Below are 144,179 nucleotides of genomic sequence, written 5' to 3'. Positions count from 1 at the left end.
GTTATATGAATTTGTATTGTTTTCTTTATCATTTGTATGTTTACTTTTAAAAACCTTATATCATTATACCTTTGGAATTTTTTAACAACGTACTGTAGGCAATAATTGCTCGAACATCCAATTCTGAAACTAGAATTTATTTACATGTTTATAAGAAAGTGCCATAGATTTCAGTGGAAAGAATATTAAAAATGATTGATTGATTGATTGTTGTTTTATGTCCCTCTCAAGAATTTTTCACTCATATTGAGACGCCACCACTTGCCCATAGAGGGCTGCAAATTCTAACCTATAGACGGCACTTAGGGCCATTGAACAGTGAAAAATCTTTTTCATGCGATACGGGACCTCGGTTTATACGGTCTCATATGAAGGACCGGCCTCTACGTCCCGCAGTGGGATTCGAACCCGCGACGTAAGGATTGACTCCTTACCTCGCGACTCTAGAGCAGACGCTCTGACGCTCTAAACAATGCGCCACGCCGGCGACACTTTGGCTAGAATCATAATTATTCATAAATAAAAGAAATACAAGTCTATATGTTCGACTTTTTTCTGCACTTCAACTATGATCATGCTATGCAAAATATTAATGTTCATATTGCAAAAAACACTGTAATGCTGAATGATACAAATGTATTTTTATATGAATTCCTTGGTAAAATGATAACTGATAAAATCCTATTAATAGCATTTTTCATATTTTTATCTGCCAGTGACTTGAATTTTATAAATGATCATGGCATATCTGTTTTTTTTGTAAAAAGACTGTGAATTAGAGATTTAATCGTCATAAATCATATGTATACATACACTAAAATATAAGGTTCTAATGTTTCTTAGTTGCAAAGTTATTATCGGAAAGGACTGCATTAACGGACAGACTTATTGTAAGTTGATTCCTGTCAGCAACCACGCCCCTCAATCCTCGATACCAAGTTTTTGTTAAAATGTTAAAAATTTTCTTTTCCTAAAAAAAATATAGTTTAACATAAAGAAACAAACAAAAAAAATCACAAAAATTGTATCAAAAATTAACGATTGTTTTTGTTAGGTAAATAACAACAAAACTGGTCTGAAGGAGTAAGTTTGTAAAAATGGTTACCATGGCAACGGGATTGCCTATCGATTTAAATATATTGTCCTAGTAAGAGAATCCCCTTAGGATATCCAAAAATACAAATATAAACATTTATTGAAGATTTTATAGATGCTACCAAAATTACATATTTCTTAATTGCCAATGAAAGCCATAATTTCAGATATGAAGGAATAAGTTTTAAGATGGTTTCCATGGTAACGGAATACCTATAAATATTAGATATATTTTCTTAGTAAAACAGCCACGTTGACATATCCCACAGTATACGTACAATCAGTAACTTAAGACAATATAGTTGGTATCAAAATTAAAGATTTGTTAAATGACAATAGATGGCATTAGATGCCAGATTCAGAGGTCTGAAGGTATATGTTTTTGACGGTGGTTTCCATGGCAACGGAATGCCTGAGCAAATTAAATTATATTTTTTTAGTAGCACCCTTGCCTTCTCCCTCTCCTTAGCAAAGATAAACATTTTCTGAATGGGGGCCTTAATTGGCTGATACCATATATAGTTCTTTACTGAATACTTGTGTAGCATATAGAATTTATAAAAATAAAATAAATACATGTTCAACCATGTAAAAAAAGATCGCTTCTACTCTTCCGTATTACATCATCTAAATCATAACATTAAGCGTAAGATCTTTGGAAATTCTTCTAAAATAATGTAGTGCAAAATTGTCTATTCTTTTAATCCGTACCACTGGGAAGAATCCTGTCTTTCGGTAGTGCTGTCGTAAGGGGGTAGCAAATAGACTGTCAAACGAAACGACCAAAATCTTTGATAAATAAAATACAACCTCAATATACAGATGTATTTTGTCTTTTTTCATAGCATTTGGGAAAGAAGGATGTGTAAAAAATGATAATAATTACGACTGTAACAATCATTTGTAAAATGAAAAATAGTTAGTAAATCCTTCTGGTGTATTCTAAGCATTTGTTAGGTACTGTATTCTTTTAAAAACAAAATAAAAAAGAGACAATCATAATCGTTGGATATTAAAGTTATAGAGATCTAGAAAAAGAAGGAAAGGGACAATACTTAACATGGAATGTAAGCACTTGTCTACTTTTCTCAGCAGGGACAGTGAAAGGATCAGCACTTTTTATTTACATGTGTATCAGTGCCGGTTTTAAAAAGTTCAATAATTGTCTAGGTTTTGCAGTTTAGACAGCAGGGTCATACATAGTCTAAGTTAGTCAGTGCAAAAATGGAAAGTCAGTACGTTGCTGAATTACTTAAAGGTCTATTTTGTATGTTTTTTAGATGGATCTAATATGCTAGTTACAATAATCTGTTCGTTGATCAGATACAAGTGTATTTTTGTATTAAATTTAATCATCACAATGATTTTTCAGATAGTTTTTCCTCTCTATGTATCTGTATACACACACTTTGTTGCTGTCACATGATCCGATCCAGAGAAGATGATTCTTATGATCAAAGCTCAGGCACATTGGTCTGCCTATCCCTTGATCCTGTGTCTGAATCTGCATCATGAAATGGCCGTCCTTATCGATCAAATGTATTGTGTTGGTCTTAGAATCACACAACAGAATGTTTGATAATGTGTCAGTACAGATTCCATGGGGCAGGAGATCTGACTCTGATGGGTGGCCTGTGTAGGAGAAGCGATGTCTTCCTTTATAATCTATGACCACTACAGCACCACGGCCATAATCATTATTATCAATATCGGTAAGGTCAGACACAATAACATCTCCATTGCGGTTCTCTGTGATGTACCTTGGAAGACAATAGAGTTGCTGCCCTGCAGTGTCATGTTGTATTGTTTGTATCACTTTTCCTTCGTTGTTATACCGTGTTACTTTGCCTGCCCAAGTATCAGTGCTCAGCATCCCGACCAGAAGGTCATTGTTGGAGGGTGAGCAGACCACACAGAGCGGTAGCCATGGTGATCTTTTCTTCATTAGTGTAGATTTAGATCTGGTGTCTTTAAAAAACTTTTTAATGTTATAATCCCTATCTATATAAATAAGATCACACGTCATGTTCACTGTATGTATCCCATAATTTACCAGTCTTATACACTTTAGATGATGTAGGTTGTGACCTTCAACGTTTGCCAAAAAAAGATGGATACCATCACTGAACCAGACGTGATCTGGTGTCGCAGTGGAAATATGTGTGACACCGCTAACTCCTGTCAGTGAGATTTGTAGTTTACTTGTAGGTTTTGACATTAGTTGCAGCTGACAAACACTTTCTATTTGTCTTTTTCCTTCCTCTTTGATTTTGATTTCACTCAGTAACTTAGTCACATTTTTCATATTAATTTCTTCAGTCAGATAAAACGCAGTGTGTTGTGCCAGATAATAAATGTCTTTTATCTTTGCAACTCTTGTTTTCTTTACGAAGAAGAGAAATTTTACCGCTCTGTTTGATAACCGTTTAAATACGTGTTCAAAGTTTTCTATGTAAGAAAGGTGTTTGTACACTTTTCTATTTTGTTCTTGTAACCTTTGTATAAAATGGCATCTGTATTTGAGTTTAAAATCATGTATCTCAGTGTCCATAATGGCCTTTAATCTTGCTGAAATTTCTGATCGACGGTTGGAGATACCTGTCTGAACAGTCTCTATGTCATTTTTGATTCCATCAAGCAGAAAGCAGCTGTTATAGAGAATCTCACGTCTGATTTTATGAAATATTTTTTTGTATTGTTGACGGTATGTTTTATATGCTTTCCTTATATCCAGTATTTGATGTTTTTGGTGTAATTTACATTGGACACAGATAGGAAAGTTGCACGAGTCGCAAAACATTTCATGGATTCTGTCTGGATGTTTGACACATCTCTTTTGTAATGAAATGTTTTCAAATTTCTCGCGATAAATCACAACATCATGGTACATGGTATCCAGATAAATAACGTGTCCATCTTTACACTGTAGACACAGGTCTTGGTTACACGTGTTACAGTAGAATTCTGTGTTTTGATGTTTTGAACATATTTTATTGTATAATTTATACAATGGGATTGGTAACAAGTTCTTGCAACTTAAAAAAACCTCTCCCTGACTTAAAAAAACCTCTCCCTTATTCTGTGTCCCCCTGACACTGAAAACACCGCCGAACTTTACATTGGGGACTGAGTGTTCCATAGTCTATTTCGTTATTTCTGTTTGGATGTCCCAAACAGGTTTTCTCTTTGAAGAAGTGTTTATATTTCTCACGATAAAACTTAGCATAATGGTTTCTGTAATATGGAGCTGATACATGTTGAAGTAAACACTGTTGACACATGTCATGATCACACTCCCTACAGTAGAATTCTGAGACATTCACACATTGTACAAAATGAGAACACTGTCGAATTCTGTATTGCACAGTAACGCTTTTTTCTCCACGAAGAGTCTTATATGTCATAATGTTGTGGTATTTAGTATCAGAGTTTTTTTCATGCATCGTTTTACACTTTGAACATAGATCATATTTACACGTGTAACAGTAGAATTCTTTGTCCCGTTGACATTGAAAACACTGTTGTACTTTATATTGGACGCTGTATCCTGGCCTATCCATATTGTGGTTCTAAAAATGATGTATAAGTTCTAAAAATAATACATCTTAATCTTGAATATAAACATTTTGTTCATTCAAACATTATATCTTTATCAGAATCTAAGAGGGTGACTAGGGTTTCCATTGCGCAATACTTTGCCAATCACAATAATATTTTAAAATTAAAGCAGATGTTTTTTTAACATCTTTAATAAAATACAAAATTTAAAAATAATGGTTGGATATTTTTAAAAGCATTATCTATACGCTTTTAATATTCATAACATAGGAATTTGAGGTTCTCTCAATCATTTGTTTTGATTTTTGTTGTATAAATCCTTTTGTGTCTATTATGTTTTGAAGTATTCCATAAAACATGGAAATTTCATTAATTTTGACGTTTTGAAATGCCCCATTCAGAAACAAGATGGTAGATTCTTGTGTCATTTAGACTGTCTATGAATTTGAATTTTATTTTAATCATAGCAGATCAAGACATGCAGATCCCCCAGAGAAAAGAAGCCTGGTTTGAATACAAAAAAGAACTAATGATGAAGTATGAAAAAATAAACATTTATCAAATATACCAGCAATAATTTAAAAGAAAAATCCAGTCCTTACCTTCTTATATTAAGAGTTTCAAAAATACCTAATCCTCCAAGCTAACAAAAACTGTTTGTCCTACTACCAACTCCTTATCTATAAATGTTCAAAACATGACAAAGGAAGCCAAAAAGTGCAATTTAAAAATAAATAAAAAAAAACATTCAATAAAAGAAAAAGTAGCCATTTCAAGTAAAAACTACGTTGCTCGATAAAAACAAAAGTATTTGTTCAAAAAAGGGGAAAAGATGCATATTGACTTACAGAAAAAAAAGTAATATGGGTTGTCCTGTACGTAAATGAAAACATTTTTTTTAGTGTTTTCTGCATAAAATATTATCATGTAATTCAATTGGTTAAATCATCATTAAGCATCGCAATCATGTAATTCAAAACCATGAGGATTTCAGAATGATATGGAGATAAAGAACAGTATTCAATAACAAAGTCCATAAAACAATACAAAATAGGAGCAGAGCAAACTCGGACCTCCGAAACATCAGAGGTGGGATCAGGTGCCATGGAGGAGTGAGCATCACCTGCTACCGCTCACACCCGCCGTGTGCTCAGTGTCATGATCGTGAAATAACGGAAAAATCCGTCGTCAATTCAGTGTATCAATAATGGACCAACAATTTGTATGAAAAACGTCAGTCAGCATTTGACTGAATGATTAATTGTATTTGCTGACAAGGTCATTGTATCGACCATAGAACTTACGAAATGATGACTTTAAACGAGACTGCTGATATTTTTGCTTCATCAACTTGTTTGTCAATAATTTACATCGTTTTGGAAATTGTTCATACGTAGAGCATGCCCTTGCGTATCGAATCAACTGAAATATATACACTTCATATGCAGGTGATGAAGGTATATTGCTGCATAAGTAAGGGAATTTAATATTTTTCTGAAGCTTAAAAGAAATCCTCCTGTTGTAATCGTTGACTCCATTATTCAATTAATAAAACGGGAATAGCTTAGTGTAAATGTAAAGTGTAAGTGTAAATATTTTCCGATTTCGTTATCAGGCTTGTGTTAAGTCGAAAGAAAAGCAGGTCAATACAATTCATGCTACATGTAATTAACATATTCTATTTCTGTGATAATTTATGTCTATGTCCTTACTGCGTACTATTAAATTTCATGGGTTTATTTTTTTTTGTGTTCAATATTTTTTCTTTAGTTTCATTTTCTAAAATTATTCATTTTGTTTTTATCTAACATATGCATTTGAAAGTTCAAACTAGTTTTGGTTTGCACTTTCGGGTTTCCGTGCATGTCAAAAAGATTTTATGAAAATTTACTGCAAGGTAAAGTTACCGCGTTCGATGAAATAAAGAATTGATCCAGATAAGGCTGTTATTTGTTTAAATTCTGCACAACAGTTTAAAAAGAATGTTGTGTACGTACGTTTTAACCATAAGGAATCCGTTACACAATTATGTAATACTTTTTATCCTGCAACTAGTCTTGCATTGATCTAATTAAGATTACCTTATAAAATTAAACTTTATTCAGTAAATGTCCCAATAAAGCCTCGTGCACGTACCCAGATGTTCAAAAAACATTGTGACATTTGGTCGAGAAAATTGCTCGTTTTGGAAGTCATAGGAGAATTTATTTTACCGGTCCCCAGAAAAACACGCAAAAATGTAGTCTCGCCGAAGGCGACTTCAGTATATATGAGGTCGCGTGAGCGATCGAAAAAATATCTAAATACGAGGTCTTTGGGGCTTTTGACCCCAAAATCGAATTCTATGGTTAAAAGCTTAGTTTAGAAAATCGTTTTCAAACGAAATTTTTAACCCCGTTTTCTGAAAAAAATTAATATTGTTTATTCATTGAAAAAATAAACAGAGAATTTTCTGAACGAAGCGCGTACGGCGCATGCGTTGTGCCATTTCTTTCGGACTTAGCCATTCTTCCATGTAAACTAACGAACGAATTTGCCTTTGAAGCTGAATTATGATCTTGGAAAAATACCAAAACAACTGAATTTCTTAACTTATCTTAAAAAACGAGTCACTATCCAAAATCCATCGGATGATATGCAAGGACTAAGACGTTTAGACGAAATCTCCCGGGCAGATGCTAGACTAACCGTTATCAGTTGCATTATGTGCGATGACTAACCCCAATCTCTCCGATGGATGCGAGACTATCCCTAATCAGTCGAATACTAGTTCAAGGACTAACCCTAACCTCTCAGGGAGTGCAAGGCTAACCCTTATCAGTCGAATATATTTAACCCATGTTAGTTGAGTGACGTAGTTGTTACGTCATAGTCCAGTGAGCGCGAGGATCTCTCAGATCTGGGGACCGGTAAAGTAAAGTCAACCCATATTGCCTACATAAAATACATGTCCATGGTTACTGTCTATTTCAAACCAGTAACAACGTATTTTGTTTATCCTGTTACTGCTTTGAAATATTTTGACTCGGGTCGAAAACGTGATGGAGAGCTCGGCAAGCCCCGCTGTATTTTCACGTTTTCTTTTTATTTACCTTCGCCTAAATATGGCTTTTAATTCAAGACAGTAACCATGTATATGTAGTTTATGTAGGTATTGAGTTTCATTTGTTTCTCATGGTATCTTGCTTTTCTATTTAATAACATTTCTACAGTGTAAAGGAAAAATCATAAAGAGTACATACAAAAAAGGAAACTCAGTGTGATCGAATGTCTTGATTGAACTTTTAAAACTGAGGATGATATGCATAAAGTGCTAAGAAAAATGTGAGAACGAAAAGAACTTGATCTCAAAATTCCTTTAAACAGTACAAAATGACATTGTAGGGACCCCTGAAACATCAGAGGCGGGATCAGGTGTCGTGACAGAGCAAGCATCACCAGTTGACCAGACAAACCCGCCCTGTGTTCATTGTCATGAGCAGAGTCGTAACACGTCGAGTTGACAGGCGCGGATCATCAGATCAAACGAGACGCGAAGCGTCGAGTTTGATCTGATTTTCCGCGCCTTTCAACGAGACGAGATACGGCTCTTAGGATCAATTTACTGATATAATGGTAAATTTATTATATCCCCCTTTAAAACTAGCTAAATCTAGCAAAATAAAACTAAAGAGATCATTTGCAAATATTTATTTATAAAACAAAGCATAATAACAAGGAGTTTTTTAACGCTCAAGAAAAATAACGTCATCTTTCTGCGTACTACGTAATCAGTTTCAGAAATTGGTGATATGGATTCAGAAAACCACAGTGTGGTGATCCGGAAAGTCGGATCACGACGTCACGTGATTTCGTAAAATCAACAGTAAAATCGAATGATACACGTTAGGTATACGAGGGGTGATCAAAAAGTTCGCGAACTATCTCTATATCTACAAAACCACAATTCAGATTAAAAAAAAATTGGTACATACATAGCCATACTCAAGTTCTTTAAATAGCATATGCTAAATACAGTTTTGCTCATTGTTTGTGGCGTAACAATGTGAAAATGACGTCACTATGTAGGTCACTTGTGACAAAAAATGGCTGTCTCAGTCGTACTCATTCAAACAAACGACTGTAAAATTTATGGTATATCTTAGAAATCCCTTTGCAGTAGCGTATGGAAATTTGTACAACGTTTATTAAGACAAATGTCTTCCTATAAATTCAATCAATGATTGAATTGATCGTTTTAGTGAAGGAAGGCAGATGGTTAAAAATGATACCTGTTATGTTGCCCAGTGAAAGCAAGTTTGAAAAGAATTGTGTTTTTAATAACGCAATTTGCTATCAAAGTCCTCCAATTTACACTTTGAAAAATTGTTGGATATTTCAACAATAATATAATTATCAAATACCTAAGATATCGTTTACTTTAGATTTAAAACATATTAGATATGATAAAAAGGGGGCATCCATTCTCTATCAACCTTGAATAAACGTCTCTATCGAGACAGAAGATTTGGGTTTTGATGGTCGCCATGCTTATTTTTGGAAAAGATATTCTTATCCGCCCATTTTGTTGCCGAGATTTGACCATTTCTGACAAACGAACTGTTCTTGTTTTAATAATTAACTTACATTGAAAGAAATATAAAACTCAGAAAAATCTTGCAGCTTTCCTGACAGAACGCTACGGATGGTTCACGTGACCGCCTATATCACGTGATTCGCGCATGAGCAGAACGGTTGCAGATGTGCATTAAAATTGGAGAGGATTAATTTAAAATATAATCATCACCGAAACCAAATATTGTTTCTTTTATGGAAGTTATTCAATTAATTCGCGAACTTTTTGATCACCCCTCATATAATAACTGTATATATTATTACAATAATAACTTGATCCGAAGAGTCGTAACACGTTCAGGTGACAGAAGCAGATCATCAGATCATACAAGACGCGTAGCTTCAGGGTGCATGAAATGAGACACGGGGTAAGCCGTCGTATACCATTGATTGATCCTTGTGAACTAATATTATCACAAAGTTCGGAAATTTTGTTACCATTAACGGCTTTTTCTAGTAAAAAATCAAAATATGAACAGAAGTGTCAGAGTCTATTGTGTCATTTATTTCAAGCTCATTTTGGATATATCGAGTCGATATATAGATGGAAGTAGTAATTGTTAATTAATTATACGTCGATGATTTATATAAATGTCGAATTTAACGTCAAATCTTTTCTTTTCCTTATGTATTGGATCTTAAATTGATTCTGCTTCATATGAACACAAGTGTACATGTAAGTCTGTTAATAACGGGATGGAAATGATGCCAATAGAAAATTGAGATTCCTCAAGACATAGTCTCCAAAAACTACATACAAAAAGGGTATGTATTATTCTCTATATAATGTTGAAAAGTTGTGTACCACGATGTTATTGATTTTGGAAAACCATATTGTGATTTCAAATTGACTAAAAGTACCTATATATTCTGGGTTGAATATTTGAATATAATGTTGAAAAGTTGTGTACTTTTTGATTTTGGAAAACCATAGTCACATCTGATTTATACCACTTCTCCATTATAATGCCGTACGTTACTCCTGAAGTTCCTCCTTTAATACTGTGAATATTTCATTGCAAGAGGTGCAAAGAACTCCTTAAATGGAACCCATTAAGTATCTTTGCTTGTAAGGATTTTTTTTATGGAGTTTTAGAATTATGTATGATTATACATATAGTAATTCAAATTCATTTTGTTTGCTGAGAATGTCAAAAAAATGTCTGCCTAACATTTTCAACTACTTCAACATGAGAAGTTGAAATGACTTGCTATGTCCTTTAACTTCTCATTTCGAATTATTTTGTAAATAACATGGTCAACTGCCAAACAATTTGATGATACAAGGAAATCAATAATATTTAAATTCCACACTTTGCAAATACTGAACTTCTCAATTGAAGCATACGGAGATAACGAACAGTGTTCAAGATCTTTAGTCCATAAAGCAATACAAGATAAGATCAGAGCAAACACGGACCTCAAAAACATCAGAAATGAGATCAGGTGCGATGGAGGAGTGAGCAAAAGTGTACAGTCTGACTTTAGAGAGAATGTATTTCTTATAAATTGTTGGTTATTATTTACACACTGAATTGTCTTCCATTTCCCCCCTAAACTCAATCAAGAGGATTTTCATTATTCCATGATATCTTCATTAAACCCTGTTTAATAGGAACGTATTCTTTGTGCTTAATATTTGTTTTGAATTTTGTTTGAATGTTTGACATGCTTATTGTTTGTTATCTTCACTTATTATTTATTGACTTCTAAGTAAATGATGAGGAAATAAGGCTACATTTACGATCAAATAAAACTAATAAAAAATACTGATTTTCAAAAAAAAAAAAAAAAAAAAATTAGAGCCTAACAATTTCTATAGGAGTGTGGTGAAGTTGACTTTTGTTTAATTAATATTATGTTTGATTTTGTGTTTTCCTTGTGAGTTTTGGTGGTTATGCGTTTCCGTACTTTTGAGGGTATGTATTTAAGTTAAATTTAGAAAACTGGTTGCTCAGAAGGAAACGACGCGTGGCAGTGAAAGAGGTGTTGTGCCACGCCACGTCTACAGTTTTGGTCACCATTGACGTTCTTTTTTATGGTGAATTCTAGAAATAAGTCTGGAACCAGTAGCTAGGGAACGGTGAAATTCTGTGTGTGGCCATTTCTGTTTTCTCCAGCCGGTAAGCTTGTTTTCGTTTCTATTTATAGGAGGTTGTTACTTTTTGTCTGTATACTTGTTTTGTGTTAGGTAGGTGGATATTTTCTGTTATTTGATTGCCAGTATTCTAGAAAAGTCGTTTTATTTTAGTGCATAGGGCATAGAATATACGAGGGGCAAGGTGCTTAGGACATCAGATGTAGAGTGATCAGTTTGTATCTAGGACCTGAGCATACGGAGGGGCGGCGGCGGTACAGCATATACGTGTACTACGTCCTCACGGACTGGTGGGAACACCATAGCACCCGTCTAACTGAGGGATAGATGACTGTTTAGACGTTTTAAGAGGAAGAACTGTGAATTCGGCGAACTAGACGGTCAGTGAACGTGGTGTCGACCCAACGGAGGCCCAGTGGTGCTGATATTAGTGTTGAAATAGGAACAGGTGCAGAAAAACTCCTAATTTGGTTTATTCAAAAACATTTCTAAATTTATATTACAGTAAAAAGTATTGAAAGTAAAATTCTATTTTGAACTTTTTTAAAATAACTTGAAATTGATTATTGATTAATACAAAAGTTACTGTTTTTATTAAATAAGTTTTGTTTGATATTTGTTTCTGACGCACAATGTAAGTTCATTGTTCGTGGTCGTGTCAGTTAATTTTTTGTAACGTTATATTTTTTCTTTCTCTGAGTGAGTGTTTGCGAGTGTGGTGTATGTAAGGTTTTGTGGTGTTTTTTGCTTGTTTATTCATTTGATCTGTAAAATAAATTTATTTTTGTTTAATTGATTCTACAGTGTTTCGTTAACTTCCGAACTAACACAAAATCCAAAAGAACTCATTACGGGTCAATGCAATGACTTTGTCCGCAAATACAATTATCATTGAGTCAAATACTGACTGACGTTTTTCATACTAATTGTTAGTCCTTTATTTATACACTGAATTGATGACCGTTATTTTGCGATCATGACAAGGAGCACACGGCGGGTGTGACCGGTTGGCAACACAGGGGATGCTCCATGTCTGTAATTCATGGCACCTCCCAGATTTAATGTTTGCGCTACCTCAAATGTTTTAACGGGGGTCGCAAATATTGTTGAATGCTCTGCTCCTGATTTGTGTTATTCTGTGGACTTTTGAGCTTGAAAACTGTTCGTTTTTTCCATATGTTTTATGATAAAAATCAATCATCATTCGACTTAACGGTAGACTGTATTTGCTGACAATGTCATTACATAGTTTTTGCAAAATATTGACTTTATACGATATACTTGATATTCTCTTTGCATTAACTTATTTGTCATTAGGTGAGCTCCTTTAAGAAATTGTTTGTATGTTCAGCATGTCCTTACATATCGAATCAACTGAAAGTCATAACTTTCAGAAGCAGGTACATGTAGTAATAAATTACTGCTTTAGGAATAGCGGAAGTTTTAAGCAAATAAATAAAACATTAATATAAATTAATAAAATAAAATATTTAGTTTTTTCTTTAAAATTGGTGAAAAATACATTTTTGTGGTTTCTTTTGTAAATTCAAAAACGTCTAAACACAAAAAGCTTTTTCATAAATTTGTTAAAACACATCCATATTACCTGTAAAATATTTTTGGTTTAAAGTTTTCTTCAAAAATGCATTTACCTGTTCCGAATGCTATATGCACAAGTTTTACAAAATTAAAAGTTACTCTCTTTGGTACCAAATGTAACATTTAAAAATTCTGTAAATATCTATGAAAATTTCGAAAATCAAGCAAATAACGAGACATTGCTAGTTTCCGTTTTAGACACAGAATCGAGTATTTTATACCTAATCAAAATATACTTTATATTTAAACAACCCATTACTGCGTCGTCTATTGCCAAAAATTGTGCATGCAAGGATCAAATATAACTGAAGGAAAATTGATAAATAAACAATCTAATGTAATTCATACATACCTAGATGTAGGCATCAAATTCATATTATTTCAGTTATCATCTGACATGTCAAATGGACGATTAATAACGTTAATATCACAATAACTGAGATTTTGATACAACAAAGCCATAGGTCCATATCTTAATTCCTGGGAGCTACTCTCCCAGTCAACGAATTTAATGTCTGCGCTACAAAATAAATCGTATCGTTAACGAAACGTAGAGACAAGATGGCGCAAATATTGACACAAAATATAATGTTTTGTATGGCCCGTTCTTCATTTCTGGAAAGAATCAATTTTTAAAAAATCAGAATTCATATTCTTTTTTTAAATGTAGAGATATAATTGCTTTGAATGTTTTTACTTATTGTACGCATGAAACAACAAGTAACCAGTCACCTATGTGGCGCAGTGGTTATACCGTCTGCTCTAGAGTCGCAGAATATTGCGTCAATCTCTAAGTAGCGGGTTCGAATCCCAATGTGGGATGTAGAGACCGTATAAACTAACATCCGCTGTCGCACTAGGGGCTGGCATGAAAAATATCCCTCCCTGTTCATGGCCATGAGTATCGAATACAGGGGAAAAACGCAGCTCTTCACCGGCAAGTAGTGGCGTCTCTAAATTAATGAAAAATTATCGAGAGGGACATGAAACAATATCCAAACAAACAAACAAACTTACAAACAAGTATCCAATATCTCAAGATGCCAGAACCGGGATGGTCTATTGTTTCGGAACCTAATAATTGTATTTTGCACTCCTTGCTTTCAAATGCAGACGAGTTATCCAAATATTGATATATTCACAGTTTTGTCTACAAATCTATTTAACATAAAAATATTTTCATAAATATGTTTTTAACTTCTTACATCTGTTTAAGATGTACACATAATTTATTTCAGGCAAAGTTGTTTTCCAAACTAAAATAAAAATGAAAATAGAGACACATGTTGAGACTTTATTTTGAAAAAAAAACAAATTAAAAAATATCTTTAAACAACGCACAGAGTATTCATAAAAAATGAAAAAGTATATTCTTTACATTCAACCGCATCTACAAACAGAGCTTTTGACAGCAGAACGCACATTTTCAATTTTCAAACAATATAACACAGGATTTATAATAGAATTAATTCCACAACAACAACCTGCAATAAAAAGGTAAAGATCGGGGACTTCATAAAAAAAATTGAGGCCACAATTAAAGGGGATGTTTAAAAAACTAAACAGATTAGGAGAATTCCAAGCAATTTAACAGTATTCAAAAGTCTCCTCCTCTTTATAAACGCCATGTGTAGATATCCGGAAGTAAAAGGTTGTTGATAGCCGGTAGTAGAAGCTGTAATTTGTGAATGACCTGTGCTCTTTGATCCGTGGGGCTGCTGCTGTTTGTTTACAGATGACAATTCATTAAATTTTATTTCTGGTTATTTTATATTCGTCTGATTTTCAGTTTGACTACTCTCATCCGTATTAATCTTAATTTCTCTTTTTGAGATGGACTTTTCAACATTTTTGTGTAAAGATTTCGGGACCATCACCCTGTTCTGCTTAATAACAAAGCGTAAAGTAACACAATACAGTCCAACTGTCACAACTAGTGACGCCACCAAAAGCTTGTTAAAGTTGATGAAAATTTGATAATGTTTTTGGTAGATGTATTGAACCTGACAGGTTTGCATCGGACCATCTGGAGGGGATATCAAACCAAGGGTGAAGATTAATACTACCAGTCAACTAGATATGTAGACAATATATTTTCTACCATTTTGAAACAAACGATTACTCCAAAAAGTAGGACAAATAACTAAGTATCTTTGTAAACCAATTAGAAATGTCTGAACCAGAGACAATAATGTACCATTTACGGAGAAAAAGGCTTTGATGACACACATTGCCATGCTGAATCCGTCCCTCTGTGTAACATTTGTTTGTATGGCGTATGAAAGGTAACCAAGTCCAACAAGGAAGTCACAAATCGATAGCAGTAGGACCAGGAAATGATAAGTGTTTTGTCTTAGAGCTTTATTTGTAATTAAGATAATGAATACGCATGCATTGATACATACACAAGGGATTCCTATCAATAGACAAATTAAAATAGAAAACATCCTCCGAAAGGTCAGCGGAGTTTCTTCTGGTTGGGTTTTTTTATGATTTTATATCTGGATTTTCTTTATACTCAATACAGTTGTAATTGTCATCTGAAATAAGAAAAAAATATTAAAGCGTTTAAAGAAATAATAAAGATTTTTATAGAAGTCAATAATTTAATTTTTGTGCTCACTCTTCCCCATGGCACCTGATCCCATCTCTGATGATTTTGAGGTCCGTCTTTGCTCTGCTCCTTTTTGTATTGTTTTATGGACTTTGATATTGAGTATCTCCACATCCTTCCTTTCACTCTCTCTGGAACGAGACGAATTTAAGATTTCCCTACACAAGCATATATTTGATGCATGAATTGATATACATTATTTGAATGATTTTGATTTAAAGACATATTTTATACGAAAACCATTGAGTGTTGGATGTGAAATTCTATCATTATAGTCTTAAGGGCATTTATACTTGATATTTTAATCCGTTAATGCTATATCACCGCTTAATGAAAAAGTTATATTGTTAGGCGATTGAGAATACCAGGCGTTTATTAACTACACTAAGCGGCATTTTATCATAAGGGGTTGCCATGAAGCTTTACATAGTACCTAAAATAGTCTACAAAGTACGTCATTGCCGAGTTCATATATACTTTATTTAGGACATATCTAGACTATGTTACAATACATTATAAGTCTGAAAGCAATTTTCAAAAGATCATATAGTTATATAACATTCAGGGATGGTCCCATTCTTTCTGGTTAGATTTTCGTAAAAACAAATGTACGGAAACAACAAAACATTACCTTAAACTTACAAAGAATATCTTTTCTTTCAGTAGCGCGGTACTTAACAGTTGTCAGTAGTAAGCATAAAAAATTGCTCCTTGAAATATTATTTAGATACAAATATCACATCCTCAAACAGTTGAACTGACTTCAACTTATGATTGTCACTTATCTAGCTATTTTGATACAAAATTTACTTATGAAATGATGCATATTTTTTCTATCGTCAACTTCCCTTACTTATGCAGCAAAATATCTTCATCACCTGCCTACGGAGTTTATATATCTCAGTTGATTTGAAACGTAAGAACTCTTTGAATGAACAATTTCTCAAACGAGGTAAATTATTGACAAACAAGTTGATGAAACAGGAATATCAGCAGTCTCGTTTAAAGTCATTATTTCGTAAGTCCTATGGTCGATACTATGAGCTTGTCAGCAATACAGTCTGTCGTTGAGTCTCCATTATTTATACACTTAATTGAATAAATAATAAGCAATGATGTTTTTTTTTCGATGATGAATAACAAACCATATTCATCATCAAAAGAATCAATAATTGTACAATATTTCTAACTGTGAAGCATGTAATTACTGTTGTCTATGATATCACAAAATGGTAAGAATGAACATAATAGATAACAGATTTATACTTATATGAAATATATACACATTTTTTAATTATGTTTTTATATAATCTATAGATGGTCCCTGTATAATCTATGAAAATGCAAACAGTTCATACACTACATATGTAAGACTCAAAAGTGCGATGGTGACGCCAAATTCCGATGGTCTCGACAAACCCCGATGGTCTGCGCCAAACCCCGATGGTTCGGTGTCTTTACGAACGCCAAAGTCCGATGGTCATGCCAAAGTCCGATGGCTCGTTTCCTATGAGACATGTTGCGCTAAAGTGCGATGGTTTGATACGCCAAAGTCCGATGGTGCAAAGGAACAATCAACGTTTATAACGTAACAATAGTCCGACGTCATGACATTGTCCTGCATTCAGAATCCATTGATTTTCGACTGATAAGGGTTAGTTTTTGAACACCAATGTGTTTCTTCGAATTCACCCGACAGATTTTATAGTAAGTCCTCGCACACTATTGAACTGATTTGGGTTAGTCCTGCATCTATCCAAGATATCTAGCTTGTGGATTTTACGCATTTTTCGACTGATAAGTGTTAGTCTCGCACCTAATTTCAAAAGATTAGGGTTAGTCTTTGCATTAATTATTTATTTGTATTTATTTTAAACAATCGGGCCTTGGCATGGCGCGGCATCGCATTTTTTTGCAGTAGTATTATGACATCATAAACGTTAATTGTTTTCAGCCACATCAGTCTTTGACGTGTCAAACCATCGGGGTCTGGCCAAGACCATCGGACTTTGGCGTGACCATCAGACTTTGGAGTCCCATCGCACTTTGGAGTCCTACAAATATATACAAGATTTGAAGCTGTATTCACCGGAGGATCAGCGCTCGTGCAGTGCAATTGCGACTTCATGATAAACCTCAAATAACGTTATCAACAAGCGTTTTTGTTGGTTTTTCCTTTTTCTTAGTATGGATGAAAAAATCAAATTCCTGAAATCTACATGTAGAAGATGAACCTCTTGTATTCGTTAATGGAGAGGGTATCCTTTTGTTTATCTAATTGTTTGATTTTATCTTCCCATAATATTTCACTCATATGAAGAAAAAACCTAATAGATTACGTCAATCAGAAACTCAAGCATCTTTGCGTTAATTTCTTTATTTTTTTTTAGCTCAAATATTCATCTTTACATTGTTCAAAAATATTTTTTTTTTTTACATTTATGTAATGTGTTATTAAAGATAATACTTAAAAAAATATTATGTAGATCCTATGTCATATTCAGTAAAGGAGTAGATTTTCCTTTGTTTGAAAAGAAAAAAGAAAAGTTTTATAAAATGAGTATATATCTAAAAATTAATAATGGCGTTGATCAAACAATTTCAAGCATTGGCTATACTGTAGTAACATGATTGATCATTGGCGTCGGAAGCAAATTAAAAGTTCGGAAGTGGGACTATGTGCAAAAGAAAAAAAATCAAACCTACAAAAAAACTTGACAAGCAAAGAAAAAATATTTGTGTGTGGGGGAGGGGGGATCTAAGTTCTTTCAGAAACAATTAAAAAAACCCACCACCACTTACCCTTTCTGGACCAAAACTTCAACATGCATGTTGAACGGGGGAGAGTTAAATCTACGCCCAAATTTTCAATGCCTACACTATGTCTATCATTGTAAAAAAAGTGCCCCCTCCCCTATGTTGAAATTCAGTTTAAATATAATAGTGGCAATGATAATTTGTGTTCCCAGAAAAGAAAAAAAAGTACCTGCATTTCCATCGATATGGACTGACTTCGCATAAACGCTCTTTGCAGATCATTCCACAACATGTTCGCTATCACCCCTACTATAGTTATTGTGATTTAAATTCAAGACACGTGGTTTAGATTTACCTATTTAAAGGTGATAGGATAGAACCGGTTTTATAAATAATTGTTATAGTCCGTTTAATTCTTTTGAAAACATGTCCTGCAAAAAATGTGTTTCCAGACCTTTCTGAAAGATTTTCCTGATTTTCAGCAGAAAAGGGTGGCTAAAGGGGCGGGGGGTTTAAATAAAAATATATCTTATAGTTTAAGGCAAAAATTAGAGCTAACTAGCGACCGATACGCTGGTAAAAAAAATGGGTAATATCATCTTCACTGACAAACCTTTGTTTGCCTTGTATGGCTATTTTTATAAATGCGCACAGAGGACCTAACCACGAGCAACTGACCGTTTGTTGATGGAATACGTTTACGCCAAATGCATGTTTACATTTCACTTCGAACACGTAGTTCAGATCAATCTATGATCATGTCAATGGAGTGCAAAATAAAAAAAATGTTCTTATAAACAAAATGCAAAAGATTAGAAACTATTAAAGATGTCACGGGCATTTTCTAATTTGTTGTTAACTAGAAAAAAATATGTTTAATAAAATGTATATGTAGTTAGTGTCAAGTTCAATTGTATTCACCGATAGTAGCGTAAAATTCCTGTAGTATTCGTAGTAACCCATGATGCAATTCTCATTCAGCTGATTGGACAGTTAAAGTCACATTGGTGCCCTATTTGCTAATTCGACGCCCAAAATATAGTCCCGGTTCCCATGCAAAAACATTTGTCAAAAAAGAAATTTTAATTCATGATAGCACAAAGGTGTATCATAGATAATACTTATGATTTAAATTTGAATGATTTCAAAAGAGATCAGTTGAAGTACTTACATTTCTACAGAATGGGCGGTGAAAACTAAAACGCAACAGAACTTTTCTGTTTACCATTTTTCCACGTGCTAGTCACTTCCTAGCCACATTTCCGTGAATAATTTACCCTATCTCGCTGAAGTCTCGCCAGAGCCACTGTCAGAGCTACTCTGAACTCATTGGGTTTTATAATTTGTAGAACACCGAAAAATAAAAGGTTCCGAACACATTAGCAGGGGTGGATATATAGGCAAGCGAATCTCGTCGAAATCTAAACCGGGATCGGATCCGAATGTCACTCAAATGTTTCCATTCTCTCTCTGTAATTTCTCTCTTCCCAAATAATAACAAATACCCCAGTTTGACCTTTAATGATTAGTTAAGTATTTAATGTATCTTGTATACCTCAATTAAATCTGTCAGTTAAAAAATTTTAACTAACGTTTAACTGTCAGTTAACTTTTGTGTAACTCATTTAACTCGTCTTTAAATTTAACGTCGCGTTAACGCAAAGTTAACGGCCTGTTAAATTTAACTAAGATTTTTACAACCAAATACAGCTGGTGAAATTTTTTTAATAATCATTCACATTTTAAAGGGAGAGTTCAGACAAAGTTTGTTTATATGTCCTTACATGTACACATGTACATAAATGCTGGAGATGGTTCATCTGATTTCTATCTTAACTACAAGTAAATATCTGTGTAATGGTAAAGAACAACAAAACTATATCTAATTTGTCAATCATTATTATAACTAAAGGGATTTAATAGAGAACTGTTGTATTTGTAATTGACCATTTTGATATGAGTGATGAATCTTTCAATTGAACTGCCAGTTGTTCGGTGTTTTTACTAGAAGCAAAGTAATGTTTTTACCCAAGCTGACCCTTCTTTAGTACACCTGTGTTTTGTTGCTAAATAATTTAATTTTAGTTGTAACCCGTCAGTTGATTGGTTAAACGGTCTTATCCATTTTGTATAACATAACTTGCCTACGTCACAATGAGTTACGTCAAAAACGTATTACTCCGCTTGACGTTAACTTTGAATATATGCGATATTTGAAGCCTTTTTCTCTGAAGGAAAAAGTGGAAAAATTGTCTCATCGTCTACATTCACGCGGTTTATAAAGCGTAAACTGCCCAAGTTATGTTATATCGTATAGCAAAAGTTGAAATAAGCTTCATTCCTTAATTGATTCACTTAGTTTTAGTAAATCAAACAAAATTGTGATGTTTAGAATACACATCATAAAGATTCACTGGATTAAAAATAGTTGCATGTCTATTTAAAGATTTACCGTGTTAACAAGGAGGGGGAGGGGGTTGGTTGGTTGCATTGCATACAAACAAAAAAGTCAAGCAATAAAATCATCCTGTAGTAATTTTCCTCAGTATGCATTATTATGTAGCCACTAATGACAAAAGTATTTTGAAATGACAACTGAATATAGCTAGGATCTAAGAATTTTTCTATTAATTGCCTAGTCAATGAAACTAATAAGAAGCATTTTTCATGGCAGTAGAAGATATAGCAATATCTAGCCTATAATTCTTTTTAAATAATTTTTGCTGATAAACAAATATGCACACACTGAAAAATATTCACAGAATAATATCAATTAAGACCATTATTGTATGAACTTCTTTTTAATCGTTGTAATCATAAAGTATTCAAAAAGCAATCATGATTACAGGACTTTCTTTTAGAGTTATCGATTAAATTACGATTACTTGTAATCAGAAAAATAGATTATTACTGAATACTCATGATAATACTGCAAATTGTAGTCGATTACAGCTGATTAAAATTACTGAATACGATTACCCCATCCCAGACTGACAAACAAGTTGATAAAACAAGAATATCATCAGTCTCGTTTTAAGTTATCTTTTCCTAGTTCTATGATCGATGCAATAATCTTGTCAGCAAATACAATCGGTCATTCATGTAAATGCTGAGTGATATTTTCATACAAGTTGTTAAGCCGTTATTTACACACTGGGTTTTCGACGGTTTCATCGTTATTTACCGATCATGAACAAGGAGCACACGCAGGGTGTTACCGGTCGGCAGGAGGCGCTCACTCCTTCAAGACACCTGATTCCATCTCTGATGTTTTAGAGGTCTATATGATTACACTGCTCCTGATTTGCACTTTTAATGAATGTTTGGGCTCGAATGTTGTTCACAATCAATCTCCATATACGTAATTTTATTCTTTAACTTTATTTCAGATACAAATAAAAAAAGTATTTCTGTCATCATTTCTATTAAGGACGGAACCTCGTCTGTTTTCTGACTAGATGAATTATTCAAAGTATATTTGCATTGGCCATCTTCAAACAACTGTTTTGTTGCCCTCTTTCCAGCGCCTGACTGAAAACGGTCGGCTCAAACTTTTTTTCTTTCCAGGACACTGCATATTTTTTATTACTCTTATTCAATCTATAAATATGTTGAAATTTTTTTGGGAAAAATTTTCCACGTACCTACCTACCAAATAAATAATCCTGAGTCGGAAGAGGGCAAGTAAAGATTAATTTAAAAACAACCTTACAGGCCTTATATTTTCAAATACAGGGGAATTATACGAATTAAAAAATAACATTTTTATCGTATAATTAAAAAATTACATTTTACTTTTTCTTTATTAATAAACAATATGAAAAAATGATGGTATACTGAGTTTAAAAACGAGCAGTACTATATTTTTAGCTGAATTGCACGTTCGAGAATACCTCTTTTTCTGCTCTTTTCTAAATTACTACTGAATAACGAATTTAAGTTCGAATTTTGAGCAATTAAATGCTAGAGGAAATTTTCTTTTCTAGGTTTTGTAAATTACAAACTTGTTAGTTTTTGAAAGCATAGAATCTTAAGATAACTGTGATCAAATACCGTATAAGCAGAGTTTTTAGCGAGGATTCACTTTTGGCATTATTAGCGAGGAGATCGCTAAAAATTAATTGCGTTTAAGTTATAATTGCTCTTTAGTGAGCTTTTTAATGTCGCTAAAATTACTTCTCACTAAAAAAAATTACTCATTTTTAAGGACAAATCGCAAAATTTGCGTGTCGCTATAATTCAACTTATATGGTCTTCAGTAAGAGGGAAAAACGACGTTTTCTGTTTCTAAGTTAACGGTCAAGAATGTTTATTCTCCTATCAATTTTTATCTTTTATATTATTACTTTACCAGATGTAAAAATAAGAAAAAACTAGATGAGATCTCGTTGCGAGCAACGAGTAGGTCTTCCGTCCGATTTTTCGATAAGATGAGATTGATATGATTTTGACTATTATCTTTGTTAAAACATAATGATTTTAAGCTGTCTCTCTTTTGATGATATTCTTTTGATAAAGATAACATTATCTAATAGTAATAGATGAAAGTCGTAGCCCATCTAGACCCTTATTTAAGGGCTCAGAGCATTTGCCTTCATATCAAATGATAAGGCTCGTGATTTGAAAGATTTTTTGTTTAATAAGTATTCAATCATTTCTCTTTGTTTTCAAGCTATGTAAAAAAGAAATATATAGGGGCCGGCCCTTCAAGTCCTTAATGTGGTCGTTTTGCAAAATTGAATGGTTGTATATTGGTAAGAATAAGATTCTGAGCATCTTTTATTCAATACTGCTTATCAATATATTTCTACTTTTCGAGATATAAAGAAGCAGAGAATTAGCATTTGGCCCCCTATGGCCCCTTATTATGTAACATATGATCATGTTTTTACAAAATATTGTTTCAAATTGTTAAAATAAACATTTTTGCTTCAGAAATGTATAACAAATTCTTGATAGCTAAAGAGTTATAAATCAAAACGTTCTGGTCCCTCTATGCCCCTTATTTGAGGGGTATTTTTCTTCTTATCAAATGAAAGAAGTTGTAATTCTGAACAACTTTTATTATATATGCTTTAACAAATCATTTATAGGTACAAAGATATCAAAGAAAACGTATCAAAATTAGCGAGATATTTGTGAGTCTATTTTTCGAGCCCAGGCGAGCTTCAAATCCTTTTGCGCTGGAAAGACATAGACTCAAAAAAGCAATTCTACTATCCTTCCTCTACTTTCACTGAAAAGCTCAACTTAATATCTTCATTCGTTTTTTAGTGATTGCCTGGACAAGATGACCCTCTGAAAATCACAAAATCGTCCATATCTCACGACCAGAAGTGACGACGTACATATAAAAAATTTCCAATAAGGTTCAGACCAATATCTATCAGATCTGAAAGTTTCGTGAAAATCAACCAATCCGTTTCCGAGAACTCGCGTGCACAAAAATCGGTAAGAAAAAAAAAGAATAATAGGGAAAAAGAAACCGAACGAAAACAATAAGGTCTTCCGTTGGAAACGGAAGACCTTAATTAAATATACGAAGCAAGATATTTCCCTAAAATTTGAAGAATAATAGAGGAAATTCGGATTAGCCAATATCTTTGTTTGTATATGTTAATATTTCATACTTTCATCTACAATATCCTTTAGGGTAGCATCAATTGATGCAAACACAAAAATGATTATTTTTTAACACAGTATATGCTACAGGTGACTGGTAAAAGGAAAACATTATGATCTTGACCTCAGTCACCTACCTTCTAAAATAAAATATGTCGAATGGAACTGTATTCATACTATCACTTAGTGATACTATTTTCTTAGATTTTGTATTTTTTTTAACAGTTGTAATTTGTGAATATAATATGATTAGAATCCCTCACTCAAATGATCATTTATTTCAAATTAATGTGGAGTTTTTCCAAACTGAAATCAAGATAAAATAGAAATAAACAACAAACAATTTAAAAATATTATAACAATAAATAACATTCAGAATGCTCATAAAATTATTTTTCCATTTATTTACATCTACAGAAAAAGTCTTTGACAACAGAACGCACATTTTCAATTCTCAAACAATATATCACAGGATTTATAATAGAATTGATTCCACAACAACAACCTGCAATAAAGAGGTAAAGATCGGGAACTTTATCAAAAAAGATTGAGGCCATGATTAAAGGGGAGGTTAAAATAATTAAGCAGCTTAGGAGAATCCCAAGCAAAATAACGGTATTCAGAAGTCTTTTCCTCTTCAATACTGTCATTTTTTGAAAACCGGAAGTAGAAGCTTGAACACCATTGTCGCTCTTTGATTTATGCGGCTGTTGCAGTTTGCTACCAGGTGGTAATTTTGGTCTTACTTTTGAATTGTTAATATTCTGATGATTTTCATTTTGGCTACTCTCTCCTTGCTGTATGTTGTTGATTTCTCTTTTTGAGAATTCACCCGATTTTTCAAGATTCTTGTGCACAGGTTTGGGGCCAATGAGCCTGCTCTGTTTAATGACATAGCGTAAAGTTATACCATACAGTCCGACTGTTAGAACAAGTAATGTCACCAATAGCTTGTTAAAATTGATGAAAATCGGAAAATTTCTTTGATAGAGGTATTGTACTAGACAAATGGGCATCGGGCCATCTGGAGGGGATATCAAACCAACCGTGAAAATTAATACTATCAGCCAACTACAGATACAAACAACATATTTTCTGTAGTTTTTAAACAAACGGTCACTCCATGAAGCATGACAGATAATTAGGTATCTCTGTAAACCTATTAAAAATGTCTGAACAAGAGAAAGTAGAATGCCATTTACGGAGAAAAATAGATTGATAACACACATTGCCTTGTCAAATCCAACCTCATGTGACATATTTGTTTGGATGGCGTATAAAATGTAACCAAGACCCACCAGGAAATCACAGACGGATAACAATAGAACCAAGAAATGATACGTGTGTTTTCTGATGGATCTATTTGTTATCAGGATAATTAATACGCATGCATTGATACATACACATGGAATTCCTATTAATAGACATATTAAGATGGGAAACACATGAGGTGTGGACAATGAAAACGTTTCTTCTGTGTTATTTGGCATCTTTTGATGTTTGGATTATCTTTTAACCTTTTAACTCGATACAGTTGTAATTGCAATCTGAAATGAGAAAATATTAAACTTATTTACTAAAGAGAAGTAAAGATATTTGAATTATTTAATCATCAGTTTTTTTGTTAATATTTTAACACGCCATTTGATTAGATAAATAAATTAGTTTATAGCTATAACCTGTACTGCCTATGTCACACACGTTAATCCGTTTGATGCAAACAAGTGAGTTAATGCTAAGTATTGACGTCTCTCTATACAAAAAGTCTAAAAAGTCATAAAAGACTTTAAGTTTCGAACAGAACATAAGGCTAAAACTTGTTTTCTAATACATTCATGGTACCCAAGACATGCGATAGTTAATACTCATAATGACGTCATATGAAGACGTCAACGAGCTTAACTACAGAAGTTTACAAAGAAGATCAACAAAATCGCTTGCGTGCAAGGGAATATCTTTCTTTGTTCTACAGAAACAAGGTGTTATAGATGCAAAATATTCCAAGGATTTAAGATATTGCTGCACAAATTCGACACTTCAATTTTAAAGTTTAAAGTTGAAACAGGGTTAAAATTCCCATGGAGTCCGGTCTAAGTTTCACCAATTTTTTTTTATCTATTGAAAATAAATAAGACATGTCTCTTTAATATTATACATTATTTATTTGAAAATAAATAAGACATGTCCTTGCGCCCACGTTGTTTTGTTGATGTGTTTCATTAGCTTGAGTTTACAAGATCATTAATGACGTCATAATTCATAATTTGTACAAGTGTTTACAAGTTGTGGGTGCTAAGTATACATAAGAAAATAAATTTGAACTTTCTCTGTTTATAAGATATCTCTTATGCATCGTTTTAGCTCATTTGCATAGACATGCCTATACCTAGCCTGAACTAACTTGCGAATTTATGAACTTGAAGATGAAAAATCTAATTATAAGGAAGGCATTTAAAAGCTCCACAAGTCAAACTTGCATAATCTGGATTGGGACAATTTACAAGTTTTTATTTTCATTTTCAGCTTAGTGGTCCATGAATTGTAAACTGTCACACCCCAGGGTATACAATTTAAAATGAGTAACTTTTAAATTCAGTGCTCAAATAACTCACTCTCCTTCCAACACACACACAGATGAATAAAATGAGTATAAACGATGGGTTATCAAAAACTGCTGCCTGAAGGCCAGCGACACTTTTTTCATTTTAAACGACGTTTCTCTGTTTTCTGCCGTCACATCTGATTTTTGTTTAATTGTAAGAAGTACTGGTAATTTGCATGTGTATTGTTTGGCATTTCTATCTTAATTGAATGCTTTTGTTTTGTTTCAGAGACAGGGTTTCAATTAAGGCACCGTGTAATTCATGGACTGGAGTCTTGGTGTGGAGTTATGGAGTGGATTTTGGAGTCAAATTTTGGAATTTTTTTAATATGAAAGGGAAAAAAGATGTTTGAGAAATTTAATTAGCATAGAATTTTTTTTGCATACGTGTCGGCCATTTTGTGCATTGTAATTAAATTGATTGGCAATTTATACTATGACGTAATTAAAATTTGTAATTTTGTTAAAGTTATGCATATATTTGGAAATTAAGAAATTTACAGTAGAAGTGAATACACAGACATGATACTGACATAACCCCTGCTCTTTCAATATGTTCGAACACCAGTTGGCCTTACAGATTGCTTAAATACAGTGTAATTGGATATGTCAATAAACCTGTGAAAGCTGTAAGGTTAAGAATTTAAAGCAACTTATAAGAAGGTCGTTATTAATATCATAACCTACCACATAAAATAAAAAATAGACAATCAGACAGAATTAAGTTACACACATTTTACCACTATTGTAATTTATTGTATGTAATTGTTAACATCCCATTCGAGAATATTTCACTCATGTAGAGACGTCACCAGTAAAGGCTTAAAATTTAGACCTTTACTCGGCTCTTCCGGCAATTGAACAGTGAGGGATCTTTTTCGTACCAACGCCTGCCGTGAGACGGGGCCTCAGTTATTAATGTCTCATCTAGAGGACGCACAACTTTCACTTTATGGTGCCGAGCGCATAGTCAAGGAACAGTTGCTACCTATTTTTATCGACTTAGGTTAGTCGCAGCCGAAATTCGAACTCACAACCTTCTAAACACGGAGCGAGCTCTCTACAGATTAAACTACCGTGAAGGTATCCACTATTGAACATTAAAAAAACTGCCTTGTTAAAAGTTGCTACAGTATGCCATGGGTCACCAAATATTTACCATACCTTATTTTCGCGAGATTGTCATTGAATATTCCTAAGGGGATATAATTTTCCACAACGCTATTGGAAAAATTTACGCTATATAATCTATGCAAAATAATTGAATGTTAGAATAAGTTTTTTGATAATAAAGGAGTTATTGAACTTATATCAGTGAATGCTGATACTCGTTGACTGTACAAATGCACTCATGAGCGAGCTCATGAATTTGTACAGTCAGCTTGTGCAAATATGTACCTATATAAGTTCAATAAACCTATGATATGTAATCAAAAAGAAAATATGAAGTAAAGTAGTATATTTAGCAGCTTTATAATCTACAAGTATATTTGAATTGTTGAAAATATCAATTTAGATCTTTCATGATAAATATTGATCAAATATTTCTTTAACATCAATTGAACTGTACAAAACAAATCTACACTTATAAAAGACATTGAATTAGTCATGTATGAAAGCTTATTTTCTAGGAGTTGAGATATAACAAGTATAGATTAAAGATGGTGATTGTTTAAATGTGTCAGTGGAATTTCTGATCAGGATTGGTGGGAGTATTATGTTATTTTTTAAGACAAGGCAATCTTCTCTTCCACTCCTGGTATAATCACAAAACACTGTCTCTCTTGAATAACTAACTCTTGACAGATTCTTATAAGATATGTTGGATATACAGTGGCTGCACCAATATCCGCAACTCTTTCAAATAGGGTCTTGGGTACTAATTTCACTCTCATTGTCAATTAGATCTAGTGTGTCACCTAAATCAGTGACATTTACTTATATGTTTTTATCAAATTTAACTGTTTCATAAATAATGAACACCATTGCATTTCACACATAATTGAAAGGTGATGAAACGCTGTGAACTAAATGTTCTCATACTGTCACTTCTTTGTTATGCCTGCTAAAACTTCAATAGGTTTTTGACCACACAGCTGAACTAGCTGAACTAGCTCAGGTCATCACTTGATTTTTGAAAATTCGCTTACATAGTATTTTCCATTGTATATATGTAGTCCCCTGTAATCCATATTAGGATTAGATATTATCATAAGATTTCTCTCCATATATATAATATAATTTACTTTAGATTTCCAACCATCAACCTATTTTCTTAACATGTGACCTTTTTTTAACAAAAAATGTACCAATTCACAAAAATAAGTTTAAATAATTAGATAAAGACACTACATTATGCATACAATACATTGGTGACTAACAATGTTATCAATTTAGAAGCTTAGGGAATGGAATGGACTTTGTTGCCACTTAAGGGATAATCATAATATTTATAAAGACTTTTAAAGAATACAATGACCTTAGTACCAGGGGTACATGCATGTACGAGGGCTGTTCGGAAATAATTGAGAAAATTACTTTTACTCCATAAAGGACGGAGATAATTTGATGAAAATTCATCATCATTTTATAAAGAACGAATTAAATAATTATGGAAAGTTTCTTATTTCTATGATAATAAGAAAATTTTCGGTGAAATGATAAACATGCATATGTCTATCGACCCGAAGCAGCATCGCTACGTCATTTAACGTCACGTCAGCCGGAGATGGTTTCGCATGTAAAACGATCGCAAAGCGTGTAATACTTTTCCTTCTTTGTTATTACATATAACTTTATAAAAAATCTAACAGTCTCTTTTCTCAAGCTATTCTTTTAAAATGTATGGCGTTGCCACTCCAGTGTAAAATTTTCATTTCTGGGAAACGATGACTTAGAATCATGCAGTGCCGATTTATTTAACGCGGGTCAACGAAATAAATACCGTAACGATATTAGTATCGTACGTAATAACTGATGGTTGTCCGGAGCTTTTGATTTTACTCTGGCTGAATTACATGTAATTGTAAAAAAAATGTATATCAATGAAATAAAAAAAAAAACAAACACATTATTTTTTCTCGTTGTGATTGTTTTAGCAGGTCGTTGAGTCTGGAAAAGAGTTCTACATTGCGATACACAAAATTTTAGGTATGCTGACTGCTCCGCCCTCGACGTCAAAATCAATTTCTTCGTTCTTTGCAGATTTCTCTATCGCGCTTATATTTTTAATGAGCTCCGTATTTGTGATCCAAATTCTAACAAAGTTGCACAACATAAATTTGAAATAAAGCTGAAAAATTATACACATAAACTGAATTATTTTCGCTCTTATGGGTCCACGAAGAGTTAGAAAGTTGGTGTTACATATTTTCAAAATTAGATTTCGTGACTGCTCCAGGTACCCCTACTATTAACGCATTTAGGGACCATTGTACAGAAAATATTTATTATTTGTAAAATATTTTTTGCTTTTATTAATTCTAAGTGTGTGTCAAACGTATAAGCAAAATTTCACCGAAAGGCGTTCATTAGAAAGCAAAATACACACAATGTCTCAATAATTTTCGAACAACCCTAGTACATGCTGTTATGATTAGAGGATCGAACTACGTTAATTCTAAAGTAGTTCATTAACATCAAAACTAAAATTTGATCAACATCTTTGAAACTGGTTTGTTATCTCTATTATCTCTATGAATTAATGTTCTCTTACAGACCTTCCTAACATTTCATTTAATGTTTAATAAAGATAAAATGCTTCAAAATCAATCAGCATTTTGCTTTCACTTGAAGTCCAATGTGACCCATGAATGGGTGACTATAATTAAAAAAACGACCTCCTTATAAAGAACTGCGAACGATAGTATTGTTCTCCCGCCTACCTCCCAGTCAATTTTCAAAAGTTAACATAATCGATGAATTTTTAATATTTTTTTTATAGATAATTATATGGATTTTCATAAAAAATTACTAACATGGGAAAACAAAGAGAGATAACTCTAAAATTTTGGTAAAACTTGTGTTTTTCACGATAGAAATCATCGGAAAATATTTTTAAAACATCCCCCCACTGTGTCACAAAAATCCCTTTTACAGGTAATATGATATGTTATTTCACAAATTCATGCCAAAGCTTTTTGTATGACACTGGGGGGGGGGGGGGGGGCATATGTTTGTTGACAAAAACCGAGATAAAAATGCTTATTTTCCACCAATTTCAAAGCGATAAACAACTGAAACATTATATTTTATTGAAATATTTATGTTTTATTCATTTGCCTAAAACATAAGAAAAGGTATAAGGAACATTTAATCATATCCAAGACTATTTCAAAATCGGTGATGCTTGAAACTCCGATTTCAATGGAAAATATCGTCTACCCCCCTTTTTCCAAGATCTGGAATTATGGATAATTTGCTGTTTAGCGCTGGTATTAAGACGATTTATCAATTACCATTGAACTGTTCTTTGTATTAAACAAAGATTTTATGGCCAACTTGCTATTTATATTGAATTAAATGGTTCCAAAATGTAGGCGGGAATCGAGAGTTAGCGTGCGTGTTTCTTGCTATGAATTCTTAACCTAATAGCCCTTGACAGCTAGGTTTGCTCACACATCCAGTTACACTGTATTTAAAAAAACCTGTAAGGTCAACTTTATTTATAGATTAATGGTATTCGACAGGTTCCAAACAGAGCAGAGGTTATATCAGTATCATGTCTGTCTATTCACCTCTAAAACTTTAATTAGGTCATAGTAAAATTGCCAATATCTTTAATTACAATGCATGAAATGGTCGACAATTATGAAAAGAGAAATTCTATACTAATGAAATTTCTTTAACTTCTTATTTTTTTTTTTTATTTCATTTAAAAAAATTAGACTCCAAAATTTGAAGTCCTCCAAACTCCACTCCAAAATCCACTCCATAATTTCACTCTAAGACTCCCGTCCATGAATTACACGGTGCCTTCAATTAATAACATATATATTAAATGATTATGATTTCCTGTTACGACGGATTTTTCTGTTATTTCCCGTACTTGACAGGAGCACACGGTGGGTGTTACCGGTCGACAGGGGATGCTCACCCCTACATGGCACCTGATCCCACCTCTGATGTTTCGGAGATCCGTGTTTGCTCTGCTCCTATTTTGTGTTGTTTTATGGACCATTGATCTTGAACACTGTTCGTTATCTCCATATCTTTCACTGTATTTTCAAACTGGTTGATATGCAGTAACCACTCAAGCTGATTTATTCAAAATGCTACGAAAATCACTAAAATAAATCTTATTTCAAATAAAGGATTTTCAGTAAACACACATTGAAATCTCTCTCTAGTTAGAAATGTGAGAGATTGGTAAATTAAACATTATTTTCTGGATAAATATAGGATCTCCCATCATTTGTAGTTGAATGTGACTTTTATCTCACGAGTTGTGTGTTTTTTATCCCCGAGAATTGGCGAGGGGATAATACACACAACAAGATGGATAAAAGTCATATCCAACTATAAATCCTGGGAGTTCCTTTTTATCCCATGTTAAATACTTTTATAGCACCTGATCCCACCACTGATGTTTTGGAGGTCCGTGTTTGCTCTGCTCCTATTTTTTATTGTTTTATGGACTTTTGATCTTGAATATTGTTCGGTATCTCCATATGTTTCATTCACAATCAATGTTTTACACAGTTTTTATATAAGACTTTATTTTACTTCATCATGCTACCACCCCCCACCCCCCTCCCAATAAAAAAAAACATAGCCACTTCAAAAATGCCCTTAATTGTGGGGTATCTAAAATATCCTATGATTCCTATCCACGAGATAAAGGGGTAAACATGGTGTGAATTTATTTACTTATGATATGCAAATTTGATGTTGGAAATTTTCATTGCAAAACTGTAATTAACTTTTTCAAGAACAGTGAAAAGAATATTTATAATCTTCTGCTGTTCATATTTGCGATTGAAGAACTTTTTAAAAGTTATGAATGAAGGAAAATTGCATTATTGTCGACCTGCATCTTCGCTAGCCAAGGGTTTCTGATACAATAAAGCAAAGCATGGTCGTCTTTTACCAATTTTTCTTTCCGTGTTTATTATTCTTTGAAGTTCACTCTTTTTGTCCTATCTCTTAGCCAATTTTCGCCTATCGCAGATCAGATAATGGACACTCCCATGCACAATAATCGTATCACTGGTTTTGTACAAGACAGTTGGCAAATTTTGTTGAAATACAATCTTTTAAACTATCTAGTATCTACAGATATTTCTCAATGAAGCAAGGTTTCCTGGAAAATATGCCTAGAAAAACATCGTGCGCAAATCAATCCATTACATGGACATCCAGAACCGAAAGAATTGAACTTGGAATTTTCTAATATTTCTTTTATATAATTATCATGATTTATGCATTATAGTATTTCACACAATCATGAAATAAAAATCTTACTTAATCTGGAACTAAAAATTCCGGGATGCGTTTGATTACTTAACACATCCTTGCACCTTCAAAAATTTTGATTTTATCATTAGTATTTAAGAAAAGATGCAATTTTTTGTGTATTAATGAAAAAAAATACATCTATAATCCAGAAAATCTAGAGTAGAAATGTTCGAAAGTAAACCCAATCATATTGTCAGTCAGTGCTCAGTGGTGTGTGCAGAGTTTAACAATTGGGCACACCCGGTGAGTCGTAAACATTAACAAAAACAGAGCTCGTGCCCTGTTAATATAAAAAAAATAAGTTTCATGGTTGAGATTCTGACAATATTGATGTAAATTTTCTGCAAATTTTCCAGCAATATGTTTTTAATTCGATTAGTTGATATTCAATTATTTATCAAACAATACATATCTGTGAAAAAGAAATTGAGCTTAAAGGGGCTGGGGGTTGCGGCCATTTTCAGACTATTTCGATCTCCTTAAGAAGAAGAGTTCCATATAAAGATATACAAAAATGATCAAATTTTAAAACTAAAATGTATATTTTTTTTTCTTTACCAAGTGATAGTTGACAGCTTAAGATACCATATCTAAAAAAAATAAGTTAAATCTTGCAGTTAATCTGTGAAAGTATTCATTTTACTCATTTAAACATGACCCAACTTCTTATTTTCAAATTCTTTGACAAAAGTTTGTTTGTACACTCTGTCCTTAAGATACCATATCTAAAACAATAAGTGAAATACTGTTCGTTTTCTCCATATATTTTTTTTTCACCGTATAGAATAAATTGATGTCTTATGCCGCAATAGGTGCTGATACAAAAATGATCAATACTCATGGCCAAGGGTGTCGAACATACTTTTGTAGCCCCCTACAGGCAACTTGTGGCGTCCCGTATATATATGCCCAATTATGAGTGAAAAATTCTCGAGAGGGACATTTAACAACAATCAATCATTTAGTCTAGTATGTGTACACAACACTATCAAGAACTTACAAAATTAGATTTTTGGCAGTCGTTAAGTCTCCAATCCGTCAGAACTTCGCCATTCTCTCCTTAGATATCTCAATGTTACAGTGTCTTATTTTGCCTGTCTTTAGATGTCCATGATTGCTCGCCCACAATTTCTTTTGTTTCATTGAATTATATTTGAAAATGATTAATGTTCACATTATCACAATTATTTGAAATGTCTATTAGTGAAACTCAATCCAACTGATAATGAATAGAGTTATACAATTTCTACTGCTTGATTGGATATTAGAAAATGATTACTTGTTTGTTATTATCATATTTAATTGAAATGTTTATGAAACTCAATCCAACTGATAATGAATAAAGTTACACTGGTGCAGTTGTTTATTATTTCTTGGGTGTCTAACTGTGAACAAATCATTACTGCTTTATATAATACTACAAAATGCTTAAAATGAACATAATAGATAACAAATTTATAGTTAAATAAATATACAGCTGTATACATGATGTAGTTATGTTTATGAAACATATGCAGAAAATGAACAGTATTTACGTACTTGGTCATTTGCAAAATTATTTTGTTAAAAAACATTCTGATTGCACACACAAGTTCTTAAGCATCAAAAAGATGCTACTGATTGACAATATCTATAAGGTTTTGGACGAATTTAAAACGCGGCGAATTACTTTTGTATTCATATGAATACAAAATATAATTTCTTAAACAAAACTATGATTGGGCGAATTTAAAACGGGGCAAAATTGTTTGCAAGTGTGAAAGGGCGAAAATAAGACGGGGCGAAAATAACCCTGTATACAGTATGTTTATGAAACATATGCAGATAATGAACAGTATTTACGTACTTGGTCATTGGTCATTTGCAAAATTATTTTGTTAAAAACATTCTGATTGCACACACAAGTACTCTGAAGTTGACATCAAAAAGATGCTTGAGTTTCTGATTGACAATATCTATGTGATTTTTGGAGATCAGGCCTTCTTACAATCTATTGGAATTCCCATGGGTACCAATTGCGCTCCGTTATTAGCAAAAGTATTTTTGTATTCATATGAAGCAGAATTTGTGCAAAATCTCATGCGTATGAAAAAAAGAAAACACTTGTTGTGGCCTTCATTTTGTAATAAGTTATAGGCTCACCATTTAGATATATCGGATTTAGACGTATTGTTAATTAACAATGGTAATTTCCATTTTTATATCTTCGACACTTCGATACACTGTGACATGGTTACACTGTGATAAAAGATATCCAAAGTATTTCACGGGTAAAAATGTAAGAAATTACTATATTACATATAAAAGATGTATATATATCATAAGATTTAAGCACTTAGTGGTGAAGCAAAATATTTGATAAATATTTAATAATTTTCATTGATTATAATTTTTAAACAATCTGATTGAAAATTATAAAATTATAAAATCTATGTATAGTAAATTAATTTTTGTTGATAACCAAGCGCTATGATAAACGTGATGACTTTAACTTTTCTATCGTCAACTTCCCTTACTTATGCAGCAATATATCTTCATCACCTGCATACGGAATTTAAATATCTAAATTGATTCGATACGCAAGTGCTCTACGTATGGACAATTTCTAAAAGAAGGTAAATTATTGACAAACAAGTTGATGACACAAGAATATCAGCAGTCTCGTTTAAAGTCATCATTTCGTAAGTTTTTTTTTGGTCGATACAATGACCTTGTCAGCAAATACAATTTATCATTGAGTCAAATGCTGATTGACTTTTATTTATAGACTGCATTGATGACGAATTTTCCCATTATTTCTCGATCATGACAAGGAGTACACTGCGGGTGTGACCGGTCAGCAGGGGATGCTCACTCCTCCATGGCACCTGATCCCACCGAGGTAAAATTTTTACCGATTTTGAACGTCAATAACCTCACCTGTCTTTAATCAAATTGACTTTTAACATCTTTAATGTGCCATTTATTTAAATTTTAAGTCGGTTAATAAAATAAATTTAATCGGTTATTGGTTGATTTTTTTATATATCTTTGAAACGCAGTTGATTTAATTGTGCAATTTACAGAAAAGTCCTATCTATATTATTAGGTAATAAACAAAGAGAACATTTAGAATTATGGTTATCTAAAATTTTCAAAAATATGCCACATATGACTCTAATTCTTACTTCTGTTCGCTATATATATATTTCACAATATTTAAAAAAAACAATCATTAAAAGGGAATTATTAGAAAACTGCGTTTAGGGAATATTTAATTCAAAATAAAAAAATATATTATTATAACTACCCGCACATATTTATGTTTAGTATATCCCCGATTCTTTATGGGCAATTAAAAAATGGATATGAAGTCCAATTAACTTAGTTTTGACTTTGTGACACGTTCATTATATATAAGCAAAATTTGGGTTAGAGAGAATATTTTGATGTTTTAAATTCTGGCTCTTGTGCTTGTGTCTTTATTTGTATACATTAACCATTGCTCCTTCCCGCAGTCACATTTATAGTCCATAGAGAACTGGGTATTTTGACAAATCAAGATATTTTTTTTAATTTACCGAACAAAATGTAAATCTTTTTACGAAAATTAAATAATCGTTTACTAAAGAGATTGTAATATATGGAGGTAACGAACAGTATTCAAGCTCAAAGGTCCAACAAACAATACAAAATAGGAATAGAGCAAACACGGACCCCTAGAACATTAGAGGTGGGATAAGATGCCATGGATGAGTAAGTATCTCTTGATAATTATTAAGTATTTTTTGGAAAACTCAGCTAAGTGTCTCATATGTGCATTAGCTTGCATAACATATATGCAACAAGTTATTTAAAAACTTTGCTTTTTTAATTAATTAAGTCTATTCATTCCTGGTAACAGAAACATTTTTCGAGAATGAAAATTACTGAATAAGACTTTTTTTTTTTTACTTAAAATACAAAAACATTATTATTGAACTAAAATGGAGTTCACAAATGATAAAAATTGAAACACAAATGTTGTATAATAATACGAATGGAAAAAAAGTTAATATACAATACAAATTGAAAAACCAGATACTCGTACATGCGCAAATGGTAAAAATTGAATATTGGAGGGCAAAGCATGGCATAATAATAAGAGTTTCTTCCTATTACAGAACATGTCTCTCTGAGCGGTCTCGTCACAGGTTTCGAAGATAATTGACCTATCTTGTGACGACGTAATCGGTTTCTTGAACTCTTGTGTGACACCAAAATGACTTATATTAATGCTAGATTTCAAAACAAGATATTGTAATTCGTGAAATAAAAAAACAAAATATCTATCCAAGTAACTTTTACCATTTTATTTAAGCCCCCCCCCCCCCCCCCCCCCCGCAGTTCATCAAAGTCAATAAAACAATTCAAAATAGAAGTAGAGCAAACACGGACCTCTAAAACATCAGAGGTGGGATCAGGTGCCATGAAGCAGTGAGCATCCCCTGCAGACCGGTCACAACCGCCATGTGCTTTGCATACTTGGGAAATTACGGAAAAACATGTCTACACGTGTGTCAGCAACTTGTTTGTCAATAACTTACCTTTTACAAATAGTTCATACGTAGAGCATGCTCTTGCGTATTGAATCAACTGAGAGATACAAACCCTATACAGAGGTGATGAAGGTATATTGCTGCATAAAGAAGTCAAGTTGATGATTGGAAAGTTAAATATTTCATCACGTTTATCATAAAGCTTGGTTGTTAGTTTACCATTTAACGTCTTTCTCAAGTAAAATATCCAAATATGAAACAGACATCAGAATCTGACTCGAAGCAGGCTTCAGCTGAACAAAATCTCACAAACAAAAAACTTTTTAAATATTTAAATGATTTTATTTTAAGACATCACTAACAAAAAAAAACCCAATGATACAATGTTTTTCTTTAATAATAAGCGTACGTGTGTACTGTTCACCGGCCCGTGGGACAGTAAAATTATATAAGACACAGCAACATAGAAAATCTACTGAAGAATAATGTCCAATCATCAGGACCTGGCTTACAGTCATTTTAAAATCTTAATGCAAAGAAAAGTAACTCATCTAAAAAATAGGATAATCTACAAAATTGTATTTAAAGGAAAATCTACAAAATATAAAGGATGACAGTAGAATATTAAATTGGCAAACAAAATTTAACAAAAACATTACAAGACCTTTTCTGACAGTTAAAGAGGTTGGGGGTTGCAGCCATTTTCAGACTATTTTGATCTCCTTAAAAAGAAGAGCTCCATATAAAGATATACAAAAATCATAAAATTTTAAAACTAAAATGTATGATTTTTTTCTTTGCCAAATGATAGGTGACAGCTTAAGATACCGTATCTAAAAAATAAGTTAAATCTGGTGGTGAATTTGTTGACCCCCCAGCCTCCTTAAGTAAAAAAAATATGATTTTGGAAAAAAATTTGGAATTGTTAAGACCACATGAATGAACTCTGTTTTATACAGTGCCGGTGTATGACAAATATTGACTCTGCCCACCAGGTCATGGATGATTGGACACTAGGATAGCTTCAGTTATCACTTCACACAATCATTAGTGAAGAAGAAATCAAGTTCTAGCATCATGTGACAAGGGTTCCAAAGTTACTTTGTAACATTTAATTCTAATATGTAATATACATGTATTATGTAGACATACATGTATTCATAATATATTCATATACATGTATTGCGTACATAAAATATGTTGCACAAAGGTCTGTTATTACGAGAATATTCCGTTCAGCAGCTAAATTTACAAGGATTTCTTTATGTTTTACATTAGCAGTTCTGTATTAACCCACAGGAGAATATTATCAAAACTGCAGCTAATTACTATGTGATTAATTAAGAATCTAAAAAAAACTTTTTTAAAAATAAAATCATCATTCATCAGAGATGAAAAGTTTTCTAATGTCAACAAATTTCTTGTGAATACTAACTTTATACTGATAGAAAAATGTTTTATTAACATATACAAGTATGTGCAAAATAAAATGTTATATCATTTTAACTAAAACACTGGATATAAATAAATATTTTCTCACAGAAGACTCAAGAGTAACATTTGTTAAAATTCATTTCTTCAGAGGGCTTAGTAAAATACTAATTAATGATAAACAATTATCACAATATATACACCATAAACATAGAGCACAGACATAAAATCATCTTTTAGAATCTCTTGAGCAACTGTACAAAGAACCGGGTCAGAAGAAAGTTATAAGGCAGTCTGTTATCTTCCTACCACAATAAATACTTTACTCTAAATTTTGTACTCTACTTTTGAAAATAAATCTTTTATGACAAAGTTACAAGATCGTAGTGTATTTGTACGATTGACTGACTACAGGTACCATGTACACAAAATATGAAGATTTTATCGTCTAGTCCTATTGCACACACTTTTCTCTCAAAAACATACAATTTACGGATAACATGAAAAGTTAGCTTTGTGTAGCATCAATTTTCTGTGGTGTGTTAACAAGTACTACAAAAGGGCTCTAAGTCTTATATCAACTAGGATATCACAGTTTCATAAATAAATACTTAGATAATGTTTTAAGAAGAATGAAAGAGCAATTTTTTTTCTTTTTAAAAAAATTGAAATTTTTCATTTGTAAAATTTTTTGGGGGAAATTGCCTATTTCAAGCCAGGAGGAGAAATCTCCCTTCATAGTGTTTTTTATTCCAGGAATGAATCAATTTTATTTAAAATTTCCTTCTTCTGCTTTAAATTAGTCGCTATATAACAAAACAATTTATAATCCTAAACAAAATCTGAAGGAGTTCTCTCCCTTTGACACATACTTCTCTCTATAGTCTCATTACCCGTTAAAAATTTTATACATTAAAAACAATGGACAACACAATGAGAAAATAAAATATATCTAATATGTTGTTACATTCTCATCATCATTTTCCCATTAGGGTAAAATAAAATTTTCCTATTTTTCTCAGGAAAATTAAAATAAAAATTTTTGAATTAGCACTTGTATATTGAGTAGACATTTCTTTTAGAAATAAAAAAAAAATAATTAAAAAAATTAAGAAAACTCATATATTGGCACCATGTGTATAAAAACCAGTATAATCTAGCACTATTCATAACCTTCTGGCAATCTGACTAAAGCCAGACCTCTATTTAAGCTATCGCCTCTATGTGATAGCGTACATAGAGGTCTGGCTTCAGTCAGATTGAATCTTCTGGCATTGTGGAATGACTGTAGATTGTATTTAAATTTTACTTTCTTTGAAATTTTGTTCTTGTTTTATTTGGATCATAAACCTTTGCGTAGCTCTTCTTGTTTCAAGTCTATATACCATATGTACTTGTAACATAAAGTAAGAAAAGGGAGGTATATAGTAACTAATTCCAAAAATTGAATGTTTTACCTGATAAATGCTTGTCCAAGAAAACTAAGAGGCAATCTTTTTAGTCAACAGTATAGATGAATTCAGTACACCCTAAACGTGACTTGTAATAATATCAGCTAAATCTCTCACTTCACAAACTCATATACACAAGTCAAGAATCACATAAAAAGAAAGCAGTTGTTTAGCCATGAATAGGAAACTAAATGAGACATTTAAGATGATCAAAGAAATTTCAAGATTCAAATTTTTAAGATTAATGTTGAGTAACGAAATAATTAAAATCTTCAAGTCCCTTTTGCAGTAAATATAACTAACAGTTGATGTATAACTTTTTCTGTACAACTATTTACAAAATGATATATATTTACAAAATCTGTTAAAATATTTACATATGAAATAATCAATGCATGATTATGAAATACATGTCTATAAAATCTTCAAAAACCGAAGTCGAAGGAAAAAAAACATTGTATCACAAAGACGAATAACATAACTCCATGAAAAAAATTGTGTTCTCAAACAAAAAGCAGAAACTTTTACGTGCCCTGGTGACCTTAAAAATGAAAACAGCTTCATCAGATTATTTCCCTATATCAATGCAGCAGGGCACAGAATCTTAGATCCTCTCCTATCATGTCCCTACAGCAGGGCACAGAAATTTAGATCCACTCCTATCATGTCTCTATAGCAGGGCACAGAATCTTAGATCCTCCCTCTTTGTCTATAGATACATCCATGATGGAAATAAATCACTTCATTAGTCTTAAACAATTAATAATATTTAACACAAAGAATGAATAGCATCAGTAATTTGCCATTAATATAAACAACAAAACAGCTACACTCTGCTGGCTTTCATAACCTCCGTCCGATAATAAACTGGAGTTGTCTCTCCTTGAATAATGAGAACACTTATACATGTTGCCACATGGAGTGAGATATCTGTAGGACATAAACATAAAATATAATTGTCATTCACTAACACGGGGCGCAAACAGGGGTGTATGCACAGATGCAATGAATTGTTTATTTATAAATCCACAACACGTCCTAAGCAGGGAATACCCCAGGGCACCTACGTCACGTCAGAGAAGGAAAGTTTCCTTAAGGCCGTGTCAGCAGTGTTTAAGGACATCAGCTTTTCCAAACTCCTAGGTGACACTGATTTGAGATCTTTTAAATGTTTGCTTTTCCTTGCTATCTAAGCTCTCTAGTTTGTGTGCATGATCAGCTTAGCCCTTTTATGTACAGGTCTTTCACAGAATGACACTTCTAACTCAGGTCTGACCCCTCAGGACTTCTTGGTCTCTTCTGTGCTACATTCACCGTGTTCAAACACCTCCTGGTGAAGAGGAGGGAAGATGTCCTTTGAGGGGGCCTGCATCTGCATGCTATTTAAAGCAATCCGATGCTTCAGATTCACTACTTTGAATGTCTTCATTGTACCGATGGCCTTTATAAAAACATTGTCATAATCTGTAAATAGAAAAAAGAAAAAAAAATTAAAAATCGTTTGGTTGCTGTGAACAAAAATAATACACCTTATTTAAATTAGTTTCTTAATCTGCCTGGATAATTTAAATTATAAAATGAAAAAAAAAATAACCTGGAAATCAACAATATACCCAGAGTGGGCATGAGTAGCTCAATTTGAAGCCTTTTTCTAGGAGGAAAAATTGTCTCATTGTCTACACTGAAATTAAATTATATGGAATGAAGCTTATTTCAACTTATGTTATACGACATAACATAACTCGGGACAGTTTACGCTTTTTTATAAACCGCTCGCGGTTTATAAGCGTATGTGTGTTTATGTTTGTATATGTTTACTATAACCTTTCTTTTAGAACTTTCTATCTTGTTATTGTAAGAAACCTTTATGCCTTCTGGGCCCAAAATTGGAAATAAAATTATCTTATCTTATCTTATCTTATACTGAATGAAAGTTATTCATATACAGACTTCATTTAAGGAATGAAGCTTATTTAAACTTTTGTTATACGATATAGCGTAACTTGGGGCAGTTTACGCTTATAAACCGCGAGCGGTTTATAAAAAAGCGTAAACTGTCCCGAGTTATGTTATGTCGTATAACATAAGTTGAAATAAGCTTCATTCCATATAATTTAATTTCAGTGTAGACAATGAGACAATTTTTCCTCCTAGAAAAAGGCTTCAAATTGAGCATTATTTTAAAACTAACATCAAGCGGAGTACTACGTTTTTGATGTAACTCATTGTGACGTAGGCAAGTTATGTTATACAAAATATCTTTTACCCAATCAAATGACATGTTACAAATAAAATTAAATTATTATCTGATATATCATGAAACCTTAAGGCAAGTTTTCAGTTATCTTCCTTGCCAAAACTCTTCATTTAAGGAGAGTAGGGAAGGTAGTCATAGTGGAACAAGGGAGATAATTCTGATAAATATGCAATCATCAATGATTAAATACAGTTTAACTTTAGTACATGTATCTCTTAACAGTGAAATCTCCAATACACTGGATATGTCCAACTGATCTGAAATCCCTATCCTCTTTTTCCTTGTTTTACCCTGGATATTTAGACTTCCTCTCAATATATCAGTTTTTTTTCTGTTCTCATCAAGTTTGACAAGATAATAAAGTTTGACTATACATAACTAGTTTCTTGTCGTCCGTCCGTCTAGCTAGCTGTCTGTCTAAACTTACTTTCTATTACAAGTTCTAAGCTTAGGGTAAGTTCAAAGACAGCTGACTTAGATTACCTTTAAGATTTATTTAGAAAACCATTATAATTAAGTCTAAAATGCTTATTAATTAATCCTGTTTTCAGAGCTGAAATATTTTAAGAAAAAACTTGACCTTGGACTATTGGGTGTTGTTCATCGCATTGAAATATAAGAAATACTCATTCAGCTGTGTATGCTGATCTGATGCAGATCAGATCATGACGACATTCTCAATCTGTATCTTATACAACCCTGAGTGTAGTAAGTACAGTCTTTATTTCACAAGAAAGGTATCAATAAAAATATAATAAATACTGACAACATCAGCTGTAATTCAGAATCCTCCAATTTACATGAAAAGGCAATTTCTGCTTAGAGATACCATCTATCAGCCCGGGATATTTTACGCCATAAATAAAGCCTAACGAAAAAATAATTACTTTTAACTGAACCATAAAAAACTAAAAAAAAAAATTTTTTTAAAAATTGGAGATTCAAATCAAAAGGAGGGAAAACAGGATTTATAAGTATAAAACAAAAAGCAATAATTACTTTTTTATCATATCTCAGACTCTTAACACATTATATATATATATATATAGCAACACCTGTGTTGACTTACTCAAGGTGTAAATTTCATGTAAAATATGTGGGATTTTTTCTTTCGTCATTTCAACATTTTCTATCCATGACATCCATTTTCAAGCTCTGTTACCTTTTAAGGCAGTATGGGTGAGAGATATTGATTTTCGAGCTCTATCTTACATCCAAAGTGTTAATGAACTTAAATCAATACAGGTATCATGTGTATTGTAAAGGAAGTGTCTGGAAATAGAGCCGATTCTGATCAATAGGAAAACAAAATCTGCTTAAACAAAAAAAAAAATTAATCATATATATAGAAACAATGCTGGCTTGGAAATACAAAAAGAAAATCTGTGAGTGCCAAAAAAAAAATTATTGAAAGAGGTAGGTTCATTAACTCCATAAAATGGCCCTGTCATTATACCATTAACTGACCACGTCCTTATGTCCCTTTATAAAGTGGAGACTTAGTGCTTTCATTTCCTAAAATGAAGATTTCCCTCTGAGAGTCCAAGTTTAGACACTCAGAATATGTGAAACTACAATGTTCTTGAATTTTGAAGAAAATGAGTGAATTTGAGCATCTTCAACTATTGATTAAAATATGAGCCCACCTCGCAATCCAAAAATTGTTTCATGAGTAAGAATCTTTCAAATCAGTCCTTTTATTATATAGTTCAACATTTTAGATCAGAGGTTGGGGTTTATTCAAAATATTAAAAAAACAGCTTAAAATTTTGGCCATTTTTAAAGAAATTTTCCAGATTTTAGGAAAATGACACAATGCATGATGTTAATAATACATGGACAAGAGAAAAAATTACGTCATTTTTATTTGATATGATATCACCAAGGGTCCAGGTGAAATTTAACATATTTTCAACTGAAAATGAGCAGTTCTGATTTTTCAGAAATTCACAGGGCCAAAAGAGGCCCAAGGTGAACTTTGTTCTTTGCAAGCCACAGTCAAACCTGCTTATCTCAAACTCAAAGGGACCAAGAAAAAAGATCCAGATATCAGAGGATTCAAGATATCAAAATTGAATAATAAAAGCACAATTGTTTTCCATATCATTCTGACATATTCAGGGTAACAGAAACATCAGTGTTCAACTGTATGTATACCTCAGAAGACAAAAAGCTAATAAGCTTTGATATTCCCAGCATGCTTCATATCAATAATGTCAACTGACTCCATATGTATCAAACCATTTTACTACATTTTTTGGCTCGGCATGCAGGAGACACTGACAGACAGACAGACAGACAGGTTACCTACCAAAGTGGTTTTTCTTGATGAGGGCGTACAGACACTGGAACAGAAGGGACTGAAGCTTCTTGACAGCTCGCACATTCTTAATGCCCTTCCTCTCTGTAAAAAAAAAAAAAATTAAAAAAAAGAAATAAAACATATTCATTACTAAACTGAATCAAAATTAGTAAATATTCTCTATTACACAGAAACAACAGTACTGAATTAATTTTCCACCCATTTTACTTAGAAAAGCATCTCAAGATTTACTTCTACTTCTAACATTTATCTATATACCATTTTGTTCCAGTAAAGTGTGTGTTGGTTTACAATGACCTCATTCCTTTGACCTTGACCTCATATTTTTAAAGATCCTGGATGGATCTGGATGGATTGTGAGAGATACACAGCCTGATTATTTTTCTGACCTTGACCTGATTTGCACACTGTCCTGGACATATGATGAGTGTTATGCTTTTACCGAGTGTTGAGATAGAGAGTCAGACCCCCAGTATTTGACCTTGACCTGATATGTATGTAGACCTGTACAGATGACTGGGGGGTAAAGAGCCCAATCTCTATCTTTGACCTTGACCTGATTTTCAGCCTTGACCTGACATACATACCTGGACAGATGATGAGTGTTGAGGTAAAGAGCCCGATCTCCCCGTCCGTCAGCTTTAGAGGGTTGAACATTTCCGCTACGTTGAAAAACTCGTCCATGAATTCTCCCATAGGCAGCATCTTCACCATCTCCCTATCAAACACAGAACTTAGACAGTCAGAAACAGTTAAAATCAGAGGACTGAACCAAGCAGAAACAGATTCACTGAAGTCAGAGGACTCAGAAACAGATTCACTGAAGTCAGAGGACTCAGAAACAGATTCACTGAAGTCAGAGGACTCAGAAACAGTTTCATTCAATACTTTTTAGTGCATTTAAAAACCAATTAATACATAATTTGCAAAACAATTGTTTCAAAGATTCTAAACTGTTTTGCCTCTAACAGTTTCCAATTTATTTCCTTTAGACTTTAAAAAAATATAATTTGAGTGTCAAATATTGATGTTGTCATCAATAAAAAAAGAAATGAATCTATACAATGCAAATGAACAATAACTTATGCCTTATACATGTTTTCAAATGAGATAAAAAAAAAAATTAATAATGATAAACAGACTATAAACAGTGAATAACACTTCAATAGAATTTGAAATATAGCCATAATAGGTTAGGTAGTGTGGCTCGCAGCAAAGTTCGAGTCAATGCCCTTGAAGTTCGGAAACAAGTTAATAAAGAGAGAGTTTCTGCCTATATATGGTTTTGTTCCTGACGAGCGTTGTCAGATCATGTAGATACAACAGACAAAATGGCTACAGAACAACATTTTCCTTGCAGGCAAAAAAAATTCAAGGCTTTCGAGTGTTTTCTGTTATTTATTGAACAAATCTCTGTCACACAATCTCACAAAAAACCTGCTTTTGCCATCAGAAGCAGACATTAAAAGACCAATAAAGAGAATAGCCCAGGACTGATATGGAGTTACGTTTACAGTTTTTAACAATAACTGACTTGTATCTACAGTCAGGATGGTGTTATGGATTTTGTAGAAAACAACAAGTCCTCAATTTCCATCAGCTTCCCATTAAGTTTGATACATATTTACAGATGTTGCCCTGCTAATTTACCCCCCCCCCCTCCCCTTAGTTTCAGTCTTTTTTTTCATTGAGATTAAATTTAGTAAATGACATTATCAGAATCACTTAAGCATTTAAACTGTTAAAATGAAGTTTTTTATATAATTACAGTGAAAACTGTCTAATCCGACACCTGAAAAATCCCACACACTGTGAATTCCGACGTTATATTTCTTTCCCATTTGAGTATTTTCTCTGTTTTTAAAACTGTGCAATCCGACATCCTGTCTATTCCGACACAAAATTTGTCTCCCAGTGCATGTCAGATTAGACAGGTGTCACTGTATAACCATTTCTAGCTTAGTTTGGACTTTCATTAAGGTGTGACATTCTCAGCGCTACAGGTTTACCACCTGTCAAATGGCCAATAGATTCTCAGTGGTTAAGAAATTGATAACATCAGGAACTTTACATTGTTGTTGACAACGATGAGAAGACTTAATTCCCACCTCTTTGCAGGAGGAAACAATGTAATTGGTTATTCGATACACTAATTGGCATTTGCCCGAATTTTTATCTCAATGACATGTATATTTCAACAGTGAAGGAAAGCTGTGTAAATTTCAGAAGCTAATTATGTAACATCGAGAATGCCATGCCTTACTGAAAGTCCAAACTAAGCTGGAAATAGTCCTATTTGTGGTGTGGGACAATATCATTTAAAAAAAAATGACTGATTTCTATTGTAAAATTTTCAAGTTTTCTCAATTTGAAAAGTATTTAATATAAAGATTTGTTTGTTATAACTACTAGAATGTGGCGATATGTGAACTCTAACTCCTTGGGTGAATCATGTTGTAAAGTACACACAATGGACTGTGCACAGTACCAGGTGAGTATACTGTATAATCCCTATTTACCGTCCCTGCCCCTATAAGCACCCCTCTAGGTCTTTTTTTAATTGTCAGGAAATAAGGGCACCTGTACAGTGATTAAAATTATCTAGAATCGTATCAAAATTTGAAGAAAGACATAATGAAACTTGTCTATTATCCAATTTCTCCAATTTCAATTGAATATGAATCATTTAGCATAATTTGGGTGGATTATCTTCACTTGAAGTAAAGTTGGACATTATTTTTAGTGGTTCTTTGAATTTGTTGTTTTTTCAAAAGATTTTTTGAAAGTTAAAATATGACATTAAATATTAGAAAGGGAATTCCAAATTAACCACCCCTTTTTGCAATTTTCTAAGCATCCCGGGCGGTTAATAGGGATTATACGGTACTTTGAAATTAAGGTGGTGTTTACCTTGGACACTTGATTTTCATTTCTGGATCAAACATTGTCCCCTTTTTGTAGTCCACCAGGTTACAGAATCGACAGAGCATGACCTCAAATGACCCCTGCTTAATTAGGTTAATCTGGTCATCCTGATCAATCTCCCCAAAACCTACAGAGAGAGAGAGAGAGAGAGAATTAAAAGTGATCTCATAATCAAAGGGATGAAAGTACTCAAACACCTTCATTTTCCTTTGGTCAATGTACAGCGTATACAACTAAAACGAGTCAATCACAAATGATAAGAGTTTATTCAAAGTATATCGGACACTCTCTTTTCATACTCTTATAAAGCAGGGCTCGACATTAACGCTTGTCCGCTTGTCCGGTACCAATGAAAAAAAATTACGGACAATTGAATATTGCTGGGCACTTGTCCCACTGGACAAGTGATTTTTATGTAAAGAAGTCTTCAAATAATAATAATTAAAAAAACTATTAAAATGTTTATCGAATAAAAACGGAAGCAGTACATAATCCTGAAATTCGATCCCGATATCAATCGCTATGTAAGTTCACACTTGATCGTGATCGATGTTCACTAATTGCAGCCATACTATTGCATGGTGTGGATCTTACGACGTTTGCAGGTTTGGAATACATTTGATTGATATTACATATTCACTTGCGAACATTTATGTTGTTGTCAGGACAGGAAATCTAGATAAAATTTTGTTTTATATGTGTTCGTCTTATTTATCAGTATCAACACTAATAAATTAAGCACATTTAATTTTTTAATTTAAGTAATTGTTTTCAAGTTGACAGAATAAGATATTCATTGAAAATTTTTCGGGCAAGTGAAATTGAAGTTCGGACAAGTATATATCTTGGTCACTTGTCCGAATGGACAAGTTGGAAAAAAGTTAATGTCGAGCCCTGTAAAGTAAAACATAATTTTTGTAAACATACTTTTTACAGCTGTTTTCATTCTGTGGTTAAGTATTACAGTGCCATAAGAAATTTTCAAATATAACTTTTATATAGAAAATCAAAAATTCCCTGTTCCTCATCGTTTTGCTGTGAATAAGTCAAACTGTAGATCAACTTTCTTCAGTTAGAAATCATTTTCAATACAGTAAAAATTGTTTAGTACGAACACTGATATTGTGAGTTCATGGATATATATATATACATGTAGCAAAGTTATCTTGGATCCCCAGCTATATTAATTCAATGAATTTCTTATACAGATAATAACAAATTACGGATAATTAGCATAGTAATTTCATAGATCTGAGGAACTTTTCAATATTAAACTAAGTTTTACTATACATACAATACACCCTGCAGTCACATATTACTTATATATTACCTGGTATCTTTTTACAGAACTTGACGACCAGCGTGATCTCGGGAACCATCTGAGACACAAACTGCTGCCAGATTGAGTTAGGATTGATCACAAGTTTGCTGAAGTCAGGCTGAAAAAAAATTAAGAAAAATCAACATTTGTCAAATCAATCCCTACAGAGAAATATCATCTCGAGACTTAGACTATGTCGCCCTTCTCCCTCCCCAAAAAAAATGTCAGTCTGTGCAATGTTAGGAATATATCTGAATTTCACACAAAAAAGCAACAGATTTCTAAAAAAAATTGAATCTTCAATTCAATTCCAAGAGCCCAAGTTTGCTTTGCAGTCCAATTAATCATTTAGGCTGTGTATTTAAATTTACTATAATTTATTACATTTAAGCTGTGTGCATGTATTAATTCATCTTTCCATTATCATACAAGCTTGGGGACACCATATTACCTGTCATGTACCTGTATATCCGTTATTCAGTACAGGTATTTACTGCCATGTAAGGTATTAACTACTCTCTGTTATAAGACCTGCTAACTAGGGAAATAGCTCCCGGTTCTTGTTTTAATGCCCTGTTTTAACAAAATCATCAATACACCACTCATTAAGCCGATGTGCACTCGCAATACTTGTTACTTAACATTGATTTTTGTAAAAAGATTAAGCAAAAGTTATAAATAATTTCCAGCAAGTAGCAAGATCTAGTTTTTCATGCAACCTTTTTTGTTTGTTTTCAATGCCACCCTTGAATGAAAAGTGGGGTGAATGGTCTAATTATTTTCAATGATTTTGTAGTGCATGTTACAAAGGTGACTCTTGAAAATTCTGGTGCATCTTTCTCTCTGGCCTTGGCCTTAAGTTATGGAACTTTGTTCCTGATTTTTTTTTAAATAATTCAAAATCCAACTTTTCCCCCAATTTTAAACATGAAAGTAAGTGCTGAAAGTCATTAATGATGATAATGATTAGGGAATATAAATGTAAACTATTTCACTGACTGCTAAAAATTGCTGCCGACATTTGCAGATTTAAATAAAACATACATGTCTGAAGAATGGAATTTTAGTGTTCAGCACTGGAACACACAAAGAACCCATTATGAATACACAAAGTTTAGCAGTATTTTACAAAAAGGAGATATATAAATATAGAAATTTTAGCTTTCATGACTTCAACAGAAAAAGTAGACAGCATGTCTTTTCTCTTCTCAAAAGATACATTTTTCGTTCAGCATAAAAGAAGAAGATTGACCAAGTTGATTTGTTCAATTTAAATAATCATGATAATGGGCATTTAAGAAATAGAGAAAAAAAAAATCTAAATAAGTATGATATTTGATGTAATATTTTGTTAACTGTGTAAATGATAACTGAATAATCAGATGCAGATGTAAACAATTCTTTAATTGTTTAAGAGAAACTTGACTTGTGACTAGAAACATCATCTAAATGTCAGCTGAATAAATAATTCATTGGCATGTATTGATGCAACAATTTTAAACTTTAATTACCATAATATGCTGATTTTACAAGGATTTCTTAGTATTCAGATGCATGGAAAAATCAAAAATATCAAAAAATAAAAAAGTTATTTCCTTGATAAAAATGGCCATGAAGTCAGCAGCAAACTGCATTTATGTTTTGAGGCTAAATTTACCTGTTTACCATTTCCTTCTAATTTTCATGTTTAAGAATAAATTTATGATCAAAACATGATGCAAACAAAATTCATCCAAATTTATAAGCCTGCATGGTGTAATCATTCTTCGTCACTGCATGGATAGACACATGATAAAAGGTCAAATCCTTACACCATATACAAATAATTTTTAGCGAGGATTTATTTTGGCATCATTATCAAGGGTGCTGATATTGCTAAAATTGAATATCACTGAAAATAAATTTCTTTTTTTTTGGTAATAGCTTCTTTCATGAGCATTTAAAAATTGTTAAAATTACATATCACAAAAATTGAAACCAATTTAAAAGGACAAAATTTGCCTCTCGCTAAAATGTTCACTTATGGTACACAACTGGACTTTGGCAGATCTAGCTTAGATTCTAACTACATTCACTGAAATTTTTCTCATTTATTTCTAATTTCTAACAATTCTTTCATCATTAACTTATTAAAATAAGCTAAAGAATCTCACAATATTGAAATTGGATAAGAACCTCTTTAAAGCTGTGATCATAACATTAAATATTTGGCCATTTTAGAATTACAATAAAGAAGTATAGGAACCAAAGTCATAAGAAAAAAACTTTTGTTTCGAATTTGAATATAGCAACCAACATGAGATCTGGAATCATGGGAATGGTGGATTAAAGTTGCTACACATATACACTGTGACTGAAATAATTTTAATTTGTGTGGGGGTCAATATTTGTGGATTTAGCAAAATGTTGTTGGTTCGCGGAAATGTGATTTAGTAGGTACATGTAGCTTGTATACAGTGTAAGCAGAATTTTAAGCAAGGATTCAATTTTGGCATAATTAGCAAGGATTCTGAGATCACAGAAATTGAATATCACTAACAAATTATTTCATAATGGTTGTTATAGCTCTCAACTTTCCCTAACAGGCTCATCAGGTATCCGTGAATGCCTTGTCAGCACTCCACTGACCCATCCCATCCCCATACAGAACATAGTACAGAATAACTCTAAGTGTATAGAACCTGATAACACTTCAGTTTCTGACAAAGGAGACAACCTTCGAGTTATTTGTGTACACTGTATCAGACAAAGGAGACAACCTTTGAGTTATTTGTGTACACTGTATCAGAATAGTTCATCTTACTGGGGCACCGTAACACAGACTTCTACATTACTTGATTTACATGTCCTACTCATCAAAGTCTTAATGATGTATCACATACTGTAGATGGAGCTGTCCTAACAATTCCATAGAATATAGTTAAGAGTTGTCACTTTTAGTTTCACAAATCGTGAAACTATATTTGAACCAGAAGTCTCTGTTAACTATAGTTAACGGTTTGTACTTATAGCAACAAAGTGAAAAGTACTTAAGCAGTTGGGAATTGTTTTACAATCAGCAATAAATAGAATAATGATCCTTGATAAAGTCTCTTTATGTTTGTGAAACATAGATTGTGTGCATTATATACTTTAATCAGATGTAAAACTTAGAGGATTAGCATTTTGAAACAATTTTAAAATTTTTATTTTTAGTAACCACGGCAACACCATTCATGGAAATCAAAAACAAATATACACAATAATGGATCTTAGTGTAGTCTACTTGTGTGCCAAGTTATATTGAAATCAAACCAAAACTGTAGGAGGAGTAGCATATTGAAATAATTTTACATAAATTTCTATTTTTAGTAACTATGACAAACCTATGGAAATCAAAAACCGTGAAACTTAATTATGTATTTTTGTGCAGTTACTTGTGTGCCAAGTTATATTGTTATCAGACTCTCAACTGTAGGAGGAGTAGCATTTTGAAACCATTTTAATGAAATTTCTATTTTTAGTAACCACGACAACACTGTTCATGGAAATCAAAAACCGATAAAAAGAATTATGTATCTTAATGTAGTCTACTTGTGTGCCAAGTTATATTGAAATCAGACCAAAACTGTAGGAGGAGTAGCATTTTGAAAGAATTTCACAGAAATTTCTATTTTTAGTAACCATGGAACATCATTTATTTGTGTAAAAACCGATACACAGAATTATGTATCTTTGTAGTTATTTGTGTGCTAAGTTATATTGAAATTAGTTCAAGACTGTAAGAGGAGTAGCATTTTGAAAAATTGTTTACATGTCCTACACATCAAAGTCTTAATGATGTATCACATACTGTAGATGGAGCTGTCCTAACAATTCCATAGAATAACCTGCCCCCAGTTGTCACTTTTGAGGTTGGCGTATAAAGATACAATTGATAAACTTCCACCAGAATTGTGATTCAGCAGAATACACTCTGAACTACTTACGAGATAACATAGGCTCACGCTGTGGGTACAAGCTGTTAGCTGCAGAACTGTTGCATTATGGTTTAATATTTTAGTCTTATCGCAAATAAGAAATTTATGGTGCTCTTCACCACTTTCCAGCATTGGTCAATAACTATGTTTCACTCCCTAATTCCAGACACATATTTTAATCTGTATATTTTATCTACCTTCCATTACCTTCTATACCCTTACAGAAAAAACTAATAGAAACTTATAAGTGTTTTATAATCCACTTATTAGTCACTTAAAAATTTGAAATTTACTTATAAGTGTACTATAAGTCAAAGTAAGTATAAGTGAGGAACAGATTTCGTTAATACTTCACTTGTAAGTAAAGATGAGCTACATATCAGTGAATATTTCAACATAGGCTCATGCTGTGGGTACAAGCTGTCTAGCTCAGCAACAAGAATTTGAACTGTTATGGTTTTATTTTATTTTTTTGAGTATGCCTTCACATTGGACAACATAATGCCTAAATTTTGAATCAATTGAACTCTGTTGCTTTCAGATTTCATAAATTTGAAGAAGCCTCGCAAATAATATAAAATTTATGGTGATTTTTTTCCATAAAATTTTCACTTGATTATTTCTGGTGCAACCCTTTGAACATATCATGCAACCCCTGCATGGTTGGAAGTTCTGTTCTAAATTAAGATCTTACACCCCTTTAAGTCCAGCATAAAGTATGAAGGGTTAATGCTTGAATAAGTCACTTATAGTCACTTATAAGTGACTATACTTGCATAAAGCATAAGTGGCACATAAGTCACTTTAATCATTTGCATATAAAATCCTAATGTATATTTTTATAAGTTAAATGTATCAGTGACCTCCCATTAAAAGAATAAATCACTTATAAGTCACTTATCAGAAATTTCTGTAAGGGTAGTCGTCTACAGACCAATAAATTTGCTTAATTTTCTGCAAGACTCACAGAATACACAGTGACACGACAAAACAGCAAGTCTCAACAAAGTGCTAACACACATCACACATGGTAACACCACACTGTCACATATTCAACAATGTTATACCAGAAACACAAAATTAATATAAAGCCTGTTCAACATAGCTAGCGCTCGTAAAGATACCTAATGGAGGTACATGTATGAGGCATTTTGGCGAGCACTCGCGAACATTTCTGTTGGAGGTACAAGGAATTTGGTGAGGGCTAACAAACATTTGCTCTGTTGTACGGGCCTATGGTTTAGGACATGGTATACAAACAAAGAGACACTCACCAAGTCACCAGACGCCATTTTCTCAGCGAACCTGTCATTGGCTTCTGCGACGTTTTGATATGTGGGATTACACGTCTGGAAATGCGCCTCCACCACGCTTTCTGTGACCTGCTCGATCAGCGCGCGCCTTACATCCGACGGTCCGAGTCGCACTTCCTCCAGTAACTTTGTCGCGTCCGTTTCTACAATTTCCTCTTCGTCAATATCCAGACTAAGATCTTTTCCCCCACTACTAGAACTCCCCGCGCGACTGTTTTGTTCTGATAAATTCAAGTCCGGATTCATTCTACCCATGGACATGACCTCACTGACACTCGGACTATTGGGCTCCAGTTTACACGTAGCCTCGGGGGGAGAGAAGCTACTCTCAAACAAAAGCGTGGACGGATCCATGAACATTTTTTCGTTTAAATGGTTCAACACTTTAAGATCCATCTGAGCCAGAATATCACCATTGTTCTCCAGACTGCCACAGTTAGAGTAATTACTCCCTGGCTCTGGCTTAATGTTCATACTGAGCCCGTCAATCTCTTCCAGCACCATGTCGCTATTACCCAGGCTCATCGGCTGATTCCCATTGTATTTTTCACCCATGTTGTCGCTGGTGATGGGTGACTGACTTTTGCTACTGACCGGACTACTGAAGCTGGAGTATCCCGATTCGTGACCATTCCCGTTCATCTCGCCCGTGCTCAGTTGCGAGGTCATCTGATGGGGAGGCTGATGCTGAGATTGCCGTTGTGTCGACTGCTGAGGTTGCTGTTGGCTGTTGCTTGGGTTGCGCTGGTGCTCGCGGAAGCTGACCTGAGCTGCCTGCAGAAAAGCCTGCATGAGTTCTGCTTTGAAGGTGCCGTTCTGTTGTAAGACTTTCTGAAGTTCAGCCATGCGTAACTTCTGTAATTCCTGTGGGGAGGTGGGGTAGGGGGCGATGGGAAGGTTTCCCCCGTGACCCCGCGCGTCACTGGAGGGGTCCTTTAGCCTTTTTGGCCTCCTGCCAAGTCTTGAGGCTGAAAATACAGAACAGATATAGATGAGTAAATACTCATACTCTCAAAAGCATAACAAATATTAATCAAAATTTTGTTTGATTCAAAAGTATGTGATAAAATACAGAAAAACACACTTACAAGGAAGTACCAGGGACAAATGTTTTCACTTTTGTTATATATGTAATTTGTTTTCAATATTTTAACATGTTAGAGCAATGGGGGATGAAGAACACTTCCCTTATATATAAATCATGCCTTTGTTATAAGCCTGCTACTTAGGCCTTATTGAAATACAGTCTAACCATGTATTGCCTAACTCAATGGGACAAAAAAACTTCAAGATAGCTAAAAGATTCAAGATTTCAGGATAATAAAAATAGTTAGAGATTAAGGGGTTATATTAGACTTACAATTCACTTCAACTTATCTATTGTATTCTAGATATCTAGAATATTCTAAATAGTAAAGCAAGATTTTTTTTTTTTAAAGAGTGGCTCTTCTTTTGAACTTGGAATATATGGCTTTTCTACGAATTCTAAGCTTCTGAAAATTTTACAGTGAGGCAATTATATATTGCAAATTTGCTGCACCAAGTCCTATAGAACAAATTACAGATAGGGTTACTCCTACACCTGGCTAGCAGGGTAACTCCTACACGGTAACACCATGCTAGCAGGCTTACCATTTATCTAAGCTCCTTTATGACTTTTTTACTTTGATTAGACTGTGATTTACTCTGACAATAATTATCCCTACTGGTATGTAACACAAGGTTATGTGTGTGAATACCTTAAATTGTTAATGATGCCGATAAGGCCATATAAAATTAATCTTTAGATTCTCATCCCCGCCCGCCCCTCTCAAAATGTCCCGCCCCGATGTTTTTTATTTTGATTTTTGGGTATTTTCATGTATTTTTATTCAGTCTCCCGTCTGTATTAAAAGTCGCGTGTCGCTATTTATAGCAAAAACGCCATGTGAAGAATGGAGAAAAATCGGCAATAAAAGCAGTTTAAATGTGTATGGAAAAGATAATTTGTCAGTATAGAGAAGGCAGAGAAGAAAAATAGCATAAACACATATAGATACCATCACTGGCAGGAGAAAGTATGTAGAGAGATTGTAACTAAGTAAAAATAGACGAGGAAAATGACACATGGTCAAGTTATATATAACGATCTCCAGCTGTGTGACTTAGCTTTGAAATAAAAAAAAAATCTACAACATCGTAGACAGACTTAAGAGAAGGCCTAGATTTTTCAGTACAATAATTATTAGAACATTTATATAGATTTTGCAAAATAAGAAGTCACGCATACACAATTTATTGGTATGACCAACCCACCTCATTTTGTTCAGGGTGTGCCGTATAATGTGTACTTGATAATTTGTTAATTAACAATAAATATTTAACTTTTAAAGCAAACATTTTCTTTAAATATTTAAAAGAATATGTCAAGAATTAAATCTATTCATATTTGCATTAAGGTAATGAAAAAAATGTGTACGGGGCGTCCATTGTTTTGTTGATACTTAGGCCTATATAAATTAACAATTATAAAAAATATAAAATAAAATCCGCCCACCCGCCCCAATTTTTTTGCAAATTAGGATGAGAATCTAAAGATTAATTTTACCTGGCCTAATTCAGATGCCATAGTAATGGATGGGGAAAGACATACATTTTACAAAAGCATAGTAGTTAACGCTCACTTCAACATGAATTAATTTAAAATTGTAGCTATTTATGAAAGTGAAAATATTCATAAAATCTCTTAATCATGTGCAACACGGCATTTCAGTTTTTCCCCCACAATGAAAGAGGGAACTAAAAATGTAGCTCCCCAGAAAAATGACTAATAATGAAAAACATCATCTTTATAGCTGTGATGTCAATTTCCCTTCAGCTGTGTCAGATCTATGCTTCTCCTTACAGCTATATATTCTCACTGTAATGTCTTTTTAAACAGTTTCACATTTTACCAACTCTCTTCTCCCCGCTGCCCTAAGTTCTAAATATTTTGATTTTTCTCGGTTAATCGACGTAACAGAATTCTGATGGCTCCAAGCGAGAATGATTTTACATTCCTATAAATATATCAATCTTTATGTCTATGTGTGATTTTAGATACCTACGAGATACACACGGCAGATAAAGGCAATATTGTTTTTCCGTAATAAAATGTGGAGGACATTATTTTAGAGATACTGGAAAAACGCAGATTACTCGTGTGTGGTGAGATTTGTTTTAAAAAAATAAAGATTAAAGTTTGAAAAAAAAAGAAGAAAACCATAAGCAGTCTAGATAGCTAAAGTCACCTGTTCTGTGTAAAACATGTTAAATTTCAGATCTGTCACATTTTTCTTCACAGATTGAAATGTTCCCTCTATTTTATGAGAGATGGTAAAAAATATATCAGTTGCATGCATAGCAAGCTAAGAAAACATGATTATTACAAAAGTATCAAACTTTAATCTATTCTAAATTTCCCAGACCCCCTCTTTGACCAGGGAAAGATTTACTGCCAGTTAACACAATACCCTGTCAATACCTTGCCGTTTCTAAGTGCTCAGATTCCTAGAATTTGTATCAATTATTGACAATAAGAAGAATCTATCACATTCCAAGGAACGTTTTTTATCCGGAGGTTCACTAAGTCGATTACATTCAGCAGAGCTTTAGGTCGATGACTTTAATATTAACTCTAGCTCCGTCAGTCTCTTATGAACCCTACACTCTAGCTCTCTCCAGGAGTCCTGTATTATTATAGGGAGAACTTCCTTCTTGGTAAACAAAAAGGTCAAAGGTCAGAGGTCATACTCCTTACTTACATGTAGCCAGACACCTCGAGTTCTATAGCTAATTACTCATCAGAAAACAAGTTCAAAGTTCAGAGGTCACACTCATACTCCGACTTACATGTAGTCCAAACACCTAGAGTTCTATAGCTAATTACTCATCAGTAAACAAGGTCAAAGGTCATACTCCTTAGTTACATGTAGCCTTGACTCCTTGAGTTCTATAGCTAATTACTCATCATACACAAGGTCAAAGGTCAGAGGTCACACTGCTTACTTGCAGCCAGACACCTAGAGTTCTATAGCTAATTACTTATTCAGTAAACAAGGTCAGAAGTTCTATATATATATATATGGTCCCTGACCCAATTTTTTAAGACTTCTGTCCAGGTAAACAGAGGTTAAAGGTCATGTTCCTTATTCAGTACAACCTGTTTTTTGTAGGATATTTTATTTATAGTCATGATAGTAGAGGAATCTTAGTACTCTCAAATGACCCAGGGATATGCTCCAGTAAGAAATTGTTACATAAGTATACATCAAATCCTTTAGAAGTGAATAGGGTCTTGTTTTTATAAGGCATTAATATTGCAAAGAAAAAGAAAGAAAATAATATCTTTGAAACCATCTAAATAAACCTTAGATGTGTTTTACACCTATACAAATGTGACATTAACATACCTGTAGAGATGTGGCAATATCTACCTGTAGATTTTCACATATTTTTTATCTATTCAGTATGTATATATTCTAGTTCAAGTAACACTTGAGCTTTAAATTATAGCATGTAACTTTAATAATTTCCTAATTTTATGCATAAACCCTGACACTGTATAAAAGGATTTAAATTTCTCTAATTTTTCATGTTAATCAAAGCATTAACAAACCGTGTGCTGTTTTAATAGTTAAAACTCAATTTGTAGAAGTTCTGATTTTCAGAGTACAGATAAAATGTGTGGAGGTACATTTCATGTATCATAAACCATTTAAATTTCTCTATATACGATTCACTGGTTATTTATAGATTTGATCATGATGCTCTTGAAAATTAAGAAGTGTGGATAAAAAAGAAATGGGAGTCATAAACATTGATCTGAATTTCTTTTTGTGCATCGATACTATTCTCTGCTTGAATTGTTATCTAAGATAAATTATGGATCCCCTATAAAGCCTGTAAAAAACAATCCAGCCATTAAAATTCGTGGAGAGCTGTCAGATATACCGGATGTGCTTATTACTGCTATTACACAGAGTACATCCTTTCTCTAAAGTACAGGCAAAACAAAAAACATGAGCTCGCTGCCTTAGAATTCTAGTCCAACATCTGAACACTATAAACCAGCACTGCTCAAGCTCAGTCCACTAACACAGAGGTGAATGTAAACCTTCAAAATGTTATAAAAAAGGAATAGAAACATTTTAAATGAAGGGTACTGTAGATTCCTAATTATATGCGAGGAATTAATTTCCACGTAATTTCACGAGAAGTGTCACTCGCGAAATAATATTACTCGCTTTTATTTTTAGGGTGCTGAAATCCATTTAAATTCTATTGATCAACTGTCCATTCGCAAATTATTATTCTCGCAATTTGATATTGAAGAGCCAGTACATGATAAAAAGTACTCACGAAAAATAAGGAATTTACAGTATTCCTAATCAAATCATAACAGCAGCCTCTAGCTGAGTCCTTTGACCATGATTTCTACTGTACAGTAATAAAAAACCCTTAGGAGAAAGTACCAGGAATTAACAATCTTACTGATCATTTTTGTTTGTTTAACATCTCTTTGAGTATTTTTCACTCATACTGATCGATATGCCACCACTTGCAAATTTTGGCCTGACTACTTGCAACTTAAGGACTTTGAGCAGTACGTGAGGGAATTTTTTTTTTTATGCCAGCATCTACTGTGACATACGACTTGATCATTATGATCTCATCTGAGGGACTTAAGTTTCCATTGTCTTACAGTGGAAATCGAACCCATGCTCCAAGTATCAATTTTCACTCCTTTCTCTAGGGCTCTTGACCAAAACATTCTAACCACTGCCCCACAAGGGCAACTAATTAGTTATGAACATAATTCATTATATTTATATCAGCTATTAAGAATCACTTTGCTCAAGTTTGTTGTGAGCATCATTTCATTCAAGCATGTTTTCCTGTACCCCTTCTCTTAGGTCTTTTTAAGACCAGATTCAAGGTCAGGTTGCTGTCTCCCAAATCACTTTGTCCCACACCTGATAAAGGTAAACTGCCCTGATCTACAGATGATAAAGCTCGTTACAGGTACATCCACAGTGATCAACCGATTCTTTTTAACAGTTTGGTGTAAATAATGCCAGGGTTACAATTTTGTTATTACATGAAGACCCTAGATAGTGAAAAGTAAGGTATCCAGACTGAGATTAAATTGTACATAGGTCCAAACATGCAGACTCATAACAGTCCTCTCAACACTCCATTAATAATTAGTTGGATCAGATTTAAGCTGCGTGCTCTGCTCAAAAACACACAAAAAAAATACATTTTGTAGCTTTGCGTATTTTTCAACGAAGTGAATCTACCGTATATGGGAATAATAGTAATAGCATTTCAGTTTTTTGACATCACACACTGTTCAGTTTTTTGACAAAAAAATCACAATATATAAATCAATGTTTTTGGTGTGATCATGACCTTTCTTTTCAAAATTTCTGCAATTTGTCACATATATACACAATATATACAATATATATATATATATATATGAAAGGCTGCTGAGAAAATGTTAAGTCATACGTAAGTCACATCACCCTGGAAATCTTTTCTACTAGAATTATTCTGCCCCTCCTCATTGTCAGAATTTTACTGAACCAAATATAGGGTCTGTGATGAAGCATGCTCCTTTATTGGTATTTGTACATGTTGTATAAGTCCACTTGCCCAATGGGGTAATCGTAATCTTGTTTTCATTTGCCAGAATGTGGGTTTAATTATACCTTGGGAAATCGGAGATCCATCCACATTGTCCTCATAGTATTTGTTATTTGCATCTGAAATGCTTTTGTAAATTTGTATTTATTCAATAGCATGACAGCAAGCCACATAAGATGACCAATGGAGTAAAGTAAGATGCCACAATTCTATCAAAGACATCTAAATAAATATTTTTAGGGGAAAAAAGTTTATTTCTGGTATAATGGGAGAAAAATTTCTCTGGGATGCACATCAGTTCCTAGATAGTGAATCATGGTAATACAAAAAAATTCCTAAATCTGTGAGGAAGTTATTATTGTTACTGAATTTTGCGAAAACAACCATTCTCATAAAATATGCAAAATATTGCAAAAACATTGTCATATTTCAAACTTTTGATCAAAAGTCAACTCATAAATTCATGTTCTTGAATTCAATCTCAGCAAATTATTTATGGATGTACATATGCTAATTGTATCACTTGGCAAATCATTTTAGATAAAAATCTGCAATGTACTATATAATGTATGAATTTCCAGGACAAAAAAAAACTTCAACTGGTACAAGGGTATAAATTTCCTTGTGGAAGAAAGGTTTCCTACTGATATAGGGGTACAGATGGAGAAGAACTAGGGTCAGGCTTGACCAACTTTTCTAAGATAAGTTTCATAGGTGTCGGAACCGGGGAGGGCTAGGGGGGGCTTAGCAACCTACTTTTTTTCCAAATATCTACTTAGTATAGACATTGAACATTGCTTTGTAGGTTTAGCCCCCCACTTTCCACAGACACGTCGCAGTACAGGTTAAAAATAGGGAAAGTGATGGTGTTTGGAAAAGAATTTGGTATTGAAGTTTGACCCCCCCCCCCCCCCCCCCCCAGGAAATAGAGGATTTTCATGTTTGAGAAATGGAATTTCCCTTTTTTTTTTTTATTTTGCTTGTCAGTTTTTTTTTTTTTTTGAAGGTATAAAAAATTTTTCTTTACACTTAACCCCCCCCCCCCCCACTTTCAATTTGCTTCCGACGCCAATGAGTTTTCAATTACAATAAGTGACCTATAGTTATTTTTAGTTAAAACCTCTGAAATATGTAGAACAAAAATTTCAGTTTAAACCTTCATATCATTTAATAATATTTTTAATTATTAACCTGCAATTTTTTTCCTGTGTCAGATTTCTACAAAGTCCTGTTGTTGATCGCCAAAAATTTCGTATCGCGTATTGCAATATTGTGTCACAATTCAATTTTTTCAATACGATACAATTTATCGAAACTATTCATAAGGTTAAAGAAAACGTATTCAGATTTTAAAAAAACAAAGAGTTTTACAATAGATTTTTTTATGCAACTTTCATACCCGGTACTTTAGTTAAAGTTACTAGCCCCAAGTAAAAAGTTATTAGCCCAAATATAGGGACAAAAATTAAAATAAAACAAATGTTAAAAAAAAAATTAATCATTGAAAAAGTCAACATTTCAATCTTTTTAAAATTTTATTCTCACTATTAAAATTAAATCATATAAAATTAATGATTATGACAGAAAATAAAAATGAATTTAAAATAAAATTTCTGAAGATCTTTCCTTTTCTGATTATTTTGCACTAGCTCATTTAGAATGAAAATAAATTCATTTTGTTTTCATATTAAATCCTTAAATACACTTTTATATTTCATGTGAATCACACTGATTTTCAGTTGATTGAGTGATCTATATAATTTTAATGTAGATATTGAAAGATTAAACATATTTTTTGGAATGAATAAAAATTTATGGAGATTTATTGACAGTATGCTGCCTGGAAAATATTCACTGGTTGGGAATTTGAGAGCAAAAAATGAGTAAAATACCGGTTGTACTTTATGTATTACATGCGTAGTTATAATTTTTACTAGCCCGAATTTACTAATTTGTTAATTGCACATCTCTTATACTTGTGGTTCTGTTGATTAAGAACACTTTATTCGTATAAATAATAGCAGAGGCAGCACTCCTTGAATTTTTAATTGTGTGTCAAACTGTTAATTTTTTTTCAAAGAGATAACCAAACCCGATTATAAAAAAACGTGAACCGAAAATCGAGATGGTGAATCTTGAACCGAGCACTTATATCCTGATATTTCGTTCGTTTCAGCCCTATTGTTGAGTTCACTCCTGAAGTCTGTTTTTGGTTCACCTACAGATATTTAATCAATTTCTGCACTGTAACTGGGGGCAGGCTTTTATTGCTGATTAAATCAAGTACACAGAACATGTACTTTAAATTTGACAATCTATTAACAATTTCTCTGACAGTTCATTCCACTCGCACTGAAAACTTGTTTTAAGAAAATTACAGGCCACTTAATATATACTTTTCTAAAATCCCCCTTGATTATTAAACAACTTGCATATAATCTTTCCTCATGGCTATGCAGGACAAAAACTATTATAAATGATATAAAATGTAATGGAGATGTTAACCTATCCTCTTATTATGAAGATGAATACAAAAATAGGCCTTTTTTTCTTTCTCTTTCGGCTGGGGGTGGGTTTGGTGGGTTGTAGCCAATTGGGTAGAAATTCTGAACAAGCACCTGGCATTATGAGTGATGTACAGAACACCAGTGTGAATGACCTTGAAACAACTTAACATCAAGTGGATCTTAAGAAGTCTGTAATGTCCTAGCTTATTATGTTACCATGCAGTTTAGAGTTTTGGTTAACAACTATTTGATACCAACAAGCTTTAACAGGAGGAGTTCTTTTAAGACAAGGCAACATCCTTGCAAAACATTTTTCAAGTTAAATACTTTGATTTATTATTGCAGGACGACCTTTGATAAGTCCCACCTCACAACTGTTGCTAATTCTAATGCAATCAATCAGCTACGAAGGTTATAAATACACAAGTTGATGGGCACATACCAGGTATGGACTGATATATCAAGTTCTCGTTAGTGACCTTTGTAATCAGCTGTTTTGATCCAGGCCGCTGGTTCAATGACCCTGAGTGACCAGTCTACACACAAACATCTCTGTCCTTATCACTCTCTGGACAACAAGCTATAACCACCAGCTGTGTCATCTAGTGTGTCATTGTGCCAGCTATATCTCGCCAAGAGACCTTGAGATTTAATCCCTCAACAAAATATTTGTGTTTGTCAGAATTGGATAGATTTTACCAAGGACGGGGATCAAATTATCTTAGTTCAGCAAATTGTTTGAGAGCAGGTCACGTTTTAATATGAAGACGTCTAGAATAGAGCCGACTAATAAAGGCATATATTTTTTTATACGACAAATTTTGGGGTGCTCTCATTATTTCTTGGAATTGTCTGCTTTACAAAAGTTTGACTGACAAGTCATTGTAGACATATAAAAAAAAAACTCAAATGTTGAGAAACAGTACTCTATGTATATTTTAATCTGTCCTTCAATTCATGGCCTTAAGTTGGTCTCTTACTTTCATCCTGTTGGCTTATACCATCTACCTAGTTTCTTGCTTTGAACTAAGGTTTTACTCAAAAAATTTTGTCCAATGTTTGGATAATCAAAAATCCCTTTTAATGTTTCAAGTTTTACAAATTATTGCTTTAAGTGGTAAGTTTTTTATGATTTCTTGACATGAAAGACTGATATATCCCCGATAGTCTGGTTCCCTACTCCTTCAGCCCCTTGGAACCAGTTTAATGGCCGTCCAGCCACCTGACACCTATTACCCTGGGACAGACATCAATGGCTTCCTCCCTCTACTACATCGCAGCAACAGAGTGATAAACCATTACCACACTCCATATAACAAGCTTTTTTCGTAATTAGTCTTCACTTAACACCGAGTTTAAAGGTCTAATAATAATCCTACGTAGCTGGTCTCACATTAACACAGCAGTTATTAATTCAATCCTGGGCCCCTACTGACGTTTTATGTTTGCCTTCTTTCTTTGCTCTCATTTAAGTTCTTCTCCGTAACACAAAGAATGCAATTTATTGCGGATCTTCTTAAAATTAAATGGATGGTTCAATATTTCTCAGCTTTTATTATTTTTCATAATGTTGGATAATATTTTCTCTGGCAGGCATTTAAGTTTTTTGTTCAGCATTCAAGCTTTCATCAATAGTTCTCAAAAGTTTTATTTTTTCCTTACGCTGTTTGTTTCTGATGCTTTGGTGGAAACAGCTTGACACTGCAGTTCCCTCATAACTTAACAAAAGAAATCCAATATCTGCCTGCTGTATGATCTCCTACGCCTAATATCTGATTATATAGATCTCATAAGAACCCAACAAGAGTGGGTAAATGTCATGTAATACGTGATATCCAGCATTATCTAGATATTTAGTAATTACTTGGGTTATTTAGTTCATATCTTCGTTCATAGTTTAACAAATGTTTTATGTCTAACTATTCATGCTATATGTGTTGTTATCTTCATGTCATAATGTTGTTGTTGATATCTAGTTTTACTTTATGTTGCTAGATCTATATATCTGTGTTGATACCTAGTGTTAATATCTACTGTGATATCTCAATATGTAATCTTTATGTCAGATATTTATAGCTGTGTTGATATATCAACAGATATATCTAGTGTTAATATCTTCCATGATATCTCAATATCTAGTTTTACTTTATGTTGCTGGATCTATATATCTGTGTTGATATCTAGTGTTAATATCTACTGTGATATCTCAATATGTAATCTTTATGTCAGATATTTATAGCTGTGTTGATATATCAACAGATATATCTAGTGTTAATATCTTCCATGATATCTCAATATCTAGTTTTACTTTATGTTGCTGGATCTATATATCTGTGTTGATATCTAGTGTTAATATCTACTGTGATATCTCAATATGTAATCTTTATGTCAGATATTTATAGCTGTGTTGATATATCAACAGATATGTCTAGTGTTAATATCTTCCATGATATCTCAATATGATGTAGTCTTTATGTTGTTAGATATTTATATCTGTGTTGATATCTAGTCATCTGTACTGAAATAACTGTGATATCTCTATGTGATGTTATCTTGATGTTGTTATTGATATCTAGCTGTGTTGCTATCATTGTAGATATCTGACTGTGTTGATATCATTGTAGATATCTGGCTGTGTTGCTATTATAGTACATATCTGGCTGGTTGATATCATTGTAGATATCTGACTGTGTTGATATCATTGTAGATATCTGGCTGTGTTGCTATTATAGTACATATCTGGCTGTGTTGATATCATTGTAGATATCTGGCTGTGTTGCTATTATAGTACATATCTGGCTGGTTGATATCATTGTAGATATCTGGCTGTGTTGATATCATTGTAGATATCTGGCTGTGTTGCTATTATAGTACATATCTGGCTGAGTTGATATCATTGTAGATATCTGGCTGTGTTGATGTCATTGTAGATATCTGGCTGTGTTGCTATTATAGTACATATCTGGCTGTGTTGATATCATTGTAGATATCTAGCTAAGAGGAAAACTAATTTTCCTAACTGGGATCAACTTTGATGAGTTATCTTCATGTCAGTGTGTTGATTTAGTACAAACTTATTGTGTAGTATATTGATTTTGTAAACGCCCTTTTTGTGTTGTGTATGTTGATTCTGTACATGTACCGGTATTTATATGATTAGGACAAGTCTTCCTGATTATTTCAGAGTCTAATTATTAGCATCTAGACTTTCACAGTGAATTAAGACCAGTAGCGGTAACTCTCTGTAGGAAATGTAAATAAATCTGCGAGCTTCTCTCCTTACCTTCTCGTGACATTCCGACAGCAAAGCACTTTTTGAGACGACAGTACTGGCAGCTGTTACGCGTGAAGGGTGTGATTTCACATTTCTCCTCGTTAGAACATTTGTGTGTCATTCCTTGTGTGATACAACGCCGGAAAAATCCCTAAAAAATGAAATCGGAAATTTATCGTATTCATACAGTGCATTACATCAATGGCTGTTCATACAGTGCATTACATCAATGGAAAATCCCCTTCAAAAAACCTCTGAAAATCATATCATAGAGTGTAAGATAAAAATGAGAAGTCTCCCTCACCCCTCTCCCCCCCCATAAAAAAAAATTTGAAAATAATGAGATTCTTATTTCATGGAAAAATTGAGGGAAAAAAGAAAAAAAAAACTTCAAATTTTAATCGCAGTTGGTTCTTCTGAGAGGATTTAATATGTGAATTGAACAGTTATAGGTCCAATACATACACCAGTGTGATACAGATACTGGGGTATGCTTGATGAAGGTCTAACGCCAGATGAATCAACAGTTCCCAGGGGTTAATAAAAGTCAGGCCAGATGTTACACAGTTTCTGTAAACATGGTAAACATGGTTTTATGATGCATAACAAAGTAATGGCCAATTTTTTCCCCCTTTCTATTATTTCCCCCCAAAGATGAATGTACTGAGAGATTCAGAACACGTGCAGTTTTTTGTTAAGTCAACTGAGGTGAAATCACCCTTAAAAAATTAATACAACAGATACCAGTACTTGGAGTGTACAGTAAAACTTGTCTTGTTTGTATACTGCATATTCCAAAATCTTACTTATCATGATGTTGACCAGACTTGTCGAAATTTTTTAATCGCTGTCAGACATTTGGTCTGACACAGTTGAATGTTTTGTCGGACCAGTCAAACTTTTGTCAGACCAGATACTTGTACGTTATTTTGATGCTGGTAAAATCATATGAATAACAGCACCAAAATGTCCTTTATTATTTTCAATAGCCTTCAATCTAACAAGTTTCCTTTCTTGGGATATAGAGTCTTTAACATAGACATAAATGACAAGTTTTATGACTTTGCTATAACAAATTTACTTTGCTATCGTCAACATGCTGCGGCCATTTTTTCTGTGTTCGTGACCTTGAACTACGCATCCCAATCCCAACCATTATTAAACTTGCATTACGCTCATTTTTTTTCAAACGGTCATCAAGACCGACGTTTTCTTAAATGTTATCGGTCCAGACAAATTTTTACCGGCCTTGCCAACAGGACCGACGAATTTCGACAAGTCTGGTTGACTTCTGGTCAAATTCAACTAATTCCATTCATGTAAAACGTTTTGTCATCAAGGTAATATCATATTTTTTGTGGCAAAACCAGGGTTTTCTGGATTAGAAAACTTGAACTTCTGAGATTTTGATACTTTCTTATTCAGTATACCTATCTCCTACAACTGTGATGGAATACTGAGATTATTTTAATGCACGTACACGGAATTCCTGTAACATTTTCCTCATGCTATCATTATGATCTAAAATCACTTGAACAATAAGGAAGCCTGACAACAGTTAGTGCATTTCACTCAGAATCTTTCTGCACTTGTTGACGGCAGAGCTCAGGGGGGAAAAATAAAGATTTCATTTTGATCAATACTCTTCAACCTAAAGAGAGTGGCTAGAGAGAGACACATAACATCTAAAAATTAAGTTTTCACTTAATTCTCTGACGCACAGATCCCAAAATACCAGTTCGTTTAAAATGCTTTTATTTTGCTCCACTTTAAAGAACACAAGGTTGCGCTGATTCTCTGAACGACTATTAATTATTAATCATGTAAGAAAGTTCTTTCATCAGTGCTTCAGAGCCCCCCATCTTAAACACGACCCAATTAAATCGCCTAATCCCATCACTTAGTCTCTTTGAGTCCTTTTGTTTCCCGGAGCTTTTTTAATTGGGTGAAATATCTCAGATAAATGATCTTAATAATCAGTCCCTAATACTCAGACAGAACTAAAGAATCCCACAGTTCTCCGAGGGGCCAATCTCCCATCTCAAAAACAATTTCTATTAAATCAAAAATCAAGAAAAAGTAACATCATTTATTTTTTTTTTATGAAAGAAAAATAATTGCTTTCATTTCTCTGCAGCATAAAATGAAACATAAATAGTATTTGAGAAACTAAAGATCATTAGATACATGAGAGAATTGCAATACAAGGCTCTAGATGTGAGATGTTGATTTCTTTTTCTATGTAACCCAAGTCAACAAATTGCCCCAGGTCCTCTATTCTTAGCCTGCTGACCTATATTTAGTTGTTTGTGTCACAGAAGACACCTGTTTTGACCTAGGCCTATATACATAAAATTTTGTCTCTTAACATTGTTATTATGTCTCATACTTATTGCACTTACATTATGAAGCATATTACATGTATTTATTTAAATGGAAAGTTTGGGGGTTTCTTATAAAATGTCAATTGTTACATATAAATGACACATCCATTTCTTAAAACAAGAAAGAAAATTGGTTGTAATGCTTTAGGACATCCCAGTCTCTGTGACTAGCATCACGAGTTACACTGAAATGGAGACTACAAGAAATAAATGTTACCTTTACCTTACACCCCTCACAAGAGTCCACTCCATAATGGAACCCGTTTTGACCTTGACCTACATAAAAATTTATCTTTAAGTTATACTTATTGCGCTTATTTTTACCTTACATCCCTCACATGAATCCACCCCATAATGGAACCCCGACGATTCGTCACCGCACACTTTACACGTGGGGGCCTTGGCCGAATTCTTGACCAATGACATTGGAAGTGACCCCACACCCGTTGAGCTGACCATTGACCCATGGTCAGTTCCGTTGGTCAGATTTCCGTTGACGCTGCTTGGGATGTTCATCCCTGGACCTGAGTCGCCGTGGTTACCGGAGCTGTAGGATAAACTCATGGCCTTGTGCTGGAGGTCATGTGGACTGGCAGACGATGGACCGACCGAGGATTGGACGTCCATGTCTAGTCCCAGGGGAGGCAATCTGTAAATAGATAAACGTAAAAATGAGCTTCTCTACACAAAATAGGGCAGGCAGTCTGTAAAAAAACAAGAGGCCCAGGGGCCACATCGCTCACCTGAGCAATTGGCTAGGAAAAAACACAGATCAGATCAGAACTGAAAGTAAAATGGGGGGGGGGGGCTTGAATTATACATCCCCCCAGGGGGTCATGATTTGAACATACTTGAATCTACACTACCTGAGGATGATTCCCTATAAAAATAATGAAGCCTGGCTTTGAAGTACTTGAAAAGAAGATTTTAAAAGGTTTCCCTATATGTTCCTATGTAAAAATTTGATCCACCATTTTGGCCCCACCCTACCCCCGGGGGTCATGATTTGAACAAATTTGAATCTACACTACCTGAGGATGATTCCACATGAGTTTCATCTTTCCTGACCCAAAGGTTCTTGAGAAGAAGATTTTTAAAGATTTTCCTTATATATTCCTATGTGAAAGTTTGATCGGCCATTTTGGCCCCACCCTACCTCCGGGGGTCATGATTTGAACAAATTTGAATCTACACTACCTGAGGATGATACCACATGAGTTTCATCTTTCCTGGCCCAGTGGTTTTTGAGGAGAAGATTTTTAAAGATTTTTCCTAAATATTCCTTTGCAAAACTTTGATTGGCCATTTTGGCCCCACCCTACCTCCGGGGGTCATGATTTGAACAAATTTGAATCTACACTACCTGAGGATGATACCACATGAGTTTTATCTTTCCTGGCCCAGTGGTACTTGAGAAGAAGATTTTTAAATATTTTTCCTATATATTCCTATGTAAAAATTTGATCGGCCATTTTGGCCCCACCCTACCTCCAGGGGTCATGATTTGAACAAACTTGAATCTACACTACCTGAGGATGATACCACATGAGTTTCATCTTTCCTGGCCTAGTGGTTCTTGAGAAGAAGATTTTTTAAAAATGCCATTAATTTTTCTCTAATTCATAATTATCTCCCCTTGGAAAAGGGCCTGGCCCTTCATTTGAACAAACTTGAATCCCCTTTGCCCAAGGATACTTTGTACCAAGTTTCGTTGAAATTGGCCCAGTGGTTCTTGAGAAGAAGATGAAAATGTGAAAAGTTTACGACGACAACAACGACAACAACGACAACGACGACAGACAACGGACAAATTTTGATCAGAAAAGCTCACTTGAGCCTTCGGCTCAGGTGAGCTAAAAAAATAAACGTAAAATGATGTTCTCTACACAAAACAAACGTTAAATGACGTTCTCTACACAAAATAAACGTAAAATGACGTTCTCTACACAAAACAGGGGAGGCAACCTATAAACAGATAGACGTAAAATGATATTCTTACAAAAAACGAACAAACGTAAAATAACATTCTTAATAAATAAGGGGAGGCAATCTATTAACAAATAAACATGAAAACAAGAGATGTTTGTAAAACACTTATGCCCCCCTCTACCCCCAAATTAGAATTTTTTAGAGTCCAAAGGGGCATAACTCTGTCAAAAAAGATGTGATCGTACCCAAAACAGAACTTGGCCTAGATATTCATCTGAAAAATCTGTATACTAAATTTCATTTCAGTATGTGCAACTTCTGCACAGAAAATGAACAGAAACTGCAAATAACAGGAATTTTTATAAGTCCAAGAGGCATAACTCTGTAAAAAATGGCGCAATCATACCCAAAACAAAACTTGACCCAGATATTCATTTGATAAATCTGTATATCAAATTTCATTTCAGTATATGCAACGGTTGTGAAGAAAATGAACAGAAACTAAGTGGACCGAAAGACAGCAGCAAAGCAATATGCTCTACCTTCTTCGAAGGGGGGCATAATAATCTTCTCCACAAGATAAAAATAATGTTCTATACAAAACAAGAGGCCCATGGGCCACATCGCTCACCTGAGCACATGGGCTAATTAAAAAACACAAATCAGCTCAGTATTAAAAAGTTTACTTGTTGGGGGAGGAGGTTTTAAATTCTCTATTACTTGAGAATGTAACTATATCAATAAAGCATGTATACATGTATAACTTTGCCATACTTGAAAAGAAGATTTTTAAAGATTTTTCCAACATACTACTTGATCTCCTACTGTGACCCCTAGCTAACAACCCCCCCCCCCCCCCCCCACCCCCCCCCCCCCCCCCACGGACATTGAATAAATTTAAACCTTCACTACTTGCCTTCAGCTCCGGTGAGCTAAAAAGGGGATCTAGGCAATTTATAAACAAACATAAAATGACATTCTCTACACAAAACAGGGGAAAATCTATAAACAAACAAGTGTAAAATGGCGTCGTTCACAGTAAACTGCTTTCTGATGTAATCATTACTCAGGGCTGTGGCCTCATCAATAACCTGCACATTCTATCAAAGAATTGAGGCGTACAAGGCGATGTCAATTCCCCCCCCCCCCCTCTTATAAAAGACATATCTCAATTCTAAAAGTTCATGAAAGCGTTTTTTTTTTAAAATTATTATATGGTTTATATTGATCATCTCTTACATATTTGATTCTGTATTTCATTGTTTTGATATTTTATTAATAATTTTTTTCACTCATGTTTTTAATATATGTGAAAACAAAAAGAAGCTTCACGAATGATTCGAACTCTCTCCATAGCGCAGGGTTTGGCACAATACCGACCGCGTTTATGAACCACTATGCTAAGAAGTATATGCGTTGTCGTTGTCTGTCAGTGTGATTTAAATGAACAAGTTTGTTGAAGCATACATTTTTCCAGAAAAGTTTGATTTTCATATAGAATGGGTTCAGATTCCATTTTTTAGACAAATGAAATAGATTTCACATTTGCGTTTCTATCATTTAAGCGTCAACGAAAAATGGAGACTTGAACCATTCATGTTCAAAATTCATTTTTCATGGCTCTAGTAAACCCATTTTCCACTAAATATGCTTTGTCAACTTTGAAAAAAGATTGACAAATGATAAGTCGTTCAGTAAAATAAAATAATAAAATGTTTTGAAGATGACATTACCGAGAACATGATTTTAGAAAAATATGACGTTTCCGTTAATTTTGAAAATTGAGAAACATATTCTCTCAGAGCGGGGCATTGTCCACGCCCTCTTTCTTTACTTTTACAGCTAATATATTATCACTTCTCATGTTTTCATTCCTTTCAATTTATCTAATTCACAAATAAAGTCGATCCAACCAGTGCTTGAATATTTTAAATGGCATTCATTTTAAACCCCTATCAAATAATTAACACAGTACAACATGTACAAGGTTGTTTAATTTTCATCAGGAACATTATTGGAGAACTTTGTCTTGTTTAATGTGTTAAATGTTAAATAGGAGTGAATTTCTGTATTTGATTAGCAAATTGTGAATTGATTACATTTTATCTCTGATAATGTGGGCACCATAGCAGTTTTATTTTCCATTATGTTAATTAAATATATATATTATTAACCCTTTGTGTGCGGGAACCCAACATATTGGGTCTGACGTCACAAACGCTTGCGTGCGGGAACCCAATATGTTGGGTCTGAGTCTGGAATTAGCGCTTCGTCACATAAAACGTCGTATAAAACGTATAAATGAGCTGTGAATTATTCAGAATCTATCAAAATGTATTATAAAACTACAACACATTGAAAAATAGGTAATGAAGATGTGAAAATATGCGAATTATTTGTGAAATTGTGATTTAAAGTGAAGGTGTTTAACGATTGTTACAATGAAAGTCAGTCCGCTATTTTTGGAAACAGGGAAAAAACGCGCATGCATTAAATATCTTCTAACTTGCTCTAATATAAAGGAAAATAAAGAAATAAATTCAAAAAATAGTTAAATATCAATAATTATAATAAATTTGTGTTAGTAGACATAAAATTACTTAGAAATTGTCGATATTTTAGCATAAAAACTCTGGTTAACTTTACTTGACCTTAACCTTGCGAAGTTCTTCCTGTTAAAACGAAAGTAGGATGCACATGCTACTGAACTTCAGTCTGAAGCATATCGAGAGCTTATATGGTCGGCAAAGTTTTATATTTTGGACATACGGTGGTTATTATTTGTTTCTTTGGTGTTTTGTAAGTAGACATACATTACATCGTCTAAATGAAAACAATAATGCGCGCGATTGAACCTGGCAAGTCACAGACGTTTTTCTTTTCCTCAGTGGCTGTGCACATTGTTTACATACGTAAATAAAACTTTGTTTTGAAATAAAGGTTTGCAAAAAATAATGTGAAGCATCTTGTTAATTAAAAGCATTTGTTTTTTTAACAATAAATAAGCAAATAGATAAGTAATTGAAACAATTTTTTTTTTAATTCTAAACTGAAAGATAAAAAAGGTTCCACCTAATAAATGTAAAGGACCTTGAACATTGTAGAAAATTTTCCAATGAGTTATTGCATTAATGAATAAGTGCAAAAGAGATATATAGAGAATATATATCCATCAACATATTTTTGTGATCAAGCAAAATTAATTCATGATACAGGTATTCGAAATACACACAATATGAATTTTATAACTGACAATCATTGAGTCAATTAAGTGGCCCTAATAACACCTAAAAATTCTGGTTTAAAGCTGCTTGATGTTCCATCTATTTGGGAAAACTTTCAAATATTTTTTTTATAACAGTATATGATATATTGTAAAATTTTTAGCACAATTAAAAAATTAAAATATAAACTTGATATTTTCTATAAACCTGTAGTGTCTTCAAATGTATCAGCTTGTTATCAGAAAAGATGCATTGATGCATTTGATCAAAACGACATGTGCATATAAATGAAAATGGTAAAAAGTGATGAAAAAATTTTAAAGTTCTGATTTTCCCTGAAATGACTGTCGTTTGTGTAAACTTTGGTATTTGTTTTATTTCAGTAAGTTAAAAAAATATGATTTTTATTTCCTTGATAAGGATTATATAGACTCTCAATAATTTCAAAGCCAAAATATGTTCCGGGATCTTTAGTATCTTAGAGTTAGATTTCTTCAAGGCATTTACATACTCTAGTTTGCATGAAAATAATTGGTACTACATGTATCAGAATTTTTTCTAAACCAAGTTTAAGAACATGTATCAGGGAGACATTTTCTTTTTCTTTAAAATAGACTTTTGCCAGAATAAATCATGTGGATTAAATTGCACATTTCCTCCACTTTTTATTTCTATTTTAATAAAAACCAAAAACAGTGAGACTGCCCCAACCTAAACATGCACACACAAAAATATATAAAGATCACTGGTTAAATAAATGGTAACTCTACAGTTTAAAATTAAGATGAGTTGTCATTTTTGTAGGCAAAAGAAGGAGATCAGAGTCTTTAGAATGAGTAATTTGTAAATTGTATGGACTTGCATGTAAATCTGTTCAATAAATTACAATAAAGACTGGGCAATACAGCAAAACTTGTTTAGTACAAACACGAATATTGCAAATTTACGGATATAGCGAAGTCAATTTGGAAACCCAGCTAAACAAATAAATTTAATTGATTTCTTTTACAGTTATAACAAATTACAGATATAGCGAAGTAATTTCATAGGTCCCAGTGACTTAATCTCTGTTGAGATTCTGCTAGGCTAGATATTTGGACTGACGCCTACAGAATCTCTGGTCACTTCTTCATAATTCATGTCTGGAAATTGAGCCCCAACTTTGGCCGACTATAGCAAGAATTATTTACATAGGCAACGCTACTGTTCGCTTCAATTTAGTCATTTGGTCGTTTATTTGACTCTCTATCACTATTATTTCTACATAACTTACTGTTTAGGCATGTAAATCCCAACTTAAAAAAAATATTTACTGAAATCCCATATGAGCCATGTTTTGAATGGGGATTTCAGTAAATATTTTTTTATGTTGGGATTTACATGCCTAAACAGTAAGTTGTGTAGAAATAACAGTGACAGAGAGTCAAATAAACAACCAAATGACTAAATTGAAGCGAGCGGTAGTGTTGTCTATGTAAATAATTCTTGCTATAGTCGGCCAAAGTTGGGGCTCAATTTCCAGACATGAATTATGAAGAAGTGTCCAGAGATTCTGTAAGCGTCAGTCCAAATATCTAGCCTAGCAGAATCTCAACAGAGATTACCAGTGACTTTGTTATAACCGAGTTTTACTGTAGGAATTGTACTTCTCAAACTCAAAAGTACACACTGTACATGTTTTTACCTATTAATATGTAATATGTCTTCTAGTTTACAAATTTATAAGGCCCAAGAAGCTTCTACATTCCATCCCTTCTCGAATTGTAACAGTAAGATAGGTACATTTGATATAAGAGATAATCATATATGCCTGCATGAATACAGTAAAAAAGCTAAGATTTACTGTGAGAATTTTTTTTAATGATGGTCAAGAAAATTTTTCAAAAATGCAAATTCCCATACAATTACTCATCAACAAAGATTACTTTTTGGTCTCCAAGTCCAAAGATATGTTTATTTTTAAATATGAAAATGTGAATAGTTACTAAGAATACAAAGAAATCCCAGAGTGGAAATAAAATATATATTTCATTATTAGGAATAATATTTTATGTTGAAGTAAAAATTCTGGCACATTCAAAACTTGTGTAACAGGAAAGGAGAAAATGTATGGTAACTAAGGTTGGACCAGGAATTGAACTCAGGAACCCTGCTTCACTACTCTGGTGCTCTACCGATTGAGCTACCCAGGTTGATACTCATAGCACAACCATTACATATCCTTCCCAAAAGTTATCTTTATCCTTGCAGACACAACCCAAATTCTTATTAGCCCCTGACAGGACTTTCACTTACATTTCCAGAGGGGTCAATAGCATCAAATCTGTAACAAGGAAGGAGAAAATGCACGGCTGGACCGTGAATCTAAGAAGGGGCCCCTGCATCATCAATTAAATTCTCTTCTGACTGAGCTTACTTGGCCTATATCCATGACCCATATACCATTACACTTGCATAAACTTAAAAGTATTTCATAATATATTGATTGATATTATGGTACATATCTGTCAACCATCATTAACTAAAATCAATTGAAAAAAATCAAAACTGTTATTCACCAGTGACTACATTGAACGAAGTACTTTTTGAAAACCATTATAAATGACTGTTAAAGGTGCTTAAATTTCTAAAATTTAAAATACTAGTTTTCCTGTTGGCAATTATTGTTGCCAGCTAGGAATAAGACTTCTAAAATAAATGCCACATTACTTACAGAGTGAGAAGTACTGTGGGAAGAAAGTTGATGAATATGTTAACTTTACAAAAAACACGGAGAAATGCATTTTCTTCATAAAAGCAAAATATAAAAAAAAGATTTGAGAATTACTAGAGTATATTTAGGGCTGTAAGATACCAGTCATTAGAAAATAAGACCTCTATAACTTAGTGTAAATATTATTTTATTTTTATTTTTTAAAAATTATTTAACATATTGACTGCTTTAATTTGAAAATGAATACTAGTAACAGCAATTAGTTCATTATTGTGCGAACTTGCTCCAAGATTTCCCAACCTCGAAAACTGCATATTCTTTGAGGATCATACTTTCTTATTGCCAACATTTCATAAAATAATCACTGGTTATATATTTATAGGCTAATTGAATCTTCAATTTATACTCTTTTTAGTTGAAATCTGAAAAAAAATCCATTAACTTAAATCAGAATTCACTTAAACCTACACGAATATATCCCTTACTCAGATAAGTATACAATGACTTTTCACAACATAATGGTATACCGGTATATAACATTGATTTTATCATTGAGTTATTGTTTAAATAATTTTTTTTTACATAATATTAAACTAAAATTGAATTTTTAATGCAATTGAATTATTTTTTTTCATCAAAGTGCAATATTTTCATTGAAAAAATATGGTTAAAATGCTAAAAAGTCATTTTAAAATAAATTTTTTGAAAATTTGGTTTCCATGGCAACATAAAATATTAGATTTAAAAAAAAAAATATTATAGATTAAAAAACACAACATTTGCTATATATTTGCCAAATTTCAAGCAAATTGGTTGTCAACAATTTTAGATATTTGAATTTTAGTACACCATTGTGATAATTTTGTTGATATTACAAAACAACTCAGTCCTGAGGTTACAGCGCACGTAAAACAAGTCAGCACACAAAGGGTTAAGTATAATCACTTTATGTATACATGTACAGGTTAACCAAAGAAACATATGGACGTGAGAAAACACAAGCATAATATGAAGAATTCCTACAGATTAAGGGAGATGTGAAAATTTTTCAGGTAACATCTTTTTGTGAAGAATTTTTATTAGTTATGTACGTATCCTTGATATGAGGAATTACAAGTAGTGAATTGATATACAATTTGAAAGAATTTCTACCATATAACGAAAATGTCAAGACACCTTAGTACATGTATGTTAGACAAGAGATATGAAACATAAGCAATCAGAGATTACAGAGCTCCAGGCGCAGATCCAGGAATTGAAGTTAGAGGGGGCGCCAAAAGTAGGCAAGGGGTCTGGGACCCAGTGGGTCCAGGGCAAAGCCCTGGTGGGGGCCCAGGGGGCAAAGCCCCGAAAGCTCCTGGATTCTACAGATTTTGTAAGGTAAAAATGAGGTCTACCAAGTATACATGTTTACATTTTCTAGATGAAACTGTGATTTACATTTATTTTGACACGGAGCTCACCTCATCGAATGTTGTCTTTATAAGTAAGGCAAAATCCCACATTAAACTAATAATCTAATGGTGTTCACTCCATGAGGCAATATTTATACAATTTTGATTTGATGGGCTTGCAGTTACTTGAAAATGGATGTATCCAAAAACTTAAAACTAGTCACTGATCCAGAACTTTGAATTCAAATCCAGCATCTGAAGCACGTTTAAGCATTTTAAGAGTGTTCGAACATCACTTGATGTACAGATAGGCCTTATTGTTTCTTGGTAACGGACATGCGCCACAAACTTTAACTGTTCACTCATCCGAAAAATGTAGGTAAGATCCAGCATCCAAAGCAAGTCTGGTTACAGTAGTCTACATATTTAAATGTATCATTTGTGCAAGTATGGTCAATATAAGGCTCAATAAGTTAATTCAGAAAGAATCTGCACCAAAAACTTATCTAGTCACTCATCTGGAAAAATGTAGGTCAGATCCAGCATCCTAACTAAGTCTAGTACTGAAACTTTGACAGGTAGACAGGTACAATAGAATATTAAGGTGAGCTGAAATTTTCTACAGAATAAACAAAAATGTGAAGAAGTTTAACCAGTTAACCAAGATATGAGGAAAAAAAACAATCAGTTAACCAAGATATAAAGAATTTTAACAGGTTATCAGGGACTATCAGAATGTCATATCAGATATAATCCAAGATATCATCAGGACTCACACAACTAAACAAAGGTAAGAAGATAACCTAGACACTAGATAAAGAATCCCTACAGGTTCAATTAAGCCAGGATACAGGAAAAAGTGTCTATTAATGGGCATATTTTAAAACTGTACAGAACTTTTAACCAATTAATCAAGAAATGAGAATAATTCCCTGCAGTTAAAAAACTGTGTTGTGAACTTCATTTTCTACAGTTAAACCAAGATAGGAAGAATTTTTTAAAGCTATAACAAAGATATTTTTTCTCCACTAATTTGGTAAACAATGAAAAAGTTAATGTTCAGTTTGCCACTAATGACTATGAACTTGAAAAAGTTGATAGACTTTTAAAGTTTCTAATCAAATTTATGATTTCATATTTTGCAAATATCATAGAAATATGTCAGATTTGCACACCATTGGTTACAAATTAATTGGCCAGATAAGACAACATTTTAAACAAATGAATTTACTGAAAAGGCCTATATCAATTTACATCTTATTAGGCAAGATTACAGATTAGACAAGATCCAGATTAAACAAGTTTCACTGTATTTATTGCAATACCTCCATGTATGGTTTTTCACTCAAAATATCCAACTTTTATAATTTTTTTAGCATCACAGCTGTTACCTATCAAAGTAACACTACGTGCATTTTTTACACAGTTGCAAGAATAGTAAAACCATGCAATAAATCTCATTTCATAAATTCCCATTGCTGTGTGTATACTGGAAATAAATACAGCTTGGGTGATTGTTGTCCCAGAAATTTTTGACATTATACATGTACCTTTCTGGTGACTGATGCACATGACTAGCTACACCTAATTTGTTTAAATTTGTGTTAATATGTAAATTAAAATATGTTCTCTCATGAATAAGCACCTTTCCGATCATAAAACTTGACAAACGATGACAAAAATCGCTGTGGAAAAATAGAAAATATGCGTACAACCTGAATCCAAGGTAAAACAGTCCTCTGACAACAATTGACTACATATTCAAGATTTCATAACTTCAACATGTTCAAAGCAAGGAAATAAAATGAAAACCAACCAATCAAAGCTGAGTTTCAATCACTGGTTATAAATTATACTTTTAAAGTTGTTCTAGATTTAAAAACTTGTTTCTTAATTGAAATCAATAAAAAACATTACAGCACTGGTTCATTTGCATTAAAGTCTTCATTTAACAATTAAGAACCATTTTTTTTAATGAGTGTGATCAAAAAAAAAAAAAAATCTTCAGATTTTGTATAGCAGATCTGGAATGGCCAGCAATAAATGTCCAAGAACCTGCACTTAAAACAGTAAATCACTGATAAAAATCAAGCATAACTTTACATTGGTAAAAGGGACATGATGGAAAACCAAAAACTGAGACCCATTAACCTGAGAATCAACAGAGGTCATTACACTGTTTGTGATACGGCCTTCCTGTTTATGATATATCTGATCACTAAAAAGGAAGCAATTTAAAAACAGAATTTGATTTTGGGGGGAGAGGCAAAAGAATGGGGTATATCTTAACCTTGACTTTTTCACTTTGGAATTAAAATCGATAGAATCATCTGATAATCTCAGATCATTCTTTGACATGTTCTTTACAAAAAGTATAACTGAAACTGAAGGAAAACTTCCCAAAATATTTGTTAGAATCCACTCAGTGAGCATGATGAGACCAATCTAATATTTGTGTTTGGAGATATAGTTCAACTTTGAATTATGTTAAACTCTGAATTTCTGAGTGTAACAAAGATCTGATTTTAATTAGATTGAGATATTTGGAAGTCCCATTTATCACTGTTTTTAATATTGAAAATTATGACCTCAATCTCTCCAATCCTACCATATCTTTGTAGTTTTTTCACATCATTGATTTTAAGATATTTTCTTCCACTTTTTTAATATTATGATTATATATAATAAATGAGCTGTAGATACAAGTACGTAATGTATCCATATCCAATTTCATCCTCTGTATTGAACTTTTGTTTTTCAATTGAACCCTGAATGCTCGAGATCAATACACTCCATTTCCTTCGTACCACTGTCAAAACAGGATGTTGACATCAAATTAACGCTGTATATATTTATGTCACTGCGGGCATCTTCACATCTCGTCAACAGATATTCTACATGATCTCCTCCATAGAGATACTAAAGAGGTTCCATGCTTCTCTGCCTCTAGCCGTATATGTGTAGACTGATTTAGAGATGAGAGGAATTTTGCACTCACTTACTCTCAGTTACTGACTTGACCAAAATCAAACTGAATACAAGGTCAAACGGTATAAAACAGAAGAGTATACTCGTCTGGGTTGCATGTTCAAATGAAGTGGCAAGTGAAGATTTGAACATTTATTTCAATTGACAAAGTTATCACTGTAAGTTATAAAGTCACCAATAAAATTAACATATCCTCCTAATGAATACAGGGTCAAACGGTATAAATCAGAACAGTAAAGGGTTGCATGTTCAAATCTAGTGGCAATTAAGTGAAGATTTGAATTGACAAAGTTATCACTATAAGTTATCGAGTCACCCCCAATAAAATTAACCAGTATATCCTCCCTGATCCAAATACAATACAGTTCCACGCAGGTAAGTAAACCTGAGCCCAACATCTATAATTACATCATCACTCCTACATTTCATCTAAATGACCACAAAGTTGTGACAATTAAGAAACCACAACAGTTGTAACAACTTGATTCAAAGGAGGATAAAAAATGATGACAAAAACATTAATACTATAGAACAGAACTTGTATTCAGACCAAAATAACCTTGATTGTGTTCCTGCACTCCTTGACAAGGAAATGCTGGTCCAATCTGTCCCAGTTGATTGTAGAGTGGGGCACAGAGCAGACAGAGTAGGAATCCATAACATTTACCTGAAGATAACTCTCAAATTCAGGGTCAATATCTAACTGTGACAAAACCTCGCAGCCACGAATGAGATGATCCATCAGAGCTATCCTCAGGGTCAATCAAATCCAACTTCAGGGTCAATCAAATCCAACTTCAGGGTCAATCAAGGTCAAGTTCAGGACATTAAGGTCATTCAACGCCAAATTTAGGGTAAATCAAAGTCAACTTTAGGGTCAATCAAGGCCAACTTGAATTCCATAGGCTTAATTGTTTACCATTCAAAAGAGCACGAATGATCTAAACTCTATCTGTAATGGCATACTCTAAAACCTGGCCTGGCCCCTTTGGCCTGGCCTGGCCTCTATGTTGGCCTGGCCTCTATTTTGGCCTCTAATTTGGCTTCAAACCAAATTTTGGCCTGGCCTCAAATTTGGCCTCTGTAAAAATTTTTGGCCTCAATTTTGGCCTCACTCAAAAATAATTTCTTTTTCAGAAATTGATTGATTTTATTGATTTTTTATTGATTTCATTTTTTTCACAGATTAAGCAGGTTATTAATATATTTCTGTTGATATGTAAATGTGAACATTAAAAATAATCATGTACTACCACCAATATGATTTATTTTATTGATTATCAATTGATCAGTGTACACTTATTTCACTTTATTATTTACAGGTATTTCATACAGACACGCTACCGATACTCTTGCTTATAATTATTAAGAAAAAAAAGTATCAGAGTTTATTTTGTGTTTTCCAAATTGTGAACATTGAAAAAAAAATCTCTAGTAATAATTCATGTGAAATGTCATTAATAGCTTTGAAAAATTCCCACTTGTTAAGTAGATGAATCATCATCTTTCACACACTGTGGAGTGTTGTGTAACTGTTATGCCTGCATCATCTGTGTGATATATGAATACAGGCACCTAAGATTTTTTTTCAAATAAATATACCAAGACAGAATACCAAAATATTTATATTATACTGATTTGATTACTCTGTTAAAAAATCATGTTCACTTTAATCTAAGAACAGTTGGTATTTAAAAAGAATTAAGATAAATAACTTTATCAGATAATTTATAACTTTCTGTTCCTGTGCCGTAACACTGTAATTGGATATCAAATGACAAAAAATTCTGCAGCACGGTTCTTGACAGGGAGTTTAAAAGTTGAAGTTAATCAGTAATGACATGTTTATGTGCATAGGCTGTTAAGCCACCCATGATTTATAAAGAATTTCCTGCTACAACTTTCACTACCTACAATTATCAAAACAAAAGTTGAGTTTGATGATAGTTTATTAACATTTGTGCTGTAAAACAATTGCATCCTATCAACCAGACCATTAGAACACTATCATATAAAATGTGGTGAATTACTTGCATATCATAGTATTGACTCTTTTTTCTATCAGTTTGTAAAAGTAGTCAACATCATCAAATAGATTTTTTTTAATTCTAAATTTATAAAGACAGTTTAAAAAAAACTTGTATTAAACAAGTAATACTTAAAATGACAAATTTTAAAATTCTTTTTAGTTCTTAGTTAATTACTACTCATTTGCATCTCTTTGTTGTCTTGATAATTTAATTGTGATGTTTCTAAATGTTTTACTCTGTAAAAATTATCATTCCTACCATGGAAATTACAAAAAAAATAAAGGCACATTTAATAAATCATTAAGAGAGTGTCTTATTGAAAGTAAAATTATATGCTCTGTGTTGTAGTCTTCAGAATTGCAACAGATCAATTGATAATCAATAAAAATCAATCAGATTGGTAGTTGTGTATAATTAATTTAATTTTCACATTTACATATCAACAGAAATATATTATTTACCTGCTTAATCTGTGAAAAAATTAAACCAATAAAAAATCAATAAAATCAATCAAATTCTGAAAAAGAAATTATTTTTGAGTGAGGCCAAAATTGAGGCCAAAAATTTATACAGAGGCCAAATTTGAGGCCAGGCCAACTTTTGAGGCCAGGCCAAAATTTGGTTTGAAGCCAAATTAGAGGCCAAAATAGAGGCCAGGCCAACATAGAGGCCAGGCCAGGCCAAAGGGGCCAGGCCAGGTTTTAGAGTATGCCATCTGTAATATGGTAGAGGCCTGAGTTTTTTTTCCTTACAAAAAGCAGTGTTTTACATCAGTTTTCCGTGCACTGTAGATAAGACGCCAGTCACGGGATAAAAAAGATAGATAATATTTCATACACACGCATATATACACTTATGATCTAATTCACCATTTTTTTCTACTTAATGGTAAACCAAACAGTTTAAGCTTCAGATCAGCTTAAAACAGCACTCGGCTGATTCCCCCAGGTCTCCTGGTGTGAAGGAGATTAGGACTGAAAACTGAGTTCATCTCTCTCATTAAAGAGGAAGCCCTCACAAATCAAGGTAACCCTACACATCCCATACCTAACACCCTACACATCCCATACCTAACACCCTACATAACAGAGTTTTCAATGCATTGTTTGTCTCTAAAATTTTGTCTAACAACACTGTACAAATTGGTTTTTTTTTTTTTTTTTTTTTTTTTTTTTTGGAGATTTATTCCTTTTCCTAATGCCTTCTGACTGGTATAGCTGATTAGACAAGGGTAGTATACAGTACAATGTGATACCTCACTGGGCACATTACTAGGTCTTATTGACCCTCTCTCTTTTTTCTTGCAATTTTTCTCATACCAGAGTTATATGGAACACTGGCTTTTCATTTTTGCTCACCTTAATCAATAGGCTTGTCTGCCTGAAAATCACTGATGGGTGAACAACAGAAAAGGCAGAAAATTGTATTTTATGATGTTTATATAAAAAAAAAGATTCAGAATGCATTCATTATAAATAACACCAAAGAAAAATGTCAATTTATGTGATTGTTTTCCCTTAAGAAACTTCTGTGACCATCCAATTGGTTTTTTTTTTTTTTTGTTTTGGTTTTTTTTTTTTTTTGCACCATGTTGACATTATTTTGAGGGTAACTCCTACTGTAATAAAAAAGAAGATTTAAAAAATTGAAAAAAAAATAATGTTGACTGCTGTTGATTCTGTGAGAGGGGTAAACCTTTGTGTTGACTAGCTTACTTTGTTATCACTATATCTGTATATACTGTTAACTTCATTCAATAGGATCTATAAACTGTAAGCAAACCACAACAATAAGTACGGTGATCCCTTGTACGTTAATCTTGTTTTATTTATAGTACTATTATCATGACTATATTTAGAAGCAAAGCACTGTACTCATTACTCAATTTGTGGTGATCGAGCAATACATTGGTGGCCTGATACAAAAAATTGTGTCAATTTTTTATTGTGGGTAAATTCCTAAACTTGAATTTATATCCATACAGAATTGAGAAGATTTAGAGAACTTTGAAAAAGTAACTGCCTTCAGAAAGTAAATTAGTGTAGGAGCTAAGAATCATGGGATATTGACCCAGGTAATGCTAAAACATGCAAATGACAATGAATCCAACATGCAATATATCTCATCACTTTAAATAAAACATATGGGTACACACACATTATAAATGGCCTAATTATTATAAATATAACATATGTATTAATTAAGCATTTAATTAATCTATATATTAATATGATAATTCGTTATGAGTTCCAGAGAGCCATCTCTAACAACAGTTTCACGGAAAAATGCCAGTCAAACCAGCAGAGAGCAATAAAAGTCAAACATATTTTTAATCCTCGAGAGAATTTCAAAAACTAGGCCAACATGGTGTTTTTAGGAAGAATATCGACATTTTTAACATTTACTGGATTTAATTCATTATACACAAACTACTCAGCCATTTTGGTACATTTCTAACTTAATTGTCTAATTGTTACCTTTGTAAATTAGCTGATAAATATTTCACTTGGTTTTACAATTCCTAAAAATCACAAAAGGGAGTTTCTCTAGAGAAATTTTTAACACATAAAATGTGACACATTACCAATTCATTACACTTTAAATTTATATAACTTACAATGAATAAAGTAAGGATTTTTCAAAAATAAAAATAAAATAATAAAAAAAAAACTTCATGAATACATGAGTTGTGAGGAATATTTCTGTATACTCATTCATTAAATAGATGGACACATACCTGCAGTTGGAATAAAAACACATTATCTTAATTAAAATTAATGAACACTTCTTCAAATCCAGCACAATTTAAATTAATTCCAAATCTATGTACATCTTCACAGAGGGTAAAAAAAAATCCATGAAATCTTAATGAAATCTGCGGAACATTGCACCACTCTCTTTCCTACAAGCTACGTTCAGTGGCGTCATTTGAAATTAAAAACCATCTTATTCCAGAGAGAGATCAAATTGTGAATGACAATTTCCCGTTTTTGCCGCACTGTGCACTGTAATCAATGTGGGCGAACGACCTCGATTTACCTTTACCATAGGACTCCATCACTGGTATAAATATGATGAACAGTTTACATATACGGTCTACATCACGGCTGTTCTGACATAACACAATGGATTAATTGACCCCTTACCTGAGATGACCCTAGTTGGTATTTACAAACTGAAAGAATACACACACTAAAACATTAGCTACACCTCTCACCTTAGATAATTCACTCCAACTGAATATTAAATCCCCAAATCAGAGACCACTGCCAGGCTAAAAACACAGATTTAATAAGCACTGGATAATTAGCTTTCCATATCGCGTAGATTTGGAGTTTTTTATCGCATCCTGCGTGAGTGTACAGTGGAAGCCATTTTTTAGACCTACTTGTGCCGTGACCTTGATCTAGCCGATGTAAACAGAACCCTTTTCTTTCTCCCAGTCTGAGCATAACCTGTATATTTGTACGTTTTTACAATATGACTCACAGAAAAAACTTGAAATGCTCCGTGCTCTAGTGAATTGTGTGATTTAAAGTTATGAAATACAAATGTGATATTTGTGCACCATAAAAAAATACAAACTTTAATGATTTTATCATTTTAATGCATTCCCTTGGAAATCATTTAACATATTTAGAAAAAAAAATCTTCAATTAAAAAAAAAAATAGAATATGTAGGAAAAGACTTTTGTTGTTCTTGAAGCAGTTTAATAGCATTAAAAAAAATTTAAAAAATAAGATTTCCCATTCTATAAAAGTATCTAAATTTCCTGTCAAGTAACACAAGAACCGGATTCAAATGAACGTTTTATTTCCTCTTCCCTTCCTCCAGACCTGCAGTAACAGAGATTTTTCTTCGGCATCTTAGAATTGTCAGAGTTACCCAACTCTGCTCTGGCAATAAAAAGCATCATAAATGCCAAACATTACAGTTTTTTTTTAGTGTCAAGTTTTCCTACCAAAAGAGAAACCTGCCAATTCCATCTTCATAGCAGCAGACTTGGTAATAATCAAACCTTGTACACATTTTAAATTACCAGTTTGCTGGACTACAGTATCAGATACTTTAGGCCATGCAAAGTTTAATTCTTGGTTCTCAGGCCTTTTTTCAAGAAATATGTGGGACGGAGGCATTCTTTTTTTTTTACTTGTTATTGCCCCAAAATATAATGTCAAGGCAGCTTTTTACATTGTACAAATTAAACCTCAAAAAATGATGAGGGAGGGGATTTGTTGTTTTTATAAATTGATTTAGCCATAAAAAGGGTCAATGAGGCACCCTTGGAAGAGATGAGGGAGGGCCTGAGAACCAAAAAATTATTATTTTTTTTTTGTGCCTTGTATCTGGATCCACTAAAGTACCGATAAACACTCTTATTTTGCTATATCTCAACTATGTCTTTGAGCCTGAAGAACTGAATGCCACAACGATAAAAATGAAGAACCTGCGCACCTTTTGTTTTACTGTATAACTGTATAATAAAGATCATTTTAAAGATCTATAATTACTCAGGTTTTGTAGCCATGGTAACATAGTTAGTATTTTCACAAGGGTCAATCCAGGGAATCAAAATTTCTGCTCAATCTGCAGCTCTGAAATTATACTGTTTCCTTGAGTGGTCGTATAAATCTTTGTGAACAAATTTCTGCAGAAACCTTTGACTATATATGGTATTGTATATTACACATATTGTAATTCCACATAGAAGTAAATATATACCTACACAGCAAAATCCAGTAATGATAATTATCTGTGAAATAATAAATAAAATCTTCTACATTAAATTAAAACACTTAATTATCTCTACAAATCACATTGCATTTTTAAACATTTTTTCTCTATTAAAACCTCTTTATATATATATATAAGAAAGCAGCCCTTTATGATTCGCAAAATCAATAATAATTTTGAATCATTTTATTACAGCTAGGTCCACATGACCAGCCTTTTTCATGCTTGACTGATCCCTTTACAATGGCCTACATAGACCCATTACATTCTTTCTGCTTCAGTGGACCTTTTTCTTCTACACTGAGCAAATGCTGAACAAAAAATACCCACAAAACATCCTCAGTAATAAAGGAACAAAATAAACCTTAACCACCCTCCATAAATTACAGACTAATTTTTTTTAACCAACCATTAATAGAAATATATTGATGTCTTCATCTGCTGCTATAGCCTTGAGATTCGTTAAATACATCTTTACACAAGCCGTACAGTCAGTATAACAACCAATGACGATCGATTTCTGTTTAGAGTTTGCGTCATTTCCGAGAAGTGTTTTTATATGTTACAGTTGTCACGGGAGACAGTGTAGGTCACAATGCTGGATCCCAAAAATATCTCTATGTCAAAAAAATAACAAACCCCTCGCTCTCTCACCCCATAAAGCAGGTCCAAGTCTTAAAGAGTTTAGTTAAATGTTATTTATTTCCTATTTATAGCAGAGGAATAATTAAGATGATCAAAGATGACTTTCAGAAAACTTTGATGTAATTCTGTATTAATTAAGGCATTATTTTAGTTTCCATGTCTTCATCTAATCAATATCAACCTAATGAAATCTAATGAATCAGTTTTTGTCGACTTACGTGTACATCTACCATAAACCACCTTTATCTTTGAAAGAACTTTAAAAAGCAAATGAATTGACGCAAATACAAACATGACAAATGGAAGCAAACTTGAAAGAGATTCTGCAGGAATTGAGACAACTGGTATACAACATGAACCCCTAGCTGTCTTTATTGATTTTTGTGAAGGTGTGAAGTCCCTTTCCACATTGAGGACAAAGTTGTCGTTTATACAGGGTAATTAATGTCTAAGTGGCTAACAAGTGGGTGATTCAACAAGTGCCTGTTTCTATAATTAACCTGATTCTGAGATTCAGGGATACTTAATCCCAACAACAATGTCCAAATCAGAAATCAATCTCAGGGTGTCCATAACACTGACTGACTAAAAATTATGTCAACATTGGATTTAGTAATCAGGAGGCATGTCAAATCAGAAGACAAGGATAATACTGTAACCTAAATAAGTATCTTGTTATTACATTCTGGTATATAAATAAGAGGCCTATTTGGGTCTCATTGTCATCTAGGTTGATACTAGGGTCCATGCTTTTTTTGTTATTTTATTTTATTTTTTTACTTGCTTGTGTGTGACAGTACACTACAGCTAAACAACACAGAAGTGTGCACTATAGCTAAACAACACTTAAGTGTGCACTTCAGCTAAACAACAAAAAAGTGTGCACTATAGCTAAACAACACACAAGTGTGCACTATATAGCTAAACAGCACAGAAGTGTGCACTATAGCTAAACAACTCCAAAGTGTGCACTATAGCTTAACAACTCCAAAGTGTGCACTATAGCTAAACAACACACAAGTGTGCACTATAGCTAAACAGCACAGAAGTGTGCACAATAGCTAAACAACACATAAGTGTGCACTATAGCTAAACAAAACACAAGTGTGCACTATAGCTAAACAACACACAAGTGTGCACTATAGCTAAACAGCACAGAAGTGTGCACTATAGCTAAACAACTCCAATGTAGGCACTATAGCTAAACAACACACAAGTGTGCACTATAGCTAAACAACCCTAAAGTGTGCACTATAGCTAAACAACACAGAAGTATCCACTATAATAGCTAAACAACACTAAAGAGTCTAAAGTGTGCACTATAGCTAAACAACACACAAGTGTGCACTATAGCTAAACAACACACAAGTATGCACTATAGCTGCACTATAGCTATACAACACACAAGTGTGCACTATAGCTAAACAACTTCAAAGTGTGCACTATAGCTTAACAACTCCAAAGTGTGCACTATAGCTAAACAACACACAAGTGTGCACTATAGCTAAACAGCACAGAAGTGTGCACTATAGCTAAACAACACACAAGTGTGCACTATAGCTAAACAAAACACAAGTGTGCACTATAGCTAAACAACACACAAGTGTGCACTATAGCTAAACAACACACAAGTGTGCACTATAGCTAAACAGCACAGAAGTGTGCACTATAGCTAAACAACACACATAGCTGTGCCACTATAATAGCTAAACAACACACAAAGTGTGCACTATAGCTAAACAACACACAAGTGTGCACTATAGCTAAACAACACACAAGTATGCACTATAGCTGCACTATAGCTATACAACACACAAGTGTGCACTATAGCTAAACAACTTCAAAGTGTGCACTATAGCTTAACAACTCCAAAGTGTGAACTATAGCTAAACAACACACAAGTGTGCACTATAGCTAAACAGCACACAAGTGTGCACTATAGCTAAACAACACACAAGTGTGCACTATAGCTAAACAACACACAAGTGTGCACTATAGCTAAACAACACACAAGTGTGCACTATAGCTAAACAACTCCAATACTGGCACTATAGCTAAACAACACAGAAGTGTGCACTATAGCTAAACAACCCTAAAGTGTGCACTATAGCTAAACAACACAGAAGTATCCACTATAATAGCTAAACAACACTAAAGAGTCTAAAGTGTGCACTATAGCTAAACAACACACAAGTGTGCACTATAGCTAAACAACACACAAGTATGCACTATAGCTGCACTATAGCTATACAACACACAAGTGTGCACTATAGCTAAACAACTGTTTATAGCATATTCAATGATCTATAAATAGTAAATCAAGCAGAATCCCTCTATCATTGGCCTGACTTTGTCTAGAATAACTTTTCTCTTTGTCTTAATTAATCTACCTGACAATTATGAATTGAAAAACATTTTGTACAAATTAAGGGGACTTTCACTCATTTTGTAATTGAAAATATTATATAAGAAGGTTATTTTCGTAATTTTCATTGGCTGAAAGAACATCATGTGATATTCCTCCTTCTGTGATGTCGACGTGAAAGCGTCCACGGAAAATGATATCGCACGACACACCGTTCGGTTGCACCAAAGTTACATAGAATGTGACGTCATAATATAAGAAGCGTGTTTTAACCATTGTGATGTAATGACAGCCGAGTCTGTTCAGTTAGGACTGTGTCAGTGCATTCACTTTCAGTGATTATATAATATAACTATTATGGACTTCAGTGAACGGTCAATATGCAATTATAAGGACTCATGGCAATATTGTTATTGACCTCAGACACAGAAAATGATAGCGACCTTGCAAGCTCATTCGCTATCACTTTCTGTGTCTTCGGTCAATATCAATTGCCATGAGTCAAGTTATAACCACATATCGACCTACACTGAAGTCCATAATTGTTTAATGGATTTTTTTCACAAGTGGAGCATGTATTTTCTTAAATTTTCCTGACCCATGCAGCTTAGTAAATCTGTTTAATTTATCACTTACAAATATCTCAGGAAGAAAGTCTATCATTTCATCTCAACTTCATTGAATCATTCATGCCAATTAAAAATAGCACCATTGTGCATTTAAAACAGCTAGGAATTATAGAGTGGATACAAATGTAGGATCTCCCTCTTATCTATTTATTGTCTTTTTTTGTATAAGCCCTATATGTCCCCTGTGTGACATTAAAACTCTGGCTTCTTTCTAACTTGTAATTGATTTTTTTTCTTCCACTTCTAACAACTGATGTTATAAATTAGTCTGACCTTAATTCAAGTAATTAACACACAAGGAAATAATCAGGACACGTTTGAACTTAACTATTTAACTGGGAAAAAACACTAAACAAATATCATTTTCCCTCGGTCAAAGAGTTCAAAGTCCTGCTTTTAATGTACAGTTGCTTTGCATGGTGTCTGTGTCAAAACCTTTTTTTTTTATTATAAAAGCCGTTGTGTGTAAATACAATTAAAAGTGGGCCGCATTCATCAAAGTAAAATTCTGACCACATTTTAAAATTGACTATTAATATTTATGAGATCTATCAGCAAATGATGTAAGATTTTAACTTCTAGAATTCTAAAGATAGTACTTCGAATCAGATTACTCGCATAAAATTTACATCTTGTTAAAAATCTAGAATAATGGTTTTTTGCAGTAAAAAAAAGATTATATCTATATATATCTATCACAATTTATCATTCCTGAACTGAATTTTATTTTGGATTTTTATGAAAGTATAGTTTATTCTTTTTCATCTAATGATATATATTTAAATTATTTGTGTCTGATTAGTTTTGATAGCAATTTTGATTTTTCCATGAATATCCTTTTATATTTTAAGTTTTTCTTTTATCTTTGTCACAACTACGTTGTTACAGATTTATCGAATTTGGCGACTTTTCCTGAATATTTTTTTTAAGTTAATTTCTTTTTATCTCCAATATATATCTGTAATCTAATGCAAATGACATTTCCTCTGTGTTTTTTTTTTAAGTACTTAACTAAAACATAAGTTCAACTTTTATATTTTTTATCCTTGTTGAACTGTGAAAACAGAATCATCACGAAATTGTAACACGTTAAATAAAAACGTTGAAATCCGAGGCATCGGTACACAGGCAACTTAGCCACATATGATTTTCATATGATTGGTTTCATATGAGAATCATAGAAAAAGGGCATCGTATGTGAATCATATGAAGCAAATCATATGATTTACATATGATCTGTGAATCATATGAAAATAACTACATATGATTTGCATATGAATGATTTAAGTGTGTTTCAAGCCATTTACATATGAGAATCATATGAAAAGGATATCATATGTAAATCATATGAAACAGTTATGTGTGTTCTCTTTCAATATTTTACATTCTTGTACACATTTAAAAATCAGATATTTCTGCTTTAGATGAAAATTCATTACATTACAATGATCTATCTTCATTGGTTAAATATTTTAAAATATCTTAAAATGCTTACACAACTTTTTTGATCAAATTATTTTCATCAAGAGAAATAACTTATTTTTCACAGTGTACATTCTAAACAAGAAAATATACAAACAAGTCAGTAGCATTTGTTGATACATGTATTTTAAACATATTCTAACATGAGTACAAATTATAAGATTTCAGCAAAATGATTTAGTAGTTAAACATGTATACTGTACATGTACAAATGAAAAACATAATTAGGTAGTGTATAAAAATACCATATGACATGAAAGTGTCCAAAGCAAAATTGAAATATCAGCAATAACATTTGTCATGTATTCTCTATTGTAAATTTATGAAAAATCATGTTATTGATTATTCCAGCATACAATAAGAATATGGGAAATCTTCACAGGTCAAATTCAGACAAGATTGTGTACATCCTCCCCATTTCAAAATTATTCCATATATTTCCTTGCTCTTTTTCCTTCTGTATCTTTCAGTTTTTTCAGTTGTCCTCCCTTTGATCTTCCATGACCATTTTGAAAATCTCTTTGAACTGTACTGTACCAAAAATGAATATCCACCACTTCTCCTCTTCCTGAACAATTTCTTTCTGGCACACAATGGTCTCTACAAAAATTGCAAAAGTAAAAATAAAATAATTCTTAAATTCTATGAGTTATAAAAGTTACTTAGGTATAATCAGCAAACAAATGTATATCCAATTCACTGACACAGATATGATACAAAATAAAACTAATGTTATATATGTTATGCTAGGTGTTTTGAGGAATCCTATGATGTAATTTGCAAAACAATTACACTATTGAAAGATATGCTTCATAATAAAATCATAAAAAAGCAATTTTTTTGTTATTTTGACAATCAAATTTGGAATGTTCAAACAGTATATATTAATTCAGATTGTCAAAAAATCAAGAAGATTCTGATACAGATACATGTATATTATTTTTGGACAAAAAATACAACAGACAAGTAGACAGGCAGAAAAACAGACATTGTGATTCCAAGTCTGAGATATCCCAAACTTTTGGGAAGACTATAACAAAGTTTATTTAACAGTGTGTAGTTACCTTAACTTTGAAGCAAGCCTTGGATCTTGGGATTTGTTCTTTATCTTATGAGAGGCTGACTGTATATTGAACCTGTAAGACAAATACTCACAGTCTCACACAGTAGATATTTTCTAAGAATACATTTAATTAAAACTTAAAATATCAAAAAGAGAGAGTACAAGTTTGTAGGTTCTCTATAGTCTTAAATATATCTAACATTTAACCTGAAACTATAGGCACACGCACCATTCACTAGTGTTGGGGGGAAAAAATAATTGTCAGTAAATGAATACATAGATGTAAAAATTCAATGGATTAGCTAGCTGATGTTCTTTCAACACACATTCACATGTATTTATACCTTTAAAGTTGGATGTCACTGTTAAAAATTTTTAGTTGAAATTCAAAAATCCAGTTTATCCCCCCTCTTCTCACAAAGTTATTGTATACTATATAGTTTCATAGCCTTTACAGCCAGCAAAATCTATTCATAATTTGCATATTTTAAGTGCACTGGATTAAAATTATAATGTAGAATAAAATTTCTAGAGTATTGAGTCATTAGAAAGATCTGGTTAAAAATGCCAGAAGACCAAGTAAAATGAGCTGAATTTATTTTTGATGAAGCCATGCAAAAATGTAGAATTATAAAAGAACAAAAAGAAATTATCAAGAAATATAATTTGTCATAAAGAGACATTACAGATACTTTGATTTTTTATTTCAAGTATTTATTTTTACCTTCAATGCTGTGATGATGCAATCGTCTGTAAAATCAGCTTCAGGATCAATCGCCAGTCTTATCAGCTTCGGGTTCTTTGGACTGAAAAAAAAAACAGCACTGTGACACTGAACTCAAGTTGCCGAATGCATCTATGGGCCATAAAAACAAACATTTGTCATTAAGTTTAAGAAGGAATCCGGACTTGATAACGATCTCAACATACATAACGCCAACTGACATACAAGGTTTCTACTTTCACTTTCATATCAGTACGTAACAAAACGAAAACAAATTCAAGTTTTAAAAAGTAGTAATGCCTTTAGCCTAACATGTAATGTTTACATTCATTCAGAAACAAATTTTATCCAAACTTACTTACAGATCACGAACGTTAGATTTACGAAATGCATTGATTTAACAATTACATGCATGATGCAAGTGATAAGAGTATATATTAGAGAGTTCATACGCACCTGTAACAATAATGAAATTATATTTAAACAATATGAATCAAAAGTCTTTAAATATTATTATAAGAAGATCACTTGCCTTTTCCAAACACCCAACACGTCTGCTGCAGCAGTGACGTCAAAAATGACGTATATTTTCACCCGATAAAAGACAAAACCGGCGCGGAGAAAAATACGGAATTATTTTAATTTTACTTAGCCAAACCCAAAAGATTTAAAATGAAAAGCAAATTAATTTATTCTTTATCTACATGTATTTTGTCTGGGAAATGCATTATAACAGAAAAAAAAATTGTGAAAGGGTTTTTTTAGAAGGAAAGGGGGGGGGGGGGGGGGGGGTTGGGTTAAACAGAGTAGAACTTTATATACAATATAATTAATTACTAACAAATTCTTTTGAATTAATGTACATTTAAATTTATCTTTGATATATATAATTGAAATTGCAATTTTACTTCAGTATAACAAGGACAGATAAGTGAACAGTCTCATATGATTCTCATATGATCGCCGTTTCATATGATTCTCATTTGATCACAATTAAAACATTCGTATGAATTTTACCTGAGTATAACAAGGACAAATTAGTGAACATTGTTTCATATGATTCTCATATGTTCAGTTTCATATGATTCTCATATGATTATTGTCAGAATATTCATATGATTCTCATATGCAGGATCTTTTATATGAGAATCATATGTATATAACTTCATATGATTCACATATGTATGATCATATGTATGATCATATGATTCTCATATGATTGGCCACATATGATTCTCATATGATTGTATATACATATGATTCTCATATGATCCACATATGATCTTCATATGAAGGGCAATGCATATGTGGATCATATGTGGCTAAATTGCCTATGTACAACACACAGACAGTCACTTGGAAAAATTTACACAAGTAGACACTCATTTTTTTGAAAAACAATTTCCCATTAATCCATTGTTTTTATTACAGTTTTTGACCTCTCAGCATTTGTTGTCAACATCACACAAATTAAATAATTAGACAAACCAATCATATTTTTACGTTAAAACTTATCTGACCTTGTTGATTTTTGGTCTCAGTTGCTGAAGCTATAAATTCTATCCTTTGTTTATAACCTGCTCTGATGTTGAACTACCAGTCTATATATTACATTGTCCATTTCACTTAAATCGGAGGATCAAGCTAAAAGCCCCAAACCTCCACATCCCCATATCTCCTATTCTTAACAGTTACATTGATTTTTTTTTAAAGATCTGAATATGTAAATTGTCTCTTATGAATATATGTTACTTAATGGAAATTAATCTGAGATGGCAAATCTGACATATAATTAATATACTAAATTCAAAAATTACCCTTATATATTCACATCATTGATATGTTGAAAAAAATCTGGTGTCTTACAGTGTAGCTATACAAGAAGATAAAATATTGGTCATAATTTCATTGAAAAAAAATATATTTTATTAAACCAAGAGTTGTGGCAATCTTAGTCCAGATTTCGGACTTAGCTGTCTAATGTCTGAATTCTTCACTCAAATTTTCTTCTTTTCTCGGCCCTGTCTTCCCACACAATTTAATACATGATATATACACTTTTAATATCACCCTGTGTTTTTTATATATATATTCCTCCATGTTTTGTATCTAGCCGGGACAGAAAGACATCGATCATCCCTACAGGTCGACTTCCCAGAATTCAGTCAACGTTTTCATTAACCAAATTCTCCCTCAGTACATGTGTACTTAATAAGGTCATAGTGTACATCCAGTTTACATATAAATTAGTCCTCTCCTTTTGGTACCATTTCTAACTCCATGTGTAGCAGAGTAATGCAGAAAACAAAATTACATAACATATAAATCAAGCAGAACTATATCACATAGAGGTCAATTCTGACAAAAAAATAAAAGATTGCGAAAGGTACTGAATTAAGGTTAGAACTTAGTCGGCACATAAATACAAACAGTATAATTATCAGGTACTAATATCTGCCAATGGTTGGCATTACTTGTGTGTCTGTCTGACTGCCATTTATGTTCATTATAGGTAGGCATTGATTTAAGGGTACTTAACATGAGCAAAAAAATGTTGCATGGACTTATATATATTTTTTGACTGATTTTTACTTGAAATGAAATAAATAAGGCCTAAAAAAAAAATATGTTTGTTTCCTGTAACCCGACCGACCCATTCAAATTATCCCCGGGTGGATTTTTTTTTTCCTGACAAATGGCAAAACTTAGTTTGATCAATCAGCTGTTTCCATTTATTAAATAAAAAAATATAGCTTGTAGCTTAATTTGAGACATAAAATATGTCAACCAAGTTTACATTTACCTTAAATATAAAGAGTAATCATTAGTGTAACAACAGTACAACTTCCTGAAGTTCGTTTTCTGCCGCTAGGCAGCCATTTTGGATGCCATGTTTGGTGTCCACTGTAAATATAACACCTGTTATTTTCAGTCCGGGGATGTTTCACCATTCATAAGCAAAAAAAAAAAAAAAAAAAAAAAAAAAAAATTCCGACCTACCGACCCTTGATTTTTTAGGAATGTTACAGGAAACAAACTTATTTTTTTTTTAAGCCTAATAAATCCCTGAAATATAAAGAAATTGTAGGGTTTCCTTGGTGCTTAGATACAAGATTTGTCTTGCTTTCTATGTAATTCCATACAAAATTTTGCACAAATTTTTAACCTTACGACAAAATCTTGTAAAAATTTCCCATATTACTCAGTCAACATTATTAAGGTTACCGCTTTAAATGTAAATCTATGAGAAATATTGCTGATTTCTGAAAAAAGTTTGTTTGTGTTATTTATCCTTAATTGCAGATTTAGTTCCATTTTCTTTTCTAAGTATTAGATATACCGTATAATCCCTATTAACCGCCCCGGGTGCTTAGAAAATTGCAAAAAGGGGGCGGTTATTTTGGTATTTTCTTTATGATATTTAATGTCATATTTTAACGAGGCCCAATCTAGTTGAAAATTATGAAAACGGAATGATAAAAAATTTTAATTCTTGGAAATAAATTTGTATGTTTTATGCTTAAAAAAATTAGAATGAAATTTTGTTACCTTGCCTTTATTGTAGTCAAATGGGGGCACTGTCAAGATACGGACCATTTGTCATGTTCTTATACACAATTACATACTAAAACTCTTCAATAAACAAAGAAATTTACAAATTTAAAAAAAAATACATGATGAAATTCTTTGTTTTTCACATATATTATGCAATTTTCATTCTTCTTATAAAAAATGAAAAGAAAATTGGAGGTAGCCTTTATTGCAGTGAAAAGGGGGCATGTCAAAACACAAAATTTGGATTTATTCTATCCAACTACGTATTTTATAGGTCGCAATGGGTTTACATAACACCAACAAACGATTGCAATACTGTATTAGTTTCTAAAAAATAAATAATTCTTACATTATGAAATAATTTTCTTGCCATGCTTTATTTTTCTCTTAACACGCGACGTTGTTTTAAGTGGGAAAAAGAGGTAGAGGGATGGGGGGGGGGGGGGGGGGTAAAGGCGACAAAATTACGATTTTTACTAATATAATCTGTACCAAAAATTGATTCCTCAAAATTAATTAGGTTCCAAAGTTGTTTATTGATTTAAATATTTAAAAAAAATAATAGAACTGCCAGCTTTCAATGCACAGTCTATAGAGCTACCAGGTAAGCAAGATCAGCGAAACATTTTAGCGCAATTTGACGTCATTTTGATTGTGACGTTATTGTGGTCAATTGTGACGGCAGTCAAGGGTATTGTGACGTGCCTGAGTCGACGCTGCGTTAAAACGTATGCGCAGATCAAGTAGATCGGGCCTCGATAAGTTCAAAATATATTTTGAAAAAAAAATAAATCCAAGGAACCACTAAAATAATGTCCAACTTTACTGAAAGTGAAGATTATCCACCCAAATTATGTTAAATTTTTCATTTTCCATGGAGATATTGGGTAATAGACAAGTTTCATTTTCACTTTCTTCAATTTTTCGAAACCATTCTTTATGATTTTAATCAAGGTACAGGGGGCCTTTATTTCCTGATGATTGAAAAAGACCTAAGGGGGTGCTTATAGGGGCAGGGGCGGTTAATAGGGATTATACGGTATTACATTTAAATGCATATATAGAGAGAATAGAACTCTGGTAAATACAAACACAAACAATAAATACTATTATTTAGTTTCGATCATTTCAATTTTGTCAAAGAATGATTTTCTCCCCAAAAACATGGAACCAGGAATACATTGTCTTCAACATTCAGTAGAATATTCATTAAGATGCAGCGTTTTTTTTTCCTTATATAACTGGTACCGATAAACGGCACCATTCCCAATGCCAAAAAAATGTTAATTTTTCCCAATTCTGTGACTAAAATTCCCAATTCAACTGTGAAGCAAAAGATTACGACGACATTGTATTTCTTGTTAAATGAAACATTGTACAAGTTGACTAATTGTTTCACTTCCACTTAAATCGAAAGTAGACAAAGTCTTATTTTGGTGGGAGCAGTGGATTAGACAGCGTAGTGTCATACATTTTGACAAATTGAAAGCATGACAATGTGAAAACAAGGGACTTTGATATAAAAAACAATAAGTACTTGTTGATTATTCTTTAAAACAAGCAGTAATAGGTAATTAAGTTGGAATAAAAGCAAATACGTTGCATTTGCATAAATAAGAGAAAATTCTTCTTTGTTTTTCTTAGATGTTATTTTTCTCAATTGAACCCGTACCGGACCCTTTCCCAATGGGTGGAAAAAAATCGCTGAAATGCCCATAGGAAGCAATTTAATTGTGTAAGGGAGAGGACAAAACATCTTCATTTTTCTTTTAGGGGAAGAGATGGGTAAGGTTGGGGGCAAGGGGCTCAAAGCAAAAATTCTTTAACAAGCTTAAAACATGTAAAATATAACATTATTATTGAGGGAGCATATATTGTTGCTTTAAGCTATGTTTTCTATATAAATCCATTTTTAGCCGGGCTTATTGCTCAAAGAGCAATTGCCGGCTTATGTGATCCTGTTCAAGGCAGGATGTTGACCCCATAGTCGCCATTTTAAAGTTACGTGCAAAAATATAGTTCTTACTCTCAACCGCTTTTGAGATAATACAAACGCTAAATAAAGCAACAAAAATAAAACGAAGTTTTATCTATATAAAATAAACATTAGTAGTAATGACTTTGAAAACTTCATAAGCCAAAGAACATAGTTCATTAGCATAAGGATTTTTGATAATCAGTGTTACCGTAGTTCTCTACACATAGGAGGTAAAGCAGGAGAGGGAACCAGACTGGCCTGTTTGTTTACATTCAGCTGCGGTACCAGATTAATTCTAATTCTGACAAAATCGGACCGTGGTATTAGGATTGAAAAACTCACTGTCAGTGTCTTATCATATATATTGATAGTTTTAAAATAATTTTTTCATCAGAATATAAACGTGGTTCATGTAAGAAATCTATTCTACTCTGTAAATGAGCCCGGCTCTGTGTACTTCTGAGTACTTTGATTATTAAAAGGCAGTAATGTGAATAAGATAAGAGCTCTGAAAAATTCCCAAATCTTTATATTTAAAATGCACTTCTTTAAATCATGAATAATATGCATCTTAAGCTATTTCTAATAACATTTATCAGCTTAGGGTTTGTTTTCTGTTAAGTCTATTATAATTGTTTAACAATGGCCTTGCTTAAGGAAGGGCATCCAAGATAAAAAAAACAAAAAACAAAAAAAAAACACTCATGAAAAAGTAAAATGATCTTCAACTTGCTGAATATTAATTTACAGTTAACATGGTTAAGTTACCAATAAAAATCGAAATGAGAAGCAAGAAGATAAGGCCATCCTTAAAAAATTGTTTGTTTGGAATTGCCGCCTGGAGGGTTTCAGACACAGGAGGGAGGGAGGGAAATTATTTTTTTTTTAATTGAAGATAAATTATAAATTTTTGATAAAAATCTCAGAACAAAAATACCTAATTTTACATAGATCTGACACTACATTTCAGTGTTTTGTATGGTGCGTGTGATACATGTAATGGGCAAAAAAAATTGATTAAATTAAAAAAAAATCTTCCTACTTTTGGTCAATAAAATTTTTTCAGGAGGGGGGCATTTCAATGAGGCGGGAGGCAATTCCAAACAAACTATAATTTTATTTTGGCCTAATGAAAAAGGATTGACTTCAAAATAACTGTAAACAACATGGAACAATAGATTTATGACAAGGCATTAAACACAGACACCTGGAAATTCCACAGGTGGAATTAGGTGCCTCGGGGGAGTAAGCATTCCCTGTTGACTGGACAACACACTGTACAAACCTATGCTGAATCTTTATGTTTGGTGTATTAATAATATCATATGTTGTTTATTATATCCATGGACATTAATGACATTGATATGATGGATTTCAAGGGGGTGAAATGGTAATGGCATTCAATATTGCTATTGTAAACTGGATACATTTTTTGTGGTAATATTTAAGAGGAGAAAGAGAGGGGTGAATTCAACATATTTAATTACATATATCTATTAAGTGAATTTATAATATTACTTTCATCACACATGAAATTCTTATGAAAACATGAAATTTGACAGAATTTTCCCGTTTTTTCCCCGATCATGACAAGGAGCACACAGCGGGTGTGACCGGTCAGCAGGGGATGCTTACTCCTCCATGGCAACGGATTCCATCTCTGGTGTTTTTGAGGTACATGTTTGCTCTGCACCAATTTTAAGTATTGTTTAATGGACTTTTGAGCTTAATTACTCATTACTGTTTGTTATAGATCTCCTTACTAATTACTGTTCATTATGTTTCTCCTTACTAATTACTGTTCATTAAAGAATAAAGCTCCCCTTATATTTCATGCTACTTACTAAAGCAGTAGGTTCAAGTTACAGTAGGCTTCCTAATAAGCTTAAATCATGACTGAGTACATATTGTATAGGTCTTAATTAACACTTACTGATTAGCAATGGTTGTACTTTAAGAAAGCCTCATCAATTTCAAGGTGCATTTTGTTTTAAAATCTTATTGTCTGAAAAACAAAAACAAAAACTATCATAAGCATTAGCAAAAAGATTTATGAAAAACATGATTGTACTTGTACAATAGATCAGAAACTTTTCACAACATATCATTTTCAAGAGACAGGTTGGCCTTGGGGTGAGCGCTGTTATATATATATTTCTGAAAGCTATAGATTACACATGCCCCTCGCTTTCAATGGTCAATAGGAAAAGACTCATAAAATTGCACATTTAACCTACTACATGTACTATCCTTCTATACTTTCCTTAAAGATGTTAAAGTAAGCCGAGTCTTTCCTATTTGTAAAGTTTTGTTTGCAGTGTTTTCTATTTATTTCAAAGGAAAGGGTTAGAGAATCATTTATAACAGGCTAGGGGCTGAGGTTTATGAACAAAATCTCTGTGGACCTAACAACAAATTTTTATTTCACAGCGGTATCTTTGTCAATCGAAGCGGTCAATTTGGCCGGTTGCCGCTTCTTGGGGAAAACACTGGTTTAATTATCTTTAGAAAGAACTTTAGCAAAGGCAGCAATATATATATAATATGAATGCAGTCTATATGTTCTATCACTTCTATGGAGAATTGTATATACCAACAAGTCTAATGAGAAAAAAATACATAGGATCAATGTGGAGTAGTGCAAAGAACTTGTTTGTCTCTTTGCTCAGGGATTGTCTAATACAGTGCTCCAAGAACTTTGCAACTAAAATGGTCGCATTTGCGACCCAAAAATTGATTTTGCGACTAAAAATGAAAACACACTCGCATTTTCGCGACTGAGAAAATTTGGGCTGAAAACGTCCATTTTTTTTAAAGATCGGGATCGAGATTTTATTTGTAAAGATTCTCTATCAAGAAAATGTTTGAAGACATATACTTAAATACACTTTACAAAGCGTCACATGGTATTGGATCACGTTATGTTTTGGCAGCATGCTCATGATGCTGTACAAAGTTTGACAGAACCAGAGACGTGTATAAATAATGTTCCTGATAGAGTGGCATCCAAAATTTGTAAACTTTCTAAGATCCGACCTTGTTATTGAAGCATATTGCTTGCATATCACAATGAATCATGCTAATAAAGAGTGTTTTGGTGGCATTTGTAATGACTGTAATGGGTTAGGTACATAGTAGTAAGTTAACATGACAAACAGCAGGTAAAGTCCTGTCTCAACAGCTGTCAAGCTTGTATTTTCATTTGATAAAATTTTATTTCTGTACTCAGATTACTTGAGTTCTTCTGTACGAGGGTCATTCAAAAAATACGTAGACAATGCTTCTCATCGTCATATGATTATTACAAGATTACAGATCAACACATTTTCGTAAACATACACATTTATTTTGTCGAAGTCTGAAGTTTCATTCCATTTGATTAAATAGAACTCATGTTAGTCAAAATTTAAAGCAACATGTTTTGTTACCACGGAGCACGGTTAACCAATATTGTAACGTCAAAAACAACGCTGAGAAAGTTTGTCAAAAGTATACACATTTTTGTTATTTCAAACACGGTTTGTAGCGTCTTCTCCATTCAAAACACATATCCACAACACTTAACACCTAGTTTGCTAACAATTGTACAAATATAGCTTGAATTAGAATGTTATTGTTTTCAAATTCTTTGATTTACCATGCAACTCTATTATTTCTGCAACATTGAAGCACACATCACGTTCAATGACGTTCGTAACTCTTTTGACAATATTTTTAACTTTAACCTGTTTCTTTGCAGACAATCCATCGTCCGATTCAAACTCGCTACCACTCAAAAACTGTATTTTCAATTTAATACAAATACACAGATTTTTTTTCATAGAGATCCTGGTTTATAAGGATTTTTTAAGCTTGTAGAAAAAGTTTCCCGAATGTAAAATCTAATTTTATTGCTACTTGCTGCTCCGTGACGTCCTCCAACGTCATGGTTTTTTGCCTTTTTTAACCAAGTCCATATGTATTTAGAAGCTGATATCTTTTAAACGGAACGAGATATTACATAACCTGATTTCATTTTAATTAATACAGCAATACTTTATTTAAACATGTAAATTTTATTTCGTTTCAGCTCCATTTATTAGAGGTATAGCTGTAAATACTACAAAGTGAAAATTAGAAATTTACTCAATTTTGAAGGTGCTCCGTGACCCCATTTTTGCTGTTCTAAATCCTTGGTAATTTTAATAAATATGAAGATACATTCCAATTTTTTTACTCAAATTATTTGAATCTGTTGTTAAAATATTTGTACAAAATTTGGATATAATATGACGTTAAATAAAAAAGTTAGGACGAAAGTCTACGAACTTTTTGAATGACCCTCGTACAACCATAAGGGTACATGTATTCAATAAAAATATTTAATTCAACCTAGAAAATTTTTATAGTTACAGTAATAAGTAATCTTTGATATAATAAAGACATAGTACATATCCTTATTTAAATTATCAAGTTTTATTCACAAAATGTATTTTTTTTTTATGGCGAGTGAAATATTTGATTATGGCGACCAGAAATTCTGATATGGCGATCAAAAAAAAATTTAGGTCACCATTTTGCGACCTAAGAGCAAGTGTGACTTGGAGCACTGTAATATTAAGAGCTCAGCTCCCTATAACATTTTCTAATTCATCAAATGCAAAGCATTCACCTGAGTATTGAGAAAATAGGGCTTCTGAATTACTCTCTTGACTAAAATAATTTGAATGGATGATATTCCTGTCCCGTGTAAATATAAGAATGAAAAAGAAATAAGGCCATTTTTCAAATTTTAAAATAGTGTTTACTTTTTGTCCTAGCTCTGCCGACTCTGGGTGAAATTATTATTAAAGTAGGTAGGTGAGAAAATCTTTTTTTCTGAAAATCTTTTCTTTCTTTTTAGAAAATTTTTGCATATCTGTTGATAGAATAAGAGAAAGAAAACAATAATTATTGCATCCTGCAATTTAAAAAAAAAAACAACTTTTTAATCGGGCTATTATTAATCAATGGGTCAGGAGAGGGCAAACAAACAATTTCATAAAGATGGCCTAAAAGTGTTTCTTTTTTTTTTTTCTATTTTCAAGGTTATATATCCACAAAGGTTATTTGTCCTTTCTTCTATAAACAACCTTCATATTCTTTCAGGTTCGAAATCAACTTAAAAGAACACATCAATAGATGATGACACAAGCAGTGAAGTACACATACATTAAATCTAGACTGTTTTTAAAATGATAAGTTATGTTGAGTTCTACTGGTGAACAGCAAGTGTGCAGCAATTTTCAGGAGATAGTCTAAACAAGCACACCCATGGAATAAGTAAATTTGAAGACGGTAACCACAAATTCCTATATATGCAAGAAGCAGCTAATATCAGTTGAAGTCAGTGGGGTTTTTTTTCAAAGGGGAAGGGGGGTTATTGAAATTTAAAAGAACTAAGCCTTTTAAATTCACAGTAATGCATGTTCGAGATTTCTGATTCCACTACAGTAAAACTCCTTTATAACAAAGTCACTGGGACCTACGAAATTACTTCACTATATCCATAAAATTTTATATAATAATGTTGTGTTTTGCACGCACTATGCCTAAATAGTAGTCAGGGTTTGACACATGGTGCACGAGCCAGATAAAATGTCAGTATATTGCTAGTACAGGAGGTATTACATTAAAATCTTATGCAATGCATACCATCTCAATTCAAAAACTTGTACAATTTTATCCTAACACACTATCCATATTCACGGTTCCTGAAATCGCACCATACGCCGTTTCACTAAAATGATTTTAAATAATGCCAATTCTTATGACTTATAAACATGATAAAGCTGCATATCAATTTATTTAACAACTCTATCAATTTTTTCCTGAACCTACATTTACCACGTGCTCATGTATAAATAATATAAATCCAAATTTGAAAAGATTTTCTCTTAACTCATTGAACATGGTCATGATGAACATGTTGAATCTCTTAAAGTATTTTGGGTCTTAATCTTTGAACATTAAGGTGTAAAACTTCTACGATATGTGTACTCACTGACATGCCATTATAATTATATCAAATTTTTACGGTTTTAACTTTTTTCACGAGTCATTCTGCTAAATTCTTACACTACAAGATCATGTCCCAACAGTCCAGGTGTTCTACTTATATTACACAGTAAAAGGGCAATATATGTCATAAAAATACATATACATTGACGTACAACTCAGCTTATTGAGATTCTGAGTTAGTTATCAGTGTAACAGAGTCAATATCCCCTTCTCCCAAACTATAATGGGTCAGGGACACCAGTCAACAGTCGCCATTTCTACAAACAGTCTTCGACAAGCCATACTTGTCGTTCATTTCCGTAGTTTTTCCCCATAATTGAAGAAACAAACAAATCTCCTAAATCACTGACATGTCCAATTCACAAAATATGTCCGCTGTATCAATAAAATATTAAAATTTCCACTTACTTCTAATGAAGAAAACTTCAACATCCGGGCATTTGATTAGTAACCAAATCGGGATCAAGTTGAAGGTCACAAATCTATTATCAGATTGTTCGTTCTGTACTAAAAATGTGTAAAAGGCTATCTGGGGGTTTCATTTATTTTATTGCGTAAAAACTGTTATCCACACTTAACATACACAGGGAATAACGTCAGTGGAAGGACATAAATCCGAATATTTGTGCACCGTGAAAGTATAATCAGGTCGTACTTATTATCATTCGTGTGTTGCATGTGGTTTGACCTGCAGTTCATTGACACTCTTTGACGCCTCTCAGTCAGGTCCATTTGGTTAAGATTACCGGTGATCGATGATAACATGCATTCAGGCGCTGACAACCCTTATTGTTATGATAAAATAGCGTAAGATTTTTTCACTTCAAAAGTAGACCTACATGTTTCAGTTCACCATGTCTACACGGGGGCGGATCTAATGCCCTAACTGTTTACAATAGAGTCAGTGATAGACATTAGACTGATATCCTTTTTTCCACTAAACGTTTTTGTGATCAATTAAGGTTTACCAATTCTGCGTTTAAAGCAATATGAGCTGCATGTTTGACATCGGAAAAAAATGTTGCAAATTTGTAATTAACTATTTCAATGACAGAAAAATAGAACATTTAGAAACTTCTGTTGTTTATATTTGCTATGAAAGAACTTTTCATACGCGCTGATTGAAGTAAAATTGGATTATTGTCGTCCTGTACAATAATGATTTCTTATATAATACCGTATATTCGGTTGTACAGAAATATTTTTTCTGAAACATTTTTAAACTTTATTTTGGTTTTATTGATCATAAGGGTTTAGATTACATACATATTAATCATAATAACACATTTTACCAGCAAAATAAAATTCTCAAAAAATGCAGCTCATATTGCTTTAAACAAGTAAAAAAGCCTCTATGACGTGAATAAATTAATTGATATCACATAATATGTTTTACGGTGTGACCGTTGGGGCGAGCGCGGTAGTACCATCGAAAAAAACTTGAAAAATTTATCAGCCACTTCAAACATCAAGCCGCACGAGACGTCTCGACTACCTGTGACGTCACACGACGTCATATGGAGCTCGGCGGAGCTTACGGAGACAGCCGAGCGTCTGGTTGATACTATAGACCTAGTGCAATTTTGGTCGAAAAACATTGCAGAGTTATTTTTTGTTTATTTGAAAAATATCTACAAACTGATAGCGTTTCATGCTTTACGTTATTATTTATTTATTTATTTATTTATTTATTTATTCGCGCAAAGGACATTGGGTAGTGCAGGAATTCTGGGAATGTTGCACAGAGAAATTTGGCTGACACAGATTTCAATCCGAATTTCCTCTGTTCATACACGTTAGTCTATTGAGCTCGCTGCGCTCGCTATTAAAGTTAGACACAAAGAAAAAAAATTTCAACTGCCCCCAGCGGGATTCAAACCCCTACAGTGTGACAAATTTTAGATCGGTCATATCTTTGCAACAAATGCACGCGTGAAAATTCTAATATGTTTTACGGTGTGACCGTTGGGGCGAGCGCAGTTGTACCATCAAAAACACTTGAGATCAGCCACTTCCAACGTCAAGCCGCACGAGACTTCTCGACTAGCTGTGACGTCATACGACGTCACAAATCTCGTCGGAGCTTACGGAGATCGTCGAGCGTCTGTTTGAAACTATAGACACCATTGGCGGATCCAGAGGGGGGGTTCCGGGGGTTGGAACCCCCCCTTTATTTTTTGCCAAGTGGAGAGAGAGAGAGAAAAAAAAAACATTATCTGAGAAAAAATATTTGTACGTCTAATTTATGTATTGAATAGATAGATTCCCACACATTTTGTTTCCTCCATTCACATTCATTATTACTTTTTTATGAGCGAATGTTAGAAAATATTCTACTTATTTTTATCTATGATATGTAACATGCGACGTTTAATTTGATATGAGATTCCCTTCGGGCGTTTTAGAATTTGATCATGTGGCCGACTTCATGTCATACCCGAATGATACTCTAAAAATGATATTTTATTTCTTAAATGTATACCCCTTTTTATCGTATCTTTTGAAGGAACTAACATGCAACTCTTTGTTTTACACCCCATCCGCATCATACCCCCAAAAAGTTTTTTTTTTTCAAATTCTAAAAGAAAAAAAAATCTCCTTACTCTAATTCGGAAACGCTGCATTTCCATTCAATTTTATAAGGCTTCAGTAGTTTTTGAAATGAGTTTGTTTTTTTTTTTACTCGGACTTGGGGTACCTCTTTAAAGAAAAAAGAGATGTAAACAAAGATATTGTTTACCACAACATTAGATCTTTCAATACGTGTGTGTGTGTGGGTGTATGAATCTTTGCTCGAGAGTATATATGGGGGGTTATTAGAGGGACACAACCCTGGAACCCCCCCTTTCAAAAATTGCTGGATCCGCCCCTGGACACTGTCGTGATCCCGTGCCGGATTGGACAAAACAAGATGGCGGCGGGAACAAATCGAAAAAGGTAGGTACCTGAAATTTCGGTAAATATCCCCCGTTAACAGTCAGATATGCTTGATTCGAAGATACCGTCGAATTCCTAGTAAAATGCTTATTAGTGTGTTTAATTGCTACTTCTCCTATCGTCTCTTAAACTTGAATATTTAACGATTGAAGACTGCCGAATTTCTCCGATTGAGTTTGAAGCGGCGTGTTGTTTTTTTCTTCGATTTTGACAGTTTTATGCATCCAGCAGCAGGAGTGTGGCTAACAAATGACACTTTGGAGTAATTCTGACCCGTTGTTATATGTTTATTTGTTATAACCCATTTTATTACAAAAATATTTCGATTTAAAAATGTTGACATGTGCTGGATTGGAATCGGTTAATTTTAATGGAAATTGTGCCGGATTTGACTGCATTTTTGGTGCCGGATTGGATAATGTTCATGATAGTCATTTATGTAATAACTTTGTTTTTCTCTTTAATTTTTAAGATATGGATGCATCGTTTTATGAAATATAAATGAAAAAAATGAAATATAGCTTATTTTAGAAGGAGGAATTTAAATAATATAGCTTATTTTACCGAATTAGGATTGTTATCAGTTATGGTCATCCCCCCCCCCCATCAAAAATCTTTTTTTTTCCCCTTATTCTTTTTATCTCAAATTTTATTGTACCAATATTTCTTTTACAGATACTACTGTTTTGGTAAACCTCAAAGAGCTCGTTGGGCCAGAAAAAAGGAAAGGAGGAACCGTTAGTAAGCCAGAGGAATCGTCCACAAATACCTTAAGCATACGAGAATTTCACCATGCACATAAGGCGAAATTCGAAATCGCATCACGTTACTTAGTAGGGCCTTTCCGTCAGAGGTCAGACAAACAGCCTGGAATGTATCATCATCAACGGGTGTTAAAAATTTATACATTTCCTGTTTATTTGAATTTAGGATTGAAGGGTTTAGAAGTCCCTTCTCTTGTATATTTTAGGAACTATCATTACAGTCAATAAAGTTAAACTTCATACTCCACAGATAAGAGGTCTTCCAACATTTATTTCAAAGTTTGTGAAAAAGGGGGGTTGTCATGGCGTCTATGTAGTACATGTGCATTCGAGGTTATTTTTAGACTGCTTATAGGAAAGGCCCGAGAGTTTGTCATTGGCGAAATTAAATTCGATCCTACTTAACAGAGTACCTAAGTACGCTAGTACAAAAGAGTGCTTTAGAGAACGCTAATAAAATTTTATAAGTTAATGCAAATAAACTGCTATTTGTATGTTTTTCTAAATTAGTTTAACATAATAAACATATCATTTAAATAAAATGTGTATGTGTTCTTTATTTTCGAAGTTAGGTCTATTTTAATTTTTTTATTTCAGATTACAGTATAACACTTGATCCCGATATCGATGTAATTTAAGTTCAAATGTTTCGTTGTTAATGTGTAAAATATTACATTTTAAGTAATGCAATTAATTTAATTTTTGATGAATTAAAATTAAGTTGAAATTAATAAGTCTGAGACAACATTACTTATGCTGTAGTAAATGTTTATTGAAGGGCTGGATGGCCCCTAACTTTTTGTGATATAAGGTAAATGTAGTATAAAAAATTGCTACTGAAAGAAGTTGGCTTTGAAATTGAAATTTCTGTGGCTGCCCCCCCTTCAAAAACGATGCTACGTGGATGTACTGTACAAAACCATGAACATGATCTAGTAGAATACTAGAATTTCAAATTTGGTTGTATTTCAGAAAACAAAATTAAAATGTTTCTTCTGTTATACGGCAAATTAAATGAACTTACCGTAAAATTGTTTACAATAGTTTTTGGTAAAATAGTAACTTGCTAGAAAAAAGTGTCAATGGTGACAAAGGCATTCCTTTATCTACTAAGGGGAAGAGATATATATTCAAAAAAAGACGAAGAAAATTTCGGACATTTTTCGTTAAAATTTAATGAAATAACAGTCATGAACATTTTTGTGTCTAACAATAACAAACAATAAAAGTAAAATGCGTGAAAGAAAAATAATATAAAAATTTTTTGAAACAATATGAATGAGAGAAATCAGTACAACTGTTTTGAATTTGAAATAATCACAGATATACCTATCTAAGACCCTAAAAATATTTTGGTCAGTGTCTGTTCCTTGGACTTTCTGAATTTCTCTATGCCTGTTTTTGATGTACATGTACCGTCGTAGGTTGTACTTCAACCTGTAGCAGCTGCTGTAGATTATGCATCGATATCTCTCTGCTGCTTCATGGTCAATTCTTATGTGCTTTTAAAGTGTCATCTCTACAAAACTCCTGAGTGCAGATGCTTAGATAAGCTTTATTAAATTCCTCCTGGTATTTCATTGAACCATGCATTCATAGCTTTAAAAATAAAAGAGAAAAAAGTTATTAAATAAATGACTATCATGAAGATCATCCAATCCGGCACCAAAAATGCAGTCAAATCCGGCACAATTTCCATTAAAATTAACCGATTCCAATCCAGCACATGTCAACATTTTTAAATCGAAATATTTTTGTAATAAAATGGGTTATAACAAATAAACATATAACAACGGGTCAGAATTACTTTGAGTATCATTTGTTAGCCACACTCCTGCTGCTGGATGCATAAAACTGTCAAAATCGAAGAAAAAAACAATCCACGCCGCTTCAAACTCAATCGGAGAAATTCGGCAGTCTTCAGTCGTTAAATATTCAAGTTTAAGAGACGATAGGAGAAGTAGCAATTAAACACACTAATAAGCATTTTACTAGGAATTCGACAGTATCTTCGAATCAAGCATATCTGACGGTTAACGGGGGATATTTACCAAAATTTTAGGTACCTACCTTTTTCGATTTGTTCCCGCCGCCATCTTGTTTTGTCCAAACCGGCACGGGATCACGACAGTGATAGAACTAGTGCATTTTTTGTCGAAAAACATTGCAGAGTTATTTCTTGTTTCTTTGAAAGATTTCTACAAACTGAAAGTCTGATATATGCTTTACGTTATTATTTATTTATTTATTCGGCAATATTCGCGCAAAGGACATTGGGTAGTGCAGGAATTCTGGGAATGTTGCACAGAGAAATTTGGCTGACGTATGTACAGATTTCAATCCGAATTTCCTCTGTTCTTACACGTTAGTCTATTGAGCTCGCTTCGCGAGCGTCGCGTCGCGACGCTCGCTGCGCTCGCTATAATATAAGGTAATAAAACTTAATGAACTTGTACTCATGATAATTCACTGAACTACAGCAAATAAAAAAGCAACAGCTTGTATAAAAACTAACAACTTTTCAACTTTATACACAACCATTCCCCACGGCTTTTTGATATCATTAACAGCTGCTTTTCAATAAAAATGGAACTCGTAAATTTACTTCTTCTTATTCTTCCTATCAAGTGAAGGGCCGCTGCTGCGGCATTTTCTCACTTTGGTATAAAAACGTGTACGTGAGGGGGAGTCCACGCGTCTATTTACAATTTTAAAAACTGATAAAAACATGTCCTGCTTTGTTTATGGTGCTCTGTATCCCTGAATCCTGGTCTTAAAGGACTCCAGGGATATGGCTGTGATGGTGTCTTTTGGCAGCTGGTTCCATATCCTGATGGTAGTAGGAAAGAACGATTCCTTGTAGACGTTGGTACGGCAGAATGGGATCCTGTACCGCTGTTGGTGTCCCCTTGTGGCTACTCCTGTTTGGCTGAATTGGGGAGGAAGGTCTACGGCAACAAAGGAATGGATGACACGGTACATCATAATAGCCTTTGCTTTAATTCTGCGTTGTTGTAGACTTTCCCATTCTAGCCTGCCAATCATCGTTGTGACACTACTGGTGGTGTTGTAGTTATTGGTCACGAACCTAGCTGCCCTTCTTTGCACAGCTTCTAGTTTGTCAATGTTTTTCTTTGTGTGAGGGTCCCAGACGGTGGATGCATATTCTACCTGGGGTCTGACCAATGTCTTGTAACACTTGTCCTTGATGTTACTGGGACAGGACGAGAGGTTCCTCCTTAAGAAGGCAGTGGTGTTGTTTGCCTTCTTACATACACTATCAATATGATGGTTACACGATAGGTTGTTGGAGATGTTGACCCCTAGGTACTTGGCCTTGGTGGTGGTGGCTAACTCCTTCCCATGGATGAAATATGGGGTAATGCGTTGCTTCCGTTTGGTGGTGATACGAATAACCTCGCACTTGTCTAGGTGGAATTGCATTAGCCAGTCTGTTTCCCAATCTTGGAGGTTGTCAAGGTCCATCTGGAGTTGTCTGGCGTCAGCCTCTGTAGTGATGGTCCTATACAGAAGGCAGTCGTCCGCAAATAACCTGGCCTTGGACCTCACTCTGGAGGGTAGATCGTTTATGTATGCCAAGAATAGCAATGGGCCGAGGACCGTTCCTTGGGGCACTCCAGATGTAACCGGTGCGGTTGGTGAGAAATGGCCCTCGACCAATACCTTCTGCGTTCGTCCAGACAAGAAACTCCTGATCCAATTGAGTAGGTTGCCTCGTACCCCGTAGTGGTCTAGTTTGGCTAGCAATCTCTCATGTGGGACCTTGTCAAATGCTTTGGAAAAGTCCAGTAGCACTGCATCAACCTGGGTGTTGTTTTCAATACTCATGGCGAGGTCCTGGATTGTTGTTATTAGTTGGGACTCACAGGATCGCTTCTTCCTGAACCCATGCTGGTAGTCGGTTAGGATACTGTGATGCTCGAAGTAGGGCTGGGTATTGGCCCGAGATTTCGTATTGCGATATATTGCGATATTTTAAACTGTATTGCGATATGTATTGCAATATTTTCAATGTCATAAAAATAGCATTTTCTTACTATATTTACTTTAATTTACATGCAGAATGTACATAACATGATAAGTAACCAACACGGAAAAAAAATCTTGTTGATTTCATTTAAGTTATGCTCTGAAATACTCCCACAAAACAACTTCTGTCTTACTGTTTGGCTTAATAACAAACTTTCATAAGTCCATTTTTATATTTAATGACAAATTTCCTTAATCTTAGCATATTGCCAATATATCGATATTACAAAATCGTATTGCGATACGATATTTTTTGTCATTGTATTGCAATATATTGAAATATCGATATTATTGCCCAGCCCTAGCTCGAAGAAATTTATCAGGTGGCTGTGGATGATGTGCTCTATTACCTTGCAACACACAGAGGTCAGGGACACAGGACGATAGTTTGCAGGCTTACTCTTATCACCCTTCTTGAATATAGGCGAGACATTCGCGGTTTTCCAGTCTTCAGGTGTTTGACCTTGGTCAATTGATGCCTGGAAAATCTTGGTGAGTGCTGGTGTAACTGGGTGAGCCATCTCTTTCAGAAATCTAGTGGAGATCTCATCCGGGCCAGTCGCCTTACTGGGGTTGAGTCCTTTCAGGAGCTTCAGTACGCCCTTCTCTGTGACTCTGATGTCAGGTGCCGATGGGGTGGAACTAGTGCCTAGGGATGGAATATTGGATGTATCCTCTGTGGTGAACACTGACGAAAATTGTTGGTTCAGAAGAGAGGCTTTTGTTTCTGGATCTCCATGAAGGTTCCCATCAGATCGTAGAGGAGCAATCCCAGCACTGTCGCACTTCTTACTCTTAATGAAGGAGTAGAGTTTCTTACTGTTGGAATCCTCCTGCATGTCTGATACGTATGAGTTATAGGCACTCTTACATTCATGTTGGGTTGATTTCTGCAGGCGTCTGTATCTCTGTCGATCCTTATCCTTGCCTGATCTTTTATATGTGTTGTAGGCTCTTCGTTTTTGTCTTGACAGTTGCTTGATCTTTCTGTTACACCATGGTTGGTGAAATCTACTTGAAGTCCACTTGGTTGGTACGTGCTTCCTAATGGTGTTGAGCCAGACTGTCTTGAAGGTGATCCAGAGGTCGTTTATGAGAGTATCATGTGTAGAGCCATCAAGGAGGTGTGCCAGGTCACTGTCAAGGTCTTCTGCCATCTTCGTTGTGTTGGCTTTCTTCCATAAGTGGATGAGGCGTCTGACAGGTTTCTGTCTGGAGGGCACAATGTTTGTGTAAATCATGACTGTGTCATGGTCACTAAAGCCCGGGCAAGGTATGCATCTGTTTAGTAAGGAGGGGCGGTTTGTGATGAAGACATCTAAGGTGTTTGTACCTCGGGTAGGAAAGTCTACTATCTGCTCGCCTCCAGTGCCAAACACAGTGTTGATAAAGGTGGTGTTGATACCTGCTGGGTTATGTTGGGTAGAAGTGCTGGAAGACCTCCAGTCAATATCGGGCAGGTTAGCATCGCCTCCAATCCATATGACTGAACCTTGGTATCTCCTTGCAAGGTTTTTGACAGCTGAACATAACTCCTCTATATATTCCATCTTACTGTTTGGTGGCCGGTAAATTGAACCAATGATACTTACATTGTCATTGAGTATTTGCAAAATATATTTTTGGTTAAAACATTTATGATTGTACACACAAGTACACTGAAGTTAATTGACATTAAAAATGTGCTTGAGTTTCTGATTGACAATATCTATGTGGTTTTTAGAGACCATGGCCAGGTCGAAAATCTATTGGAATTCCCATGAGTACCAATTGCGCCCCGTTATTAGCAGACTTATTTCTGTATTCATGAAAGATATGGAGATAACGAACAGTATTCAAGATCAAAAAATGCATGAAACAATACGAAATACATTTGTAGGAGCAGAGCAAACACGGACCTCCAAAACATCAGAGGTGGGATCCATCAGGTGCCATGGAGGAGTGAGCATCCTCTTCCGACCGGTCACATCCGCCGTGAGCTCCTTGTCATGATCGAGAAAAAACTGAAAAATCCGTCGTCACTTCAGTGTATAAATAATGGACTAACAATCAGTATGAAAAACGTCAGTCAGCATTTCACATATGACGTTTAAAGAGACTATTGATATTCTTGTTTTAAACAGTAAAATGCCATGTTAGTAAGGAAATTGCTGCAGCAGCTGGTGCCATAAATAATATTATAATACATATATAAAAAATATGCATAACCCGCGTCACGAGATAACATACTGGAATGTAATTTTTTTCCACTACCTTGCAAGGTTAAGTATAAATATTAAATTAAATATTTTATCAAATGATAACCACGTCATCATAGGTTTCATAGATGGAAGAACAACACTTCTCAAGAAATCTTTCACAGAAGATTATGAAATATTAAGTAGGTGTTATTATATGACAACAATTCTCATAGAAAAGTTTAATGGACTACTTTTTTTTTTTTTTTTTTTTTTTGCAGTCAAATGATGTATCCACTAGAACGGATCTCCTTTGTATAAATTCTGTTATTATTTACATGTTTCGTGCCTGTAATAAGCTACCGTGGAAAGGAACAAATTCTCTTCCGGAATTAGAACACTCCCTCACAACTGTCCCATGTATGATACAGTAGTGGGAATAGGCTCTAAAGTAGCTCAGGAGTCTTACTTCACGTTTTTGAATTCCACTACAGGAGGTTGATTCCGGTCCTCTGTATGAGACTCTACTACAGGAGGTTAATTCCGGTCCTCTGTATGAGACTCTACTACAGGAGGTTGATTTGGGTCTTCCAGATGAGACTCTACTACAGGAGGTTGATTTGGGTCTTCCAGATGAGACTCCACTACAGGAGGTTGATTCCGGTCCTGTGGATGAGATTCCACTACAGGAGGTTGATTCCGGTCCTTTGAATGAGACTCCACTACAGGAGGTTGATTCCGGTCCTTTGAATGAGACTCCACTACAGGAGGTTGATTCCGGTCCTCTGAATGAGACTCTACTACAGGAGGTTGATTCCGGTCCTCCAGATGAGACTGTATGATCTAAAGATGTCGCCAATGGTGCATTGGCTGGCAGGAAAAAGATCCCTCTCTGCATGCCTAAAGACGAAAAGTTCAAAATGCTGCTTAATTTACGACCGATGTCGTCTCAAAATTAATCACAATTTATCCAAAAGGAACGACCTTACAGAAAGAAACAGCTGGAAAAGACTGTATATATGTACTATCAAATAAGTACAAACTGCAAAACATCACTTGACGAAAAACAGGAAAAATACCTTGACCTTTGACCTTAAAATGAATAAAGGTCTTCCATAGGCCGTAGGAAATTGTGGTACACGTATAAAATGTGATTGCAAAAGCTGAAAGGCTTCTCGAGATATCGCGAGGAAACGAAAGTGTTTAAACTGACAGAATGTTTGAATTTATGACCTTGACTTTTGACCTCAAAATCAAAGGGGATTTTAATTTGGACATAGGGGGTTAATGTGTAAAATTTCATTGCAGAAGATCGAAGGCTTCTCGAGATATCGCATGCATATGGAAACGAAAGCGCTACAGACCAACAGAACTACAGACGGATAGACAGACAAACAGCTAGATAGACGGACGGACAAGCATACAGACATACCAATATTAATATTTCCCACTTTCAGCAGGGGATAACAAAATCTAAACTTAAATAGCCTTACTGGATTTACCCCCCCCCCCCAAAAAAAAAATATATATATATATACATGTACGTCCTAGGTCTTCACCGACAATTAAAAATCAACAAAGCACAGCCTTTTTTACAAGTCCAGGACTAACGGATCAATCTAAAGCATAACAAAATATTTCAAAAACAAATCCCACAAAATCTCAGGTGATCTAAAAAATTTTGTGCCTAGTAGCTGCAGAACTGTAGCTCTCCGAAAAAATAAGCGAACTTTTTTCTACGCAAGTTTTTTCACTGGGAGGCACTGTAGCTCTCCACTCTGTCAATATAAATTTTCTCGGAAAGCTCCAGTTCTGCAGCTATAAATATAGTAGCCCGAAGGTCCTAGCTCATACATGTAACTTTTCCTTGTAAACAATAAGATGTGTTTGTGAAACACTGTGCGCCCGGCGGCAACAAAGTTTGAAAAAAAAGCTATTTTTAGCATATAGGTCACAGTCAAGGTCACAATGTCATTGCCCTTTGTGTCATTTGAACGAACTTAATAAGTGGAGTATGCATATCGAATATGAAGTCTCTTTCTCCCTCCTATGGTTCAAAAGTTATGGCGAAAGATCGATAAAGCTATTTTTAGCATATAGGTCACAATCAAGGGCACGAGGTCATTGATCTTGGTATCATTTGAAAGACTTAATTAGTGGCGTATGCATACCAATTATGAAGTCTTTATCTCTAAAGTTCAAACGTTATGGCGAAGGTTAAAGTTGACTAGATTGATAGTATATGTATTTCTTCACTATCAGATTTATCAAATTTATTAACATGCAGTGTTTTCCCAAATAACCAAAAATAACAGTTTTGACATCAAATTCAATTCGATATTAACAGTAGTGAAGAAGAAGCTTCAAGAGTACTGTGCAACAATACACTCAAGAAGTCGTGTAAATCAGATGTGGATACTAAAAATTCGAAGGAACATTTGGACAATTTGAGACCACAAGATTTTACCAAAATCAACAGCTTAAAAACTTACGAGTTACGACTTTTCAAATTTATACACAACCATTCCCTACGGTAAATTATAGTCCAGGCTTTTCGATATCATTGACAGCTGCTTTTTCAAAACAAATGGAACTCGTAAATTTACTTACATTGTCATTGGTCATTTGCAAAAATATTTTGTTAAAAACTATTCTGATTGTACACACAAGTACTCTGAAGTCGACATCAAAAAGATGCTTGAGTTTCTGATTGACAATTAATATCTATGTTGCTTTTGGAGACCAGGTCTTCCAACAAGCTATTGGAATTTCCATGTGTACCAATTGCGCTCCGTTATAAGCAGACCTAATTTTGTATTCACACGAAGCAGACTTTGTGCAAAATCTTATGCGTGAAAAGAAAACACTTACTGTGGCCTTCAACTCGACATTTAGATATATCGACGATGTATTGTCAATTATCAATTATAGCAATTTCCATTCTTAAGTCGATACAATATATTCTGGTGAGCTTGAGATAAAAGATGCCACAGAGTCTGATACATCTGTTTCATATTTGGATATTTTACTTGAAAAAGAAGTTAATGGTAATCTAACAACCAAGCTCTATGATAAACGTGATGATTTTAATTTTTCTATCGTCAAGGTTCTTTACTTATGCAGCAATATACCGGTACCTTCATTACCTGCATACGGAGTTTATGTATCTCAGTCGATTCGATACGCAAGGGCATGCTCTACCTATGAACAATTTCTAAATCGATGTGAATTATTGACAAACAAGTGGATGAAAAAACTAGAATATATGAACAGTCTTGTTTAAAGTCATCATTTCGTAAGTTCTGTGGTTGATACAATGACCTTGTCAGCAAATACAAATTATCATTGAGTCAAATGCTGACTGACGTTTTTCATACTGATTGTTAGTCCATTATTTATACACTGGATTTTCCCGTTATTTCCCGATTATGACAAGGAGCACACGACGGTCGGCAGGGAAATCTCACTTTTTTATAGCACCTCTGATGTTTCGGAGGTCCGTGTTTGCTCTGCTCCTTTTTTGTAATGTGTTATGGACGTTTGATCAAGAATACTGTTCGTTATATCCATATGTTTCATTTTAGACCAACGGTTTATTTCTTTCTGAATATGTTTGAACTTCTTGTCAAAATCAAGTTCCTCCATTTTTTAAAGATTTGCAGAATATATTATACCAAGAACAGTGAAAGGCTCAGTTGTCTATTTTAATTCTGTCTCACGACAGATTGTATTTCCAGTGTTAATTATAGAATCAATCCAGACTGGGCTAAAAGCCTGATATTACCCACTGTTATAGATCTAATCATACGTAGGGAATGCTTACTCCAAGAACCTGGTCCCACCCCGTAGATTTTTAGAGGACTCACTGTGTCTGTTATCTCCCGACTTGTATTCTTTCAACGGTCTTTTAAACTTGATTATTGTTCGTTTTCACCTTATTTCATTTGTTGATCAATAGATCTAGCACATGTGAGAAAATATGTACGTTATAAGCAATGGTCATGTAATATTACTATAAAGACAACAGTTCTAGAAAATAAGGATTCTGAAACTGCACTTTGTTTCCGTTGAAATGACTGCGCCAAAGCCACTAAAATATGAAGCCCGCTTTTTTAGGGTCACATACAGTATTATTGAAGTCCTTGTTGACGTCACTGTTGAATGTCACTGATTCAGCTTCATGGCCATCTAACATTGTGCTTTACACCAGACCCATTACATCGTTCTTCCAAAATTCTTCATGATGAAATTTTTCTGTGTTCGACCACACAGCAGCACAAAGTTGGAGAGGTGCAAGAACCTACAGAATGACGACTAAGTCGACCTAAAAAGAAAAAGTACAGTAAAAATTCAGTTCTCAGGTAAACAAAAAAAAAAGGACGGGGACACCGACTTGCCCCCTGCTCAATGGCCCTAGGTGCCGAGTATAGGACAGAATTTGCCGTTCTCCACCGCGGAAAGTAGAAGGCCTCTCCATATGAGTGAAAGATTCTCGAGAGGGACTTAACACAATATACAATCAATCATATTCAAGCAAAAAATTATCCTAAATTTCCAACTATTGTTTATGCTCTATCACACTCTACTAACAATAGACACTGAATCCTTAAGTACTCTAACGAGTATTAGTTTTTTTTAAAGTTTATTATGAGATTTTGAAAACAAATACGATGAAAAAGAAACAACAGATTAATATAATGGTCTTCCTTTAGAGATGGAAGATCCTGATAAGCTCTTTTTACAAATATTTAAAAAAGCGTAAAATCTTCCTGAAGTTAACTCAAATCCAAAAAGCTCTTCAAGGAATAATTTATTGTTTCTATGGTGACATATACCCCTTCACGCAAGTTATTTTTCTATAATAGATAACGTCAACAATATGTAAGATAATTATTTCAACATGCAACATGAATATGTCAAAATAAAAATATTACAGAAATGTGTAAACATGCAAGATAAATGTAATGAATTAAGAATAGGGGGAAATCGGAGTTATGAAATGTCGCCAACATGCTAGATAACATTGACGCATAACAAATATCTGTCGAAAAGAAACTTATCTACGCTGACATGCAGCTTATTTATTTTAGCATGCGAGATCAATATGCGAAATATATTTAAATACTTTATAAATAAGTTGTATGTAGAGATAAAATAAAAGTTGCATGATGACATACAATGTAAATATGTTGCATTTTATCGTATATTTATCTCACATGTTCAGATACATTAGTTGCGCGTTAAACATATAAAACAATTTGCATCTTGCATGTTAGATATGACATTTGATAATCCAAATTGTTAGTTAATTACATTTATCTTGTATGTCAACAGAGTTATTTTTGTTGCATATTAACATTATTATCCTGCAAAAAATCTTCATGTACTAACTAATAGAAAACAAAAACAACTTGCATACAAGGGGCAGAACTACGCCTCCACATTTATCATGCGTTTTCTTTCATGTTCTGTATTTCATGAAGATTGAAATTGTGTTTAGAGAAGTAGTAAAAGTAGATTGAAATCTTTTTTAAAGCATTCTTATTCTGATAAGGATTACACAATTAACGAAAGTTAAACCTTTCCCCAAACCTGTATATCTTATGACATTCTTATATGGATAAATAAATTCTAGAATTCTCTGTCAATAAATTTTAATATAACAAAACCGAATATAAAATTAAAGGGAATCGCACCTTATTGAGTGCAATTAACAGAAAATTCACGTCTTCTGTAGCTTGCCGCTGTGTTTAAGTGCATAATTATAAATTAGATAGAGCAATAGGCAATTGACAGACATGCAAGATGTAGGATGTGGTTCAAATTTGAAATAGAAATATGCATTATCATGTACATAATAGATTATAAGCTCAACCGATGTAAATAATACTGTTATCTTCATTATTTTTTTCAAATTTTAATTGTTTGAAAAAAAAAAATAATTTTGAGGTATGCACTATTGAAAATTAAATAAAATTCCCCATCCCCGATGCCACGTGCCTGTGGGTTTTTATTTTTCATATACAGTGGACCTTCAGATGTCCGGACCCCAGATATCCGGATGCTTAAGTATCCGGACGATTTTTCATCGGAACGGAATTTTTTTTAACATTATTTTGTCTTGTTTAACTGGTGATTCAGGTATCCGGACACTTCACATGTCTGGACAATTTGACTAGGAACCAAAGCGTCCGGATAAATGAGGTATCACTGTATAAGTAATCATATAAAGCAAAAACTCGCCTACAACGAAGGCTTAACTAGAAATGAAGATTTTTAATTCGTTAAGAATTAATTCATTATGTTTATATTAAAAATTTAATTTTTAAAAATTAAGAAGATGAAAATAAATTGTATTTAATGAAATGTACATTTTCAATTAAATTTAATTAATTGTGAATAATTAAATGAAAAATAAATATTTCATCTGAAAATGTAAAAATTTATTGCTCTTGCTTCCAAAAATCAATGGTAATTTCTCAGCAAGTAAATAAGAAACATAAAGTATAATTGATTAATTTACAAAAATATAGAAGTTTCAGATATTAAAAGGACATTGACACAGTTTCAACTGATTAAAAACAAAAACAATTTCAAAGTTTACAATTCCTAATTAAGGAAATCCATTGATCAGCAAACATTTCAACATCATTTGTTGATCTACAAAGGTAATACAGAACTTATATATTTTTTTATAATGTATACAAGGCTCGTGCTTAGTTTTTGTTTGCATATAAAAAATATCATATTTATAACAAAACAAGATTCAGCAAATCACTAGAAACTTTCTAATCACATTAGAATAAACGTCTTTATTAATAAATTCTGCTTGGAACGAACATATATTTAAGTATATTTAATCTATGTTAAAACCGTGGCACTAGACTTCTTTACAAAACAAAGCTTTGAAGCTCTATATCAGTCTTGTATCTTGACAATTGAAATTTGAATGTTTGATAATCATTAAAACTAGCTTAGTTAATTTTGTAAACATAAAAAATGGAAAAATAAATTTGAAAATTTTCGGCTGAAAATGTCCATGTTTAAGAGTACGACTGAAATATTAATGAAAGAGCGACGACTCCGTTATATCAACAGAAGAACGATTATTGAAATCCATATTCCAATATACCGGTTAAAGTTCCAAGGCGCTTTACCTACAGCGTATAATTTCCCAAGACTGTTTTCATTTGTAGTCTATTTAAAGTGGGTGTATTTGAAGAGGGATATGGAGATAACGTACAGTATTCAATCTCAAAGCCCATAAAACAATTCAAAATAGGAGCAGAGCAAACACGGAAGTCCGAAACATCAGAGGTGGGATCAGGTGCCATGGAGGAGTGAGTATCCCCTGCTGACCTGTCACAGCCGCCGTGTGCTCCTTGTCATGATTGGGAAATAATGGAAAAATAAGTCGTCAATTCAGTGTAGAAATAATGGACTAACAATTAATATGAAAAACCTCAGTCAGCATTTGACTCAATGATAAATTGTATTTGCTGACAAGGTCAATGTATCGACCATAGAACTTATGAAATGATGGCTTTAAACGAGACTGCTGATATTATTGTTTTATCAACTTGCTTGTCAATAATGTACCTTGTTTTCGAAATTGTTCATACGCAGATCATGCACTTGCGTATCGAATCATCTGAGATATGTATACTCCGTATGCAGGTGATGAAGGTATATTGCTGCATAAGTAAGGGAAGTTGACGATAGAAAAGTTAAAGTCATCATGTTTATCATAGAGCTTGGTTGTTAGATTACCATTAACGTCTTTTTCAAGTAAAATACCCAAATATGAAACAGATATATCAGACTCTGTGGTATCTTTTATCTCAACTCACCAGAATATATCGTATCGACATATAGCTGCAGATCTGTACTCTCCGAAAAAATTATTGATAGACCGGAGAGCTACAGAGCCACCCATTGAAAAAACTGTATATTTATTGCGCACAAAAATGCGCTCGTTTCTCGATTTATTTCTCCATGTTTTTAAAACTGTAATCTCAAAATATTACTAACCGTGTCTTCCTAACATATTCTTTGACCCTTTCCACAACAAAACATTCCTCATAATTGTTGTTAATAGTCCTCCTGGCCCTGATATTGCAATCATCGAACATTTCGCTTATTTTTACTGCCATTTTGGTTTCAAAGATAATTCGGTCCATTATGCTTCGTTCAGATGTCAACTACGAGAGAACTTGATAGAGGAGAGAGGAATTTTTTGAAATCTTCCATTTTATGCAATTGGGGTAAGAATTTGGTAGAATTAATCAAGAACTTAGCACACTTTTTTGTGAGCAATAAATATACAGTTTTTTCAATGGGTGGCACTGTAGCTCTCCGGTCTATCAATAATTTTTTTTTTCGGAGAGCTACAGATCTGCAGCTAATCGACATAAGAATGGAAATTATAATTGATAATTGACAATACGTCGTCAGTATATCTAAATGTCGAGTTGAAGGCCACAGTAAGTGTTTTCTTTTCATGAATAAGATTTTGCACAAAGTCTGCTTCGTGTGAATACAAAATTAGGTCTGCTTATAACGGAGCGCAATTGGTACCCATGGAAATTCCAATACATGTAGCTTGTTGGAAGACCTGGTCATATATTACCATTAACGTCTCTTTCAAGTAAAATATCCAAGTATGAAACAGATATGTTAGATTCTGTGGTATCTTTTATCTCAAGCTCACCCGGATATATCGTATCGACAGATATACAGATACGTCAATATTCTGTGTACACCTTCTTACCTTTTCAGAAGTTAATGCTCATATGCATAATAAATTGTGTAAGTACACCCTATGATAATACTGTTATTACACTTAGTACCTACATTAAAAAAAAATAAATCAATGCAAGCTATATTTCCTTGGTCAGTGGCGGAACCAGAGGGTATTATCGGAGTTGCAACCCCCCCTTGGATTTGCTAAAATAAAGAGAAAGAAGAGAATCCGAGATGTTTGTTGTGATTTACTATAAAAAATGTTTTGTGAAAGGCTAATTGAAGAATTTGAATTCGGTTGTGAAAAAACATTGGAGTTCTCTCCCCTTTACAAGATAGGATTTTCGGGTTAGGTGATTTAAATCCTTTCTTTGTGAAAAACTTTCAGGTAATCAATATTTTTTCTATGGCTGAACCCCTGCCTCCAATTTTCGAAAAATGAAACAGTGTACTACAACCTTGTATCCTACTAAGTTGTTTTTATAAACGTACATTGTAACAACTCCCTTTCTCTTCAACACATCCCCCTTCCTTTTGAAAAATTTCTTGATCCGCGCCTATTGCTTGGAGACCTTTGTTCGGACAACGTGCACCTGATCCCAACTTTATGATTTTAGAGCCCGCATTTACTCTGTTACCATTTTGTTTTGTTTCAGTGAACTTTTGTTATCTCCGCCGCATTTCATTATAAACTACAAATTAAAATGTGATTGAATACCCATAGCTATGGATATTGGTTGATTGAGATGAATATATAAAAAGTAAATAATTTTATAATCATTAAAAACAAAGGGTTGAACAAGGGGAACAACTGGGTCGGATCAGGTATCGTGAAGGATTAATCATCCCCGTTCAATGGTCACACCCATCATACGTAGCTTTTCGCTTAATCAGGTATAAACGAAGTTCTCCGTGCAGAAATCAGTGTTTTATATAAGTTCAATCATGTACTTTCACCAGAATTTGTGGCATGATGAAAATGTGTTTCTGTATAAAAGTCGTTATATTGTAATACTTAGTACAATAGTCCTAAGAGATAAGGATTTTGAAATTGCACATTGATAACACAACTGAGTGGAGACTTTATCTGAGACAATAATCATTCTGATAGCATTTCATAGCAATGTGTCTGTTTACCTATCTCCTATGCGGTATATAAATTTTCTTTCTTTCTCTTCCTCTCTCTCTGGATAATTTTCTGACACATTTTTCACTCTTTCAAATCCATTTCGTTTTTCTTCAGGACTCTCTTTGCTGACTTTGTACACCGCTGAAGGTAAGATTTTCATCAAGTGCGAGCTCATCATGTCTTTGTTCAAAAAGGTATGTTTGATTTTTTTTACCCCTTTATTTCGTCCTATATACTAGTAGTTTATGGGACAGTCTAAATATTAAATAATTGTTTAAAGTTATTGAAAAATAAACGAGATGAAGTATATATAGATAAAGAACGGTATTTACGCTCAAAAGTACATAAAACATTACAAAATAGGTGCGGAGCAAACAAGGACCTCCAAATCATCAGAGGTGGGATCAGGTGCCATGGAGGAGTAAGCATCCCCTGCCTTTAACATGTTTAACGAACAGTGACATGCTCAAAATTCCATTCAAACAATAAACCTGCATTGAACAAATGTCATGAAGGAATAATCATGCATAGTTACATGTAACATATAATTATGTTAAGCATTGAGAAGCTGTTATCGGTACGCATATATTAGATTTAAAACATTTTTACAAGTCATCTTATTTTCTATAATTCATAACATTTAGTCATTTAGCCTAACATTAAGTGAAGTCAAGGGTGGACTTTTGTGAAATGACATTGAACATATTTTTTGATTTGGTCATCTTGTGGTCAAGTGCTATCAGGATATCTTTTTTAAGGTGTTGGGTTGAGATGTTTACGTTGTGATGACGTCTTAGAGCCTCGTTTTTGTGAGCGAATAGAGTACTGCCAAAACGGTGACGTAAGAGAATATAAATGTAGCCTATTTTTCATCCAAATATTTTCTAAATATGAAGAAAGCCAGTTCACAAATTGATGAAAAGTTAACAAAGAACTGTACTTAACTTTGAAACAAGGATTTAAAAATACTAATGCTAGTAAATATTCTCTGTATCATATGAAAATATAAAAGAACTACATGTAACTAACTGTAATAATTGCAAATTTAATGCCAGAAAGAGGGATCGAAAGGAAATGTGTTACTTGTGATGTTGCTTCGTGATTGATTTGACTACCATAAACGTTTTGCTAAAGTAACAAACTACAATGTTTTGAACCAAGATATTAAAATTAGTATTGTTTTTAACATGGTTTTATTAATTGACAGGTGTGTGGAGTTCAGAGGTACAGGAAAGAGAACGGAGATACGTCTTTCTGGACTGGTTGTATACAGCAGTCGGTAAACTAACTAAAAATTACTATAGTTCAGTATAGTTTACTGTACTTAGCGGTAGTTAACTAAACTCAACATTTTGTTGATTTAGCAGCTTAAAATATCTCTAAAATGCAAACCGATGATGAAAAATTTTTGAAATATGGAAATATATACTTAAAAAAATCTTTAAATATTAAGCATTTTTAGGTTTCAACTAAAGAACACACAATATATGAATTTGAAATTCATTGTCAAAATAATTTTGATGAAATATACTAGTAGTAAAATCATTTATTGACAACAGTTCAACATTCAGACTTAGTGAACTATAATAGTTTTGGTAGAACCCCCCCAACCCCCCCAACCCCCAAAAAGTTTGAAATATTGGCGACAAATAAGGAGAATTTTTTTGAATTTGTTTTATGCATATGTCAAGTGTAGAACATGAAATAAAAATTAAGGTAACAAGGTAATCTTTTTTTTTTTTTATCAATTTTCACAATGAACAGCAAGATATGAATCAGACTTTATGTTTTCATAAAACCTTGTTTCTTGATGCTGTGGTGTCACTTAGACTTTCGGTCTCCTGATTTAAATATGTCTTAAAATGACTACTTTTATAAACATATAGAGTTGTCCAAACGTCACCAACAGAACGATTGTACAGACAAACAAACGGAAGATTCATGGATCAGTTTTGTGTCAGGAGTGTTGCCATGGTGATTTATGTAACGCAGAAGGCTGTGGGGCCCCAGGTAGGTCGAGTACTGAATATTTCGTATCATTAAGATACAGGACAAACATCACTGTTCTGATAGTAGAATATTTCTTATAAGTTTGATACAGGGCAAAAATCGCTGCTCTGCAAAAGTCCAATTGATTATCATTAGAAATATATCACATTTTGTGTTATACATGTACATAAAATTAATATGTTCATCCAAATGAACATAGGTTAATAACCTTTGAATGGAATTCTTTTATGTATGCAAGGATATGGCACGCCAAATTCACAAAAATGAGCTAAACATAGTTTCATAGTTTATAAACTAGGTTTATCGACTGTAAACTATAGTTTACAAACCGTGAACTCTAGTTAACAATTCGTCAACTATAGTTTTCATTAAAAAAAACTATATATAATAGTTGTTACTATAGTTTACGAATGCTTTATCTACGTTTATCTATCTGTAATAAAACGTTAACAATAGATTTTGTTGATAAACATAGATTCACGTCTGTTAGCTATGATTTACAATCGTGAACTATAGTTAAGAGTTGTTAATTGTAGTTTCCCAAATCGTGAAACTGTACTAGTATTTGTCAGATCGTTAACTATATTTAAGAGTTGTAAACCATATTTTACAAATCATGAAACTGTATTTTTCAGATAATCTATGTTTTTCAATCGCAAATGATTGTTTTCAGTGTTAAGTATAGTTAACGGTTCTGAAACATAGATTATCACGTTAACTATAGTTTACAGATGTAAAATAAAGATTAACGTTGTTAATTATAGTTTACAGTCCGTAAACTATAGTTTACAACCAGGAAACCTAGTTTATCGACTGTGAAACTATGTTTAGCTCATTTTTGTGAATTTGGCGTGATATTCAAGGAAAATAATTATGTTTATCAATCTAAATCGATGACACTTGATGATAAATGTATTTGATTCTTTTTTCATTTCATGACACAACAATATTGATATACCTTTAAAAATTAGACTCTTAGCTACTCGTTTAGAAATGAAAGCAAGAGCTCTTTACGATTTGTAATTAACGTTCATTACGAGAATTTTAATTTTATAGTGTGGCATTTATGTTCGTTTTACCTTAATGTGTTGTAAATAGATGTTTATATGTATTTTTTTCATAATACCAGCCTATCCAACTTCTAGAGGGCCGATCTGTTTTAATTGTGCTCACACCTTAAATCCCTCAGACTGCCATCACGTGACTCTGTGTGGAACCAATGAGGTAAGGGATAGCATATATCTTTATACCGTATAAGCAGAGTTTTTAGCGAGGATTTAATTTTGGCATTATTAGCGAGTGTGCCAAGATCGCTAAAATCTAATATCGCTAAAATTTCATTCCGCTTTATTTGTAAAATCTTTTATAGTGAGCTTTTTAGAATTAAAATTTTAAATTAAAATTTAAAACAAAAAAAATTAAATAAAATTAAATTAAATCAAAATTAAAACTAAAATTTTAAAATCGCAAAAAAAATTTTTTAAGGACAAATCGCTAAATTTGCATCTCGCCAAAATTTTCACTTATACGGTAATAATACATGTACATCAGTTAATTCGAATTTACAAAAGTAACTACTATTATTTGTATGATTTTATATTGATTTGCAGTCCAGTGTAGTGTACATTTTACTTTGATTTGTTGTTAATTGATATGTAAATCAATAGCCTTGTTTATTTATTAATGAAAATGCATAAACGACACACAATTTATACATTTATTAACAACAAGAAGCGTTGTTCATGAAAGGAAAGAATCTTGAATTCTCCTTCTGTCCAAAAAAAAAACACAAAAATCCAATGAGGAAATTAATAAATGCAGATACTCGAACAGTATTCAGTCTCAAATTCCACTAAAACAATAAAAAAAATCAGGAGCAGATAAAACAAAGACTTCTCAAATATCAGAGATGAAATCAGGTGCCATGAAGGAGTAAGCATTCCCCTGCTGACCGGTCACACCCGCTGTGTGCTCCTCGTCTTCATCGGGAAAAAGGGAAAATCCGTAGATAATGCCAAATGTAAACAAAAACTAACAATTAGTGTGAAAAACGTCTGTCATCATTTGATAGGTTTTATTTACTGACAATGCCATTGAATCGACAAATGAATTTAAAATAATGACTACACCATAATCTAAGCCAACTGTATAGCGGGTTTCTTGAGCTGGTGTAATATATATATATATATATATATATTTTTTTTTTTTTTTTTGCTAAATTTGAAGAATTTTTTTTGGCGAAGACAAAGTTCAATTACATTGCAAAAAAGACGAAAATTCACCTTTTAGATAAGATTTAGTACACGTGACATTCGTTTGAATACCGATTTACATAAAGGTCTGAGAAAGTACAATGCAAATTGAAAGTGATATTGCTTAAACAACATACTAATCAAACTTATTTAAGTAATTTTTCTTGTATTCAATATTAATAATGATAAGTGCGGCGATTGAAATTTTAGCGACTTACTACCAAACCTCTAAAATAATATAAACCACAGATAGCATACCACTAAAATACGGTCATACGGGTTAATTTAAAATCATATACTGTAGGGAGCTCTGACGATAAAATACCATTTCAACTATAAAACCAATTGTTAATTGCTTTTACGCTTGTGTACGTTATTCAGTATATTATTGCACGACTGTACTTCTAATCAGAGTTAATCAATGTATCCACGACAGATGTGTTTTCTTGGTGAGAAACCTGTGTTTGGACAACGTTACTTTACAAGTCACTGTGAAGATAAACACGTGAGTATACTCTTAACAAGTCATTGTGAAGCTATGCACGTGTATACACTTAACACGTCACTGTGAAGATTTACACGTAAGTAAACATTCAACAAGTCACTGTGAAGATATACACGTGAGTATACACTGAACAAGTCACTGTGAAGATATCCACGTGAGTATACACTTAACGGGTCACTGTGAAGATAAACACGTGAGTATACACTTAACAAGTCACTATGAAGATAAACACGTGAGTATACACTTTACAAGTCTCTGTAAAAATATATACGTAAGTATACACTTTACAAGTCACTGTGAAGATATACAAGTGAGTAGTCACTGTGAAGATATACAAGTCAGTATACACTTTACAGGTCACTGTGAAGATATACAAGTGAGTATACACTTTACAAGTCACTGTGAAGTTATACACGTGAGTATACACTTTACAAGTCACTATGAAGTTATATACGTGAGTATACACTTAACAAGTCACTGTGAAGATATGCACGTGAGTATACACTTTACAAGTCACTGTGAAGATATACACGTGAGTATTCACTTTACAAGTCACTGTGAAGTTATACACGTGAGTATACACTTTAAAGTCACTGTGAAGATATCCACGTGAGTATGCACTTTACAAGTCACTGTGAAGTTTTACACGTGAGTAAACACTTAACAAATTTTCGTGAAGTTATACACGTGAGTATACACTTAACAAGTCACTGTGAAGATATACACGTGAGTATACACTTTACAAGTCACTGTGAAGATATACACGTGCGTATACACTTTACAAGTCACTTTGAAGATAATACCTGAATATACACTTAACAAGTCACTGTGAAGATATACACGTGAATATACACTTAACAAGTCACTGTGAAGGTATACACGTGAGTATACACTTTACAAGTCACTGTGAAGATAAACACGTGAGTATACACTTAACGGGTCACTGTGAAGATAAACACGTGAGTATACACTTAACAAGTCACCGTGAGGTTATACACGTGAGTATATACTTTACAAGTCACTGTGAAGATATACACGTGAGTATATACTAGTCTTAACAAGTCACCATGAAGATAAACACGTGAGTATACACTAGTCTTAACAAGTCACCGTGAAGTTATACACGTAAGTATACACTTAACAAGTCACTGTGAAGATATATACGTGAGCAAGTATCTAGCAGGTCTCCGTGAATATAAACGTTTAAGTATAAAGCTAACAAGTCACTATGAAGATATACATGTTAGTATACATGTTCACCATACAAGTCAATGTGAAGATATACACACAAGTTTACACCTAACTATTCACTGCAGAAATAAAAAAAAAACATAAATCTTTAACCCAACAAGTCACTGTGAAGATAAACACGTTAGTATTACACGTAACAAGCCAGTGTGAAGTTAAACAAGTAATTATATTCCTAACAATTCACTATGAACATACATGTATTTACGTAAATAAAATAGGGATGGCATTTTTAACCGAATGAGGAAGAGGGGGAAAGGTAATAGGAGTTTATAACAAGAATGAGGAAGAGAGGAAAAGGGTCATAGGGAACTTATAAAACAAATGAGGAACAAAGGAAATTAAATTTTTAAAGATATAAAACTTATAGGGAGCTTGTTACAAGAATGGGTAAGAGGGGGAATGGGTTATAGGTATCTTACAACAAGAGGTTGAAAAAGGGGAAATGAGTAATAGGGAGCTAATAAGAAGAATGAGGAAGAGAGGACAAGGGAAATAAGTAAGTTATAACAAGAATGAGGAAAAGGGGGAAAGGGTAATAGGTAGCCTACAGCAAGAACGAGGAAGATGAGAGGAGGGCGGAAATAAGATTAAAGATAAGCAGGTGCAGCGGGCTGGGATAGCAATGGTGATGGGGATACCGTATAAGTAGAATTTTTAGCGAGGATTTAATTTTGGCATTATTAGCGAGGGTCCTCAGATCGCTAAAATTAAATATCGCTAAAAATTGATTGCATTTTATTTGTAATTATAGCTTCTTAAGTAAGTATTTTAAAATCGCTAAAATTACCTCTCGCTAAAAATAAATTACAATTTTTTAAGGAGAAATCGCTAAAATTGCGTCTCGCTAAAATTTCCACTTATACGGTATCGAATATTTCTTTCTTATTCGTATGTAAATCTTATAGGTTGAGCTCACGGCATTTTAAAAATATTGTTAATATTCTAGGCATGTGAAAATCATGTGTCGGCGCCGATTATTGTTGGAAGAAAACGATCTTTTAGGGGCCGTAGGTCGTATGCACCATGCTCAGGTTGTTGCAAAGGGGACCTGTGTAATATCAACTGTAACGCCACCTTTACTTCTGGTACGATCATCAACACAGGACCTACAAACGGTATATTTTCCTTTAAATATTTCATGTCAATATATTTGAAAGTTGATAATCTTATCCTTACAAACATTTATTTTATTTTATATTCATAGTTCTGTTAAAGTAAAGCTTCCGATATTCTCTAGTCTTATATTATTAAATATATATGTTTGCTTATGTACTTCCACCTTGCTTTGTTCAGCACCGGCTCATTCAACAGAAATACCAGGTAATTACGCCTTCTACGCACATCTTACGTCATCAACATCTAACAATTACGTCATATTCAACAACGTTACAACCAATGAAGGCTTGGCTTACAGCGGGAGCACGGGGATCTTCACTTGTAAATACAGTGGACCGTATGTCTTCTCATGGACAATAGCGACCAGTAGTCATCGCTACACTGATGCAGATCTAGTGATTAACGATGTCGCTATCGGTTCCTCCTTCACAGACTCACGAGGGAGCAGCGTTACCGGCGACTCAAGTACGGGGTTTGTAGTGTATGACCTTAAGTCTGGGGACAAGGTCAGAGTCCAGATCAATGGTACGGCTGACGCAATGTATTCCACATTCTCTGGCTTTCGACTCAGTTACAGTAAGTTTTACTTCTTTTGACGAATGAAAGAGTCCATCAGATCCTTGTACATGTATAATCATTTTGTAGCCGTCAATCATTGTGTAAACTCAATGTTGATATATGATTTTTTATTTTTTCTCTAATTTGCTTTCTGTTTGATGAATGAAGAAGTTGCGTTGTTTCGTAAGAACATAAATCGTAATCAAAGTACTCAGACGTACAGAGAGCCGGGCTCATTTACAGAGTAGAGTGAATTTTTTTTACATAGATCACGTTTATATTCTGATGAAAAAATATTTTAAAATTATAAGCCACTGCCAGTGAGTTTTTCAATCCTAATACCACGGTCCGATTTTTTCAGAATCAGAATTAATCTGGTACCGCAGCTGAATGTAAACAAGTCTGGTTTCCTCTCCTGCTTTACCTCGTATGTGTAGAGAACTACGATAACACTGATTATCAAAAATCCTTACGCTAATGAACTATGTTCTTTGACTTAGGACTGAAGTTTTCAAAGTCATTACTACTAATGTTTTATATAGATAAAACCTCGTTTTATTTTTGTTGCTTTATTTAGCGTTTGCATAATCTCAAAGGCAGTTGAAAGTAAGAACTATATTTTTGCACGTAACTTTAAAATGGCGACTATGGGGTTGACATCCTGCCTTGAACAGGATCACTTAAGCCGGCAATTGCTCTTTGAGCAATAATCCCGGCTAAAAATTAGACTATCGCTCAATGCACGTGAACTAGTCCGTGCATTGTTTTATATGCAAACCATCGAACATAGCGTGCTTTATCAAAAGCAATCAATAAAGCTTAAAATTACCTAGATATGAAACGTAAGATAAACGTATGGTTTAAAAATGATAACTCAGAGAGGGAGTACTTTAAATTTGAGTCTGAAAAAACACGCAAATCCTACTATATATTGTAGATGACTTGTACTTTATATTGTAGATGACTCGTACTTTATATTGTAGATGACTTGTACTTTATATTGAAAATAATTCGTACTTTATATTGTAGATGACTCGTACTTTATATTGTAGATGACTCGTACTTTATATTGTAGATGACTTGTACTTTATATTGTAAATGATTCGTACTTTATATTAGATGACTTGTACTTTATATTGAAGATGACTCGTACTTTATATTGTAGATGACTCGTACTAAATATTGTAGATGACTCGTACTTTATATTGGACATGACTCGTAATTTATATTGTGGATGACTCGTACTTTATATTGTTGAGATGACTCGTACTTTATATTGTAGATGACTCGTTTTTAGCTCACCTGAGCCAAAGGCTCAAGTGGGCTTTTCTGATCAAATTTTGTCCGTTGTCTGTCGTAGTCGTTGTCGTTGTAAACTTTTCACATTTTCATCTTCTTCTCAAGAACCACTGGGCCAATTTCAACCAAACTTGGCACAAAGGATCCTTGGGTGAAGGGGATTCAAGTTTGTTCAAATGAAGGGCCACGCCCTTATTCAAGGGGAGATAATTATGAATTAGAGAAAAATTATAATGGCATTTTAAAAAATCTTCTTCTCAAGAACCACTGGGCCAGGAAAGATGAAACTCATGTGGAATCATCCTCAGGTAGTGCAGATTCAATTTTGTTCATATCATGACCTCCGGGGGTAGGATGGGGCCAAAATGGCCGATCAAAGTTTTACATAGGCATATATAGGAAAAATCTTTAAAAATCTTCTTCCCAAGAACCATTAAGACAGGAAAGATAAAACTCATGTGAAATCATTCTCAGGTAGTGTAGATTCGAATTTGTTCAAATCATGACCCCGGAGGCTAGGATGGGGCCATAATGGCCGTTAAAAACGTTGGAATATATAGGAAAAATCTTTGAAAATCTTCTCAAGAACCAGTGGGCCAGGAAAGATGAAACTTATGTGGAATCATCTCAGGTAGTGTAGATTCAAGTTTGTTCAAATCATGACCCCCGGGGGTAGGGTGGGGCCAAAATGGACGATCAAAGATTTTCATAAGAATATATAGGGTTCGAAATCTTTTAAAATCTCCTTCTCAAGTACTTCAAAGCCATGATTAGTGATATTTATTTGAAATCAGCCGGTGTGCTCAGGTGAGCGCTGTGGTCCCTGGGCCTCTTGTTTATATTGTTGAGGTGACTTGTATTTTACATTGTAGATGACTCGTACTTTATATTATAGATGACTTGTACTTCAAATTGTAATTGACTCGTACTTTACATTGTAGATGACTCGTACTTTATATTGTAGATGACTTGTACTTTGTATTGTGGATGACTTGTACTTTATCTTGTAGATGACTCGTACTTTATATTGTAGATGACTCGTACTTTATATTGTAGATGACTTGTACTTTATATTGTAAATGATTCGTACTTTATCTTGTAGATGACTCGTACTTTATATTGTAGATGACTCGTACTTTTTTTTTGTAGATGACTCGTACTTTATATTGTAGATGACTCATACTTTATATTGTAAGGGGTGTTAAGAAAGTTCGTTCCAGCATGAAATATTTTCAAAAATTTCAAAGTAGTGCTTAACTAAAGAGATGAATTTTCAAGTCTGACAAAATCACAAGAGTGTGCTTTAGATTTATAGCAATTCATTTCTTGAAGGAAATAAAAGGATTTTTCTTTCATATGAAAATACGTGTAACATCTTTTAAGCACCCGAATGATCTTGAGTGAAAATAGAGAACAATTTACTTTTGTTTCTTCATAACTTATCTTGCAAAAGACAAGCTGGTGAGCGTAGATATAAGAACGATAGATCTCTTTTCATAAGAATGGGATTGTCATTTTGAATTTTTTTTTACAGATTTGGTAATTTTTGCATAGTATTTGAAATAATGTTTTGACCTGTATACTTAATATATATTACAAATGTGCGTCATCTTTAAATTTCCTGAAAATACTTCATCTGTTTTAATACCTGCCCTACCGTTATTGATTCAACAAAAGACAGTTCAAACCTGATCACTAGGAAGAATGGACTCTTTATATATGGACTATCACAAATTGTAAATAACTTCTCATCTTATTTCTTTTCGAAAATAAAAGAAAAATGTAGAACGAACTTTTTTAACACCCTTTAGATGACTCATACTTTGTATTGTAGATGACTCGTACTTTGTATTGTGGATGACTCGTACTTTGTATTTTAAATGACTCGTACTTTATTTGGTTGAGATGACGAGTGATATATATTTAGATGGCTCGTACTTTACATTGTAGAAATGACTCGTATTTATATTGTAGATGACTCGTACTTTATATTGTACATGACTCGTACTGTATATTGTAGATGACTCGTACTTTATATTGTACATGACTCGTACTGTATATTGTAGATGACTCGTACTTTATATTGTACATGACTCGTACTGTATATTGTAGATGACTCGTACTTCTATGCTAGAGCCTCTTCCTCCCTAACCAGACCTTCTTCCTCTTCATATGGCTTCACTTTCGATAATGTAGTCACCAACAACGGGAACGTGTACCATTCCGGAAACGGCACGTTCGTCTGTCCAGAGACCGGTATGTATGCCTTTGCTTTCTCTGTAGAGGCCCATCGACAGGACTACATGGTGTACTTTTACCGTAATGGCGGCAAACGTAATGATCTCGGGGTGTGGCCGGATTCCTCTTCTGGACCGTACGAAGACACGTCTTCTACCTTACAGATTTTCCCTCTGACCCGCGGAGACAGACTCTACCTTTACCCGTCTGAGAGCAGCACTCTTCAGCCAAAGCATTCAACATTTTCTGGATGGCGCATTGGGACAAGTATGGATATGCTCATCTAATATAAAGCAGCTCAAGTACCTTATTGTCATCAAAAAACTTCCTAGCCATTTTTATGACTGTGCCTTTTTATTTTGTTTCATTTTCTCTAAATCTGCAAGTTAGTCTTAGTAGGACAAGAAAGTGATATTAATTAAAATCATATTAGGTGAGGATGATTTATTTATTGAATAAATCATTACTAATTCCATATAATTAAGATTTTGTTAAATTTTTGAGATGTTATTCCATATCAGTCTTCTACAACTCAGAAATAATCAATCATCTTTAAGGTAGTTCCCCCTCAGCGTTCATGGCGATGGCTCCCTCCTCAACCACCACTTCTCCGCTCTACTTCAGCACAGAATATCTGGACACATCCAGCTTGTTCTACCACACTAGATTTCAAGCTAACAAAGATGGCGTCTACTTATTCTTCTGGAATTTGGAAGCTGATAGTAGACACCTTAAGTCCTGGCTGCAAGTCAATAGTGGAACTGTAGGACAAACGGTATCTGATGGACGAAGCGCAGGATATGATAGCGGCTCCAATCTCGCCATTTTGCGCCTGCGTAAAAACGACATCGTCACTGTCAAACAGGATTCAACAGCTGATGGAGACCAGACCATGATTTCCGGTTATTTTATGTTCTCATAAACCATGATTTCCGGTTATTTTATGTTCTCAAAAACTTTTGTACGTTATATAATTATAAAGAATAAAAATGTAAAACTGTATTCATCTTTTTGATTATTAAATGTTTTGTCATGTTAGGCTCTGCCAAATCATAAACAGTATAAGGATATTTAGAGATTTCCTTCAGATGGAATTCTTAGTAAATTATAAATTTAAAGTAACTTTGACTGAATAGGCTGTGTTCACTGTGTGTTGGATACCCGAATACTTGAAAAGGGTACTCATATCGATACTGATCGATTTTTTTGTATTTTTTGTTACAAAATTGTGATGCAGTTCTATGCAATTTATCGAAAAAACATCACAAAAACCGACTTATAAGGAATGAATTAAATATCTACGAATTTATACGTGTATAACCTAGGTTAGGACAATCCATGCTTTATAAACTGCAGAGTGGTTGATAAAAAAGATTAAACCGTTCCAAAAAAGGTTATACCCGTGTAACTTAGGTAGGAATTACATTCATTCCTTCAAATTTAATTTTCCTTCCATGAGTGTAGAAAATAAATTTTTCCTTCAGAAATGTCTTTGATAAATCTTATTCTAAGAATAACTTCAAGCGGATTGATACGTTTCTGACGTTCATAAGTCGTTGTGATGTAGGTGACACAGGTTATATGCAATATAAGTTAAATTTTCTATCCAATCAAAATAATGGCGTGTCACAACTAAAATTAAATAATTAAATTGAATTAGCCAGAATCCATAATCTATCCTGCAGTGCCCATTATGCATCGGAAAAATGAAATGTTGATAACGTCCTAGCTTCATCGCAGTGGACTTCAACAGACATTAAATTGCTATCAAATACTAATAAGAGACAGAAAAATATTTATTTGCTTCATCTGAGAAATAACTATTTTAATTCAGCTGCATTTATCCATCCACAAATATAAAGAAATCTTAATTCCATCACTTCGCACGTTAGATATGCTTTGCAATGTGTACACGTGTTGCTTATATGTACCAATGGACGTCAATTTGTGAAATGTGCGGTAAGTAGATACTGTCGCCGAAGACAATTTGTAGAAAACGAGAATATACTAGTATTCTATCACAAGACTGATATTTCATGGATGTTTGAAAGAAGGAGAGAAAACGACAAGTTTGTAATGTAATAGGACTTACGAAAGGAGGAAACTTGCATTTTGGGTCTTACATGTAGAATGATGGATATGGAGATAACGAACGGTATTCAATCTCAAAGTACATAAAACAATACAAAATAGGAGCAGAGCAAACACGGACCTCCAAAACATCAGAGGTGGGATCAGTTGCGATGGAGGAGTAAGCATCCCCTGCTGACCGGTCACACCCGCCGCATGCTCCTTGTCTTGATCAGGAAATAACGAAAGAATCCGTTGTCAATTCAGAGTATAAAATGGACTAACAATTAGTATGAAAAACGTCAGTCCGCATTTGACTCAATGATAAATTGAATTTGCTGACAGGATCATTGTATAGACCATAGAACTTACGAAATGATGACTTTAAACGAGGCTGATGATATTCTTGTTTCACCAACTTGTTTGTCAATAATTTACCTCGTTTAAAGAATTGTTCATACGTAAAACATGCTCTTGCGTATCGAATTTACCGAGATATATAAACTCGGTGTGCAAGTGATGAAGGTTTACATGTATTATTGCATAAGTAAGGGAAGTTGACGATAGAAAAGTTAAAATCATCACGTTTATCATAGAGCTTGGTTGTTAGATTACCATTAACGTTTTTTTCAAGTAAAATATCCAAGTGTGAAACATATATTTAGAAATAAGTCAAATGATGATAGAATTCAAAGGGCATTTGAAGATTCCTTATCCTCTCAATGAAATCCGAACAATTATCAAGCTCAGTGGTCCATTCGAGTGAAAATTCTCGAGAGGGAGTTAAACAACAAACAAAATAGCAAACAAAAGTCCGTTAAAACAATACAAAGTTGGAGCAGAGAAAACACGAACCCCTAAAAACATCAGAGGTGGGATCCAGTGCCATGGAGGAGTAAGTACACCCAGTCGACCAGACACGTGTGATTCCTCTCATGATCAGGCAAGCGAAAAATCCGTAGATAATTCGGTATGAAAATATTACTCCACCAATTTACACGAAAAAAGTCACTCATCATTTGACCAAATGAAAGATTATATTTGCTGACAAAGTTATTGTATTGCCCATAGAATTTGAAAAATATTGAATTTAAATTTGACTATTGATATCCTTGTAAAATAAACATATTTGTGTAGAGCCTGCCTCGTTTTCGCTTTGTTTGTGAACATAAGAACAAAATATTAATGTTTAATGGAATAACATTTAAAAGAGGTTGTGATTATCTCAAGAGATTTTGTATATTTGTTTTATTTGGGTAAAATTCTTGGGTTTTCATTAATTGATCTTCTTTAAAAATAAAGCGGAAGTCTAAAAGAAATTCCAACAGTACTGCTATCTCTAAATGTCACAGATGTAATTAATTGTCCATTGGACAATGTTTATCGTATGGTTAATTTGTGTCCGATGCATGGCGAAATGAACCTAGCATAACAAACAGTTATTAAGTAAGTCAATACACACTTTGGAATGGCATTTCTTGAAATTATTCATCATTTGTCAGTCATTCACGATATTCACCTACGAAGGAATGGTTCCTTTGAGGTCTAAAAAAGAATGGCAATTTACTGCAATTTTTTTTCCGAATCATATAATTCTAGTACTCCCCCTTCATGATGGTCAGTTATGACCTCTTTTCAAATCAATAATGAAGGGTTTTTTTAATGTTAATGAAAAAATGCTTTCATTAAAATTTTTTAATTGTTGGCTTAAACAGTTGTTGAAAAAGAAAGCAAGTAAAAACACGGAAACATTCAAGTTTAATACATTTTTCTTGCTTAAGGACAGACGAGACGTTCCTTAAATAAATTTTTTTCTAATATTTTGTCATTGAAGAATTACTACTTAAACACGTTTACCCACAAAAAATTGAGGCACCTTAGCAGGCATTTATGCAAGATACCATATGATGACATTTCTTATATAATCCTTTAGGAAAAAACAGTTTGCCAAAATTATATTCTAAGTGTTTCAAATTTACAAAAACAATTAGAATCCGGTTTAGAAATCAAAAAAGTAAATAAAATTTTATATATTTTTCATATATTATAAAGATATACAAAACAGATAATTTGGGAACGTATCATCTGACCTTAAAGTTGTCCGAAGCAAGGTATGCGTCCGATGCATGGTGAACTCACCCGATAGCTTTTAAGGAGGCTGGGGGGTCAACAATTTAACCACAAAGTAACCACCAGATTTAACTTATTTTTTTAGATATGGTATCTTAAGCTGTCAACATTCATTTGACAAAGAAAAAAATCATAAATTTTAGTTTTAAATTTTGATCATTTTCTATATCTTTATATGGAGCTCTCCTTTAAAGGAGATAGAAATTCTGAAAATGGCTGCCACCCCCCAGCCTCGTTAAAGAAAAGAAACTCGGACAAAGTGTTTATTGAGAATGTGAAAAGCATATTGGTGTAATAAAAGAATTTATATGAAATCATAGATTCATATAAATTCATAGATTATGTTCCTATATTCTTGACGTAAAATATAAAGAATAAAATTTAGGAGAGAAGGAAATGGTAATCAGAGAACGCTTACTAGGGGACGTTTTTGTCCGTTTTACAGCAAAATTTCTCTAAAGTATCAAATATTTCTAAAATCTGCAAGATTATGATATGAGAAACGTAGACATGATACATAACTTTTATAAAGTCTCAAAAACCAAGGTTTTATTTTAACATATTAATATTTTAAAGTCATCATCTCGTAAGTTCTATGGTCGATGTAATGACCTTGTCAGCATATACAATTCTTCATTGTGTCAAATGCTGACTGACGTTTTTCATATCAATTGTCCATTATTTATACACTGAATTGACGAAGGTTTTTTCCCGAACATGAAAAGGAGCACACGGCGAGTGTGACTGCTCGGCAGGGGATGCTCACTCCTCCATGGCACCTGACCCCACCTCTGATGTTTTGGAGGTCCGTGTTTGCTCTACTCCTATTTTGTATTGTTTTATGGAATTTGATTTTGAATACTGATTGTTATCTTATCCTTCATTTTTATGATATAAAAAAAAAAACAAAATTGAATCACTGACAATTAACACCACACCAATAAATAAGCTCTGACTTGTTTACACAAATAGCAATCTTGTGTTTAATTTATTCTAAAGATTTAAATGTGTGGTTTTGATCTTATTTCAGCAAGATCTACGGTTTTTTTTTTTTTTTTTTTTTTTTTTTTTTGTTTTGTTTTTTTTTGTTTTTTTTTTTGTTGCCTTTTAACAACATTTTGGAATTACACTATATATTATACTGTGTTCCAAAAATTATGTCACAGCAATACAATACCCTAAAAATGAAGCGTAATTGTAAGCCTCCCAAGGGATCTTCGTGATTAGCTGTCAATTATAGTTAAAGAACAGTGTTCAAGCTCACAATTACATATAAAAAAGTTATGAAGGTAAATGTAGACGCACGACACATTAGAGGTCTGACACTGAGATTTTTGCAAGTGCCCCGATGTGTCCTTGTAAAATCTGGTTAATGTTAGAAGACTGTTAGAAGTGAAAATAACAAACAGTGATCAATCTAGTTAATCAATTAAAATATGTAAGGGCAAACAACAGACATCTTGAAACCCCTGAGGTGGGATCAAGTGCCTAGGAGGAGCAAGATTCCCAGCTGTCGCCAGGTAGACGGACTAACAGGTATTCAAAATTATTATTTAGACAAAAACCTGGAAACCTGAACATGCCAAGCAAAACAGGAATTTACGATAGGTTATTTTTGTACACAACATAATTAAAGTCAAGTTGAAAATAATTAATTCTTGGGCTAGTCATTGTTGTATCACAATGTAATGCTTTTTTTTCAATCATTCAAATGAAGTACATGTATATTGTGAAATATGTTTTGTGTATTGTATAATATCTATCTGTACTTAGACACAATTTGCTATGTCCATATGATATTATACTTACTTAGTACAATAGTTCTAAGAGATAAGGATTTTGAAACTGCACTTTTATGATTGAACGACTAATTGTAGAAATTCTGAGAACAATTGGATTATAATGTTCCTGTTTACCAACTTCCTGTGTGGTATATGCATCTCTCTCGTTCTCTTTCTTTCTTTCGTAACCTCTTTCTTTCTGCTTTGATCTTCTGATACTGTAGAAGAAATCTGTGTAATTTTCCACTGGCAAACTTAACAGAAATTAAGATCCACGGCGGCAAACGTAAGTTTAGAGTATTCTGTTCCGTATAAAATCCATTCTTTTTTC

The 144,179-nt window shown here is 33.4% G+C and overlaps 3 protein-coding genes across 3 annotated transcripts; 1 reads left to right on the top strand and 2 right to left on the bottom strand.

Annotated features, from left to right (window-relative positions):
• Positions 1–2,443: 2,443 nt before the first annotated feature.
• On the bottom strand, positions 2,444–3,400 carry LOC134281727 (uncharacterized). The gene has a single exon (XM_062764159.1). It carries the CDS (start codon positions 3,398–3,400, stop codon positions 2,444–2,446), a length of 957 nt encoding a protein of 318 aa, XP_062620143.1.
• Positions 3,401–40,281: 36,881 nt separating this feature from the next.
• On the bottom strand, positions 40,282–107,353 carry LOC134281716 (ecdysone-induced protein 78C-like). The gene is made up of 10 exons (XM_062764146.1): positions 107,248–107,353; positions 102,734–102,805; positions 69,671–69,995; positions 66,972–67,113; positions 54,474–55,480; positions 49,250–49,358; positions 47,905–48,046; positions 45,582–45,712; positions 44,983–45,075; positions 40,282–41,878 (listed from the first exon to the last, which is right to left on the bottom strand). Exons 3-10 carry the CDS (start codon positions 69,971–69,973, stop codon positions 41,694–41,696), a joined length of 2,112 nt encoding a protein of 703 aa, XP_062620130.1. The 5' UTR covers positions 69,974–69,995; positions 102,734–102,805; positions 107,248–107,353; the 3' UTR covers positions 40,282–41,693.
• A 19,279-nt stretch (positions 107,354–126,632) lies between these two features.
• Positions 126,633–138,793, top strand: LOC134281726 (uncharacterized). The gene is made up of 11 exons (XM_062764158.1): positions 126,633–126,660; positions 126,753–126,785; positions 127,397–127,479; positions 127,846–127,917; positions 128,525–128,648; positions 129,778–129,872; positions 131,337–131,405; positions 133,603–133,771; positions 133,950–134,348; positions 137,742–138,134; positions 138,425–138,793. The coding sequence occupies exons 1-11, from the start codon at positions 126,633–126,635 to the stop codon at positions 138,787–138,789; spliced, it is 1,830 nt and encodes a 609-aa protein (XP_062620142.1). The 3' UTR covers positions 138,790–138,793.
• Positions 138,794–144,179: the final 5,386 nt, after the last annotated feature.

This window comes from Saccostrea cucullata, unplaced genomic scaffold (assembly GCF_032062105.1).
Source record: "Saccostrea cucullata isolate Sc308-1 unplaced genomic scaffold, CSIRO_AGI_Scuc_v1 ctg398, whole genome shotgun sequence".
In the NCBI taxonomy this organism is placed as follows: domain Eukaryota; kingdom Metazoa; phylum Mollusca; class Bivalvia; order Ostreida; family Ostreidae; genus Saccostrea; species Saccostrea cuccullata.
This window is presented reverse-complemented; position numbering and strand designations above follow the sequence as displayed.

What these genes read in the sequence shown, in the direction of transcription:
- LOC134281727 (XM_062764159.1), bottom strand. Translation starts at nt 3,400, where the DNA reads ATGAAAAATGTGACTAAGTTACTGAGTGAAATCAAAATCAAAGAGGAA.
- LOC134281716 (XM_062764146.1), bottom strand. Translation starts at nt 69,973, where the DNA reads ATGGACGTCCAATCCTCGGTCGGTCCATCGTCTGCCAGTCCACATGAC. An exon ending in TGTCGGAATGTCACGAGAAG is followed by an intron (nt 55,481 to 66,971) that starts GTAAGGAGAGAA and finishes CTGTATTTTCAG; the next exon opens with CCTCAAGACTTGGCAGGAGG. An exon ending in ATGAAAATCAAGTGTCCAAG is followed by an intron (nt 45,713 to 47,904) that starts GTAAACACCACC and finishes TGTGTTTGATAG; the next exon opens with GGAGATGGTGAAGATGCTGC.
- LOC134281726 (XM_062764158.1), top strand. Translation starts at nt 126,633, where the DNA reads ATGTGTCTGTTTACCTATCTCCTATGCG. An exon ending in CTGGTTGTATACAGCAGTCG is followed by an intron (nt 127,918 to 128,524) that starts GTAAACTAACTA and finishes ATAAACATATAG; the next exon opens with AGTTGTCCAAACGTCACCAA. An exon ending in CAACACAGGACCTACAAACG is followed by an intron (nt 133,772 to 133,949) that starts GTATATTTTCCT and finishes TGCTTTGTTCAG; the next exon opens with CACCGGCTCATTCAACAGAA.